Source organism: Schistocerca cancellata, chromosome 2 (assembly GCF_023864275.1).
Source record: "Schistocerca cancellata isolate TAMUIC-IGC-003103 chromosome 2, iqSchCanc2.1, whole genome shotgun sequence".
Classification (NCBI taxonomy): Eukaryota; Metazoa; Arthropoda; class Insecta; order Orthoptera; family Acrididae; genus Schistocerca; species Schistocerca cancellata.
The window spans coordinates 83,694,739-83,838,917 of record NC_064627.1 but is presented as its reverse complement, the minus strand read 5'-3'; the positions used below and the strand labels follow the sequence as shown (position 1 = coordinate 83,838,917).

At 46.5% G+C, this 144,179-nt stretch overlaps 1 protein-coding gene across 1 annotated transcript; it reads right to left on the bottom strand.

Annotated features, from left to right (window-relative positions):
* Positions 1 to 34,291: 34,291 nt before the first annotated feature.
* LOC126151074 (putative uncharacterized protein DDB_G0271606) lies at positions 34,292 to 123,954 on the bottom strand. The gene is made up of 3 exons (XM_049915918.1): positions 123,800 to 123,954; positions 66,719 to 68,048; positions 34,292 to 34,414 (listed from the first exon to the last, which is right to left on the bottom strand). The coding sequence occupies exons 1-3, from the start codon at positions 123,952 to 123,954 to the stop codon at positions 34,292 to 34,294; spliced, it is 1,608 nt and encodes a 535-aa protein (XP_049771875.1).
* Between the last annotated feature and the right edge of the window lie 20,225 nt (positions 123,955 to 144,179).

Genomic DNA, 144,179 nt, shown 5'->3' with positions numbered 1-144,179 from the left:
CTAGAGGAACGGAAGGTTCCAAATGATTGGAAAAGAGCACAGGTAGTCCCAGTCTTCAAGAAGGGTCGTCGAGCAGATGCGCAAAACTATAGACCTATATCTCTGACGTCGATCTGTTGTAGAATTTTAGAACATGTTTTTTGCTCGAATATCATGTCGTTTTTGGAAACTCAGAATCTACTATGTAGGAATCAACATGGATTCCGGAAACAGCGATCGTGTGAGACCCAACTCGCTTTATTTGTTCATGAGACCCAGAAAATATTAGATACAGGCTCCCAGGTAGATGCTATTTTTCTTGACTTCCGGAAGGCGTTCGATACAGTTCCGCACTGTCGCCTGATAAACAAAGTAAGAGCCTACGGAATATCAGACCAGCTGTGTGGCTGGATTGAAGAGTTTTTAGCAAACAGAACGCAGCATGTTGTTATCAACGGAGAGACGTCTACAGACGTTAAAGTAACCTCTGGTGTGCCACAGGGGAGTGTTATGGGACCATTGCTTTTCACAATATATATAAATGACCTAGTAGATAGTGTCGGAAGTTCCATGCGGCTTTTCGCGGATGATGCTGTAGTATACAGAGAAGTTGCAGCATTAGAAAATTGTAGCGAAATGCAGGAAGATCTGCAGCGGATAGGCACTTGGTGCAGGGAGTGGCAACTGACCCTTAACATAGACAAATGTAATGTATTGCGAATACATAGAAAGAAGGATCCTTTATTGTATGATTATATGATAGCGGAACAAACACTGGTAGCAGTTACTTCTGTAAAATATCTGGGAGTATGCGTGCGGAACGATTTGAAGTGGAATGATCATATAAAATTAATTGTTGGTAAGGCGGGTACCAGGTTGAGATTCATTGGGAGAGTCCTTAGAAAATGTAGTCCATCAACAAAGGAGGTGGCTTACAAAACACTCGTTCGACCTATACTTGAGTATTGCTCATCAGTGTGGGATCCGTACCAGATCGGGTTGACGGAGGAGATAGAGAAGATTCAAAGAAGAGCGGCGCGTTTCGTCACAGGGTTATTTGGTAACCGTGATAGCGTTACGCAGATGTTTAACAAACTCAAGTGGCGGACTCTGCAAGAGAGGCGCTCTGCTTCGCGGTGTAGCTTGCTCGCCAGGTTTCGAGAGGGTGCGTTTCTGGATGAGGTATCGAATATATTGCTTCCCCCTACTTATACCTCCCGAGGAGATCACGAATGTAAAATTAGAGAGATTAGAGCGCGCACAGAGGCTTTCAGACAGTCGTTCTTCCCGCGAACCATACGCGACTGGAACAGGAAAGGGAGGTAATGACAGTGGCACGTAAAGTGCCCTCCGCCACACACCGTTGGGTGGCTTGCGGAGTATAAATGTAGATGTAGATGTAGAAGAGAAGTTTGTGGCACAACTTGACTAGAAGAAGGGATCGGTTGGTAGGACATGTTTTGTGGCATCAAGGGATCACAAATTTAGCATTGGAGGGCAGTGTGGAGGGTAAAAATCGTAGAGGGAGACCAAGAGATGAATACACTAAGCAGATTCAGAAGGATGTAGGTTGCAGTAGATACTGGGAGATGAAGAAGCTTGCACAAGATGGAGTAGCATGGAGAGCTGCATCAAACCAGTCTCAGGACTGAAGACCACAACAACAACAACAACAACAACAACAACAACAATAATGTTGGTGGACATATTTAGCATTTCCTGTAAAGAAGATCCTCTTTGCTTTGTCTTACTTTGTTATGCTAATTATTTGCTATTCTGAGCAGATGAAGCGCCATCTATCAGACATTTTTCAACTTTTTTTTTTTTTTTTTTTTTTGTTCTAATAAAACCCCATGTCATTCCAAGCATGTGTGTCAATTTGTACCTCTCTATCTACATTATTCCGTGATTTATTCAGTTTTCAAATTTATACTGACTTTTTGATCACCTGATAAATAGTGAGAGCAGATGAGATGCTGCATAGATATCTCAGAGATGAAAAAAAAAAAAAAAAAAAAAAAAGACAAATAAATAAACGGGTGTGAATTATGTTGCAACAAAGGAATGCAAGAGAAATCTTGCAAAAACCGAATGCAAGATTCATAACATGTGGTACTTTTGTGGAATAAATACGAGGTATGTATGTGTGAAGGTTCCTTTCTTACATCTTGCCGTTATAGACGAACTTAACACCATGACACAGACACGTCAGTGACCGGACGGACAGTTCATAGTTTTATAAAAAAGGGCACAGAGGAGATTCGAGCACAGATCTCCGCCTTCGCAGTCCAACACCGTGACCAAACAGCCACGACGCCGTGGCTGTTCAACTTCACTCGATGTTGCACATCTTGAGCTTGGACCGTTCCCTGTTTCTATTTTGTTTCTTTTTTCACAGTTCGGTACACTTTCTTCGTGTTTTCATGCTTGATCTGCGTTCAATTTTAGACGTGAGACGGGCTATTCAGTGAGCCATCCTACCACAAAATCAGAGGAGGGGGGCGGGGGGGAGGTGCGATGGGATGGGGAGTGTCCCTTGTCAGTCCCACACTGTACTTGTCACCTACGTCGACAGTAACATCTTAGCACACGTCTGGCTGCAACCTAACAAAAGTGTCAGAACAGTGTATCAAAGTCTATATTCAACTGTACACCGGGGTGAGACAGTCATTCTCTGTTTAACAAGTGACAACAGCTATAGCTTCCAACGACAGTAACATATATAGTGACGTTCCTGTGGACGTGTACTTTTTCCAAGTCAAGTATTTTAGATCGTTAAAATTTTAATAAAGTGATTTAATTTTTTTTTGTGTGTGTATTGCAGTATCTGCTCGACCTAGTCCAGAAGTAAATCTAGGCTTGCTGCGACATCACTGAAATAGTAACAAGGATGGTTCCTGCTGTATTCGCGTGTTTTTCCGTCCACCGTATGCCTCACATAACAATAACAGGATCCCACACCTGTCACGAGTTCTTAGTATATTGCCACGATCGGCGGCAATAATATTTGTATATTTTCGTGTACTTTATAGAGCATTTAATCATGATGCCCCACCAGAACTATGTCTAAACCAAGTTATTTATACAGCATACCACTCACATGCGGAAAACTATGTTGGAATGACTTGACGATCCCTCAACGCCACGATCACAGAACATAAGCGGCATTGTAGGATGGGGCAGGTAGACAAATCGCTGAGAGAGACCGACCACATAGAAAAATTCACCGATGCGGAAGTTCTTGCTGTGGAGAAGAGCTATCACACCCACTTGTTCAACGAAGCAATAGAAATACAGAAACATGAAACTAGCTTTAATAGGAAAGAAGAAACCCTCAAGGTGATCCGACCGTGGATTAGCGTGGTACAACGAATGGCCGTTGCACGTAACAAGGGGAGAACCGCACCGGAAATGACCACGGAGAAGGCCTTACACGTTGACGAGCTAGGTACTTATAATCAGCGGCCGCGAGCTCGACTCCAGTCCACCACCGGCAATGATGGTGAAGCTCTGACAACGCCAGCCACTCGCTCTGGCGGAACGTCAGAAAAATCACCAAACAAACGTCGGACGAAGAACCCGATATAGAAACCAACAGCCTGTTGTGTTAGCTGTGGATGCATCTTCTTACTGGATTGGGGGCGTGATTTCCCACAGAACTGGTTCGCCTGACCGATCTTTTGCTCCTGCCCCGAAAACTCTCAGAAAGTGTAGTACATTTACAGTCAACTTGGGAAAGAGTCGCTCGTCGTTATCTTCGATGTTACCTGGTTCCACAAATATTTGTAAGCTCTGAAGTTTTTTTTATTTTAGACCATCGGCCTTTAATGGCTATGTTCAATCCCTCCAAGCCTGTTCCACCGCGGACAGCGTAAAAATTGCAATGCGGGACTATGTTGTGTTGTGTAATCATCGGTACCAGTTGTTTTCATACCCACTGCACAACATTCGAACGCTGACTTGTTATTTTTCGGTATCGACAGAGCATGTAATTCGTCCGAGGAATCATGTTATCGAATCGATACTCAAGATTCTGGAATTCTTGAAAGTTTTCCTGTCGATTTCCGGCGTATTCTCGGAGCGACTGCTTCTGACCCAGCTTTTTGAGTAGTTTTGCGATATGTCTAACGTGGGTGGCCTCGCAGTTCGAAACAAATTACCCACCCAGTGGCACGTTGCTACTTTTCGCTTCGTAATGTGCTATACACACCCTAGGGTGTGACGATCCGGTCATGCATACTTTGTACAAAGAAGCTCGCCTGTCCCGTTATTGTACTTGGCCACATTCATTCAGCAAATGACGTCTCTATGTAATGTTTGTACACAGCATAAATCTGCTCCGCCGCAACGCTTTTTTCAGTGGCTACGTCCTTCCGAACAGTGGCAACCCTCTCGAAGGCCTTCCCAACGTCCATATTTCCGACAGTGGACCATACGTAATTCACGACAGCCGATTTTGAACAGTTTTGTGCCGTTAATGGCATACACTAACTTCTTTTCTTTTTTCCCCCTCAGTCAAACGATGAAGCTGAATGGTTCGTTCGACCCTTCAAAAGTCACACGGAGAAACTCCATTTCTCCCACACATGGGAACAAGCCTTAAAGATTTTTCTTTCCTCCTGCCGCTCCGTACCACGGGACGAGAAGTCTTCGACACAGTTATTAGAAGGTCGTCTTCACCGTACCCTGTTGCATCTTCTGCGATCACCTCTCAGACAGTTCGCTCCGTTGGATCAGAAAGTTTCAGCCACAGACGGCGTCGTCATACAAGTACGGGGTCATTATTCTTACGTCGTTGCAGATTCCTCCGGGCCGCATCGGGGTCACCAGACCCAGCTGCGGAGCTCAGTGATTCTGTGGCAGAATTTTTACCCACGTACCCAGCACGCTGCTGGGGTCAGCCTCTCCACCCGCCACGGTGGCGCCGTCCAGTCAAGTGCCGATGGAGGTAGACGTCGCATCGCATCGCCGCCGCCGCCGATCTGCCAGCCTGAGCCGACGTCCCGAACAGCCGTCACGACGCGCTTTGAGCCCTACATGCTGTCCTTCCGACCACAACGTCTGCTTCCCCTGATGCGGCCACGCACACTGTCCCGGTTTCCTGCTCACTCGCAAGGTGGATACCCGTGTCCAGGCAGGACAGGAGGCTGCTGCCATTATTTGCCGATCCCCTGTTTCCTCATCTATGTACACATTGACGCTCCCCTCCCCCACCCCCGCAGATGTCACGTGAAACAACACTAGACGACGACAATGTGGAGGTTTGGAGCCGGAGAGGGACGGCCGAGGAGGGGGACAGGGGAGGGGAGGAATGTGGTATGTTACGAAGAACGACATCCCATGTCAAAGTTGGTACCTCACAAAGGCATCCCAAGCCAAAGACAGTCGGTGCCAGAGGAAGCACTGAATGAGAGCCGTCGCCGTGGGACAGGCCCTCCATACTCCGCCCTTGCCGGAAGCTCGCTTACGTCTGAGTGCAGCGCCGCTCAGTCCCACTCTGTAATCACCGTCTATGACGACAGCAACGTCTTAGTACAGATAACGCTGTGGCCTAACAGAGCTATTAGTCAGAATCGTAAATCAATGTTTATAGTAAGTTGTACACCGAGGTGAGACTATCATTCTGCATTCACAGCAAATGTGACAAAGCCACAAAACAGGTATGCACCCATTTTTACGTAATTTTAAGGGAGTATCAGTGAGGTAATGAACGCCATAAACAAATTGAAGCCACAGGTTGTGTAGTGACAATCTTCAATTACACATTTCCGGTTTATACAGCATCAGATTAATCTGGAAAAAAAAATCGTAGAGAACCACAAAATAATGCATAGTGTATTGCAGTAGTTACTGGCCACTAAAAACGAACAGCCGGTCGGAGTGGCCGAGCGGTTAAAGGCGCTACAAAAAAAAAAATGGTTCAAATGGCTCTGAGCACTATGGGACTTAACATCTATGGTCATCAGTCCCCTAGAACTTAGAACTACTTAAACATAACTAACCTAAGGACATCACACAACACCCAGCCATCACGAGGCAGAGAAAATCCCTGACCCCGCCGGGAATCGAACCCGGGAACCCGGGCGTGGGAAGCGAGAACGCTACCGCACGACCACGAGATGCGGGCAAAGGCGCTACAGTCTGGAACCGCACGACCACTACGGTCGCAGGTTCGAATCCTGCCTCGGGCATGGATGTGTGTGATGTCCTTAGGTTAGTTAGGTTTCAGTAGTTCTAAGTTCTAGGGGACTTATGACCACAGCAGTTGAGTCCCATAGTGCTCAGAGCCATTTGAACCATTTTTAAAAACGAACAGGAAACATATCAAAGGACAACGTGAAGAAATACCAAGGTTTCGATGTAAACGCCCTACATAAGTATGGCGTAGGCCTACTGATAAAATATCGATGTCGGTATTTCCCTCAGGAGACAGCGATATATACCAAAGATACCGACGTATCGGTATGTCAACATCAAAACAACAATATCGAGTGCTCATATATTTTATAGTTTTTACGCAATTTTCAGTATATATTTCAATATGTCCTTTTGAAATTTTAGAATAACATAATTTTACTTTCACTGTGTGAAGGAATCTTACTACTTTTTGAGCTTTCATCACTTCCAGTCTCTCTCTCTCTGACTGTGTGAAGCTAGTATCTGTGGCACAAAAGAAGTAGTCCCACTGCTCTGGGGAAGGTGGCGACGTGAGTGGAATAACAATACTTTCCTTGCGAAGCAACAGCACACCTGCTGTGTTAAAATAAAATATTTTTAACGCAACTAGTGTGCTGTTGCTTCACATCGGTATTCTTCAAAAACAATTGGTGAAAAAGATGAACAAAAACGGTAAGTCACAATATTGGTCTTTGCGGAGATATGAGATGGGAAATAATGACATAATGGGTTCTGGCGCTGCCAACAGAACCTACAACGTTTAGTTTCACCACGCAATTTTTCCTTCATCAGTGTGAAAACTATTTATTTCGACATGCAGCCAATGACAAATTAATAAAATAAGGTATGACGGGTTAACTGGAATGAAATATTGCATAACAATGCAATATGTACACAGCTGTTAATTAATAACCCAACAGTCGACCAAAAAAAGCATAATACAAGCTTTTCATCTTCACAAAGTCCCATTAACAACTCATAATTTTTAAAATTCAGTGTTTCTGTTTCAATTCCCTCTAAGAATGGTAGGTAGGCCACTAGCTTGTTGATGTATAAAATGTCTAATACTTAAATATACGACTATAAAAGCGGTAATGTGTTTACAACGTGCACCCGACATTTTTATAGAACGATGTGTCGAAATTTTTTCCTTCCATGTATCATTACTTTCTGTCGATATATCGAGGACCTACGACTCTCTTAAATGTAGATACATCGGATTCCCCACATTTTTAATTACATCAACAGTGCTATAGTGTGGAGTCGTCAGCCTTATGCAGAAGATAACGTGCAACTAATGACAGCCGTTCAGGAAGACGAGCAAGGCCACAAGGTTCTAGTATTCGTGACCATTAATACTTGATACAATTAATTTAATACCATGAAAATGGGAAAGATACGACCTGGAGGACATGTGTAGTTACAAAACAAACTTACATCATATCAAAAACCCCTTATTAGACACAAAGCAGCGCGGGGTTAGCCGAGCGGTCTTGGGCGCTGCAGTCATGGACTGTGCGGCTGGTCCCGGCGGAAGTTCGAGTTCTCCCTCGAGCATGGGTGTGTGTTTGTCCTTAGGATAATTTTAGTTATGTAGTGTGTAAGCTTAGGAACTGATGACCTTAGCAGTTACGTCCCATAAGATTTCACACATTTGAACATTAGACACAAAGTCAGATCTCATGTCATAGGGAAGGGGAGTCAATAGGGGAGCGCCAGATAAAAGCGGAAGGAAGCAATCCATGGGTTTGCAAGAGGAATAAACTTTTTATTACGTAACACTTATTGTTAAGACAGATATACCAAAATACACGTACATGACCGCCTGTATACAACAGACAAAGGAAACTTTTTTTTTATTTATAAAAGGCCAGCTTAGTAAACTGAACTCACGAACAGCAAAGGGAACTGACAAACGAAACAAATGAGACAAATGAAGTAAAACTTAAAGATAGTAACATAGGTAGTAACAGTTCTAGAAACGTTACCATTATTTCATGTTCAGGTAGTAACTTCGTTGTCTTAAGACTATTGAGTTACATAATTAGCTAGAAATAGTACCACATAGGTTTCATAGGTAACATTAGTCATTAGTCTAAAATAACATTACAATCAAAGGAGTTACAATAGCAATGACATAAAATGAACATACAGTCTTACATCAGCCAAGAACCATCCACGTGATGGGATCTGTTGATGGACATCAGTTTAATGAAACCCAAAAGTGGTTAGACAACTCTCGTAGTGTAAGCCCATCCAAGTGTTATCGCAAACTGAGCCATAAGGATACCCCTTGATGTCCATGCAGCTAACCAAAACACACACAAAGATTTTTTCTGGTGGTGTCGATAGGCAGCTTATACGTCTGGGGATGTAGCATAAGAAAACAGTTTAAAAGATAAAAGGAGTGCCAAAGACCTACAACTACCTCTCAAATATTCATTCAAAACTACAGTAAAAAGTGTGTACCATTTAAAAACAACTCACGCTGTAGGAGGCCAACAGTTACATACTCTTTACTTCATCGAAAATAGTGGAGAGCCACTGACTGTCTTGTAGCTTCTGCCAGTTCGTTTATTATTTTTCTGAGGTTCTCAGATCGATGTACACTGATTTCAAGTTCCAAGATTCTCATTTTTAAAGTACAAATCCAAGGCACTATTATTGTTCGTATTTTTCCCAAATCATGTGCCAAAGTCCCTCCCTGTCTGAGCTATACAGACACATTCACGAGACCCACATGTAAATTTATAGATATATGATCTGTAACCTGGTTTCTTAAATTTATTTTTGTTCCCATCGAGACCATGACGAAGAAATGAACCCAGTTTATTGTTCGTTTCGTAAGCGATATTAACATTTGCCTGCTTGAATGTGTCACATATTTTTGTTTAGAGACTATAGTAGGGTAACCATGCGAATTTTATTTCATTATTTCTAGTTAAAATTGCTACGTTTGTCCTACATTGTTGTTGTTGTTGTTTTCAGTCCTGAGACTGGTTTGATGCAGCTCTCCATGCTACTCTATCCTGTGCAAGCTTCTTCATCTCCCAGTACCTACTGCAACCTACATCCTTCTGAATCTGCTTAGTGTATTCATCTCTTGGTCTCCCTCTACGATTTTTACCCTCCACGCTGCCCTCCAATACTAAATTGGTGATCCCTTGATGCCTCAGAACGTGTCCTACCAACTGATCCCTTCTACTGGTCAAGTTGTGCCACAAACTTCTCTTCTCCCCAATCCTATTCAATACCACCTCATTAGTTATGTGATCCACCCATCTAATCTTCAGCATTCTTCTGTAGCACCACATTTCGAAAGCTTCTATTCTCTTCTTGTCCAAACTATTTATCGTCCATGTTTCGCTTCCATACATGGCTACACTCCATACAAATACTTTCAGAAATGACTTCCTGACACTTAAATCTATACTCGATGTTAACAAATTTCTCTTCTTCAGAAACGCTTTCCTTCCCATTGCCAGTCTACACTTTGTATCCTCTCTACTGCGACCATCAACAGTTATTTTGCTCCCCAAATAGCGAAACACCTTTACTACTTTTAAGTACATCATTTCCTAATCTAATTTCCTCCGCATCACCCGACTTTATTAGACTACATTCCACTATTCTCGTTTTGCTTTTGTTGATGTTCATCTTATATCCTCGTTTTAAGACACTGTCCATTCCGTTCAACTGTTCTTCCAAGTCCTTTGCTGTCTCTGACAGAATTACAATATCATCGGCGAACCTCAAAGTTTTTATTTCTTCTCCATGGATTTTAATACCTACTCCGAATTTTTCTTTTGTTTCCTTCACCGCTTGATCAATATATAGATTGAATAACATCGGGGATAGGCTACAACCCTGTCTCCCTCCCTTCCCAACCACTGCTTCCCTTTTCATGCCCCTCAACTCTTATAACTGCCATCTGGTTTCTGTACAAATTGTAAATAGCCTTTCGCTCCCTGATTTTACCCCTGCCACCTTTAGAATTTGAAAGAGTATTCCAGCCAACATTGTCAAACGCTTTCTCTAAGTCTACAAATGCTAGAAACGTAGGTTTGCCTTTCCTTAATCTAGCTTCTAAGATAAGTCTTAAGGTCAGTTTTGCCTCACGTGTTCCAGTATTTCTAAGGAATCCAAACTGATCTTCCCCGAGGTCTTTTGTTTTTGTTTGCGGTTTAAGGGCGCTCAACTACTGAGGTCATTAGCGCCCAGTCACAATTGTTAGAGCACATAGAATCTAGTAAAACTGAAGGGGGGGCGACGCCAGAAAGTTCTTAGAAAGAGGCAAATAAGTGAAAGAGTTAGACGTCTTTGGACAATCCAGTAAAAGTAATGAAACGAAGAACACGAGCAGCTGCTCGAGCGTCATCCGTTAAAATATCCTGTAAAGTAGATGGCAGAGAAAGGAGAACACGAGATTGACTAAAACGGGGACACAACAATAAAACATGGCGCACTGTTAACGCATGACCACAAGGGCACTGCGGGGCTGGGTCACCGGAGAGCAGGTAGCGGTGGCTAAACCGGCAATGCCCAATCCGCAACCTTGTCAGAAGGACCTCTTCTCGCCGAGATGGTCGGGAGGAGGTTGTCCAAGCAGTTGGGAACAGTTTTACTCCCTGGAGCTTGTTTCCTTGAAGTGAGGACCAAGTATCCCACCACAAGGACACAAGCCACTTACAAACAACCCCACTAACGTCAGATGATGGGACACAATGGGAGGCTGGCCGAGGCAGGAGGACTACAGCCTTGGCTGCAGCATCAGCAGCCTCATTCCCAGGCACTCCTACATGGCTGGGAACCCACAGAAAGCTGACAGGAGAGCCACCCTCAGCGAAAGAATGGAGGGACTGCTGGATCCGTTGCACCAAGGGATGGACCAGATATGGAGCTCCAAGGCTCTGAAGAGCACTGAGTGAATCAGAGCAGAGTACATGCGATGAATAGCGGCGGGCATACTGAACGGCCTGATGGAGAGCAAAAACCTTGTCCGTAAAGCTGGAACACGGGTAAAGGAGCCGGTATTTAAAGGTGACGGCCCCGACGACAAAGGCACAGCCGACAACATCGTCAGTTTTGGAGCCATCAGTATAAATAAAGGAGTGACTAGCAAGTCGCGCACGAAGTTCGACAAACCGTGAGCAATACACTGCAGCCGGAGTACCCTCCTTCGGGAGCGATCTGAGGTCGAGATAAACATGAACCGGAGCCTGGAGCCAAGGTGGTGTCGGGCTTTCACACTCTCTGAAGGTGGTAGGGAGGGCAAAATCCAATTATCGAAGCAGGCGGCGAAAGCGGACTCCAGGGGGCAGCAGGGCAGACACATACATCCCATACTGACGGTCGAGAGAATCGGCGAAGAAGGACTGATAAGAGGGGTGGTCGGGCATTGACAACAGCTGGCAGGCATACCGACAAAGCAGGACGTCGCGCCGCTAGGTCAATGGTAATTCGGCAGCTTCAGCATAAATACTCTCGACGGGACTAGTGTATAATGCTCTGGTCGCAAGACGTAACCCCCTATGGTGGATGGAGTTGAGACGGCGTAAGAGGGATGGCCGAGCAGACGAGTAGACGAGGCTCCCATAATCCAGCTTTGATCGGAATATGGTCCGATACAAGCGAAGCAGGACAGTGCGATCCGCTCCCCAAGATGAACCACTAAGAACTCTGAGGACATTAAGGGAACGCATACAATGGGCAGCCAAATAAGAGACGTGCGGAGACCAACAAAGTTTCCTGTCCAGTGTGAGCCCTACAAACTTAGTTGTTTCCACGAATGGGAGAACAACGGGACCGAAATGTAAGGACGGCGGAAGGAACGCTTTATATCGCCAAAAGTTGATGCAAACTGTCTTCTCTTCAGAGAACCGGAAGAGATTTGCCACACTCCATGAGTATAGGCTGTCTAGACAACACTGAAGGCAGCGCTCCATGAGGCACGTTCGCTGGGCACTGCAGTAGATCGTGAAGTCATCGACAAAAAGATAGCCTGAGACATTAGGTGGAATGCAATCCATAATTGGATTGATCGCTATGGCAAAAAGGGCTACGCTCAAAACGGAGCCCTGAGGCACTCCGTTCTCCTGGAGGAAGACGTCGGACAATACGGAACCCACACGTACCCTAAACTTTCGATCTGTTAAAAAGGAATCAATAAAAAGGGGCAGGCGACCGCGTAGACCCCACTTGGGCATAGTGCGGAGGATACCTCCCCCTCCAACAGGTATCATAAGCCATCTCCAAATCGAAGAACACTGCGACCGTTTGGCGCTTTCGCAAAAAGTTGTTCATGATGAATGTCGACAAGGTCACAAGGTGGTCAACAGCGGAGCGGTTGGGTCGAAAGCCGCATTGAACACTGATAAGTAGCCGTCGAGATTCAAGAATCCAAACTAACCGAGCGCTCCATCACCTTACAGACACAGCTTGTAAGAGAAATGGGGCGGTAACTAGAAGGAAGGTGTCTATCCTTCCCGGGTTTGGGTATAGGAACAACGACGGCGTCACGCCAACGCATGGGGACTTGACCTTTGGTCCAGACACGATTCTAGGTACGAAGACGGAAGGTTTTGCCTACCGGAGAAAGGCGTGCTAGCATCTGAACGTGAATGGCATCTGGCCCCGGAGCAGAGCACCGGGACAGTGCAAGTGCACGTTCGAGTTCCCGCATAGTAAAGGGGGCATTGTAATTTTCCAGATTCAGTGAGTGGAAGGAAGGTCGCCGAGCCTCTTCTGCCTCTTTCCTGGGAAGGAAGGCAGGGTGGTAATGGGTGGAGCTTGAAACCTCCGCGAAAAAGCGGCCGAAGGCGTTGGAGATATCCACAGGATCAACAAGGACCTTATCACCTGAAGTCAGGCCAGGTACCGAGGAGTGGGCCTTAATGCCCGACAGCCGGCGCAGGCCACCCCAGACGACAGAAGAGGGAGTAAAACTATTAAAGGAGCTGGTGAAAGAGGCCCAACAAGCTTTTTTGCTATCTTTGATGACTCTACGGCATTGCGCTCGGAGTCGTTTGTATCCAATACAATTCGCCAACGTAGGATGGCGGCGAAAGGTGCGTAAAGCACGTCGTCGAGCACGGATAGCGTCTCGACAAGCCTCATTCCACCAGGGGACGGAAACGTGACGTGAAGAAGAGGCAGTACGTGGAAAGGAATGTTCGGCAGCACTGATGATAACAGCCGTGAGGTATTCGACCTGACTGTCACAACTGAGAAAATCATGGTCCGGAAAGATCGTCAGGGAGAAGTAAAGTCCCCAGTCAGCTCTCGGTATGTTCCAGCTCGAAGGACGTGGGGATGGGGTGTGGTGCAGGAGACGAACGATACAGGGGAAGTGGTCGCTCGAATAGGTGTCAGAAAGGACATACCACCCGAACCGACGGGCATGAGTGGTAGAACAGATCGAGAGGTCCAAGTGGGAGTAGGTATGAGTAGAGTCCGAGAGGAAAGTCAGGGCGCCAGTATTGAGAGGCAGACAAGATTGAGATGGTTGAAGACATCCGCCAAGAGGGAGCCTCTCTGACAGGATGCAGGAGAGCCCCAAAGGGGATGATGGGCATTGAAGTCGCCAAACAATAAAAACTGCGGAGGAAGCTGAACAATCAGGTGCATCATGTCAGCCCGACTAACTGTGGATGATGATGGAGTGTAGACGGTACAAACAGAAAAAGTAAAGGCAGAAAGAGTAAGACGGACAGCTATTGCTTGGAGTGGGGTGGTCAATGGGAGGGGATGGTAATAGACATCGTCCTGAACAAGCAACATGACCCCACCATGAGCTGGAATACCGTCCACAGGTGGGAGGTCAGACTGCTCCGAGGTACAGTGGGTAAAAGCAATACGGTCAGTTGGGCGCAACTTGGTTTCCTGGAGACCAAGGACGAGCGGACAGTGCAGGCGGAGGAGCAGTTGTAATTCCTTCCGATTAGATCGAATACCTCGTATGTTCCAATGTAACAAAGCCATCGCTAGTCAGAAAAGAGGGGGAACGAAACGGGTGAAGAGCTGGTCACCTCAACGGCCGCGGAGGGCCAGGTGTCGAGGGAACAACGTTACAACCGGCGGGAGGCGGATCCTGTTCCATCGAGTCGTCGCCAGCGGCGGCCGCTTTCTCGGGTTGCGTAGGAGGGGCAGCATCATTCGCCGACGAGAGGCCAGCTGAGCACCTGGCAGCATAGCATCCCAGCGGAACTGAGAATGGCCGGGAACAGCGACTCACCGATGGAGCGTCAAACGAAACGTGCCGGGGTGCAGAGGGGATAAAGATTTCTTCTTGAAGGCCGATGAGGCACGGGGATGGTGGGCTGGACCCGAAGAAGGTCCTCACGCGCGAGGTCTGTTTTGGAACGCCGGACCTCGGAAGCCGGGGACCGGAACATTTCCCCGATGGACGCCTGAGAAGAGGACCGCTTCTCAGGTGGAGGGGGAGGGGGAGGAGGAGGAGGAGGAGGAGGAGGAGGAGGAGGAGGAGGAGGAGGAGGAGGAAGGGTGGCCCTCAGGGCAGAGGGGGCAGAGGCCGCGAGGGAGGAGGATTTGAAAGGGAGGGATTTGGGAGGCGGAGGTGTAGACCCCGGATGGGGTGAGGAGGTGGAGGGGGGACAGGATAGGGGTTAGGATACTGTGGAAGGAGTGGACATGACTGAGGCAAATGAAGTTGTCAACATAACGGGATGGAGGCAGTCATACTACTTCCTGGCCTCAGAATAAGAGAGATGATCCAAAGTTTTGAATTCTTGAATCTTCTTCTCCTTCTGATATGCGGGGCAGTCTAAAGATCTAGGCGAGTGGATGCCTGGACAATTGACGCACCGAGGTGGTGGAGTGCATGTATGTTCCTCACGAAGAGGACGTCCGCAATCGCCACAAAGGGGCTTAGCCTCACACCGTGACGACATGTGCCCAAAGCGCAAACACCGAAAGCAGCGCATAGGAGGCGGGATGTAAGGTCGCACGTTGCACCGGTAGCAAATCACCTTTACCTTCTCTGAGAGAACGTCCCTTTCGAAGGCGAGGATAAAGGCCTTGGTGCCGATGCGACGGTCTTTGGGGCCGCGCTGAACTCGCCGGACGAAATGCACGCCTCAGCGCTCCAGGTTGGCCCTGAGCTCATCAGATTGCAGCAGGAGGTCCCGACGAAAAGTAACCCCCTGTGTCCTATTCAGTGCCAGATGTGGGACAATAGACATTGGGATGTCCCCTAGTCGGTCGCACGCCTGGAGCGCCACCGACAGTGTAGCGGAGGTGGTCTTTATACGAACGGACCCCGAACGCATTTTACTGAGAGCCTCGATTTCCCCGAAGATGTCCTCGATGTGCTGGACAAAGAACATGGGCTTGGAGGTGGCGAACGTCCCCCCATCGGTCCGAGAACAGACTAAATAGCGGGGGAAGTACTTCGCCCCAAGCCGGCGGGCCTGTCCTTCCTCCCAGGGAGTGGCCAAGGGGGAAAGGGCAGGAGAACCAGAACCAGAGACAGTACCTTTCTTTTTAAAAGACTTAGCCGCAGAGCGACCTGATACATGTTGACGTTTAATGTGCGAAACGTCCGCCCCGATACCACCCACTCCGACCAGGGGCTCTCCCCATGGGCGCCACCCAGCCTCAGCAAGGGCCACCTGGCAGGATGACCGTTGCCGGGAGTCCCGATGCCCCAAGGAGACGGGCATCTACTCCTTGGCCGACGTGGGGAGGGTGCAGCTCAGGTATCGGCAGTATGATCCCTGTGTTGTCAGGGAGCTACAACCTAGAGGGCACATGACGACCCCACCACAACGGGCTGGCTACCATGCTGGATTTCGGGTGCCATGGAAAGTCCATCATGATCGTAGGTGCAGATGGGGACGTACTATGGGCGTAACTTGTGCAACCCATCAGGAGTTTAGGCCCAATTTGAGGAACAGTGGGTGTGGTTACAACGCCGTAACAATGCTGAGTGCGAAGGTCTTAGTGCACGGAGGACCACGAAAGGTGTCCTTCCCCAAAAGGCTCGTACTTCTGTAGAATTTTGAAAAAAGGTGGTCAAACCCCAAGGGGGACCATCACATGGAAGGCCGAAACGGTTGAAACTCCTTTTAGTCGCCTCTTACGACAGGCAGGAATACCTCACATCTGTCAACATTTGCTTTCTTTGGGACTGGTATTATTAAATTCTTCTTGAAGTCTGAGGGTATTTCGCCTGTTTCATACATCTTGCTCACCAGATGGCAGAGTTTTGTCAGGACTGGCTCTACCAAGGCCGTTAGTAGTTCCAATGGAATGTTGTCTACTCCGGGGGCCTTGTTTCGACTCAGGTCTTTCAGTGCTCTGTCAAACTCTTCATGCAGTATCGTATCTCCCATTTCATCTTCATCTACATCCTCTTTCATTTCCATAATATTGTCCTCAAGTACATCGCCCTTGTATAGACCCTCTATATACTCCTTCCACCTTTCTGCTTTCCCTTCTTTGCTTAGAACTGGGTTTCCATCTGAGCTCTTGATGTTCATAAAAGTGTTTCTCATATCTCCAAAGGTCTCTTTAATTTTCCTGTAGGCAGTATCTATCTTACCCCTGGTGAGACAAGCCTCTACGTGCTTACATTTGTCCTCTAGCCATCCCTGCTTAGCCATTTAGCACTTCCTGGCGATCTCATTTTTGGGACATTTGTATTCCTTTTTGCCAGCTTCATTTACTGCATTTTTTTATATTTTCTCCTTTCATCAATTAAGTTCAATATTTCTTCTGTTAACCAAAGATTTCTACTAGCCTTCGTCTTTTTACCTTACTTGATCCTCTCCAGCCTTCACTACTTCATCCCTCAAAGCTACCCATTCTTCTTCTATTGTATTTCTTTCCCCCATTCCTGTCAATTGTTCCCTTATGCTCTCCCTGAAACTCTGTACAACCTCTGGTTCTTTCAGTTTGGCCCGCATCTCGTGGTCGTGCGGTAGCGTTCTCGCTTCCCACGCCCGGGTTCCCGGGTTCGATTCCCGGCGGGGTCAGGGATTTTCTCTGCCTCGTGATGGCTGGGTGTTGTGTACTGTCCTTAGGTTAGTTAGGTTTAAGTAGTTCTAAGTTCTAGGGGACTGATGACCATAGATGTTAAGTCCCATAGTGCTCAGAGCCATTTTCTTTCAGTTTATCCAGCTCCCATCTCCTTCAATTCCCACCTTTTTGCAGTTTTTTCAGTTTTAATCTACAGTTCATAACCAATAGATTCTGGTCAGAGTCCGCATCTGCCCCTGGAAATGTCTTACAATTTAAAACCTGGTTCCTAAATCTCTGTCTTACCATTATATAATCTATCTGATACCTTTTAGTATCTCCAGGGTTCTTCCATGTATACAACCTATCATGATTCTTAAATCAAGTGTTAGCTATGATTAAGTTGTGCTCTGTGCAAAATTCTACCAGGCGGCTTCCTCTTTCATTTCTTAGCCCCAATCCATATTCACCTACTACGTTTCCTTCTCTCCCTTTTCCTACACTCTAATTCCAGTCATCCATGACTATTAAATTTTCGTCTCCTTTCACTATCTGAATAATTTCTTTTATTTCATCATACATTTCATCTATTTCTTTGTCATCTGCGGAGCTAGTTGGCATATAAACTTGTACTACTGTAGTAGGTGTGGGCTTCGAATCTATCTTGGTCACAATAATGCGTTCACTATGCTGTTTGTAGTAGCTTACCCGCATTCCAATTTTCCTATTCATTATTAAACCTACTCCTGCATTACCCCTATTTGATTTTGTGTTTATAACCCTGCAGTCACCTGACCAGAAGTCTTGTTCCTCCTGCCACCGAACTTCACTAATTCCCACTATATCTAAATTCAACCTATCCATTTCCCTTTTTAAATTTTCTAACCTACCTGCCCGATTAAGGGATCTGACATTCCACGCTGCGATCCGTAGAACACCAGTTTTCTTTCTCCTGATAACGACATCCTCTTGAGTAGTCCCCTCCTGGAGATCCGAATGGGGGACTATTTTACCTCCGGAATATTTTACCCAAGAGGACGCCGGCATCATTTAATCATACAGTAAAGCTGCATGCCCTCGGGAAAAATTACGGCCGCAGTTTCCCCTTGCTTTCAGCCGTTCGCAGTACCAGCACAGCAAGGCCGTTTTGGTTATTGTTACAAGGCAATATCAGTCAATCATCCAGATTGTTGCCCTTGCAATTACTGAAAAGGCTGCTGCCCCTCTTCAGGAACCACACGTTTGTCTGGCCTCTCAACAGATACCCCTCCGTTGTGGTTTCATCTACGGTACGGCTATCTGTATCGCTGAGGCACGCAAGCCTCCCCACCAACGGCAAGGTCTATGGTTCATGGGGGGGGGGGGGGGGGGTTCCTACACCCGTTAAAAATTTTTCCGATTCCACAAATTGTGTTTCTTGATAATCATTTGCCCGTGCAGATTACTGAATCACGTCAAACTGAGCTATATGAGAATCTGTGGCGATGTTAGTCTTTTCCAAAAATTAGTCATTAGCGGGAATATGGAAGAAACTACAAATCTGCAGCGCATGAGGACCCAAGAGGCCAGAGGCTGAGAGAGACTACGATCGGTCAACAGAGAAAGAGGACGAGAGAAAGATTGAGGAAAGACGAGGTGATGACCTGTCCTCCTCAGAAGAAATCTTGCGAAGGAAAAAAGCAGGTGAATGGACAACAACGTAAGAAACGTATGCTGACACCCGTCATTTAAGGTCGTCAAACGAGAAGGGCTTCTTGTATTGTTTTATTCTAACTGAGGAAGCTGTGTTAATTTCTGATATGTTTATGAGCGTTTTTAACAAGAAGCATGAAGAAGAGTTTGTCTGTTGGTTGACTTACACATTGGTCCGAACAGTGAAGCCTTCACCGAGTGCCAACTTATTTTCAGGATTGTACTGCTGCGTTTCGTATTGCCGAAGGTTGGAGGAAACATGACGAGGAACAGGAGAGTTACGACCACCTGTAGCGAATATTTAAGTATTGATTGAACACCTGTAGCGAGCATTCAAGTATTGATTGAATTCGGTAGATCTCTCTCTTTGTTGATGTAACCAGAGATTCATGTGGGAACATGGCAGTGTATCTGGAATGTTCTTAATAATGTAGCTGGTATTTTGGTACGATGTGCGATCCACATCTGTATTGGCGGCTACCAAACACACAGAACTGTAAACGCAAACATCTTGGCATGGGAGTGTAGTTGGCCAGGCAAGGAATTTAGCAGTTTGTGAATTCCTTTGTCGTCACTACAATGAGACATTTTCCTATTTTCCACTATTTTACTTTATGTAAATACTATTTTCTAAGAATTAGGATTGAAATATCTAACTTATTGTTACTAAAAATGTACAGCGGAAGTAAACTGTGCTTCTCGTGCAGGTCCTGGAACATTGTAATACTATCGACATACTTCCGCAGCTCGAGGTCTAGTGGCTAGCGTTTCTGTCTCTGGATCACGGGGTCCTGGGTTCGATTCCCGACCGGGTTGGTGGGGACTTGGTGTTTTGTGTATCATCATCATCATCATCATCATCATCATCATCATCATCATCATCATCATCATCATCATCATCATCTATTTCTGTAAATTTTTGTGTTTAATGTTTTTATGTTCGGATATAACAACCTTAATGTAAAGGTCTATTTCATTCTTAATGCTTTCATTTCGTTCTAATTCTTGTTTTGTCATTTGTGTGTCTTGCGTCATAGTATTCTAATGTCAGTCACACCACTCTGTACATTTGTTATTGCCGTATACTGAAGTGATGGTTTTTCATGATTGCGCGAGGCTTTGCGTGGCGAGTTTTGGAGAGGCGATGTCCGAGTAGTAGTCAGTTTCCCCGACTGCTGTGTTCCGCTCTCCTGGAAGACCACGCGGGTCGGGATTCCGTCACTGCCGAATTGCGCGCACGAAACCACCTTACATTTCCCAACTGTATTCGGTTCCATCTGAAGGTAGGAGCAAAGCGACTGGCGGATTGAACAGCGGTCCACAACGTACGGCACTCTGTCTCCTCGGCCAGCCGCATGTAAACACGCAGTGTGCCCAGCAGCAGTCCGTCCCTGACGTCACACGGCCAGCGACAGTCGGCACAGTTAGAGTCGACATTTCCTGACATCTGGCGTACAGCCACGTGGGGGGTGCAAACCACTGTCAATAAGTTTTAAGCGAGGTCATTGCTCGGAAGTTCACAAAAACCTGTCGACTACGGGGCCTTACAACAAGAAGAAAATCGGAGAGAAACTTGCTAGTTTTCCCCATGGGTAGAGACTACAAACTATAAGCCACGTTACCTTGTCCGTCGAGTGTATACGCATGGACAAAATTTACTATGTCAATTGTGAGTGCGTGAAATGCATTTTCTGCCTATTGTGAGCTTGTGCCTCACATTACCTCTGTGATCCACGACGAAATGTCATAAGACTAGATGAGATGACATGACATTAACACGTTGACAACTGCATGCATTATTATTATTATTATTATTATTATTATTATTATTATTATTATTGACTTTTTTTTCCTCAGACTTAAGTCTGGTTAAAAATGGAACGTGACGCGGACCTCGGTCAAGCGTGACTTCCTTGTAACTGTATGGTATATGTTATATTGCATTTAGGAACTTTCGGGTAATTGAACATGTATCAATAATTACAGATTTTTGTAGTTGTATATATATGTTTGGATGTAGCTGTATTTCATTGATGTACTGGTGAATATTGTGAGGTATGACTCCTGTAGTTGATAGTATAATTGGGATAATGTCGACTTTATCCTGATGCCACATGTCCTTGACTTCCTCAGCCAGTTGGATGTATTTTTCAATTTTTTCTCCTGTTTTCTTCTGTATATTTGTTGTGTTGGGTATGGATATTTCAATTAGTTGAGTTAATTTCTTCTTTTTATTGGTGAGTATGATGTCAGGTTTGTTATGTGGTGTTGTTTTATCTGTTATAATCGTTCTGTTCCAGTATAATTTGTATTCATCATTCTCCAGTACATTTTGTGGTGTGTACTTGTATGTGGGAACGTGTTTTATTAGTTTATGTTTTATGGCAAGTTGTTGATGTATTATTTTTGCTACATTGTCATGTCTTCTGGGGTATTCTGTATTTGCTAGTATTGTACATCCGCTTGTGATGTGATCTACTGTTTCTATTTGTTGTTTGCAAAGTCTGCATTTATCTGTTGTGGTGTTGGGATCTTTAATAATATGCTTGCTGTAATATCTGGTGTTTATTGTTTGATCCTGTATTGCAATCATGAATCCTTCCATCTCACTGTATATATTGCCTTTTCTTAGCCATGTGTTGGATGCGTCTTGATCTATGTGTGGCTGTGTTAGATGATACGGGTGCTTGCCGTGTAGTGTTTTCTTTTTCCAATTTACTTTCTTTGTATCTGTTGATGTTATGTGATCTAAAGGGTTGTAGAAGTGGTTATGAAATTGCAATGGTGTAGCTGATGTATTTATATGAGTGATTGCTTTGTGTATTTTGCTAGTTTCGGCTCGTTCTAGAAAGAATTTTCTTAAATTGTCTACCTGTCCATAATGTAGGTTTTTTATATCTATAAATCCCCTTCCACCTTCCTTTCTGCTTAATGTGAATCTTTCTGTTGCTGAATGTATGTGATGTATTCTATATTTGTGGCATTGTGATCGTGTAAGTGTATTGAGTGCTTCTAGGTCTGTGTCACTCCATTTCACTACTCCAAATGAGTAGGTCAATACTGGTATAGCATAAGTATTTATAGCTTTTGTCTTGTTTCTTGCTGTCAATTCTGTTTTCAGTATTTTTGTTAGTCTTTGTCTATATTTTTCTTTTAGTTCTTCTTTAATATTTGTATTATCTATTCCTATTTTTTGTCTGTATCCTAGGTATTTATAGGCATCTGTTTTTTCCATCGCTTCTATGCAGTCGCTGTGGTTATCCAATATGTAATCTTCTTGTTTAGTGTGTTTGCCCTTGACTATGCTATTTTTCTTACATTTGTCTGTTCCAAAAGCCATATTTATATCATTGCTGAATACTTCTGTTATCTTTAGTAATTGGTTGAGTTGTTGATTTGTTGCTGCCAGTAGTTTTAGATCATCCATGTATAGCAAATGTGTGATTTTGTGTGGGTATGTTCCAGTAATATTGTATCCATAATTTGTATTATTTAGCATGTTGGAAAGTGGGTTCAGAGCAAGACAGAACCAGAAAGGACTTAATGAGTCTCCTTGGTATATTCCACGCTTAATCTGTATTGGCTGTGATGTGATGTTATCTGAATTTGTTTGGATATTAAGTGTGGTTTTCCAGTTTTTCATTACTGTGTTTAGAAACTGTATCAATTTAGGATCTACTTTGTATATTTCCAATATCTGTAGTAACCATGAGTGGGGTACACTATCAAAGGCTTTTTGGTAATCAATGTATGCGTAGTGTAGGGACCTTTGTTTAGTTTTCGCTTGATATGTCACCTCTGTATCTATTATCAGTTGCTCTTTACATCCTCGTGCTCCTTTGCAACAGCCTTTTTGTTCTTCGTTTATAATTTTGTTCTGTGTTGTATGTGTCATTAATTTCTGTGTGATGACTGAAGTTAATATTTTGTATATTGTTGGTAGGCATGTTATGGGGCGATATTTAGCTGGGTTTGCTGTGTCTGCTTGATCTTTAGGTTTCAGATAGGTTATTCCATGTGCAAGTGTATCAGGGAATGTGTATGGGTCTGTAATGTAACTGTTAAATAATTTAGTTAGATGTGAATGTGTTGAGGTGAACTTCTTTAGCCAGTAATTTGCTATTTTATCATTTCCAGGGGCTTTCCAATTGTGTGTAGAATTAATTGCTCGGGTGACTTCATGTTGCAAAATTATCACTTCAGGCATTTGTGGTATCATCTTGTATGTGTCTGTTTCTGCTTGTATCCACCGTGCATGCCTGTTATGTTGTACCGGGTTTGACCATATGCTGCTCCAGAAGTGTTCCATGTCTGTTATGTTTGGTGGATTGTCTATTTTAATGTGTGAGTTATCCATTGTTTGGTAAAATCTCTTTTGGTTTGTGTTGAATGTTTGGTTTTGTTTCCTTCTATTTTCACTTTTTTTGTATCTTCTAAGTCGTTTGGCCAATGCTTGCAATTTCTGCTTTTTTTCATCTAATTGCTCTATTGCTTCTTGCTGTGAGATTTTACCTAACCTTTTTCGTTTTTTGTCTGATATTTCATTTCTTATAAATTGTGTTAGCTGTCCGATGTCTTTTCTCAGTTTTTCTATTCTGATCTGTAGCCTGTGTTGCCATGCTGGTTTTGTGGGTTTCTTCTGTGTGTTGGTTTGTTCTGATCTCTGCCTAGTGTGTATATTTAGTGTAGTGAGTGCTCCTATATAAACCAGTAGTTGTAACTCTTCCATAGTTGTGTTTTCATTTATTTTGTTGTGTATGATTGTGTTGATCGTTTTTATTGTTGTTTGGACTTGTGGGTTATTTGGCGGCCTATGCAAGAATGGCCTAATGTCTGTATTTGTGTCTTTGTATTCTATATATGTCAGCTGAAATTTCTCTTCTATATCTAACACGTGTGTCTCTTCGTGTTCTATTTGTGCTTGTTCTGGTGGCTGTGTTAAGATTTCGTTTTCCTCTGATTGTTTAATTGATGTGTGTTGGTCTTTGTTTGTTTGCTCTGGGATGTTTGAGTCCATTACTGTGTTTTCTTCTTCTTCTGATTGCACATTATTTTGTTCCAGTATTTGTTGTACTTGTTGTTTGATGTTTTCTAATTCTGACTGGGGTATCCTGTTATTTTTGATTATTACACGGATCTGATCAGCTAGTCGTTGTTCTGTTAAAAATTTTAATTCCGGGTATCTGGTAATAAATGTTGTGTATACTTGTGATCTGTATCCAGTTGTGTTGGTTCCTAGGTTTGTTGCTTGGTAATAACAGAACATGAGGTGTCGATTAACTTCATCTGACCATCTCATCCTCTGTCTTTGTTTTCCTTCTAGGGTGGTTGCAGGAAGCATATCCTGCAAAACACCTCTATTCGGATTTAAATCATTTTCCAGTTGGCTAGCAGTGTCGTTACCATTGTGGGCGGGCATAGGGTTCAAGCGTCGTCCCCGACCATGACGGCGCTTGTCCGAGGCTTCTTTAGTTCTGTCCTGAACCAAGTAATCACACTAAAAGGGGGGTTAGCCCTATTAGTGGTTTGTTCTTTTCGTCGCCTTTTACGACTGGCAGAACATACCGGAGGCCTATTCTTTTCCCGGGCCTCCACGGGAATTATTATTATTATTATTATTAACGGCCAGGACAGGCATTAGCGTCTCGCGTGAGGCACTGTTGTGGCTGTCTGAACACATGGCGCCACGTGTAAAGGCCGGTATCATACTATCAAATTTTCTTTATCAAAGTTTGTCAAAATTTGATAGCGTAATAAGAAACTTTGTAGAATGTAGGCTTTGGGCAAATGTTCTTTGATCATATCTAGCGCCTTCCGTTAGTGTTAATCAAAGAAAGGCGTCCGCTTCAGTTTATTGCATGGAGAAATCGCTTGGAGCGCCAGCATGCACCAGTTGTGTGACATTTCACGACTATCAGCATGGATTTGGAATTTACGTGGTGCGTCCCATCTTCAACGAAATCTATAGAAAATTGCGAGACAGATACGGCACTGAATAACTTGCGGTATCCCGAAAACGAAAATATAATATGAAGAGAGACCTACAAAGAAAACACTGCAGAAGCCATAAAGTGCGGCCAGGATGCGCCCCAAAATATGTAAGGGAGAAACAACTTTCGTTGAAACGAAAATATTTCTTAATGACTATATTATGTAATAATTATTCGCTTCAGATATTCCTCCTCCAGTGCTTTATAATTCGGTTCACACGCTTCTGGTATTTTCGGCAATGTGCACTACGATCCAGAATTCCAGTGCTGCATTGTAAACTATAGTAGCTTTCTCCTCTTGCAAGAAATCGCAGTGCTATGGTGAGTCTACTGTGGATTTAGCTTTTCTGAGCTGAGTATTCTGCTGCTTAATATGAGCAGCCACATTCTAAAGCACATATTTAAATGTAATATTGTCCATTCGCAAGTCATTTTCACACGACTTTATATCGCCGACTTGCAGGTACCGTAACACATTTTGTTGGCTTCACCCAACTACAACTCTTCTTTTTTTTCTTCTGCTCCTTTCCAAATCTAAATACAATGCAGTTGTGGTAGACACAAGCGCAGAGGAAATGTGACGTCAAAGATCTTTCTCAAGAAAATCTTTGACAGTTTAATACCCCTATTTGCGACACGTCACATATCTTAGTCAAGGAAAATTTGATGACATTTGACCACATTTCTTTGTCGAAGCAAATCTGGTAGTAGAACACCCGCCTAAGGCTGTGCTTTGATCACCAGTGGCCCCCTAGCAGTCAACGTGTTAATATTTAGAATTGGAAAGTCGAAGGGCCGTACCTTAAGATGTGTGGAATTTAATTTTTTGATTGATGTACATTGATTTCAGGGAGTCGTCTCCGCGAACTTTACTTCCATGGTCTCCAATCCAAGACACTGCACGTCAACGCCTATCCAGACTTCAAAAGCTTTTTGGGTTCTGTAATACCCAGTGTAGAGCCGTGATAAAATGCTCGCGTCTTGGCCACAAGTGGGGTGCCAATACAGAGAGAGAGAGAGAGAGAGAGAGAGAGAGAGAGAGAGAGAGAGAGAGAGAGACCACTACTCTTCCCTGAGACATGTATTAAGATATCAACTGTTTGGTTTTTGGGGAAATTCTCTGTTAACATTGTCCACTTCTCAAATCATTGTTCACTTTGTTGAGCATTGTACTGTTCAGACCAACGTTATGTATGAAGGTAACGCGAAGTTCCTCCCCATGAACCATGGGCCTTGCCGTTGGTGGGGAGGCTTGCGTGCCTCAGCGATACAGATAGCCCCACCGTAGGTACAATCACAACGGAGGGGTATCTGTTGAGAGGCCAGACAAACGTGTGGTTCCTGAAGAGGGGCAGCAGCATTTCCAGTAGTTGCAGGGGCAACAGTCTGCATGATTGACTGGTCTGGCCTTGTAACACTAACCAAAACGGCCTTGCTGTGCTGGTACTGCGAACGGCTGAAAGCAAGGGGAAACTACGGCCGTAATTTTTCCCGAGGGCATGCAGCTTTACTGTATGATTAAATGATGATGGCGTCCTCTTGGGTAAAATATTCCGGAGGTAAAATAGTCCCCCATTCGGATCTCCGGGAGGGGACTACTCAAGCGGATGTCGTTATCAGGAGAAAGAAAACTGGTGTTCTACGGATCGGAGCGTGGAATTTCAGATCCCTTAATCGGGCAGGTAGGTTAGAAAATTTAAAAAGGGAAATGGATAGGTTAAAGTTAGATATAGTGGGAATTAGTGAAGTTCGGTGGCAGGAGGAACAACACTTCTGGTCAGGTGACTATAGGGTTATAAACACAAAGTCAAATAGGGGTAATGCAGGAGTAGGTTTAATAATGAGTAGGAAAATAGGCATGCGGGTAAGCTACTACAAACAGCATAGTGAACGCATTATTGTGGCCAAGATAGACACGAAGCCCATACCTACTACAGTAGTACAAGTTTATATGCCAACTAGCTCTGCAGATGACGAAGAAATTGAAGAAATGTATGATGAAATAAAAGAAATTATTCAGATAGTGAAAGGAGACGAAAATTTAATAGTCATGGGTGACTGGAATTCGAGTGTAGGAAAAGGGAGAGGGAAACGTAGTAGGTGAATATGGATTGGGGCTAAGAAATGAAAGAGGAAGCCGCCTGGTAGAATTTTGCACAGAGCACAACTTAATCATAGCTAACACTTGGTTTAAGAATCATTATAGAAGGTTGTATACATGGAAGAAGCCTGGAGATACCGACAGGTTTCAGATAGATTATATAATGGTAAGACAGATTTAGGAACCAGGTTTAAATTGTAAGACATTTCCAGGGGCAGATGTGGTCTCTGACCACAATCTATTGGTTATGAACTGTAGATTGAAACTGAAGAAACTGCAAAAAAGTGGGAATTTAAGGAGATGGGACCTGGATAAACTGAAAGAACCACAGGTTGTACAGAGTTTCAGGGAGAGCATATGGGAACAGTTGACAGGAATGGGGGAAAGAAATACAGTAGAAGAAGAATGGGTAGTTTTGAGGGATGAAGTAGATAAGGCAGCAGAGGATCAAGTACGTAAAACGAAGAGGGCAGCTAGAAATCCTTGGTTAACAGAAGAAATATTGAACTTAATTGATTAAAGGAGAAAATATAAAAATGCAGTAAATGAAGCAGGCAAAAAGGAATACAAATGTCTCAAAAATGGGATCGACAGGAAGTGCAAAATGGCTAAGGAGGGATGGCTAGAGGACAAATGTAAGGATGTTGGAGCTTGTCTCACCAGGGGTAAGATAGATACTGCCTACACAAAAATTAGAGAGACCTTTGGAGAAAAGCGAACCACTTGTGTGAATATCAAGAGCTCAGATGGAAACCCAGTTCTAAGCAAAGAAGGGAAAGCAGAAAGGTGAAAGGAGTATATAGAGGGTCTATACAAGGGCGATGTACTTGAGGACAATATTATGGAAATGAAAGAGGATGTAGATGAAGATGAAATGGGAGATATGATACTACGTGAAGAGTTTGACTGAGCACTGAAAGACCTAAGTCGAAACAAGGCCCCGGGAGTAGACAACATTCCATTAGAACTACTGACAGCCTTGGGAGAGCCAGTCCTGATAATACTCTACCGTTTTGTGAGCAAGATATGTGAGACAGGCGAAATACCCTCAGACTTCAAGAAGAATATAATAATCCCAATCCCAAAGAAAGCAGGTGTTGACAGATGTGAAAATTACCGAACTATCAGTTTAATAAGCCACGGCTGCAAAATACTAACGCGAATTCTTTACAGGGGAAGATCAGTTTGGATTCCGTAGAAATATTAGAACACGTGAGGCAATACTGACGCTACGACTTATCTTAGAAGCTAGATTAAGGAAAGACAAACCTAGGTTTCTAGCATTTGTAGACTTAGAGAAAGCTTTTGACAATGTTGACTGGAATACTCTCTTTCAAATTCTGAAGGTGGCAGGGGTAAAATACAGGGAGAGAAAAGCTATTTACAATTTGTACAGAAACCAGATGGCAGTTATAAGAGTCGAGGGACATGAAAGGGAAGCAGTGGTTGGGAAGGGAGTGAGACAGGGTTGTAGCCTCTCCCCGATGTTATTCGATCTCTATATTGAGCAAGCAGTAAAGGTAACAAAAGAAAAATTCGGAGTAGGTATTAAAATCCATGGAGAAGAAATAAAAACTTTCAGGTTCGCCAATGACATAGTAATTCTGTCGGAGACAGCAATTGACTTGGAAGAGCAGTTGAACGGAGTGGATGGTGTCTTGAAGGGAGGATGTAAGATGAACATCAACAAAAGCAAAACGAGGATAATGGGATGTAGTCGAATTAAGTCGGATGATGCTGACGGAATTAGATTAGGAAATGAGACACTTAAAGTAGTGAAGGAGTTTTGCTATTTGGGGAGCAAAATAACTGATGATATAGAGAGGATATAAAATGTAGACTGGCAATGGGAAGGAATGTGTTTCTGAAGAAGAGAAATTTGTTAACATCGAGTATTGCTTTAAGTGTCAGGACGTCGTTTTGTATGGAGTGTAGCCATGTATGGAAGTGAAACATGGACGATAAATAGTTTGGACATGAAGATAATAGAAGCTTTTGAAATGTGGTGCTACAGAAGAATGCTGAAGATTAGATGGGTAGATCACATAAATAATGAGGAGGTACTGAATAGGATTGGGGAGAAGAGAAATTTGTGGCACAACTTGACTAGAAGAAGGGATCGGCTGGTAGGACATGTTCTGAGACATCGAGGGATCACCAATTTAGTATTGAAGGGCAGCGTGGAGGGTAAAAATCGTAGAGGGAGACCAAGAGACGAATACACTAAGCAGATTCAGAAGGATGTAGGCTGCAGTAGGTACTGGGAGATGAAGCTTGCACAGGATAGAGTAGCATGGAGAGCTGCATCAAACCATTCTCAGGACTGAAGACCACAACAACAACAACAACAACAACAACAACGCGAAGTTTTACTCTGTCTTATTGAATACATACTTCATTCTAAAATCCTTTTCTTCGAATATCATTTCATAGGAATAGTCACACTCCGTATCCCACTGTTTAAAGGGAGTTTATCCGTTTCCACCCGAACCCACACGATCATGCGCGCTCGGTTTCTATTTTTTTACGACAAACAATCTCTTTCCTTGCTTCCAACCGACCTGGAACGATCGTGCAGGTTGTGCACTACGAGTTTCTCATGTTTATGTTGGCATTCGGCGCCAACAGATTGCAGCACATGTTTAAATTGATCGAGAAGATAGCATTATGCCGGCGCCTGGTTAGTAGCTCATAATTAAGTTAAACTGAATTGATTTGCTGGATCTGGTTATTTGTAATAGTGTGTACAACGTTGTGATATTGATAATTATTAGTAACTTCATATCCTTGCACAGTAATTGTGCGTTAAATTTGTAGTAGCACGATTGCGCGGGTTAGGTGTTGACTGTGTAACTTCATGCTCGAGGGGGGGGGGGGGTTGTTGATTGTGTCATTGGCCTCCCTATATTACTGCTTTTCATACAGTTTTGAATGGGAAAGTTTTCATGAACATTCCCTTTATTGTATGCAGCTTTATCAGACAATCAAATCCGTTCTCTATTAGAGGATTCGGATTTGAGTGGCATTTCGTCAGATTATGACGACGAGTTTGTTCCTTCTCCTTCAAATATTCAGCAGGCAGACGACTCGTATGATGATGATTTGAGTGCCGAAGAAGTTCCTGAAGAGCGTAGGAGTTCACACAGTGTCACAGAAGGTGTCAGACCACTGCTTTTTCGGAGATCAAATTTTGTTCAGATGTTTCCTCCACCAAACATTAATTACAGCGCTGTTGAGGTCAGTGACAAAGAGGTGCGATCTGAGTTACCTATTTCGTGTATCATTCCCATTTTCTTACTAAAATAGCTTCTTTTTAATTCTAGAGTCCTTCACCAATTGGAACTCCTGCTGAATATTTCTGAATATTTCAGTGAAAAGGTTTTTGAAGCGGCAGCGAAATATACAAATATGTATAGTGTTGCAAAGACAGGAAAATCCCTAGGGACTACAGCTAATGAACTGAATGTGTTTTTTGGGATAAATTTAATGATAGGGTGCATAAGGTATCATAGACTACCCATGTACTGGAAGAAATCTATTTATTTATTAGCTATTAGTGACATTATGTCTAGAGACCGGTTCCTTGCACTCAGGAATAATGTACACTTTGTTGATACAATAAAACCACCTGAAGAGGCTAAAACTAATGGACTGTGGAAAGTTCAACCAGTGATCGACACAGTAAGAAGTCCTAGTTTGCCTCGCAGCTTTAACTACAACAATATTGATGAGTAAATGATCCCTTTTACTGGGCGTTGCAAACTGAATCAATATGTTAAAGGAAAACCAAGGCCTGTAGATCTTAAAAACTTTATCATGATCTCAGCATCAGGTATAGTGTTTGATTTTGAAATTTATCAGGGGGCTACTACACCTCTGGGTGATAAGTCATTTGGATTAGGCCCTTCTGTTATTTTACGACTAACACAGACTCTCCCACAAGGAAGTTTTGTTTATTTTGATAGGTACTTTACCACAGTTCCTCTCTTAGCAAAGCTTAAGGAGAAAGGAATGGATGCTACTGGCACAATAATGGTAAACAGAATTAAGAATGTTAATTTTTAAGTGGGAAGAATGAAAAGAGGAGAGTGTCATTCATATGTTAGAGCAGATGAAGCTGTAGTAATATTGAGTGGCAGGACAGTCAGAGGGCCGTGATAGCATCCACTTGTGCTGGCATTGAGGCAAAATGTGAAGTTCAAAGGTGGTGTAAGCAGGAGGGTCACTATCTTGATGTAGATTGCCCTTTTGTAATTCAGCAGTACAATGCCAGTATGGGTGGCGTAGACATACATGACCAGCAGGTTGAGTGTTACCGAAAGTGGTTCAGAACCAGAAAATTGACACTCAAGTGCTTGCTGCATATGAGAGCTATGGCACAAAACAATGGTTTGTTCTTGAGATAGGCGCCAGGTTTCGCTGTGTACTTTCTGCACACTGCCGATAAACACACCGTATGGACCACAATACCTTATATTATTCAGTAGCAGAAAATTAAGGACGAAAGATCTTCCGAGGAAAAATGGTGACCACCATGACTGTTACAATAAATTAAGCACGAAGTGTGGAAGTTTCAGAAGAACAGACAGATATGAAACTTCCTGGTAGATTAAAACACTGTGCCGAACTGAGAGTCGAACTCAGGACCTTTGCCTTTCGCAGGGAAGTGTTTTACCGACTGTGCTTGGTTAGCTCGAAAGGAAAAGTTCCCTAGTTCGAGTCTCGTTCCGGCACGCAGTTTTAATTAGCCAGGAAACCAGGAAGTCTCACATCAGCGCACACTGCTCTGCAGAGTGAAATTTTCATTGTGGAAATTTAAATATTTTGGGGAAATTATTGCATAAATGCCTGGTAAAAGCCACCAGATGACTGTGAAAGATGTTCCACACAAGATGTTTGTAATATAATCTACAAGCGAATGATTGCATCGTTATAAGACCGTAATATGGCCAGAACGCACGTTTGCATCGCATTAATTTCAAAAAATCAATAGAAGGAGATGAAATCAGGAAAAACGAAATAATGATTGTGAGGAAGGTATTAAATTAAGAAGTAACACGTATACGAACGCTTAGAAGACAGTTTCAAAAGAAGTTAGGACAATAAAAGTAATTTTCTACAGGCACAGCCAAAGAATGTGTCCTAACAGACTGAAAATAAGTCCCACATTTCAAAAACTTACATGGCAAACCCAAGTGTCGTAGGAAAGTGCATAAATATCTAGAAGAAACTGGTATAAACCAACAACTGAGACAGAACAAAATACAGAAATAAAATAGAACAACGGAAACGTTTCAAAGACAAGACGAATTCCAGAATACGGGAAAGAAAAGGGAAAATAACAGAGGGGGGGGGGGGGGGGGGGAAGGAAGTAGACAAAGTAAGGCGTACTGGAAAAATCATGAAGCTGCAATAGCCTCTTGACCATCTTCAGCTGGACTGAAACAAAAGACGAGAGCTAGTTTAGTGCAAACGGAGATTCCTTTTGTAAGCAGGTCGTTGTCATCCTATTTCCAATACACTATGCCGGTTTTCAAGTTCTTCACCCAGGTAACAGGGAAATGACTCTACATCTACAAACATACTTCGCAAGCTACCGTACGGTGCATGGCGGAGGTTCCCCTGACCACTACTGGTCATTTCCTTCCCCGTTCCTCTAACAAACAGAGCAAGGGAAAACGACTGCCTACATACCATAACCTATGAGCCCTTAGGTAAAATATATGTTGGCGGCAGTAAACCATTCTGCAGGCTACTTCAAATGTCTGTTCTCTAAATTTTTTCAATAGCGTTCCTCGAAAAGAACGTCACCTTCCTTCCAGGGATTTCCGATTGAGTTCACAAAGCATTTCCGTAATACGTGAGTGTCATTCGGACCTACCGGTAACAAATCCAGCAACCCGCCTCTGAACTGCGTCGATGTCAGTCCACTTCTGTGCACTATCAGAAATTACTTTTGTATACCCCGGCTGATAATCTACGTGCAAAACAGGCCACAGGGCATGCGTGTTTTGATAACATGGGCATATCTGCCTACCGACGACCGCTACAGGAGACTGAGTTGTATTTACAGCGGAAGTCCAGGAAAGTATAAAGAGAAAAATGTGAAATCGTTTCATCCTATAAATATTTCTCAACTACGCTGTAACTAGTCGTGTATTCTTGGAACACCATATTAGTGGTTGTCAGAGTGAAATGCTCTTACAAGTAAGAATATTAAATTAGTTTATCCTAAATGTACCATTTGTATTTACATTTTTATTTGTACAAACTTACCATTTGTGTTATAATGTCAGTGTGAAATTCAATGCCATTTCTACCCGCACTGGTGAGGATGTAAAATATTTACGGTTTAGAGTTTTTAAAATACTTTACAAATATTTTATATTATTCAAAATGTGTAGTGAAGGATAAAAGTTGATTGTTACGACAATAATGTAACAATGGAATGTCATTGTTGACCACATCTGTTTTCCGTTTGTGAAGTCTTTATAGAGAAGTGCAACTCGTCAGAACTCTTTCGTAAAGTGTGACAAAAATTTGAAATCAGTACCAGAAACGAATATTGTAGCGTTCAGTGGAACTGAGAGACATCGATCTGAAAGTGTATGTAACAAACTTAATAGTACCATTACGCTGTGTACCCTATATATGCATTAAAACAAACCGAGTCGAAATGCAAAAATTTCACTTGGGTATTACCACTGGTTGTCTGTTACAACAGACAGTGTTGTATACTTATACTACGAAATTATAATTCAATTTAAACTATGAATCGCGGTTTCATACATGCCCTATGCGTCGGACATACCTGGCAAAGGCAAGAACCTTTCATTTCACTGAAGTCTTTCAGCGAAGCCTGTTCAAAAAGTTACCTTAATTAGATGGAATCCAGTTACAAGGGAGGAATTACCTCGCTAATACAGACAGGAGTACGGAGATAGTGGCAAATCACTGTGCATGTGAAGACAGCTAGTGTCCCAAACTGGACAGCTGATATCCCTGACCACGTCATCCCACTGCACTGTGGTTGTGCAGTTATGTCAGGCAAGGAGTGGCTGTGTTTGTATTGTGGAGCACTGCTTCGAGAGAAAGCAACGAGTCATGTGAGTAGCGTGCACTTACAAGCACTACCACATCATTATACCTTATTTGTCATTCGTTAGGGAAACGTATAATACGTAGTACTGCAGCGAGGCTTATTTTACAGTTCAGTGGCACTCCGAAATAGACAAATCACAGTTGTCGGAGTCTTCCATATGGCAGCTGACGGGGGCCGGTAGATTTAAAGCGATCACCATTTCCGCCACGCAGGCACTCTTTTGCTTAAGACACACAAAAATATAACAGTAAGGATAAAAGCGATAGTCGCTGTCTATACATAAACACGTGTTGTGAGGAACTGTGACAGCGACGACCGCAGAGCGCGCTCCGCACTTGGGTGCCACGTGTCCGCCCTCCGCAGCGCGCTCCGGCCTGGCTCAGCGGCGGCGGGAACCTGCAGGCAGACAGACAGACAGGTGACGTCAGCGGCGTTACATCAGGCTTATCTCAAGTGTAACTAGCAACGTTTGATACCGTGTATCAGATACGACAGTACTGAACTGGGTCGTGTGTTTGACAGCACAGTATTGTTTGCCTTGTATCTAATACTACAGTAGAAGTTTGCACCCTAAAATGTCGGCAAATAACACGTAGACTATGGAATACACATCTGAACATTGTCTTAGACTTTTATAACGTTCAACTTCAGTCTCACGATTAATAAAAAACGGAACAGTTGATTAACAGTAATTACAACTATGTTACGAGACATACATGTCTAATGAAAATACACTGAGAAGCAGTATAAGTGTGGACATCACTACTTCGATTGTGAGCACACGTTGTGTAAAAAAACCGAAAAGCTGATCAAATTATTAAAGAATTCGCATTCATATATAATGAATAAACAAAGTTTTAAAACTTACAAAGTTTTAAAACTTACATAGTTATGAAAATTTATCATCCTTTGATTACTTATAGCCTATTCGGAAGTTTAAATTGTCAGAACTGTTATGCTGAGGTAAAATTCAAGTATTAAAGATATAAACTGCGTATCTCAGATAGAAATTCTAAAACAATTCTGACATTGATATTGACATCCTGATCGGATTTTTGTAACGCTAAAAGAATATATAACACATGAAAAGACTTTTCAGAGAAAAGTAAACATTAAATGGTAATTCTAGTTAGACGAGTATCAACATATCTGACGCGATAATTTCCGTGATCTGTTAAAAACAATAAATCAAAGTTATAACCATTGATGATTTCAAAGAAGCAGAAATATTACATTAAAAATTATAGAACTCTGACAAACTATTGAAAGTTAGTAGCCTGCATTAAGACATTAAAATCAAAATTCGAATAGACTTTGGACCGAGTGCCCCGTGATGTACTATCACAACTGTATTTGTTTTTTGGGCGTAAAAATAACTCATGTCAGGTGTATGCCATAACCTTATAACACCAATAAGTAAAAGTAGTTAGAGGCGACTATACCTTAAGCCCAATCGACAGAATGAAACAGCTGAAAACAACGAATTCGCATGGAAAAACGTCCACAACATACGCTGTAGAAGCTGCGGAGGTCCGTAGCCAAGATTAAATGTCCTTCGCCATACTGGTACAACGGATAAAAAGTGAAACGAGGGTGACAGCCCGCGCGTCTTTCGCTAAAACGGCCGATAACTCAGACGGCAAACATCTGAGAGTATGTCGGCCAAGCCGCTCGGAGATGTTTAATTCCAAGAGCTTGTTTCTGCAAAGAGAACATGCAGAAGAGACTCCACCTGCCGACAGACGGCAATACGGAGGTCATCTGAAGGAATGGAAGAGCTACCAGGTCGACGGAGGAGGACTGCAGCCTTGGCAGCAGCGTAAGCGGCCTCATTTCCCCATCAGACCGACGTGACCAGTAACACACAAACATCGAGGTGGCTCCCTTAATGGCGAGCAAGAGGAAGCTTTCTCAGACCCATTGCATTAAGGGATGGACTGTGTACAGCACACACAGGTTCTGTAGCGTATGACCATTAAGTAGCCTGTGTCGCTGGAGGTACTGGGTAGCCGTATAGAGGGCGAAGAGACCGGTTGTAAGAATCGACCATTATACTGAAAGCTTATATCGAAAATGGTCGGTGCCAATGACGAAGGTACACCAGACACCACAGTTGGTCCTAGAGCCGGCAGTGTACACTGAAGGTGGTGATTTTAAGTTGCGTGTGAAAGGCGTGAAACTTACAGCGATAGATCGAATCTGGAGCAGTGTCCTTGGGAAGCGAATGAAGTGGATGAACATGGGCCGCCTCAATGGAATGAAGCTGGTGAGCGGTCCACCCATTGGGTGAAGGCAAGCTGCTAGAGAACACCCGAAAGTGAACTCCGGATGTAACAGAAGAAGGCCACGCCCATGTCAGTCAAGGAAGCCATCGAAAAGAGGACATAGGATAGGTGGCTGGGGACGGTAGACAAACGGCATGCGTATCCTCTGTGGAGGAAATCACGCCAGTATGACAGGGTTAGTTGGGCAGCTACTGCCTAGATATTTTCAACTGGACTAGTGTAAACGGCAACAGTGGCCGAACATATTCCACAATGGTGGACTGTAGTAATACACAAGATGGACACACGTACAGATGAATAAACGACAATCCCAGTGTCTAGTTTCAAATGGAGAAAGGATCAAATAAATTCAGGGGGTGGCCTCAACTACTCCCCAGAAGTACCGCTAAGGACACGTAGGATAATGGGGGACTGGGGACTGTGTTGCCAGGTAAGACACATGAGAGGATCAAGAAAGTTTCTGTCAAACGTAAGCTACAGGAATTTCGTGGTTTCCGCGAAATGAAGAGCAACAGACCCAAGATGTAAAAAAGGTGGAACACAACTGTTCATTGTGAAAGTGAAAGCCATTGTCTGTGCTCCACAAGTAAAGCCGAGCGACACATGCCTGTTAACATCAAAAGGATTGGATTTCATTGTAATTTCATTGACGATGTCCCTCAAGGAGACAAGTCCGTGGAGAACCGCAATAGACGACGGAAATGGTGCTGGAGATGCCTGGGTGGAAGACAGTCCATAATAGCATTTACGGCTATAGCAAGGAGGACTACGCTCAGGGTGGAGCCTTGAGGCACGCCTTTCTCCTACATAAAAGTATCCAACAAGGTCATACCCACACATACATCGAAAACTGTCTTAAAAATTCCTGAAGGAATGGGGAAGGCGACATCAGAAGCCCCACATGGACAGTACAGAGGATACCAGTAATCCAGCAGGTGTCACAGGCTTTCTCCAAATAAAGACAACAGCGCTACAGTCTGATATTTCCGCAGAAAAGCTTTCATAATGTAGATTGACAAAGTGACAAAATGGTCATCTGCATAAGAGCGCACACGAAATTCACATTATGCAGTGGTTGGCAGAATATTTTTTTTTTTTTCGGGTTTAAGGGCGCTCAACTACTGAGGTCATTAGCGCCCAGTCACAATTGTTAGAGCACATAGAACGTAGTAAAACTCAAGGGGGGACACCAGAAAGTTCTTACAAAGAGGCAGATAAAATAAGTGAAAGAGTTAGATGTCTTTGGACAATCCAGTCAAAGTAATGAAACGAAGAACACGAGCAGCTGCTCGAGCGCCATCCGCTAAAATATCCTGTAAAGTAGATGGCAGAGACAGGACAACACGAAATTGACTAAAACGGGGACATGACAATAAAACATGGTGCACTGTTAATGCATGACCACAAGGGCACTGCGAGGCTGGGTCACTGGAGAGCAGGTAGCGGTGGCTAAACCGGCAATGCCCAATCCGCAACCTGGTCAGAAGGACCTCTTCTCGCCGAGATGGTCGGAAGGAGGTTGTCCAAGCAGTTGGGAACGGTTTTACTGCCCGGAGCTTGTTTCCTTGAAGGGATGACCAAGTGTTCCACCACAAGGACACAAGCCTCTTACAAACAACCCCACTAACGTCAGATGACGGGACACAATGGGAGGCTCGCCGAGGCAGGAGGACTGCAGCCTTGGCTACAGCATCAGCAGCCTCAATCCCAGGCACTCCTACATGGCCAGGAAGCCACAGAAAGCTGACAGGAGAGCCATCATCAACAAAAGAATGAAGGGACTGCTGCATCCGTTGCACCAAGGGATGGACCGGATATGGAGCTCCAAGGCTCTGAAGAGCACTGAGTGAATCAGAGCAGAGTACATACGATGAATGGCGGTGGCGGCGGGCACACTGAACGGCCTGATGGAGAGCAAAAAGCTCGGCCGTAAAGCTGGAACATTGGTCGAGGAGCCGGTATTTAAAGGTGATTGCCCCGACGACAAAGGCACAGCCGACAACATCGTCAGTTTTGGAGCCATCAGTGTAAATAAAGGTGTGACTGGCAAGTCGCGCACGAAGTTCGACAAACCGTGAGCAATACACTGCAGCCGGAGTACCCTCCTTCGGGAGTGAGCTGAGGTCGAGATAAATATGAACCGGAGCCTGGAGCCAAGGTGGTGTCGGGCTCTCACCCTCTCTGAAGGTGGTAGGGAGGGCAAAATCCAATTGTCGAAGCAGGCGACGAAAGCGGACTCCAGGGGGCAGCAGGGCAGACACATACAACCCATACTGACGGTCGAGAGAATCGGCGAAGAAGGACTGATAAGAGGGGTGGTCGGGCATTGACAACAGCCGGCAGGCATACCGACAAAGCAGTACGTCGCGCCGGTAGGTCAATGGTAATTCGGCAGCTTCAGCATAAAGACTCTCGACGGGACTAGTGTAGAATGCTCTGGTCGCAAGACTTAACCCCCTATGGTGGATGGAGTTGAGACGGCGTAAGAGGGATGGCCGAGCAGACGAGTAGACGAAGCTCCCATAATCCAGCTTCGATCGGACTATGGACCGATACAAGCGAAGCAGGACAGTGCGATCCGCTCCCCAAGATGAACCACTAAGAACTCTGAGGACATTAAGGGAACGTGTACAACGGGCAGCCAAATAAGAGACGTGCAGAGACCAACAAAGTTTCCTGTCCAGTGTGAGCCCTAGAAACTTAGTTGTTTCCACAAATGGGGAAACAACGTGACCGAGATGTAAGGATGTCGGAAGGAACGCTTTATATCGCCAAAAGTTGATGCAAACCGTCTTCTCTTCAGAGAACCGGAAGCCATTTGCCACACTCAATGAGTATAGGCTGTCTAGACAACGCTGAAGCCAGCGCTCCAGGAGGCGTGTTCTCTGGGCACTGCAGTAGATCGCGAAGTCATCGACAAAAAGAGCTTGAGACATTAGGTGGAATGCAATCCATAATTGGATCGATCGCTATGGCAAAAAGGGCTACGCTCAATACGGATCCCAGATGCACTCCGTTCTCCTGGAGGAAGACGTCGGACAATACGGAACCCACACGTACCCTAAACTTTCGATCTGTTAAAAAGGAATCAATAAAAAGGGGCAGGTTACCGCGTAGACCCCACCTGTTCATAGTGCGGAGGATACCTCCTCTCCAACAGGTATCATAAGCCTTCTCCAAATCGAAGAACACAGCTACCATTTGGCGCTTTCGCAAAAAGTTGTCCATGATTAATGTCGGCAAGGTCACAAGGTGGTCAACAGCGGAGCGGCGGCGACGAAAGCAGCATTGAACATTGGTAAGTAGCCGTCGAGATTCAAGAATCCAAACTAACCGAGCGTTAACCATGTGCTCCATCACCTTACAGACACAGCTTGTAAGAGAAATGGGGCGGTAACTAGAAGGAAGGTGTCTATCCTTCCCGGGTTTGGGTATAGGAACAACGACGGCGTCACGCCAACGCATGGGGACTTGACCTTCGGTCCAGACGCGATTGTAGGTACGAAGAAGGAAGCTTTTGCCTGCCGGAGAAAGGTGTGCCAGCATCTGAACGTGAATGGCATCTGGCCCCGGAGCAGAGGACCGGGACAGTGCAAGTGCACATTCGAGTTCCCGCATAGTAAAGGGGGCATTATAATTTTCCAGATTCAGCGAGTGGAAGGAAGGTCGCCGAGCCTCTTCTGCCTCTTTCCTGGGAAGGAAGGCAGGGTGATAACGGGCGGAGCTTGAAACCTCCGCGAAAAAGCGGCCGAAGGCGTTGGAGACAACCACAGGATCAACAAGGACCTCATTACCTGAAGTCAGGCCAGGTACCGAGGATTTTTTTTTTTTTTTTTTTTTTTTGTGGTTTTAGGGCGCACAACTTCAATGGTCATTAGCGCCCTGACTACTCTAAAAATGCACCGCGAGCCACAAGTTGACAACAACAACTAAAAGGAAAAACACAATAAAAGACAGACTGACAGGCATAGGATTAAAAAACTTCATCAAATGTCCTTAGCAAGGTGTGTCAAATTGATAAAACAAAGAACACGAGCAGCTGCTCGTGGGTCATCCGCTAAAACGGCATCGAAAGTAATAGGCAGGTTAAGATCGAGGCGCAGTTGGTTAAGATCAGGACAGGACATTAAAATGTGTCTAACCGTCAGCAAGTGCCCACATGGGCAGAACGGCGCCGGCGCAGCCGTCAGCAGATGGCGATGGCTGAACCGGCAGTGTCCAATCCTTAACCTTGCTAAAACGACCTCCTCCCGCCGAGAAGGGCGTGAGGAGGACGTCCAAGCCACGGGAAGAGGTTTTAAGGCCCGAAGCTTGTTGTCGGTAAGTGCAGCCCAATCGGCATGCCACAGCGACACAACGCGCCGACAAATGACCCTGCTAAGATCGGACGAAGGGACACAACAAGAAGCTGTCCGAGGCTGGAGGACCGCAGCCTTGGCCGCGGCATCTGCAGCTTCGTTCCCAGGGATACCGACATGGCCGGGAACCCACATAAAGCTAACCGGCGGACCGACGTCCACCAGCCGCTGAAGAGAGCGTTGGATCCGGTGTACGAAAGGGTGAACCGGGTACGGATCACTGAGGCTCTGGATGGCGCTCAGGGAATCTGAGCAGATGACATAAGCAGAATGTCGGTGGCGGCAGATGTAAAGAACAGCCTGGTAGAGGGCAAAGAGCTCAGCTGTGAAGACCGAACAATGGTCATGGAGCCGGTATTGGAAACTTTGTGCCCCGACTATAAAGGAACACCCAACCCCGTCATTGGTCTTAGAGCCATCTGTATAAATGAAAGTCATGGTGATGAACTTCGAACGAAGTTCCAAAAAACGGGAGTGGTAGACCGAACTGGGGGTGACCTCTTTTGGGAGCGAGCTGAGGTCAAGGTGAACGCGGACCTGAGCCTGGAGCCAAGGTGGCGTGTGGCTCTCGCCCACTCGAAAGGTTGCAGGGAGTGAAAAATGAAGGTGTTGAAGGAGGCGACGAAAGCGAACTCCAGGGGGTAGCAGGGCAGAGACATACAACCCGTATTGACGGTCGAGAGAGTCGTCAAAAAAGGAACGATAAGACGGATGGTCGGGCATTGACAGTAGCCGACAGGCATACCGACAAAGCAGTATATCGCGCCGGTAAGTGAGCGGCAATTCGCCAGCGTCAGCATGAAGACTCTCTACGGGACTGGTATAAAATGCTCCGATCGCAAGTCGTAAACCCCGATGTTGTATGGAGTTGAGGCGGCGTAAGATGGATGGCCGTGCAGAGGAGTATACAAAGCTCCCATAATCCAGCTTGGAGCGGACGATCGACCGATATAGACGAAGTAGGACGGTTCGATCCGCTCCCCACGACATACCACTGAGAACACGGAGGACATTTAAAGAACGGGTACAACGGGCGGCCAAATATGACACATGTGGAGACCAGCTAAGTTTCCTGTCAAAGGTAAGGCCTAAAAATTTGGTTGTCTCCACGATTGGGAGAGCAACGGGACCAAGTCGTAAGGACGGTGGGAGAAACTCTTTGTAGCGCCAGAAGTTAATACAGACCGTCTTCTCGGCAGAAAAACGGAAGCCATTGGCGACACTCCAGGAGTAAAGACGGTCAAGAGAACGCTGAAGACAGCGCTCCAGGACACGTGTACGCTGCGCGCTGCAATAGATGGTAAAATCGTCCACAAAAAGGGAGCCTGATACATCAGCTGGGAGGCAATCCATTATTGGATTGATCGCGATGGCGAACAGAGCGACGCTCAAAACTGAGCCCTGTGGCACCCCATTCTCCTGGCGAAAGGTGTCGGACAGGACAGAACCCACACGTACCCTGAACTGTCGATCCATTAAAAAGGAACGAATAAAAAGAGGGAGGCGACCGCGAAGGCCCCATGTATGCATGGTGCGGAGAATGCCCGCCCTCCAACAGGTGTCGTAAGCCTTCTCCAAATCAAAGAACACAGCCGCGGTCGGGCGCTTCCGCAAGAAGTTATTCATAATGAAGGTCGACAAGGTAACCAGATGGTCAACAGCAGAGCGGCGCCTACGAAATCCACATTGTACATTGGTAAGTAGGCGTCGAGACTCGAGCAGCCAAACCAATCGAGAGTTAACCATTCGCTCCATCACTTTACAGACACAGCTGGTAAGTGAGATAGGTCGATAACTGGAAGGCAAGTGCTTGTCCTTCCCCGGCTTAGGAATCGGGACAACAATAGACTCGCGCCAGCATGCGGGAACATGTCCCTCAATCCAGATGCGATTGTATGTACGAAGAAGAAAACCTTTACCCGCAGGAGAAAGGTTCTTCAGCATCTGAATATGAATAGAATCAGGCCCTGGAGCGGAGGACCGTGATCGGCCAAGTGCGGTTTCGAGTTCCCGCATGGTGAATGGGGCATTATAACTTTCACAATTCGAGGAGCAAAAGTCAGGGGGCCTAGCCTCCTCTGCCTGTTTGCGGGGGAGGAAGGCAGGGTGGTAATGAGCGGAGCTCGAAACCTCGGCGAAAAAGCGGCCGAAGGCATTGGAGACAGCCTCAGGGGCCACAAGGACTTCATTCGCGACCTTCAAGCCAGAAACTGGGGAGTGGACCTTAGTGCCAGATAGCCGGCGCAGGCTACCCCAGACAACAGAAGAAGGAGTAAAACTGTTGAAGGTGCTTGTGAAAGCAGCCCAGCTGGCTTTCTTGCTTTCGTTAATAATACGACGACACTGAGCACGTAATCGTTTATAATTAATACAATTCGCCACTGTAGGGTGGCGTTTAAAGGTGCGTAAAGCACGTCGACGAGCACGTAAAGCGTCTCTACATGCTGCAGTCCACCAGGGGACCGGTACACGACGTGGAGAAGAAGTAGGGTGAGGGATGGAAGATTCAGCAGCAGCGAGAATGACTTCCGTGAGGTGTGCGACCTGACGATCGCAGCTTGTGAAGGTTTGATCCTGAAAGGTCGCCCTGGAAGAAAAGAGCCCCCAGTCTGCCTTGGAGATGGTCCAACTAGAGGAGCACGGAGAGGGAGTATGCTGCAGGAGATGGATAACACACGGGAAGTGGTCGCTCGAATATGTATCAGCAAGTGCATACCACTCAAACCGGCGTGCAAGTTGGGGAGTACAGATAGAGAGGTCTAAATGGGAATAGGTATGAGATGTGTCCGAAAGAAAAGTAGGGGCGCCAGTATTAAGGCAGACAAGATTGAGCTGGTTGAAAAGGTCTGCTAACAAGGAGCCCCTCGGGCAGGAGGCTGGAGAACCCCAAAGGGGATGGTGGGCATTGAAGTCTCCAGTTAACAAAAACGGTGCAGGTAGCTGAGCAATAAGTTGCATCATGTCTGCCCTGGTAACGGCAGATGACGATGGAGTGTAAACGGTACAAAAGGAAAACGTAAAAGTGGGGAGAGTAATGCGGATGGCAACTGCCTGCAGGCCGGTGTGCAACGTGATGGGATCGTAGTAAATATCATCCCGGACCAGCAACATAACCCCTCCATGAGCTGGGATACCTACCATAGGGGGTAGGTCAAAACGCACAGAGGTGTAGTGTGCCAAGGCAATGTGATCGCATGGGCGTAGCTTCGTTTCCTGGAGGGCTACGACGAGCGGACGATGCAAGCGGAGCAGCAACTTCAAGTCCTCTCGGTTGGAGCGAATGCTGCGAATATTCCAGTGAATAAGTGCCATCGTAAGAAAAGGAAGAGGAGAGAAGGGGTCACCTCGAAGGCCGCTTAGGGCCTGGCTTCGAGCGAGCACTGCCGCCGCTATCAGTAGGCGGACAGTCATCGTCCATGGGGTCTATAGGGTCATCGGCCATCTCGGGAGGATGGCCGGGAGGGGGAGCTTCCTCCGCCGGTGAACGGCCAGATGTACGGCTACCGGCGGTGCGGCCAGGCGAAACGGATGACGGCCTGGGGCGGCAACCGCTGGGTGGCGCAGGAGAAGAGATGCGCCGTGGCGGGGAAGGAGAACTGTGCTTCCTATGCGCCTTTTTGGAAGGACGTTTGGTGGAAGTATCGGTCGAAGGCTGGGAGGTCGAGGGACGGAGGAAGTCTGCACGGGATGGTTCCTTCTTGAAGGACCGTGCATCTGACTTCGGTGTCTTCGACTTAGCAGAAGCTGAGGAAGTGGCTGGTGTCTGTGGTGTGATGGGAGGAAGAGGAGACGTCGACCGCGCGATCTTAGCACTGGCCGAACGGACGACCGTGGTGCTGAAGGTCAGATCGCATGTCTGGGTTGCGACCTCCCGGGTAGTCCGAGGAGAGGCGAGGACAGTACTATATTTCCCCGCTGGGAGCAGCGTGGGCTTCCTACTAGCCAATAGCTTGCGAGCAGCCGAGGTTGACACTTTCTCTTTGACACGAATTTCTTGGATGCAACGTTCGTCCTTATAGACAGGACAGTCGCGGGAGGATGCGGCATGGTCACCCTGACAGTTCACACAATGAGGAGACGGAGGTGGACAGTCACCCTCATGGGCATCCCTGCCACAAGTGACACATTTAGCCGCATTGGAACAAGACTGTCGAGTGTGATTGAAACGCTGACACTGGTAGCAGCGCGTAGGTGTCGGGACATAGGGGCGAACAGAAATAACCTCGTAGCCCGCCTTGATGCGCGATGGCAGCTTAACACTATCGAAGGTCAAGAAGAGTGTCCGGGTCGGTACAAGGTCGTTGTTGACCTTTTTCATGACCCGATGGACAGCCGTCACGCCCTGCTCAGCGAGGAAAGATTGAAGCTCCTCGTCAGTCAATCCGTCGAGGGAGCTAGTATACACTACACCACGAGACGAATTCAAAGTTCGGTGGGCCTCCACCCGGACAGGGAACGTGTACAGGAGGGTGGCCCGAAGCAGTTTTTGTGCCTGAAAGGCATTCTCAGTTTCTAGTAATAAGGTGCCGTTACGCAACCTGGTACAAGATTTGACAGATCCGGCTATGGCATCAACGCCCTTCTGAATAACAAAAGGGTTGACAGAGGAAAAGTCCTTTCCGTCCTCAGTGCGAGAAACTACGAGGAACTGTGGGGCAGGCGGTAGTACTTTTGTCACTGTTGGCTGGTCACGTTTCCGTTTTTGGGTCGAAGTCGAAAGCGATGGAGTAGAATCCATTGCGGAGGAATCCCCCATGATTGCCAGCGTCTCCGATGGCGCGCTCCTTCCTTGTGGGGACCCTCTCAGAGGGCACTCCCGCCTTAGGTGAATGTTTACACCTCAGGTCACACCTCCCGAGAAACAGACGGAGGGACCAATCGGCATGGTCAGAAGGTATCAGCTCAGGCAATCACCCCTCCCCGGGCCTGGCCTTTACCAGGGGGTACGCGCGTGCCTTACATGTCTACCCAGGGCGGGGACTTACGCGTTACCCCGTCACCGGCTACGCGTGCGAACGCGTGGGTCGGCCTTCAGACACGCACAGGGAGGAAGGAAGAAGAGGAAAAAGAAGAGAGAGAGGGAGAAAGAGGACAGACTGTCTCAAACGCCGAGGCGGAGACCAGAGAAGGCAAGGAGAAGAAGGCAATGAGAAGGCAAGGAGAAAAAGGCAATGAGAAGGCAAGGAGAAAAAGGCAATGAGAAGGCAAGGAGAAAAAGGCAATGAGAAGGCAAGGAGAAAAAGGCAATGAGAAGGCAAGGAGAAAAAGGCAATGAGAAAAAGGCAATGAGAAAAAGGCAATGAGAAAAAGGCAATGAGAAAAAGGCAATGAGAAAAAGGCAATGAGAAAAAGGCAATGAGAAAAAGGCAATGAGAAAAAGGCAATGAGAAAAAGGCAATGAGAAGGCAAGGAGAAAAAGGCAATGAGAAGGCAAGGAGAAGTCAAGGGAAAGAGTAAGGAAGACAGTGAGGTGGAGAAGAGCAAAGAAAGGGACCAACAAAAGGAAGGAAGAAACGAGAAGTTTAAAACCAAAAAGACCACGATTATAGGTCGTGAAGATCGTCCGTCTCCGGACGCAGGCGCTAACTACCCCCGTGAGGGGGATGGACTCCTTTTAGTCGCCTCTTACGACAGGCAGGAATACCTCGGGCCTATTCTAATCCCCGGACCCGCAGGGGGGGGTACCGAGGAGTGGGCCTTAATGCCCGACAGCTGGCGCAGGCCACCCCAGACGACAGAAGAGGGAGTAAAACTGTTAAAGGAGCTGGTGAAAGAGGTCAAACAAGTTTTTTTGCTGTCTTTGATGACTCTACGGCATTGCGCTCGGAGTCGTTTGTATCCAATACAATTCGCCAACGTAGGATGGCGGCGAAAGGTGCGTAAAGCACGTCGTCGAGCACGGATAGCGTCTCTACAAGCCTCATTCCACCAGGGGACGGAAACGCGACGTGAAGAAAAGGTAGTACGAGGAATGGAATGTTCGGCAGCATTGATGATAACAGCCGTGAGGTATTCGACCTGACTGTCACAACTGAGAAAATCGTGGCCCGGAAAGGTCGCTAGGGAGGAGTAAAGACCCCAGTCAGCTTTCAGTATGCTCCAGCTCGAAGGACGTGGGGATGGGGTGTGGTGCAGGAGACGAACGATACAGGGGAAGTGGTCGCTCGAATAGGTGTCAGAAAGGACATACCACTCGAACCGACAGGCAAGAGTAGTAGAACAGATCGAGAGGTCCAAGTGGGAGTAGGTATGAGTAGCGTCCGAGAGGAAAGTCGGGGCGCCAGTATTGAGGCAGACAAGATTGAGATGGTTGAGGACATCCGCCAAGAGGGAGCCTCTGAGACAGGATGCAGGAGAGCCCCAAAGGGGATGATGGGCATTGAAGTCGCCAAACAATAAAAACGGCAGAGGAAGCTGAACAATCAGGTGCCTCATGTCAGCCCGACTAACTGCGGATGACGGAGTATAGACGGTACAAACAGAAAAGGTAAAGGCAGAAAGAGTAATACGGACAGCTATTGCTTGGAGTGGGGTGGTCAATGGAATGGGATGGTAATAGACATCGTCTCGAACGAGCAACATGACCCCACCATGAGGTGCAATACCGTCCACAGGGGTGAGGTCAGACCGCTCCGAGGTATAGTGGGTGAAAGCAATGCGGTCAGTTGGGCGCAACTTGGTTTCCTGGAGGCCAAGGACGAGCGGACAGTGCAGGCGGAGGAGCAGTTGTAATTCCTCCCGATTAGATCGAATACCTCTTATGTTCCAATGTAAAAAAGCCATCGCTAGTCAGAAAAAAAAGGGGGAACGAAACGGGTGAAGAGCTGGTCACCTCGACGGCCGCAGAGGGCCAGGTTTCGAGGGAACAACGCTACAACCGGCGGGAGGCGGATTCTGTTCCATCGAGTCGTCCCCGGCTGCGGCCGCTTTCCCGGGTTGTGTAGGAGGGGCAGCATCATTCGCCGACGCGAGGCCAGCTGAGCGCCTGGCAGCAGAGCGTCCCAGCGAAACTGAGGACGGCCGGGAGCAGCGACTCACGGATAGAGCGTCAGACGAAACGCGCTGGGGTGGAGAGGGGATAAAGACTTCTTCTTGGAGGCCTTCTTGAAAGTCCGATGAGGCACTGGGATGGTGGGCTGGACCCGAAGAAGGTCCTCACGCGCGGGGTCCGTTTTGGAATGCCGGACCTCTGAAGCTCTGAAGCTGGGCTCCGGAACGTTTCCCCGATGGACGCCTGAGAAGAGGATCGCTTCTCAGGTGGCGGAGGGGGAGAGGAGGAGGAGGAAGGGTGGCCCCTGGGGCAGAGGGGGCATGGGCCGCGAGGGAGATGGATTTCGAAGGGAGGGATTTGGGAGGTGGACGCATAGACCCCGGATGGGCTGAGGAGGTGGAGGGGGGACAGGATAGGGGTGAGGATACTGTGGAAGGAGTGGACACGACTGAGGCAAACGAAGTTGTCAACGTCACGGGATGGAGGCGGTCATACTTCTTCCTGGCCTCAGAATAAGAGAGACAATCCAAAGTTTTTAATTCTTGAATCTTCTTCTCCATCTGATACACGGGGCAGTCTAAAGATCTAGGTGAGTGGATGCGAGGACAATTGACACACCGAGGTGGTGGGGTGCATGTATGTTCCTCACGAAGAGGACGTCCACAATCGCCACAAAGGGGCTCAGCCTCACACCATGACGACATGTGCCCAAAGCGCAAACACCGAAAGTGGCGCATAGGAGACGGGACGTAAGGTCGCACGTCGCACCGGTAGCATATCACCTTTACCTTCTCTGGGAGAACGTCCCCCTCGAAGTCGAGGATAAAGGCCCCGGTGTCGATGTGACGGTCTTTAGGGCCGCGCTGGACTCGCCGGACGAAATGAACGCCTCGGCGCTCCAGGTTGGCCCTGAGCTCCTCATCAGATTGCAGCAGGAAGTCCCGATGAAAAATAACCCCCTGCGGCCTATTCAGTGCCAGATGTGGGACAATGGACACTGGGATGTCCCCTACTCGATCGCACGCCTAGAGCGCCGCCGACTGTGTGGCGGAGGTGGTCTTTATAAGAACGGACCCCGAACGCATTTTACTGAGAGCCTCGATTTCCCCGAAGATGTCCTCGATGTGCTGGACAAAGAACATGGGCTTGGAGGTGGCGAACGTCCCCCCATCGGTCCCAGAACAGACTAAATAGCGGGGGAAGTACTTCGCCCCAAGCCGGCGGGCCTGTCCTTCCTTCCAGGGAGTGGCCAAGGGGAAAAGGCGGGAGAACCAAAGACAGTACCTTTCTTTTTAAAAGACTCGGCCCAGAGCGACCTGATACATGTTGATGTTTCATCTGCGAAACATCCGCCCCGATACCACCCACTCCGACCAGGGTCTCTCCCCACGGGCGCCACCCACCCTCAGCAAGGGCCACCTGGCAGGATGACCGTTGCTGGGAGTCCTGATGCCCCAAAGAGACGAGCATCTACTCCTTGACCGACGTGGGGAGGGTGCAGCTCAGGTATCGGCAGTACGATCCCTGTGTTGTCAGGGGGCTACAACTTAGAGGGTACATGACGACCCCACCACAATGGGCTGGCTACCGTGCTGGATGTCGGGTGCCATGGAAAGTCCATCATGATCGTAGGTGCAGATGGGGACGCACTATGGGCGTAACTTGTGCAACCCATCAGGCGTTTAGGCCCAATTTGAGGAATAGTGGGTGTGGTTACAACGCCGTTACATTGCTGAGTGCCAAGGTCTTAGTGCACTGAGGACCAGTGATACACCATGTAAGGCGTCCTTCCCCAAAAGGCTCGTACTTCTGTAGAATTTTGAAAAAAGGAGGTCAAACCCCAAGGGGGACTAGCACATGGAAGGCCAAAACGGTTGAAACTCCTTTTAGTCGCCTCTTACAACAGGCAGGAATACCTCGGGCCTATTCTTACCCCAGACCCGCAGGGGGATCGTCGAAGGTCATCAGAAATGAGTACAGCCACCAGTCAGCGACAGTAAGCTGTCATTTGGGTGTGTGCATAGGTGGGACAGCAGTCAGCAAACGGATAGCGCATAGGAAATGGTCGATCGAGTATGTGTCAGAGAAAACGGACCACTCGAGATGATGGGCAAGCTGGGTAGTGCAAAAGGAGAGGTCCGAATGGGAATACAAGTGAGTGGTGTGTGAAAGAAATGTGACTGCTCCATGTTAAGGCAGGCAGATGAGGTCAAGATGATTGAGAGGTCAGTCAAGAGGGCACCTCTGACAGGTTCTGTGTGAGCATCAAAGTGGACCGTGTACATTTAAGTCACCGAGCAGCAGAAAGGGGTGATTTAGTTGCCTCAGTAAACTGGAAGAAGTCTGCTCTGGTGACACCGAACGGGACAGGGATGTAAACGGTACAAAGGGAAAAGGTCAAATGATGGACAATGGGGACTGCAATAGCTTGGAGGTGGGTAGTCAGGGAGATGGATTAACTATGATCATCGTCCTAGATGAGCAGCATGACTCCCCCCGACATGGAATGCCGCTCGGGGGGGGGGGGGGGGGGGGGGGGGGGAGTTCAAAACCGACCAGGAAGAAATGCGAGAGCTCAAAGTGGTCGTGAGTACGCAATTTTGTTTCCTGTAGGTAGAGTACAAGTGGACGCTGCAATTCTAAAAGTAGCTGTAAATACTCTTTAATGGATCGAAGGCCGCAAACGTTCCATTGGAGGAGACTCATGATGAGGAAAAAATGAAGGTGTGTCACCTTGGCAGCTGCCGAGTGCCAGCCTACGAGACTCGCTGCTACAGGGCGCAGAGGCAGGAGAATCTTGCTCCATGAGGTCTGCAGAGGCGTCACATTCTGCTTCTGTTGGTCTGCAGATTTCAGGGCAGATAAAGACGTGGTTGGTGGGCACCGGCGACACGGAGGTGGTCCAGGCGAGGGTATCACGTGGCGACACCATCGAAGAGGATATCCGAGTCGGCAAAAAAGAAGACTTTTTACTTCTTGGAGCCTCTGTTCCTACATCTACATACATACTCCGCAATCCACCATACGGTGCGTGGCGGAGGGTACCTCATACCACAACTATCAACTTCACTCCCTGTTCCACTCCCAAACAGAACGAGGTAAAAATGACTGCCTATACGCCTCTGTACGAGCCCTAATCTCTTATCTTTGTGGTCTTTCCGCGAAATTTAAGTTGGCGGCAGTAAAATTGTACTGCACTCAGCCTCAAATGCTGGTTCTCTAAATTTCCTCAGTAGCGATTCACGAAAAGAACGCCTCCTTTCCTCCAGAGACTCCCACCCGAGGTCCTGAAGCATTTCCGTAACACTCGCGTGATGATCAAACCTACCAGTAATACATCCAGCAGCCCGCCTCTGAATTGCTTCTATGTCCTCCCTCAATCCAACCTGAAAGGGATCCCAAACGCTCGAGCAGTACTCAAGAATAGGTCGTATTAGTGTTTTATAAGCGGTCTCCTTTACATATGAACCACATCTTCCCAAAATTCTACCAATGAACCGAAGACGACTATCCGACTTCCCCACAACTGCTATTACATGCTTGTCCCACTTCATATCGCTCTGCAATGTTACACCCAAATATTTAATCGACATGACTGTGTCAAGCGCTACACTACTAATGGAGTATTCAAACATTACAGGGTTCTTTTTCCTATTCATCTGCATTAATTTACATTTATCTATATTTAGAGTTAGTTACCATTCTTTACACCAATCACAAATCCTGTCCAAGTCATCTTGTATCATCCTACAGTCACTCAACGACGACACCTTCCCGTACACCACAGCATCCTCAGCAAACAGCCTATACAAAAGATCATTTATGTAGATAGAAAACAACAGCGGACCTACCACACTTCCCTGGGGCACTGCAGATGATACCCTCACCTCCGATGAACACTCACTATCGAGGACAACGTACTGGGTTCTATTACTTAATAAGTCTTCGAGCCACTCACATATTTGGGAACCAATCCCATATGCTCGTACCTTAGTTAGGAGTCTGCAGTGGGGCACAGAGTCAAACGCTTTCCGGAAGTCAAGGAATATGGCATCCGTCTTATACCCTTCATCCATGGTTCGCAATATATCATGTGAAAAAATGGCGAGTTGCGCTTCGCAGGAGCGATGCTTTCTAAAGCCGTGGTGATGCATGGACAGAAACTTCTCTGTCTCAAGGAAATTCATTATATTCGAACTGAGAATATGTTCGAGAATCTTACAACAAACTGATGTTAAGGATATTGGTCTGTAATTTTGAGGATCCGTCCTTCTACCCTTCTTATACGTAGGCGTCACCTGCGCTTTTTTCCAGTCGCTCGGGACTTTACGTTGGGCAAAAGATTCGCGATAAACACAAGCTAAGTAAGGAGCCAATGCAGTAGAGTACTCTCTGTAAAACCGAATTGGAATCCCATCTGGACCTGGAGATTTATTTATTTTCAACCCATTCAGGTGCTTCACAACCCCAGGGATGTCTATCACTATGTTATCCATACGGGAATCTGTACGAGACTCAAACGGCGGTATGTTTGTACGATCCTCCTGCGTGAAAGGTTTCTCAAATGCTAAATTTAATATTTCAGTTTTCGTTTTGCTGTCTTCTGTTGACAGGCCAGACTGATAAGTGAGTGGATGGATGGCAACCTTCGACCCGCTTACCGATTTTACGTAAGACCAGAATTTCCTTGGGTTTTCAGCAAGATCTTTTGCTAAGGTATGATTGCTTCGCGCATCGCTCTTTACAGCAGCACGAATCTCTACAAACTTTTGCCTGTCCTCATTCTCTCGATCTTTCTTGCACTGCGAGTGCAACTGCATTTGCTTCCTGAGCATTCTCCGAATTGCGCTGTTAAACCACGGTGGGTCTTTTCCGTCCGTAACCCACTTTTTCGGCACATACTTGTCCAATGCGTGGTTTTCAACGTGTTTAAAATTTGCCCATAGTTCTTCCACGTCAGTCGTACTGGAAGTAAATGAAGTCTATTCATTTACTAAGTGGGATGGTAACAACTGCTTATCCGCTCTTTCTAGTAAGACTACTCTTCTAGCCTTCTTGACTGACTTTTTAACTTTCGTAACCATAGTCGTAATGACAACATCATGATCACTGATCTCTGTCTCAACACTGACACCGTCGATGAGGTCTGGTCTGTGGCTACCAGATCTAAAATATTTCCATTACGAGTTGACTGTCGATTTAGCTGCTCAAGACAGTTTTCGAATAATGTGTTCAAAAGTAATTCACACGGCGGCTTTTTTTTAATGGTTTTAAGGCGCAAAACTGCTACGGTCATTAGCGCCTAGTCTGTGACTTAGCAAAAGGCAGAAATGGGAACGAAACTCAAAAAAATTAGAGAAACTAAAAATAGAAGGAAAGCTTAAAAAATCACTATAGAAGATGGTTGTTGTCCCCAAAAAGAGCTTCAAATGACTGACTTCATCTCACTGGCACTAATAAACTCGAGAACGCGATCGGCTGAGCGCGTGTCATCTGCTAAAATGGAAGATATATCAGGTGACAGCTGCAGACGGACGCGTAGCGGAGTAAAATAGGGGCACTCAAGTAAAAGGTGTCTTACCGTCCACAGGTGAGAGCAGTGGGGACAGAGTGGGGGAGGATCACCACTTAAAAGATGCCGATGGCTAAAAAGACAGTGCCCTATCCGGAGTCTAGTTAAAATTACCTCCTCCCGACGACGCGTTCGGGAGGAAGAGCTCCAAGCACAGGGAAGAGCTTTCACGTCCCGCAATTTATTATTGGGAAGTGTCGACCAATGCGCGTGCCATAAAAGAGTAACACTACGACATAAAACACTCCGTAGATCGGCGAAGGGAATCGTGCGAATAGCTGTCCGAAGAAGAGAGACTGCAGCCTTGGCCGCTACATCGGCCGCCTCATTTCCACAGATACCAACGTGTCCTGGGATCCAGAGGAACGCCACAGAGACGCCTCCCAAGTGGAGCAAGTGGAGGCAGTCCTCAATCCGGTGGACCAGAGGGTGGACAGGGTAAAGAGCTTGGAGACTGAGGAGAGAGCTGAGAGAATCTGAACAGATAACATACTGTATCCGCTGATGGCGACGGGTGTATTGGACAGCCTGGAGAACAGCGTAAAGCTCAGCAGTATAAACCGAACACTGGTCGGGAAGCCGAAATCGATTTGGGGTGTCGCCAACAATATAGGCACTCCCTACACCTAACGATGTTTTCGAGCCATCAGTGTAAATCAGGGGCGGGCAGGAATCCTGCACGTGTGCGGTGCACTTGCACGCGTGCAGTTAACAGGTGTTCTGCGTGCACACAGGGGCAAGCTGGCCACCCGCTTCTCTCCCTTCCCCACCATACCGTCTCTCCGCTTCTTCCTCTCTTTTTTTTTTTTTTTTTTTTTTTTTTTGTGGTTTTAGGGCGCAAAACTTCTATGGTCATAAGCGCCCAGCCCGTGACTTAAGACAGTAAAAAACCGAAATTTAAAACCAGCAGCAATGGGAACAAAGTCAGAAAATTGGAGAAACTAAAAATAGAAGACTGCTTAAAAATCCACTACAGAAAGGGGGTGATTGTCCCCAAAAAAGGCTTCAAATGACTGACGTCATTGCACTGTCACTAATAAACTGTAGAACGCGGTCGGCGGAGCGCGTGTCATCTGCTAAAATCGACGATAGATCAGGCGATAGCTGTAGACGGGAGCGTAACGGATTAAAATAGGGGCATTCAATTAAAAGGTGTCTTACCGTCCACAGCTGAGAGCAGTGGGGACAGAGTGGGGGAGGATCGCCGCTTAAAAGATGTCGATGGCTAAAACGACAATGCCCTATCCGGAGTCTAGCTAAAATTACCTCCTCCCGACGACGCGTTCGGGAGGAAGAGGTCCAAGCGCAAGGAAGGGCTTTCACTTCCCGCAATTTATTACAGGGAAGTGCCGACCAATGGGCATGCCATAATTGAGCAACATGGCGACATAAATCGTTCCGAAGATCGGTGAAGGGAAGCGACTGAATAGCTGGCCGAGGAAGAGAGACTGCGGCCTTGGCCGCTATATCGGCCGCCTCATTCCCACAGATACCAGCGTGTCCCGGGAGCCAGAGGAACGCCACCGAGACGCCCCTCAGGTGAAGCAAGCGCAGACAGTCCTGAATCCGGTGGACCAGAGGGTGCACAGGGTAAAGAGCTTGGAGACTGAGGAGAGAGCTGAGAGAATCTGAGCAGATAACGTACTGTATCCGCTGATGGCGGCGGATGTAGTGGACAGCCTGGAGAACAGCGTAAAGCTCCGCAGTATAAACCGAACACTGGTCGGGAAGCCGAAAGCGATTTGGGGTGTCGCCAACAATATAGGCACTCCCTACACCTAACGATGTTTTCGAGCCGTCGGTGTAAATAAATGTGGCGTCCGTCATTTCTGCACATAGAGCAGCAAATGCCCGACGATAACCAAGTGTAGGGGTACCATCCTTGGGAAACTGACAAAGGTCACGGAGCAGGCAGATCCGGGGACGGAGCCAAGGCGGAGCTGTACCCCAAGTTGTCAAGAAGGTTTTAGGAAAGCGGAAGGAAAGAGAATGGAGCAGTTGACGGAAGCGGACTCCCGGGGGTAGTAGGGAGGAGGGGCGGCCTGCATACCCTACATCAAAGGAGGCGTCGAAAAAAAGGGCGTGGGCTGGATTAGCAGGCATGGAAGACAGACGGCTAGCATAACGACTCAGGAGGACTGCTCGCCGATTGGACAGCGGAGGTTCAGCAGTCTCAGCATAAAGGCTTTCCACAGGGCTAGTGTAGAAAGCTCCAGACATTAAACGTAATCCACGGTGGTGGATAGAGTCGAGACGCCGAAGAATAGACGGCCGAGCAGAGGAGTAGACTATGCTTCCATAATCCAATTTCGAGCGCACTAAGGCGCGATAGAGGCGGAGAAGGACCACTCGGTCTGCTCCCCAGGAGGTACCATTTAGGACACGGAGGGTGTTAAGTGATCGCAGACAGCGAGCCGAAAGATAGGAAACGTGGGAGGACCAGCATTGTTTTCTGTCAAACATAAGACCCAAGAATTTAGCGACATCTGAAAACGGAAGGTTGACAGGACCTAGATGTAAGGAGGGCGGAAGAAACTCCTTACGTCGCCAAAAATTGACACAAACGGTCTTACTGGGTGAAAAACGGAAGCCAGTTTCGATGCTCCACGAGTGGAGGCGATCGAGACATCCTTGAAGACGTCGTTCAAGAAGGCTGGTCCGTTGAGAGCTGTAGTAGATCGCAAAATCGTCCACAAAGAGGGAGCCCGAGACATCAGGAGGGAGACAATTCATAATTGGATTTATGGCGATGGCAAACAGTACAACACTCAGCACGGATCCCTGGGGTACCCCGTTTTCTTGGGAGAAAGTACGGGAGAGAGTAGTGTTCACCCGCACCCGAAAAGTGCGCTCTGCCATAAATTCGCGAAGAAAAAGGGGCAACCGGCCTCGAAAGCCCCAAGAGAACAGTGTGCGGAGGATGCCTGTCCTCCAACAGGTATCGTATGCTCTCTCCAGATCAAAAAATATTGCTACCGTTTGGCGTTGCCGGAGAAAATTGTTCATGATATAAGTGGAGAGAGCGACAAGATGGTCAACTGCAGAACGATGCTTCCGAAATCCGCATTGGGCTGGTGTTAAAAGACTGCGGGATTCCAGCCACCAAGCTAAACGGTAATTCACCATACGCTCCAAAACCTTACAGACACTACTCGTGAGAGAAATGGGGCGATAGCTAGAGGGGAGATGTTTGTCCTTTCCAGGTTTCGGAACGGGAACGACAATAGCTTCCCGCCACCGTCTGGGAAAGGTGCTGCCGGTCCAAATTCGATTATAAAGGCGAAGGAGGTAACGCAGACTATGGGTGGATAAATGCAGCAACATTTGGACATGGATACCATCCGGTCCTGGGGCGGAGGAGCGAGAAGATGAGAGGGCATGTTGGAGTTCCCGCATGGAGAAAACAGTATTGTAGCTTTCGTGATTTTGGGAGGAGAAAGCAAGAGGTCGCACTTCCGCTGCACGTTTCTTCGGGAGAAACGCTGGCGGGTAATTTGAAGAGCTCGAAATCTCAGCAAAGTGCTGACCCAACGAGTTAGAAATTGCGACGGGGTCCACTAAGGTATCATGCGCGACAGTGAGCCCAGAAACCGGGGAGAAACTAGGCGCGCCTGAGAACCGTCGAAGCCGACTCCAAACTTCCGAGGAGGGAGTGAAGGTGTTAAATGAGCTAATAAAGAATTTCCAGCTTGCCTTCTTGCTATCGCGGATGACGCGACGGCATCGCGCACGGAGCTGCTTATAGCGGATACAGTTGGCCAAAGTAGGATGGTGACGGAAAATGCGAAGAGCACGTCGCCGCTCACGTATTGCGTCACGGCATGCCTCGTTCCACCAAGGAACTGGGGGGCGCCGGGGCAATTCGGAGGTGCGTGGTATTGAACGTTCCGCAGCTGTAAGGATAACGTCGGTAATGTGTGTGACCTCATCGTCGACGCTGGGAAAGCGACGGTCATCGAATGTCGCGAGAGACGAAAAAAGTGTCCAATCGGCTTGGGCAAACTTCCAGCGTCGCGGGCGCATATATGGCAGTTGAGGCTGCAGTCTGAGGACACATGGAAAGTGGTCACTCGAGTGTGTATCATCAAGGGCGAACCATTCGAAGCGCCGAGCTAGCGGAACAGTACCGACCGCAAGGTCCAAATGAGATAAGGTTGTCGTGGAGGCAGACAAAAATGTGGGGACCCCAGTGTTGAGGCAAACTAGATCCGCTTGGTGGAAGACGTCTAGCAATACGGAGCCACGTGGACAAGGGTGTGGAGATCCCCAAAGCGGGTGGTGGGCATTGAAGTCCACAACCAGCAAATAGGGGGGTGGAAGCTGACCAAGAAGATGAAGGAGATCAGCTCGTGCCATTGGTGTGGACGATGGAATGTATACAGTACAAAGAGAGAACGTGTATCCGGAAAGTGAAAGACGGACGGCGACAGCTTGGAAGGAAGTGTTTAAGGGGATTGGGTGATAATGGAGAGTATCACGGAGAAGAATCATGAGTCCTCCATGGGCTGGAGAGCCTTCAACAGAGGGGAGATCATATCGGACAGACTGAAAATGAGGGAGAACAAAGCGGTCATGGGGACGCAGCTTTGTTTCCTGAAGACAGAAGATGACCGGCGAGTAGGAGCGTAAGAGGACCGACAATTCATCCCGATTGGCTCGAATGCCGCGGATATTCCAGTGGATAATGGACATGGGGTGAAAAGAGAATGGAGGAATGTGACCAAAGTTGCTGTCAACTCAAAGACTGCTCGGAGCTAGCAACCGACAGCATGGAATGGCATTCAGCCGAAGGCAGAAGATCCTGATCCATAAGTTGGTCAGGAGCAGTCCCTGCCACCAGCGATCGGCCGGTTGACCAGCCACCAGCAGTGCGCCTCGGCGACACAGAAGATGGCCGAGGGCGATTTCCGCCAGGTGGTGCTGTAGAGGGGGCACGCCTTGGCGGAGAAGGAGAGGAACTGGGTTTCTTTGTAGCCTTCTTGGAAGAATGTTGTTTAGAGGAAGGAGGAACCGATGGCTGTGAAGCTGCGGTCCGTAAAAACTCTTCACGAGTATGCTCTTTTTTCGAAGACTTGGCGTCCGACTTTTGGGCTCGAGATGTAGCAGAACCCGACGAAGGGTGAGCCATAGAGTGGGCAGGCGAAAGTGGTGAGGTTGAACGAGCGATCTTTGCGCTGGCCGATCTGACGACCGTGGTACTAAAGGTGAGGTCGCAAGTCTGCGTGGCCGCCTCCTTTGTTGGCCGAGGAGAAGCAAGGACAGTGCTGTATTTTCCTGTCTGAGGCACGGTGGGCTTGCGACTGGCGAATAATTTTCGAGCAGCAAAGGTCGACACCTTTTCCTTCACCCTTATTTCCTGGATGAGCTTCTCATCCTTAAAAACGGGGCAATCTCGAGAGGAAGCAGCGTGGTCACCCATACAGTTGATGCAGCGAGGGGATGGAGGTGGACAAGCACCCTCATGGGCATCCGTGCCACACGTAACACATTTGGCTGGATTGGAACAGGACTGGCTGGTGTGATTGAACCGCTGACATCGATAGCAACGCGTAGGGTTTGGGACGTAAGGGCGAACGGAAATTATCTCATAGCCTGCTTTGATTTTCGATGGGAGTTGAACTGTGTCAAATGTCAAGAAGACAGTACGGGTTGGAATGATGTTCATGTCAACCCGTTTCATTACTCTATGAACTGCCGTTACGCCCTGGTCAGACAGATAGTGCTGAATTTCTTCGTCGGACAATGCATCGAGGGAGCGTGTATAAACGACTCCACGCGAGGAATTCAAGGTACGGTGCGGTTCCACCCGGACAGGGAAGGTGTGGAGCAGAGAAGTACGCAGCAATTTTTGTGACTGGAGGGCACTGTGTGTTTCTAACAACAGGGTGCCATTCCGTAATCTGGAACAAGACTTTACAGGACCTGCTATTGCGTCGACTCCTTTCTGAATAATGAAAGGGTTGACCGTGGAGAAGTCGTGACCTTCATCAGACCGAGAAACAACAAGGAACTGTGGCAACGATGGAAGAATCGTCTGTGGCTGAGACTCAGTATACTTACGTTTGTGAGCGGACTTAGTGGAAGGTGAGGAAACCATTGCGGAAGAATCCCCCATGATTACCGGCGTCTCCGATGGCGCGCTCCTCCCTTGTGGGGGCCCTCTCTGAGGGCACTCCCGCCTTAGGTGATTGTTCACACCTCAGGTCACACCTCCCGACAAACGGACGGAGGGACCAATCGGCATTTTCGGAAGGTATCAGCTCGGGTAATCACCCCTCCCTGGGCCTGGCCGTTACCAGGGGGTACGTACGTGTCCTACCTGTCTACCCGGGGCGGGGAATTACGCGTTACCCCGTCACCGGCTACGCACGAAGGGCGTGGGTCGGCCTTCAGACACGCACAGGGAGGAAGAAAAAGAAAGGGAAGGGAAGGAAGAGAAGTCTCAAACGCCGCAGCGGAGAAAAGAGAAAGAGAAGAGGTAAGGAAAAGAGAAGGACAAAGGAAGGAAAAAGACAGAGAAGGACAAAGGAAGGAAGAAGACATAAAAGCAAGGAAGGCAAGAAATGCAGTACATTTACGAGCGTCCGTCTCCGGACGTAGGCACAAACCATACTCCCAGATGGGGAGAGAGAGAAGGAAAGAGCCAGAGGTGAGGGGAGGAGGGGCGAAGATAAGGATGGGGAAGGATGCGGAATGGGAAGGTATGCAGCCCGGAAAGGAAGGAAGGCCACATTAGCTCGGGGTCCCGTGCTCGCTACGCACGTATCCACAAAAGAGTTGTGGACCCCCTGGGGGGTCCGCTTCTTCCTCTGTAATGCGTTTTGTTTCCTGGCCTGCTTTATTGAATGAAGGAATAAGGTTAGTACGAGTGCTTGAAAGAAATCATGGTTTGAAAGAGTACCTATTACCTACGATACGTTGTATTTAATTATCATAGGTGGAGTTTAAAATAGTTTAATGTCTGGAACAAAATTTCTACATACAGACAAACGCAAACAGTTACCATCATTTTCATTACTGATGTTTACTCTTAACCGAGACTTATTAATTTTCATAACAGAAAAAAATCTCTCGCAAACGTATGTCGAGCCAAACATTATCTTCGTGGCTTCACGATGGAGACGAGGAAACTCTTGCTGTGGAAAGTTGTGATCAAAATCTATTAGACGTCTTGCCAAAAGGAACTTGTCTCTCATATGAGAATTACGCTGTAGAATCTACAGTGTAGATCTGTTAATTCCATTTGCAAACTGGGAGGAATATCATCTACAGAAACAGCAAATTGTCTCGAGAACTATTCAAAACCTTGGGATAATTATGATATATCCCCAAATCGCTTGAGAATTTCCTCTTTTATTGCACTAACTACGGGAACATATTGAAATTTATTATATAGGCGTTCAATATTAAACTTCCGCTGATCAGCGAGAATACTGTCATTTCGAATTTTCACGTTTTTAAACAAAGAAAAAATGATTCTCCCATTCCTTTTTAAAAGATAGCAATTCCTTTTTGAAAGATAGCAAATCTCCACTTCTTCGTTTCCTTGATTCACTCTGCATTTTCCGGTTCTTGAAATACAACGTTCACTACGTAGTGGTCGCTTCGCTTCAAAGTGCACAGCTTAGCCTGGTACTACACTGCCGCACCCTGCCGGCTGTCGCCACAGTCCCATTCTACGATTGCACGCGAGCAGCACACGTGCAGCGCTGTGTGCACATGAGCCGCGTGCAACGTTTGCCCGCCCCTGGTGTAAATAAATGTGGCTTCCTTCATTTGTGCACATAGAGCAGCAAATGCCCGACAAACAAGTGAAGGGGTACCATCCTTGGGAAATTGACAAAGGTCACAGAGCAGGCAGGTCCGGGGACGGAGCCAAGGCGGTGCTGTACCCCAAGTTGTCAAGAAGGTTTTAGGAAAGCGGAAGGAAAGAGAATGGAGCAGTTGACCGAAGCGGTCTCCCGGTGGTAGTAGGGAGGAAGGGCGGCCTGTATACCCTAAATCCAAGGAGGCGTCGAAAAAAATGTCATGGGCCTGATTAGCAGGCATGGAAGACGGATGGCTAGCATAACGACTCAGAAGGACTGCTCGCCGATTGGACAGCGGAGGTTCAGCAGTCTCAGCATAAAGGCTTTCCACAGGGCTAGTGTAAAATGCTCCAGACACTAAACGTAATCCACGGTGGTGGATAGAGTCGAGACGCCGAAGAATAGACGGCCGAGCAGAGGAGTAGACTATGCTTCCATAATCCAATTTCGAGCGCACTAAGGCGCGATAGAGGCGGAGAAGGACCACTCGGTCCGCTCCCCAGAGGTACCATTCAGGGCACGTAGGGTGTTGAGGGATCGCAGACAGCGAGCCGAAAGATAGGAAACGTGGGAGGACCAGCACTGTTTTCTGTCAAACATAAGAATTTAGCGACGTCCGAAAACGGAAGGTTGACAGGTCCTAGATGTAAGGAGGATGGAAGAAACTCCTTACGACGCCAAAAATTACCACAAACGGTCTTACTGCGAGAAAAGTGGAGGCGATCGAGACATCCTTGAAGACGTCGTTCAAGAAGGCTGGTCCATTGAGAGCTGTAGTAGGTTGCAAAATCGTCCACAAAGAGGGAGCCTGAGACATCGGGAAGGACAGTCCATAATTGGATTTATGGCAATAGCAAACAGTACAACACTCAGCACGGAGCCCTGGGGTACTCCGTTTTCTTGGGAGAAAGTACGGGAGAGAGTAGTGTTCACCCGCACTCTAAATGTGCGCTCTGCCATAAATTCGCGAAGAACAACGGGCAGCCGACCTCGAAAGCCCCAAGAGAACAGTGTGCGGAGGATGCCTGTCCTCCAACAGGTATCGTATGCTCTCTCCAGATCAAAAAATATTGCAGCTGTTTGGCGTTTCTGGAGAAAATTGTTCATGATGTAAGTGGAGAGAGCAACAAGATTGTCAACTGCAGAGCGATGCTTTCGGAATCCGCATTGGGCAGGTGTTTAAAGACTGTGGGACTCCAGCCTCCAAGCTAAACGGCAATTCACCATACGCTCCAAAACCTTACTTACGCTACTCGTGAGAGAAATGGGGCGATAGCTAGAGGGGAGATGTTTGTCCTTTCCAGGTTTCGGTACAGGAACGACGATAGCTTCCCGCCATCGTCTGGGAAAAGTACTGTCGGTCCAAATTCGATTATGAAGGCGAAGGAGGTAACGCAGACTATGGGTTGACAAATGCAGCAACATTTGGATGTGGATACCATCTGGTCCTGGGGCGGAGGAGCGAGAAGAAGAGAGTGCATGTTGGAGTTCCCGCATCGAGAAGACAGTATTATAGCTTTCGCGATTTTGAGAGGAGAAAGCAAGAGGTTGCACTTCCGCTGCACGTTTCTTCGGGAGAAACGCTGGCGGGTAATTTGAAGAGCTCGAAATCTCAGCAAAGTGCTGACCCAACGAGTTAGAAATTGCGACGGGGTCCACTAACGTATCATGCGCGACAGTGAGCCCAGAGACCTGGAAGAAACTAGGCGCGCGCCAGAAAACCGTCGAATCCGACTCCAAACTGCCGAGGAGGGAGTGAAGGTGTTAAATGAGCTAGTAAAGAAGTTCCAGCTTGCCTTCTTGCTATCGCGGATGACACGACGGCATCGCGCACGGAACTGCTTATAGCGGATACAGTTGGCCAAAGTAGGATGCTGGCGGAAAACGCGAAGAGCACGTCGCCGCTCACGTAATGTGTCACGGCATGCCTCGTTCCACCAAGGAGCTGGGGGGCGCCGTGGCAATTCGGAGGTGCGTGGTATTGAACGTTCCGCAGCTGTAAGAATAACGTCTGTAATATGTGTGACCTCATCGTCGACGCTAGGAAAGTGACTGTCATCGAATGTCGCTAGAGACGAAAAAAGTGTCCAATCGGCTTGGCCAAACTTCCAGCGTCCTGGGCGCATATATGGCAGTTGAGGCTGCAGTCTAAGGACACATGGAAAGTGGTCACTCTAATATGTATCAGCAAGGGCGAACCATTCGAAGCGCCGAGCTAGCGGAACAGTACCGACCGCAAGGTCCAAATGAGATAAATTTGTCGTGGAGGCAGACAAAAATGTGGGGACCCCAGTGTTGAGGCAAACTAGATCCGCTTGGTGGAAGACGTCTAGCAATAGAGAGCCACGCGGAGAAGGATGTGGAGATCGCCAAAGCGGGTGGTGGGCATTGAAGTCCCCAACCAGCAAATAGGGGGGTGGAAGCTAACCAAGAAGATGAAGGAGATCAGCTCGTGCCACTGGTGTGGACGATGGAATGTATACAGTACAAAGAGAAAAGGTGTATACAGTACAAAGAGAAAAGGTGTATCCAGAAAGGGAAAGACGGACAGCGACAGCTTGGAAGGAAGTGTTTAAGGGGATTGTGTGATAATGGAGAGTATCATGGGGAAGAATCGTAAGTCCTCCATGTGCTGGAGTGCCTTCAACAGAGGGGAGATCAAATCGGACGGACAGAAAATGGGGGAGAACAAAGCGGTCGTGGGGACGCAGCTTTGTTTCCTGAATACATAAGATGACCGGCGAGTAGGATCGTAAGAGGATCGGCAATTCATCCCGTTTGGCTCGAATGCCGCGGATATTCCAGTGGATAATGGACATAGGGTGAACAGAAAATGGAGGAATGTGACCAAGATTGCCGTAACTCAACGACTGCTCAGAGCTTGCGACCGACAGCATGGAAGGCAGAAGATCCTGATCCATAGGTTGTTCAGGAGCAGCTCCTGCCAACAGCGATCGGCCGCCAGCAGTGCGCCTCGGCGACACAGAAGACGGCTGAGGGCGGTTACCGCCAGGTGCTGCTGTAGATGAGACACGCCTTGGCGGAGAAGGAGAGGAACTGGGTTTCTTATTAGCCTTCTTGGAAATATGATGTTTAGATGAAGGAGGAACCGATGGTTGCGAAGTTGGGGTACGTAAAAAATCTTCACGAGTATGCTCTTTTTTCGAAGTCTTGGTGTCTGACTTTTGGGCTCGAGATTTAGCAGAACCCAATGAAGGGTGAGCCATAGAGTGAGCAGGCGAAAGTGGGGAGGTTGAATGGGCGATCTTTGCGCTGGCCGATCTGACAGCCGTGGCACTAAAGGTGAGATCACAAGTCCGTCGCCGCCTCCTTTATTGGCCGAGGAGAGGCAAGGACAGTGCTGTATTTTCCTGTCTGAGGCACAGTGGGCTTTCGACTGGAGAATAATTTTCGAGCAGCAAAGGCAGACACCTTTTCCTTCACTCTGACTTCCTGAATGAGCTTTTCGTCTTTAAAAATGGGGCACTCTCGAGAGGAAGCAGCGTGGGCACCCATACAGTTGATGTAACGAGGGGATGGAGGTGGACAAGCACCCTCATGGGCATCCTTGCCACACGTAACACATTTGGCTGGACTGGAACAGGACTGGCGGAAATTATCTCATAGCTTGCTTTGATTTTCGATGGGAGTTGAATTTTGTCAAATGTCAAGAAGACAGTACGGGCTGGAATGATGTTCGTGTCAACCCTTTTCATGACTCTATGAACAGCCGTTACGCCCTGGTCAGACAGGTAGTGTTGAATTTTCTCGTTGGACAATCCGTCGAGGGAGCGTATATAAACGACCCCACGTGATGAATTTAAAGTGCGGTGCGCTTCCACCCGGACAGGGAAGGTGTGTAGCAGTGAAGAACGCAGGAATTTTTTTTTGTCTGGAGGGCACTGATTGTTTCTAACAACAAGGTGCCATTTCGTAATCTGGAACAAGACTTTACAGGATCTGCAATTGCGTCGACACCTTTCTGAGTAATGAAAGGGTTGACTGTGGAGAAGTCGTGACCTTCGTCAGACCAAGAAACAACAAGGAACTGTGGCAATGATGGAAGGACTGTCTGTGGCTGAGACTCATTGAACTTACGCTTGTGAGCAGACATGGTAGAAGAAGAGGAAACAATTGCGAAAGTATCCCCCATGATTACCGGCGTCTCCGATGGCGCGCTCCTTCCATGTGGGGGCCCTCTCTAAGGGCACTACCGCCTGAGGTGATTGTTCACACCTCCCGAGAAACGGATGGAGGGACCAATCGGCGCCTATATAAGGTAAGTGTCTGGCGCAGTTGTTAGATCTGTAACTGCTGCTTCAACGACAGGTTATCAAGATTTAAGTGAGTCTGAACGTGGTGATGTAGTCCACGCACCAGCGACGGGACACAGCGTCTCTGAGGTAGTGATGAAGTGGGGATTTTCCCATAAGCATTTCACGAGTGTACCGCAAATATCAGAAATCTGATAAAACATCAAATCTCTGACATTGCTGCGGCCAGGAAAAGATCCTGCAAAAATGGGACCAATAACTGAAGAGAATCGTTCAGCATGACAAATGTAACCCTTTCGCAGATTGCTGCAGGTTTCAATGCTGGGCCATCAACGGTGTGCGAAACATACAAAAGAACATCATTCATATGGGCTTCTGCAGGCTGAAGTCCACTGACTTACCCTAGACTGCATGACACAAAGCTTTATGCCTGACTTAGGCCCGTTACCACCAACATTGAAGTGTTGATGACTTGAAACGTATTGCCTGGTCAGATGAGTCGTTCCAAATTGTAGTGAGCGGATGGATGTGTACAGGTATGAAGACAACCTCACGAATCCATGGACCCTGCGTGTTAGCAGGGTACTGTTCAACCTGGGGGAGGCTCTGTAATGATGTGGGGCGTGTGCAGAGCATATGAGACCCCCTGATACGTCTAGAAACGACTCTGACAGATGGCACGTACGTAAGCATTCTGTCTGATCACCTGCATCCATTCATGTCCATTGTGCATTCCGAGAGACTTTGCCAATTCCTGCAGGACAATGTGGCACCCCACACATCCAGAATTGCTACAGAGTGGCCACTAAACTCTCCAGACATGAACATTATTGAGCATATCTGGGATGCCTTGCAACGTGCTGTTCAGAAGAGATCTCCACCCCCACCCACCCATCCACTCCCAGTACTCTTACCGATTTATGAACATACCTGCGGGATTCAGGGTGTCGACCCCATACTGCCCCCCCCCCTCTCTCTCTCTCTCTCTCTCTCTCTCTCTCTCTCTCTCTCTCTCTCTCTCTCTCTCTCTCTCTCTCTCTCTCTCTCTCTCTCTCTCTCTCTCTCTCTCTCTCTCTCTCTCTCTCTCTCTCTCTCTCTCTGTGTGTGTGTGTGTGTGTGTGTGTGTGTGTGTGTGTGTGTGTGTGTGTGTGTGTGTGTGTGTGTGTGTGCAGTTAACAATATGCCATACTTATCAGAAGACTAACAAAGCTCACTACCTCCCACCACCATACTTTGAAGTCATTTCTGAAGTCATATTTCACTTGGTGTCATGTTCTCTACATAGCTGAGAAAGCAAACAAACAAAAAGAAATCCTATATTTTGGAATTAATTTCATGACGATGGCCAGGTGGTAGAAGAGATCTAATAGAGAAAAATACGCATTAAGTAACTCTCATTTTGAAAGAATTACAGACTTACTGGCTGGTGGCCTCGTGTTAGAGCCTCGTTGTGCCCGTGCTGCAGCAGGACTAATAGAGCCACCATTTGTTGTTGGAGCTGATTCTGTCGTCTTTGCTGCCTCACTCTCCTCAGGATGATGCTGTTGCTGCCGCTGTTTCTGACCCAGCATGACAGCCATCTGCTGCTGCTGACTCAGCATGGCAGCCATCTGACGCTGCTGCTGACCCATCATGGTAGCCCTCTGTTGCTGCTGCTGCTGCTGTACCTGGCCCAGCAATGCAGCCCTCTGTTGCTGTTGCTGCACCTGGCCCAGCAATGCAGCCCTCTGTTGCTGTTGCTGCAGAAGCAGCTGCTGCTGCTGCTGCACCTGGCCCAGCATGGAAGCCCTCTGTTGCTGTTGCAGCAGAAGCAGCTGCTGCTGCTGCTGCACCTGGCCCAGCATGGCAGCCCTCTGTTGCTGTTGCAGCTGCATCTGCACCTGGCCCAGCATGGCAGCCCTCTGTTGCTGTTGCTGCTGACCCAGCATGGCAGCCCTCTGTTGCTGTTGCTGCTGACCCAGCATGGCAGCTATCTGCTGTTGCTGCTGCTGCTGACCCAGCACAGCAGCTATCCTTTGAGTTTGTTGTTGTTGGTAATGGTGATGCAGAACAGCCATATGCTGTTGACTCTGGATGGTAGTGATTAGTCGCTGCTGCTGCTGCTGCTGCAGTCCTGGTGTGGTGGATGTCTGTAACTGCGTTAGTGGTGGTATTAACTGGGGACCGAGCAATGGGTAACATGAAGCACCATTTAATGCATGATGCTGGATAGGCCTCACCATGTTGTTACCAGCCACCGGGGCATAGGGCAGGGTATAGCAGAATTCTTGTTTTTGCTGGCCAAGCATACTTCTGCTAGCTTCAGGATGGTAACTCGCTGTCACAGGTTGACTCAAACGTGCAGGAGCTGCATCATGACGTACCTGTTGCTGATTTCGCTGCTGAGCTGGTACTGGCGTCCGTGCAGATGGTAACAGCCCACCTCTTGTGCCTGACCCCTCGGGTGTAGCGTTGTTTACTGAAGGCTGCTCCACAGCTGAAGCTGGCACAGGCTCCAGTGGTCCGAACTCTGTCATCAGAATATCCTGACGGTTATAAACAGGGAGGCCATCTTGACAGTAGCTCGAACAGCACGTTGTGCAGGGTTGTGAGTACCAATAGGGCATCGGCGTCTCGAGTGGGCCTACAACAAACTCAGCCTCGTCGACCATGTGTAGCGAGCTGAACTCTGTGGTGGACAGCGGTACGCCAGCTCCAGGTCGTGAGAGGCAGTTGGACTCGTGCAGGGGACATGTGCCAGCCCTGGAACATATCACCATCACGTCTTGCACTGAGCTTCCTTCTGCTGAAACTCCGAACAGTATTTAAGTCAGTCAATGTTGTAAAGTACAAAAAGTAATTGTTGATAGATAATACAATCCGCTATAAATACTTTCAAATATGCTGTATTTCAATATCATAACTGGTTTCACGCTGTCATGAATTTACTGCCCTCCAGGAGGCGTGTGACGTTTCCTACTGCACTGTTCTCATCTTCAGCATGTTATTCAATACTGCACTGCACAATTACATTTTGGGTATTCAGTTAACTTTTTTTGTTTCGATAGTAGAAACATGCTAATAAACCTGCATTCATTTATACACAAGGTGACACAGTTGTCTACACCTACGCATGTTCCTGTTGGTGAGCGCTTTGCCTTGTTATGGTCCTTTAACTTTTCCAAGACCATGTATAAGCTTTTTCACTACAAACAGCTCTGACATTATAATGAGTGGTGTTCTCCGCAGTTGATGCAAGTGGGAGAGGCGCACATGGAGTATCTGTGTGCAGTGGACGTCCGCAGTCTCGGCATGTAGCGCTGGAAGTGCAGCGGAAAGACATGTGCCCTAAATTCCAGCACTAAAAGCACTACATAGGGGGAGGGACGTGTGGTTTAACGTCACAGTGGTAAACCATCACCTTCACCTTTCCAAGCAATGAATCGCCCTCAAGGACAAGATGAAGGCACTGCTAGCAACACAGTTGTCTTTGGATCCCCGTAAATGCGGTGAATGAAATGAACACCCCGCCGTTCTAAATTAACTCTGCGCTCGTAGTCAGACTGCAAGAGGAGATCGTGATGGAAAATTAACCCCTGTACCATGTTGAGGCTTTTATGGGGAGTGATGGAAACAGGAATATCATCCAGCTTGTCACAGACGAGCAACGCCCAGTATTGGGCTGGGGATGCTGTCTGAATCAAGACTGCGCCGTTTCGCATCTTGGACAGAGCTGTCATTTCTCCACACTTATCTTCAAGCTGTTCAACGAAAATTTGAGGCTTCGTAGGTAGAAAAAGAGTCCCCATCAGTTCTGCTACAGACTAAAAACCGTTGCGAATATGACTCTCTCCGTTCCCAAGCCCTACGTTCCTCCCATGGTGTAGCAAATGAGGGGGTACTATTTAAAGTCATTCCTCTGGGAATTGTATTCAATCTTGCCCTTTTTAGAGACTGCTGGTGCCGTACGACCACCAGAAAGAGATGGCAGTCCGCTTCATGGAGGACCATCCGCCCTGTTGCCACCCACTCCGATCAGGGGCTCTCCCCATGGGCGCCACCCAGCCACAGCAAATGCCACGTGGCATGATGACCGTTGCCGGGAGTCCTGATGCCTCAGGAAGACAGGCATCTACTCCTTGGCATATGTGGAGAGTTTACTGTGCAGGCATCAGCAGTGCGATCCCTGCGTCGTCAGGGGGCTACGACCAAATGGGTACATGACAGCCCCACCACAACGGACTGGCTACCATGCTGGATATTGGGCACAGAAAAATCCAATATTGTCACAGAGCGAAAGAGGACAGGAGACAATGGAAGATGACATACTCCGGAAAGTGTCCTCAGCCAAATAGTTGAATCGCAGGTGGAGATGCACAGCCATAACAAGAGATTCAGGAAATTAAATCTAAGGGCATGATATATAACTCGTGCACCACGTAAGGCGTCCATCCCCATATGGCCCACACGTCTGTAGAATTATGGAAGTGGCAGGTCAAACCATAGAATTGGACCTGAACTCATAGGGCCGAAAACAGAGACGCCTTTTAGTCGCCTCATACTACAGGCATGAATACATCGGGCCTATTCTAACCCCCAGGCCTGCAGGGGGAGCAGAGTATCACTCAGCAAGAAGTAGTTCAAAACCCAATCATCTGGAAGGACGCACAATGTCCAGTAATCAAACATTAGCAGGTGAGTGGCACAACAATTAACAGAGCACATGACAGTGAGACGCTTACGGGTAGCAAACGCTCGGGTCTTCCGTCTAACGGTAGTGTGCACGACAATGCCTGCCTAAATACCGCTGCCCGTAGCACTGATCTGCTGCAGAAACTCAAATTTCAATTAATGGCTCAACCTCCATATCGTCCTGATCTTGTCCCTTTCCACTCCTATTGTTTCCACTCAGACACTAAGGGCCCATCGAGCACCTCATACCAAGAAGTGATGGACATAGTCCACGTGTGGCTTGCTGCTCAGCTGAAAACCTTCCCTGAGGGCATCAGGCAGCTTCTACAATGATGGACGAAGTGCATTGAGAAGCAAGGTGCTATATTTAAATATTATATTAACATACATGTCATTTGTATTACAATAAGACATATAGCTACATTGGGACAGTTTTTACACTTACCTTTATATACATATTTATGTGTGCATGCACACTGTGCACAAATTATGTATGTATGTACACAATATCCTCAAACCCCAAGCTCTATGTGAACCCAACTTGGCACACAAACAGCACACTTCATGAGTCTCAGCACTGTGGGGGTTGAACAGGCTAGCTCCCTTAGTAATATCATTCCTACAATAAAAGCATTTTTCCGTTAACATGTGGCACCTCCCACACTTTTTTTGCTTTATTTAGATCTTTGCTCCAATGGAAATGAACGGTATCAATACTAAGTGCGTGCTCTCTTTACTGTAGATAAAAAAGTAGAATGTCAAGCACATGGGTGAAGATCAGACTGGCATGAAGAATAGTATCAAGCTTGAATGCCACAGTGATTTCATTAGAATAAGTGAGCTGTTTGCCCTGCAGCAGCTTATACAGTATCTTGGAAAGGATAAGGATCATAAGACAAAGTGGCAGTCAGCAGACGTGGAGAACTATACAGATGTTTCACCTTATATGTGAATAAATGCAGGCTCATAAGAAAGTTATAACTATCGAAACACACAAAACGGCGCTAAATATTCAAGTATTGAGTTGTCCACGAGCAGATGACATACTGCTGATGAAAACAATGAAATTAGAAATGTCAGGGATCTGAAGATCGGTTATGGGATTGAAAGTTTTCAAAAAGAACTTGTGGCTGGTTGTATTATACACCAACAACCGTTAACGCTCATTAGATGTAGCAAGAGTAAATTTTTTTACATAATTAGTGGGTTATCGGTAGCGACAGGTGACAGGTGGTATGAATGTTCGTTATGGTGGTGATGGTTAGATTTTTTTGCTGTAAGGGGAGAAGGGCTTCACTTCAAAGGCAATTATAATAGCTACAGATTTGCGCAAAACTTTTAAATGGGAAATTCCAGAAGAGTAAACACAAAAGGAGTCGTATAAACCATCCTTCAAACCGGCAGGACGATCAATACATCTCATCTGGAAAAACAATTGAATAGTGTGACTCAAACTATGACAACATAGGGACAGTAAGCATATAGGAAAGTACTGCCACTGCTGCTTATATTTTAATACAGGGTATCCCAAAAGTAAAGATCCATTTTCACGTCAAAAATTCAAAGAAGAAGAGTAATGTGGGACGTTCTGGATAGCGTTTAACATTTCCTGCATGGAAATCTGTGCTGATATTTAGGGAACGAAAAACTGTTGAAGAACCACTTCTGTTCAGACGAGGCCACATTTTGCACATGTGGCTTAGTGAGCCATCGCAATTGCCAGATATTGGCCGACGAAAACCCTCATGAGGTGCTAGAACGGTAGAGAATCGCACCGAAGCCTAACGTACAGATGGCAGTGACAAATTCCGGTTGGTTTAATGATTAAAGGAACCAGACTATGAGGTGATCAGTCTCTCCTACCTGGAACAAGCATGTTAACCAAACTACACACCAAAGAAAGGCATAGGTGCACGGCACTCCAGGAAAGAAAATCCCAAGGTCTACTGAAGGTCAACAAAGCCTAGAGAAAGGAACAAGGAAGACGAAAAAGGTGAGAAGGGTGGGCGAGATGCCCCGTCTAAGGAGCAGCTGGAGTCCCCTAAAGGCAGGAAGTGCGGTGGGTGATATACACCCCACCACTTACCAGAAGCATCCTATCCAGCAATACCCACAGAAGACTAGTGACACAGCCAGGGCTAGAGAAGCACAGAAAACCAGAGAAAGAACACCAAGTCAAACAGAACTTGCGAGGAGGGGAAAGAAGAGCAATACAGTGCATAGGGTGAGAGCTGGGGCGGATCATCAAGCTCAGACTTCTGCTGCCTGTTTAATGTAGAGAAGGCAGCAGGGCCTCCTGTCAATCCCTCAATGGGCCGACAAGACTTAGGTGCACCCTCTTACAGTGGCAGGAACACCTTCACAAATAAAGCATAATACTAGGTCGGCCACTGAGGCATCATCTACTAACACCAGGGATAGCAAAATGTGGACCACTATCAAACAGGCACCACAACGACTTTGGGGCAGATCCTCACAATGGAGGAGACCACAGAGTCAGACAAGAATGGCTAATGCAGAGTCACTCAAATGCAGGACCTCCACAAATTTGTGATCTTTATTACCCGTAGTTAGTTTGGCAAAGTCAGAGTATGCCAGTCTGTATTGCAAATCCTTAGAACTTAACAGTGTAATATCGACCGTAGGTCCGATTCCAGAATACCGATTTCAGGACGCAGTTTGCTGGTAATCAGCCCATCAGAGAAACCATTCCCCGAGAGTCCAACGTGACCCAGGGCCAGACAAAGACCACTCAGTGTCCACAGTGTTTGAAGGCAAAAGGGGAATCCTGGATAGTCAGGACCAAGGTATGGATATGATAACAGTGGTCAAGAGCTTGAAAAAAATGCTCAAGGAGTCACTAACGATGAGGAAGGACTCAGCAGTACAGGAACACACATGCTCAAGAGCCTTTCAACTCCACAGCGAAAACATTGCAGCCATCCAGCAAGGAGCACAGTTCATTACACCCTGCACGAATGTATACAAAACCAGCATGCTCTGCAACTGTTAAGTCATCAGTATAGACTATTACTGGAAGCTGAAATGCTATAAGAATGGAGAAGAATTGGTGGTAGATGGCCTCAGGATGAGCTGGGCCTTGTGATCGGTCAAGACAGAGCTTTTGATGAGAGTGCACCACAAAGGTGTACATAAGCAGGACTGGACAAAAGAGCGGAAAAGATGTAGTTCAGAAATTTGATCAGTTGTGTGTGATGATAGTAACCCCAGTCCAGGGTCGACATTGCAGGTGTTGGACCTCCATATTTGAGAAGAGGAGGTGGTAGACTCGATGCTGCAGGGAGCAACAGATGTTTAACACACAAGCAACGAACTGTTATTAGCATAGAACCCACAATGATGGAGCAACTGCCTCCACAATGGTGTATCACTTCCAGCATTTGTAACACTGAAGGTGATGCCGAGCCCAATTTTAAGACTCCAGTAAGCTAGATGCAATTGGACGAAGGTGGGGAAGCCATGTGAATTGGGCTTTGAAGACCAGCAACAAACACTTATGCAATTACACTACATTGGGGGCCTGGCAATTGAGGTACAGATCCTGAGCGGGATAGACTGTACAACAGAAATGCACTGGTCGATAGCTTAGTTGTAAATTGTTGTAGTTGTGCTGGGAAAGTCCCTGAGCTTCAAGCGCTAATAGAAAGCACAGAAGCTGAAATCGTTATAGGTACAGAAAGCTGGCTAAAGCCTGAAATAAGTTTTGCAGAAATTTTTACGAAGTATCAGACGGTGTTCAGGAAAGATAGATTAGGCAGAATTGGTGGTGGAGTGTTTGTGTCTGTCAGTAGTAGTTTATCTTTTAGTGAAGTCGAAGTAGATACTCAATGCGATTTGGTATGGGTGGAGGCTATACTTAACAGCCGAACTAAGTAATTGGCTCCTTCTACAGTCCCCCAGACTCCGATGATATAGTTGCTGAACAGTTCAGAGAAAATTTGAGTCTCGTTACAAATACCCCACTCATTCGGTTATAGTTGGTGGGGACTTCAACCTTCCCTCGATATGTTGGCAAAAATACTTTTTCAAAACCGGTAGTAGGCAGAAAACATCTTCCATGATTGTCCTAAATGCTTTCTCCGAAATTATTTCGAGCAGTTAGTCCACGAACCCACGTGAATTGTAAATGGTTGCGAAAACACGCTTGACCTCTTAGCCACAAACAATCCAGAGCTAATAGAGAGCATCATGATTGATAGAGGGATTAGTGATCACAAGGTCGTTGTAGCTAGGCTCAATACCGTTTCTTCCAAATCCACCAGAAACAAACGCAAAATAATTTTATTTAAAAAAGCGGATAAAGTGTCACTAGAAGCCTTCCTAAGAGAATCTCCATTCCTTCCGAACTGACTATGCAAATGTAGACGAGATGTGGCTCAAATTCAAAGATATATTAGCAACAGCAATTGAGAGATTCATACCTCAAATTGGTAAGAGATGGAACTGATTCCCCATGGTACACAAAACAGGTCCGAACGCTGTTGCAGACGCAACGGAAAAAGCATGCGAAGTTCAGAAGAAGCGAAATCCCGAAGATTGGCTAAAATTTACAGACGCGCGAAATTTAGCACGGACTTCAATGCGAGATGCCTTTAATAAGTTCCACAATGAAATATTGTCTCGAAATTTGGTAGAAAATCCGAAGAAATTCTGGTCGTATGTAAAGTACACAAGCGGCAAGACGCAGTCAATACCTTCGCTGCGCAGTGCCGTTGGTACTGTTACCGACGACTGTACCACTAAAGCGGAGTTACTGAACACGGTTTTCCGAAAGTCCTTCACCAGGGAATACGAATGGAATATTCCAGAATTTGAAACACGAACAGCTGCTAGCATGAGTTTCTTAGAAGTAGATACCTTTGGGGTTGCGAAGCAACTCAAATCGCTTGATACAGGCAAGTCTTCAGGTCCAGATTGTATACCGATTAGGTTCCTTTCAGATTACGCTGATACAATAGTTCCCTACTTAGCAATCATATACAACCGCTCGCTCACCGATAGATCTGTACCTATAGATTGGAAAATTGGGCAGGTCGCACCAGTGTTTAAGAAGGGCAGTAGGAGTATCCATAGAACTACAGACCTATATAATTGATATCATTGACATCTGTTTGCAGTAGGGTTTTGGAGCATATACTGTATTCAAACATTATGAATCACCTCTAAGGGAACGATCTATTGATACGTAATCAGCATGGTTTCAGAAAACATCGTTCTTGGTTGGTTTGTGGGATTAAAGGGACCAGACTGCTACGGTCATCGGTCCCTTTTTCCAAGTACTAAAGAAACACCCACAGAGAATAAAAACGATTAACAGAATAGAGCACAGACGACACAGAACAAGAGAAACTGAGACAAAGACCAGACAAAACGAACTAAAATCACACAGAGTGTGACGGTGGTTGGCCGACCATAGAAATAAAAAAAGGAAAAGCCAACCACTTAAAACACATTAAAAAATCAGTTTAAAACCGGAGGCCAGAGGCCAGAATCCACACAAAACAATAAGACAAAACAGAAACACTTAGATTAAATGATAAAAAACCCCTGCCCGAATAAAACGTAAAACTAAGTCAGCGGTAGCAGAGTCATCTAAACATCGTTCTTGTGCAACGCACGAAGTAATGGCCGCTATCGACAGGGGATCTCAAGTTGATTCCGTATTTCTAGATGATTCCGTATTTCTAGATTTCCTCACAAGCGACTTCTAATCAAGCTGTGGGCCTATGGGGTATCGTCTCAATTGTGCGACTGGATTCGTGATTTCCTGTCAGGAAGGTCGCAGTTCGTGGTAATAGACGGCAAATCATCGAGTAAAACTGAAGTGATATCAGGTGTTCCCCAGGAAAGCGTCCTGGGACCTCTGCTGCTCCTGATCTATATAAATGACGTGGGTGGCAATCTAAGCAGTTCTCTTAGGTTGTTCGCAGGTGATGCTGTCATTTACCGTCTAGTAAGGTCATCCGAAGACCAGCATCAGTTGCAAAGCGATTTAGAAAAGATTGCTGTGTGGCAGGTGGCAGTTGACGCTAAATAACGAAAAGAGTGAGGTGATCCACATCCAAAAGAAATGCGTTGGAATTCGATTACTCGATAAATAGTACAATTCTCAAGGCAGTGAATTCAACTAAGTACCTGGGTGTTAAAATTACGAACAACTTCAGTTGGAAAGACCACATAGATAATATTGTGGGGAAGGCGAGCCCAAGGTTGTGTTTCATTTTTTTTATTTTATTCATTTTGTTCGTTGTATCTGCTCGGGGCGGATGCCGCAAGACACCCGTTTCAGTTCATCGTTGATCCATTAACTCAGTTTATTATTATTATTATTATTATTATTATTATTATTATTATTATTATTATCTTTTTGACTTTTTTTCTCAGACTTAAGTCTGGTTAAAAATGGAACGTGACGCAGACCTCGGTCAAGCGTGACTTCCTTGTAACTGTATGGTATATGTTATATTGCATTAAGGAACTTTCGGGTAATTGAACATGTATCAATAATTACAGATTTTTGTAGTTGTATATATATGTTTGGATGTAGCTGTATTGCATTGATGTACTGGTGAATATTGTGAGGTATGACTCCTGTAGTTGATAGTATAATTGGGATAATGTCGACTTTATCCTGATGCCACATGTCCTTGACTTCCTCAGCCAGTTGGATGTATTTTTCAATTTATTATTATTATTATTATTATTATTATTATTATTATTATTATTATTATTATTATTATTATTATTATTATTATTTCTTTCTATTCTCAGACGTTATGTCTGGTCGAAAATGGTCAGTGATGCGGACCTTGATCAAGCGTGACTTCCTTTTAAGTGTACGGTATATGTTATATTGCATTTAGGAACTTTCGGGTCATTGAACATGTATCAATAATTACAGATTTTTGTAGTTGTATATATATGTTTGGATGTAGCTGTATTGCATTGATGTACTGGTGGATATTGTGAGGTATGACTCCTGTAGTTGATAGTATAATTGGTATAATGTCGACTTTATCCTGATGCCACATGTCCTTGACTTCCTCAGCCAGTTGAATGTATTTTTCAATTTTTTCTCCTATTTTCTTCTGTATATTTGTTGTGTTGGGTATGGATATTTCAATTAGTTGTGTTAATTTTTTCTTTTTATTGGTGAGTATGATGTCAGGTTTGTTATGTGGTGTTGTTTTATCTGTTATAATCGTTCTGTTCCAGTATAATTTGTATTTATCATTCTCTAGTACATTTTGTGGTGTGTACATGTATGTGGGAACGTGTTGTTTTATTAGTTTATGTTTTATGGGAAGTTGTTGATGCATTATTTTTGCTACATTGTCATGTCTTCTGGGGTATTCTGTATTTGCTAGTATTGTACATCCGCTTGTGATGTGATCTACTGTTTCTATTTGTTGTTTGCAAAGTCTGCATTTATCTGTTGTGGTATTGGGATCTTTAATAATATGCTTGCTGTAATATCTGGTGTTTATTGTTTGATCCTGTATTGCGATCATGAATCCTTCCGTCTCACTGTATATATTGCCGTTTCTTAGCCATGTGTTGGATGCGTCTTGATCTATGTGTGGCTGTGTTAGATGATACGGGTGCTTGCCGTGTAGTGTTTTCTTTTTCCAATTTACTTTCTTTGTATCTGTTGATGTTATGTGATCTAAAGGGTTGTAGAAGTGGTTATGAAATTGCAATGGTGTAGCTGATGTATTTATATGAGTGATTGCTTTGTGTATTTTGCTAGTTTCTGCTCGTTCTAGAAAGAATTTTCTTAAATTGTCTACCTGTCCATAATGTAGGTTTTTTATGTCTATAAATCCCCTTCCACCTTCCTTTCTGCTTAATGTGAATCTTTCTGTTGCTGAATCGTGTAAGTGTATTGAGTGCTTCTAGGTCTGTGTCACTCCATTTCATTTCACTACTCCAAATGAGTAGGTCAATACTGGTATAGCATAAGTATTTATAGCTTTTGTCTTGTTTCTTGCTGTCAATTCTGTTTTCAGTATTTTTGTTAGTCTTTGTCTATATTTTTCTTTTAGTTCTTCTTTAATATTTGTATTACCTATTCCTATTTTTTGTCTGTATCCTAGGTATTTATAGGCATCTGTTTTTTCCATCGCTTCTATGCAGTCGCTGTGGTTATCCAATATGTAATCTTCTTGTTTAGTGTGTTTGCCCTTGACTATGCTATTTTTCTTACATTTGTCTGTTATTATTATTATTATTATTATTATTATTATTATTATTATTATTATTATTTTATTATTATTATTATTATTACAGAGGGCAGCTAACCCTCCGACTGAACACGCTGAGCTACCGTGCCGGCAGAGACAGCTTACACTCTGTTAGAATATTGCTGCGCGGTGTGGGATCCTTACCAGGTGGGATTGACGGAGGACATCGAAAGGGTGCAAAAAAAGTTGGGATGGAAGTCATTAAAGCAAAGACGTTTTTCGTCACGGCGAGATCTATTTACGAAATTTCAGTCACCAACTTTCTCTTCCGAATGCGAAAATATTTTATTGAGCCCAACCTACATAGGTAGGAATGATCATCAAAATAAAATAAGAGAAATCAGAGCTCGAACAGAAAGGTTTAGGTGTTCGTTTTTCCCGCGCGCTGTTCGGGAGTGGAATGGTAGGGAGATAGTATGATTGTGGTTCGATGAACCCTCTGCCAAGCACTTAAATGTGAATTGCAGAGTAATCATGTAGATGTAGGCTGCTCTGGGAGTCAGCACACAGAAGAAACAGTTCCCAGGGCATCAACGGATATATTTAAGTGCACAAGAGATTACCACCAGCTCTGCCGTAAATACACTGCAGCCATCGGGAAAGTCATGCTATTCAAAGTGGCCTCTGTGGACGTAAGCGAAGCCAACATGACCATCAGCCATCGAGCCGTGGGTGTAAACCACTTCAGAGCCCGGAACACGTCAAGAATCGAGACGAAGTGACAGCGGAGAGTGGCAGGAGTAACCGAGTCCTTACGGTCATGCAAAAGGTCCAGACGAATCTGCAGCCTAGGTGTACACCATGGAGGTGTATGCAGACAGACCTGGACTGGAAGTGGTAAAGGGAAGGACTCCAGTTCAGACAGAAGGGATCGCACAATAACCGCAATCGTTAGCCCTGACCTGGGCCGCCGATGCGGGAGATGAACTGCTGAGGGTGGAAAAATAGACAGTAATTCGGATGCTCTGGAGAACTACGAATGTGAGCAACGTAACTGGCGAGCAGTTTTGCACGCTGGATCTGCAATGGAGGGACTCCAGCCTCCGCCAGGACATTTGTCACCGGACTCGTTCTGAAAGAATCCGACGCTAGGCGAACGGCACAGTGGTGCACTGGGTCAAATACACACAACGCTGAGGGCGTACTATAAATCAGACTCCCATAGCCAAGGTGGTATAGAACAAGGGTTTTATAGAGCTGCAGCAGAGTAGAGCGATCTGCAACCCAGTTGGTGTTGCTTAGGCAGCAGAGTGTCATATGCCTTGCATGGATCAAAAAAGACGGCAGCAAGGTGTTGGCGTCTGGAAAAGGCTATTCAGATGGCAGACTAGAGGAACACAAGATTATCAGTGGTAGAGTGCCCTTGGCGGAAGCCGTCCTGACATGGAGCCAGTAGGCAATGTGACTCCAGGACCCGACCCAACATAACTGCCGACTCACCATACATTCCAGCAGCTTACAAAGGATGTTGGTGAGGCTGATGGGACGATAGCTATCCCCATCAAGCAGGTTTTTTCCGGGTTTCAGCACCGGAGCGACGATGCTCTCCCGCCATTGCGATGGAAAGACGCCATAGCACCAGATCCGGTTGAAGATGAGGAGGAGATGGCGCTTCTAGTCAGTCAAGAGATGTTTTCTCATCTTACTGTGCCCAGGAGCTGTGTCAGGGCAATGTGAAAGTGCGCTGAGGAGCCCGCTCTCAGTAAATGCGGCGTTATAGGTTTCACTGTAGTGTGTAGTGAACGACAGGACTTTCCTTTCCAGCCGCCGTTTCAGGGTGCAAAAGGCTAGGGGGGTAGTTCTCCGACACAGAGGCTCGAGCAAAGTGCTCGCAATCGCGTTTGTGTCGGTACATAGCACGCCATTGATGGTCACAGAAGGGACACCTGTTGCGGTCCGGTTCCAAAAAAATGTCTGATCTTCGTCTAGATTTGGGAAGGTGACATATGGCACCCAATGGTCGACATGTCCTTCTCCCAACACTCCTGTTTCCATTGTTTTATAAGCTGGTATACACGGGCACGGAGCTGCTTCAAGACTGTGAGATGCTCTAGGGAAGAGTGTCGCTGTAGAGCTCGCCAACGCTCTGTAATTGCCTCAGCTACTTCCAGAGACCACCAAGTGTCTGTCTTTCGCCGAAGACACCCTAAAGAGCGAGGGTTCTCGTTTTCTGCCGCAGAAACGATTGTGGCAGTCACCTGCTCAACCATCGCATCAATGTTACCATGTGGGGGAGAGTCAACGGTGAAATCAGACGTGAAAGTTTCCCAGTCCGCCTTCTTTAAAGCCTTCTGGGCGGACGTCCATGGGCCTGATGCTGGGGAAGTGACAGGAAGATGGGGAAGTGGTCGTCATGTGCTCTCTGGTAGCTAGATGGGAGAAGTCCTGGGTTGCGAATTGATAAATCAATGGGGCAGTAGATTCCTCAATCCACACTGAAATGTGTGGCAGCTTCAGTACTTAAGAAGCAGAGGTCGAACTGAGACAGTAAAGCTTCGAGTCCTCAACCAGTAAGCACAGACTCACCCCACAAGACATTATGGGCGTTAAAATCTCCCAAAAGTAGGAAAGGTTTATGATCTATCAGTGCAGCTAATACATTCAGAGGTACTGCACCATCTGGAGGAAGATATACATTGTAGACAGTTATTTCCTGTGGGGTCCGTATTGTGACAGCCATCGCTTCAAGAGGGGTTTGAAGGGGCACAAGTCCACCACAGACTGAGTTTAGGATATAAACGCAAACTCCACCTGACACTTGAGTTTCCTGAAGGGCAATACAGAAAGCAGGTGTAAAGCTGTAGCTGAGACAGGGAAGGCATGGAGATTCAATGCAGTTTATGCCTCAGGGTCAGCTGCTGCCACCGACTTTTTACCTGAGCACTCTATATCCATTGTGTCCGAGGGTCTGGCGAGATCCAGGTCCTCATCGGACGCCAATATCTCCACCCCATCCTCAGAGGCAGTGCTTGTAGGTAGCAGTAGTGTGAGTGCCACCGGAAGTTCCTTGTTCTTAGGGGTCTTTTCGATTTCTTGTGCTGTTCCTTGGGTTTCCCTGGCTGGGAGGACTTCACTGAATCAGTCTCCAGGACTGAGGATGAACGTGAAGCGCTACAACCAGCTGCTTTTGGGCTCTTCAGCCGCTGCCAGGTGCCATCTTTCCCACTAGCAGAAACCTGGGATGGGATTGACCCAAGGGACCCCTTCCTAATGGGAGAAGCCAAAGAAGCTACTCCGCTTCTCTGGCTCAGAATAGGGGACTGAAATCCCCAATGATGGGGGGGGGAGGGGTATTGCGTCTGAAGTATGTGGTGTGGGAGCATCAGGGGGAGGGGGGGAAGTGCCCCGCATACCATCAAGGGGGAAGGTGTAGTCTCCAGTTCTGAGAAGCGACAGGCATTCAGAGAACTGATGGGGGCGACAACTGTTCTCGTAGTGGCAGCGTATGAAGAGGTCATAGCCACCGGATCTACATCTACATCTATACTCCGCGAGCCACCTTACGGTGTGTGGCGGAGGGTACTTATTGTACCACTATCTGATCCCCCCTTCCTGTTCCATTCACGAATTGTGCGTGGGAAGAACGACTGCTTGTAAGTCTCCGTATTTGCTCTAATTTCTCGGATCTTTTCGTTGTGATCATTACGCGAGATATATGTGGGTGGTAGTAATATGTTGCCCATCTCTTCCCGGAATGTGCTCTCTCGTAATTTCGATAATAAACCTCTCCATATTGCGTAACGCCTTTCTTGAAGTGTCCGCCACTGGAGCTTGTTCAGCATCTCCGTAACGCTCTCGCGCTGACTAAATGTCCCCATGACGAATCGCGCTGCTTTTCGCTGGATCATGTCTATCTCTTCTATTAATCCAACCTGGTAAGGGCCCATACTGATGAGCAATACTCAAGAATCGGACGAACAAGCGTTTTGTAAGCTACTTCTTTCGTCGATGAGTCACATTTTCCTAGAATTCTTCCTATGAATCTCAACCTGGCGCCTGCTTTTCCCACTATTTGTTTTATGTGATCATTCCACTTCAGATCGCTCTGGATAGTAACTCCTAAGTATTTTACGGTCGTTAGCGCTTCCAATGATTTACCACCTATGGCATAATCGTACTGGAATGGATTTCTGCCCCTATGTATGCGCATTATATTACATTTATCTACGTTTAGGGAAAGCTGCCAGCTGTCGCACCATGCATTAATCCTCTGCAGGTCTTCCTGGAGTACGTACGAGTCTTCTGATGTTGCTACTTTCTTGTAGACAACCGTGTCATCTGCAAATAGCCTCACGGAGCTACCGATGTTGTCAACTAAGTCATTTATGTATATTGTAAACAATAAAGGTCCTATCACGCTTCCTTGAGGTACTCCCGAAATTACTTCTACATCTGCAGATTTTGAACCGTTAAGAATGACATGTTGTGTTCTTTCTTCTAGGAAATCCTGAATCCAATCACAAACCTGGTCCGATATTCCGTAAGCTCGTATTTTTTTCACTAAACGTAAGTGCGGAACCGTATCAAATGCCTTCCTGAAGTCCAGGAATACGGCATCAATCTGCTCGCCAGTGTCTACGGCACTGTGAATTTCTTGGGCAAATAGGGCGAGCTGAGTTTCACATGATCTCTGTTTGCGGAATCCATGTTGGTTATGATGAAGGAGATTTGTATTATCTAAGAACGTCATAATACGAGAACACAAAACATGTTCCATTATTCTACAACAGATTGACGTAAGCGAAATAGGCCTATAATTATTCGCATCTGATTTATGACCCTTCTTGAAAATGGGAACGACCTGCGCTTTCTTCCAGTCGCTAGGTACTTTACGTTCTTCCAGCGATCTACGATAAATTGCTGATAGAAAGGGGGCAAGTTCTTTAGCATAATCACTGTAGAATCTTAAGGGTATCTCGTCTGGTCCGGATGCTTTTCCGCTACTAAGTGATAGCAGTTGTTTTTCAATTCCGATATCGTTTATTTCAATATTTTCCATTTTGGCGTCCGTGCGACGGCTGAAGTCAGGGACTGTGTTACGATTTTCCGCAGTGAAACAGTTTCGGAACACTGAATTCAGTATTTCTGCCTTTCTTCGGTCGTCCTCTGTTTCGGTGCCATCGTGGTCAACGAGTGACTGAATAGGGGATTTAGATCCGCTTACTGATTTTACATATGACCAAAACTTTTTAGGGTTCTTGTTTAGATTGTTTGCCAATGTTTTATGTTCGAATTCGTTGAATGCTTCTCTCATTGCTCTCTTTACGCTCTTTTTCGCTTCGTTCAGCTTTTCCTTATCAGCTATGATTCGACTACTCTTAAACCTATGATGAAGCTTTCTTTGTTTCCGTAGTACCTTTCGTACATGATTGTTATATCACGGTGGATCTTTCCCCTCGCTTTGGACCTTAGTCGGTACGAACTTATCTAAGGCGTACTGGACGATGTTTCTGAATTTTTTCCATTTTTGTTCCACATCCTCTTCCTCAGAAATGAACGTTTGATGGTGGTCACTCAGATATTCTGCGATTTGTGCCCTATCACTCTTGTTAAGCAAATATATTTTCCTTCCTTTCTTGGCATTTCTTATTACACTTGTAGTCATTGATGCAACCACTGACTTATGATCACTGATACCCTCTTCTACATTCACGGAGTCGAAAAGTTCCGGTCTATTTGTTGCTATGAGGTCTAAAACGTTAGCTTCACGAGTTGGTTCTCTAACTATCTGCTCGAAGTAATTCTCGAACAAGGCAGTCAGGATAATGTCACAAGAGTCTCTGTCCCTGGCTCCAGTTCTGATTGTGTGACTGTCCCATTCTATACCTGGTAGATTGAAGTCTCCCCCTATTACAATAGTATGATCACGAAACTTCTTCACGACGTTCTGCAGGTTCTCTCTGAGGCGCTCAACTACTACGGTTGCTGATGCAGGTGGTCTATAGAAGCATCCGACTATCATATCTGACCCACCTTTGATACTTAGCTTAACCCAGATTATTTCACATTCGCATTCGCTAATAACTTCACTGGATATTATTGAATTCTTTACTGCTATAAATACTCCTCCACCATTGGCGTTTATCCTATCCTTGCGGTATATATTCCATTCTGTGTCTAGGATTTCGTTACTGTTCACTTCCGGTTTTAACCAACTTTCCGTTCCTAATACTATATGCGCACTATTTCCTTCAATAAGAGATACTAATTCAGGAACCTTGCCCTGGATACTCCTGCAGTTTACCAATATTACGTTAACTTTTCCTGTTTTTGGTCTCTGAGGACGGACGTTCTTTATCAACGATGATAATGTCCTCTCTGGTAAGCCGTGAGGCACTCTAATTTCCTCTTAGCCTCAGTGTAGGTCAGTCGGTCCAGGGTCTTATATTTCATGATTTTCCTCTCTTTCTGTAAAATCTTGCAGTCAGGTGAGCCAGGTGAACGATGCCCTCTGCAGGAGACACAGCAGGGAGGCAAGGCAACATGTAGTATTGGGATGCGATGGACGCCCACAGTCTTGACAGGTGGGGCTGGAAATACAGTGGGAAGACATATGGCCGAACTTACAGCACCGCATCGAAGGAGGGATATATGGCTTGAAGTCACAGTGATAAACCATCAACTTTACCTTCTCAGTCAACATGTCACCCTCAAAAGCCAAGATGAAGGTACCAATGGCAACCTGGTTATCCCTCAGATCCCGATGGACGCGCCAGACGAAATTAACACCTCGCCACTCTAAATTGGCGCGCAGCTCGTCGTCAGACTGCAAAAGAAGGTCCCTATGGAATATAATACTCTGGACAAAATTTAAGTTCTTATGAGATGTGGTGGTAACAGAAATATCCTCAACTTGCCACAAACAGGTACAGACGAGGTACTGGGGCAAACAAGCTTGACTGCCATCCTTGGCCTGGCGTTCCTCCCATGGTGTGGCTAGGGAGGGGAACAGCTTGGGTCGTATTTCTTAGCACTAAAGTTAGACTTTGTCCACTTAGAGAATGCTGGCAGCAGGACACCAGCAAGGGATGACGTACTACACTTCATGGTGTGTCGTCTATCCTGATGCCACCCACTCCGACCAGGGGCCTCCCCACAGGCGCCACCCAGCTGCAGCAAAGGCCACCTGGCAGGATGGGCATTGCTGGGAGTCCCAACGCCCCAGGGAGATGGGTATCTACTCCTTGGCATATGTAGGGAGTTAACAGCACAGGCATCAGAGCAATCCCTGTGTTGTCAGTGCGCTACGATCTACAGGGTACATGGCGGCCCCACCACTACAGACTAGTTACCATGCTGGATACCAGGTGCAAGGAAGTCTATGGTCATCGTCAGCACAGAAAGTGACATTGCATGGTACAAAACGCACCCAGGAAGCTGTCCTCACCCAAGAATGGGCAGGACTGCAATGCGACGACGAGAAAGTGGGCTAAAGATCTCAATGCACGGTGGACACGATGCACCATGTAAGGCATCCATCCCCAATTGTCTCGCTTTTCGGGAAAATTTTGAAAAATGGTCAAACCCTACAGAGGACCATCACATGAAGACCAAAACGTGAGAGACTCCTTTTAGTTGCCTCTTACGACAGGCAGGAATACCTCAACCCTATTATAACCCCAAGACCTGCAGACAGAGGGGGGGATAACAGTTGGTCCAATCCAGCGCAGAGAGCTGGAGAATTCCCACTCACTAAATGGGGCCTTATAAGGTTCCAAACTGTAGGGAACAAAAGATAAAGGGAGTCGTTCTAGATGGTGTTAGAGGAGATGGAATGCAGGTCTGGGCCTGGATGAAATGCTGAACGAACTGCTCAGCGATAGTCTCTAGGCTGTTGATAACTCGATTTGGGGGATTTCTCAGAGCACCTGTAAGAGGGTGACAGTCAATAACATGTCTGATCTTTGCCCTTGCCTAGGAAGAGAGATTATGTTGCCCTACAGCACTGACATATTGTTCCAAACATCCCTTTATGGCGTTTATGAAGAAAATGGGCCAGGAAACGAAGTCAGGAGGTGTTCGAGAGATGGATGCCATTTGTAGCTTTGGAGGGCACAACAGAAGTCTGTAATAGCTGCAGAAACTTTGGGAGTACATCAAGGGAGAGATTCCATTGGATTTTTTTTTTTTGGGGCGGGGGGGGCCTTAAGGGCGCTCAACTACTGAGGTCATTAGCGCCCAGTCACAATTGTTAGAGCGCATAGAATCTAGTAAAACTCAAGGTGGGGGACACCAGAAAGTTCTTACAAAGAGGCAGAAAAAATAAGTGAAAGAGATGTCTTTGGACAATCCAGTCAAAGTAATGAAACAAAGAACACGAGCAGCTGCTCGAGCGTCATCCGCTAAAATATCCTGTAAAGTAGATTGCAGACAGGAGAACACGAAATTGACTAAAACGGGTACACGACAATAAAACATGGCGCACTGTTAATGCATGACCACAAGGGCGCTATGGGGATGGTGGGCTGGACCCGAAGAAAGTCCTCACACGCGGGGTCCATTTTGGAACGCCGGACCTCGGAAGCCGGGGTCCGGAACGTTTCCCCGATGGATGCCTGAGAAGAGGATCGCTTCTCAGGCGGCGGAGGGGGAGGAGGAGGAGGAGGAGGAGGAGGAGGAGGAGGAGGAAGGGTGGCCCCCGGGGCAGAGGGGGCAGGGGCCACGAGGGAGGAGGATTGGGAAGGGAGGGATTTGGGAGGCGGAGGCATAGACCCCGGATGGGGTGAGGAGGTGGAGGGGGGACAGGATAGGGGTGAGGATACTGTGGAAGGAGTGGACACGACTGAGGCAAACGAAGTTGTCAACGTCACGGGATGGAGGCAGTCATACTTCTTCCTGGCCTCAGAATAAGAGACGATCCAAAGTTTTTAATTCTTGAATCTTCTTCTCCTTCTGATACGCGGGGCAGTCTAAAGATCTAGGCGAGTGGATGCAAGGACAATTGACGCACCGAGGTGGTGGGGTGCATGTATGTTCCTCACGAAGAGGACGTCCGCAATCGCCACAAAGGGGCTCAGCCTCACACCATGACATGTGCCAAGGCGCAAACACCGAAAGCAGTGCATAGGAGGCGGGATGTAAGGTCGCACGTCGCACCAGTAGCACATCACCTTTACCTTCTCTGGGAGAACGTCCCCCTCGAAGGCGAGGATAAAGGCTCCGGTGTCGATGCAACGGTCTTTGGGGCCGCGCTGAACTCGCCGGACGAAATGCACGCCTCGGCGCTCCAGGTTGGCCCTAAGCTCCTCATCAGATTGCAGCAGGAGGTCCCGATGAAAAATAACCCCCTACGTCCTATTCAGAGCCAGATGCGGCAGGCACAATAGACACTGTGATGTCCTCTAGTCCGTCGCACGCCTGGAGCGCCGCCGACTGTGTTGCGGAGATGGTCTTTATAAGAATGGACCCCGAACGCATTTTACTGAGAGCCTCGATTTCCCCGAAGATGTCCTCGATGTGCTGGACAAAGAACATGGGCTTGGAGGTGGCGAACGTCCCCCATCGGTCCGAGAACAGACTAAATAGCGGGGGAAGTACTTCGCCCCAAGCCGGCGGGCCCGTCCTTCCTCCCAGGGAGTGGCCAAGGGGGAAAGGGTAGCAGAACCAGAGACAGTACCTTTCTTTTTAAAAGTCTCGGCCGCAGAGCGACCTGATACATGATGACGTTTCATGTGCGAAACGTCCGCCCTAATACCACCCACTCCGACCAGGGGCTCTCCACACGGGCGCCACCCAGCCTCAGCAAGGGCCACCTGGCAGGATGACTGTTGCCGGGAGAGGGGAGGGTGCAGCTCAGGTATTGGCAGTACGATCCCTGTGTTGTCAGGGGGCTACAACCTAGAGGGTACATGACGACACCACCACAACGGGCTGGCTACCATGCTGGATTTAGGGTGCCATGGAAAGTCCATCATTATCGTAGGTGCAGATGGGGACGCACTATGGGCGTAACTTCTGCAACCCATCAGGCGTTTAGGCCCAATTTGAGGAATAATGGTTGTGGTTACAACGCCGGTACAAGGCTGAGTGCCAAAGTCTTAGTGCACTGAGGACCAATGATACACCACGGAAGGCATCCTTCCCCAAAAAGCTCGTACTTCTGTAGAATTTTGAAAAAAGGAGGTCAAACCCCAAGGGGGACCATCACATGGAAGGCCGAAACGGTTGAAACTTCTTTTAGTCGCCTCTTACGACAGGCAGGAATACCTCGGGCCTATTCTTACCCCCGAACCCGCAGGGGGGAGATTCCATTGGAGATAACCTGAGGAAAAAGGAATTGCTGAACCATCTGCCGAAATTATGGCATGAAACTCTGTACAGACTCACAATTACCATTGTGTGGTGGAGTGGTTGGGATGGCAGCTGAGGGAAAGACATCCCGATCTGTATTAGTAAAGGCCCACCTAGGAGGTTGTCCCACCGAGTGATGCTGAAGAAAAGGTAAGAGTGTCAGAAAATTATTGTTGCCACACAAATCGTCATCAACTATGTACTGAATCGAAGGAAAGAATCCAGGGCTACAAATGCGAAGATCAATGGCCTAGAAAGTGTCGTGTACCACACTGAAGTGTGTTGGGGGGGGGGGGGGGGGGGGGCTGAGAAGGTGGAGCAAGTCTTCAACAACCCTGCCCCATTCAGTGGTCTAAGTACCACCCAACAGTAGGTTTGTTGTTTTTTTTTTTGTGGTTTTAGGGCGCAAAACTTCTATGGTCATTAGCGCCCTGCCCGTGACTTAAGACAGTAAAAAACCGAAATTGAAAACCAGCAGCAGTGGGAACAAAGTCATAAAATTGGAGAAACTAAATGTAGAAGGAATACTTAAAAATCCACTACAGAAAGGGGGTGGTTGTCCCCAAAAAAAAGCTTCAAATGACTGACGTCATTTCACTGTCACTAATAAACTGGAGAACGCGGTCGGCTGAGCGCGTATCATCTGCTAAAATCGACGATAGATCAGGCGATAGCTGTAGACGGGAGCGTAACGGATTAAAATAGGGGCATTCAATTAAAAGGTGTCTTACCGTCCACAGCTGAGCGCAGTGGGGACAGAGTGGGGGAGGATCGCCGCTTAAAAGATGTCGATGGCTAAAAAGACAGTGCCCTATCCAGAGTCTAGCTAAAATTACCTCCTCCCGACGACGCGTTCGGGAGGAAGAGGTCCAAGCGCAAGGAAGGGCTTTCACTTCCCGCAATTTATTATGGGGAAGTGTTGACCAATGCGCATGCCATAAATGAGCAACTTTGCGACATAAACTGCTCCGTAGATTGGTGAAGGGAAGCGACTGAATAGCTGGCTGGGGAAGAGAGACTGCAGCCTTGGCCGCTATATCGGCCGCCTCATTCCCACAGATACCAGCGTGTCCCGGGAGCCAGAGGAACGCCACCGAGACGCCCCCCAGGTGGAGTAAACGCAGACAGTCCTGAATCCGGTGGACCAGAGGGTGCACAGGGTAAAGAACATGGAGACTGAGGAGAGAGCTGAGAGAATCTGAACAGGTAACATACTGTATCCGCTGATGGCGGCGGATGTAGTGGACAGCCTGGAGAACAGCGTAAAGCTCCGCAGTATAAACAGAACACTGGTCGGGAAGCCGAAAGCGATTTGGGGTGTCGCCAACAATATAGGCACTCCCTACACCTAACGATGTTTTCGACCCGTCGGTGTAAATAAATGTGGCGTCCGTCATTTCTGCACAGAGAGCAGCAAATGCCCGACGATAAACAAGTGTAGGGGTACCATCCTTGGGAAATTGACAAAGGTCCTAGAGCAGGCAGATCCGGGGACGGAGCCAAGGCGGTGCTGTACCCCAAGTTGTCAAGAAGGTTTTAGGAAGGCGGCAGGAAAGAGAATGGAGCAGTTGACGGATGTGGACTCCCGGGGGTAGTAGGGAGGAGGGGCGGCCTGCATACCCTACATCAAAGGAGGCGTCGAAAAAAAAAGGTCATGGGCTGGATTATCAGGCATGGAAGACAGATGGCTAGCATAACGACTCAGGAGGACTGCTCGCCGATTGGACAGCGGAGGTTCAGCAGTCTCAGCATAAAGGCTTTCCACAGGGCTAGTGTAGAAAGCTCCAGACACTAAACGTAATCCACGGTGGTGGATAGAGTCGAGACGCCGAAGAATAGACGGCCGAGCAGAGGAGTAGACAACGCTTCCATAATCCAATTTCGAGCGTACTAAGGCGCGATAGAGGCGGAGAAGGACCACTCGGTCCGCTCCCCAGGAGGTACCATTCAGGACACGGAGGGTGTTAAGCGATCGCAGACAGCGAGCCCAAAAATAGGAAACGTGGGAGGACCAGCACAGTTTCCTGTCAAACATAAGACCCAAGAATTTAGCGACGTCTGAAAACGGAAGGTTGACAGGACCTAGATGTAAGGAGGGCGGAAGAAACTCATTACGTCGCCAAAAATTGACACAAACGGTCTTACTGGGTGAGAAACGGAAGCCGGTTTCGATGCTCCACGAGTGGAGGCGATCGAGACATCCTTGAAGACGTCGTTCAAGAAGGCTGGTCCGTTGAGAGCTGTAGTAGATCGCAAAATCGTCCACAAAGAGGGAGCCCGAGACATCAGGAAGGAGACAATCCATAATTGGATTTATAGCGATGGCAAACAGTACAACACTCAGCACGGATCCCTGGGGTACCCCGTTTTCTTGGGAGAAAGTACGGGAGAGAGTAGTGTTCACCCGCACCCTAAACGTGCACTCTGCCATAAATTCGCGAAGAAAAAGGGGCAGCCGGCCTCGAAAGCCCCAAGAGAACAGTGTGCGGAGGATGCCTGTCCTCCAACAGGTATCGTATGCTCTCTCCAGATCGAAAAATATTGCTACCGTTTGGCGTTTCCGGAGAAAATTGTTCATGATATAAGTGGAGAGAGCAACAAGATGGTCAACTGCAGAACGATGCTTCCGAAATCCGCATTGGGCTGGTGTTAAAAGACTGCGGGATTCCAGCCACCAAGCTAAACGGTAATTCACCATACGCTCCAAAACCTTACAGACACTACTCGTGAGAGAAATGGGGCAATAGCTAGAGGGGAGATGTTTGTCCTTTCCAGATTTCGGAACGGGAACGACAACAGGTTCCCGCCACCGTCTGGGAAAGGTACTGTCGGTCCAAATTCGATTATAAAGGCGAAGGAGGTAACGCAGACTATGGGTTGATAAATGCAGCAACATTTGGACATGGATACCATCCGGTCCTGGGGCGGAGGAGCGAGAAGAAGAGAGGGCATGTTGGAGTTCCCGCAGGGAGAAAACAGTATTGTAGCTTTGGTGATTTTGAGAGGAGAAAGCAAGATGTCGCACTTCCGCTGCACATTTCTACGGGAGAAACGCTGGCGGGTAATTTGAAGAGCTCGAAATCTCAGCAAAGTGCTGACCCAGCGAGTTAGAAATTGCGACGGGGTCCACTAAGGTATCATGCGCGACAGTGAGCCCAGAGACCAGGGAGAAACTAGGCGCGCCTGAGAACCGTCGAAGCCGACTCCAAACTTCCGAGGAGGGAGTGAAGGTGTTAAATGAGCTAATAAAGAATTTCCAGCTTGCCTTCTTGCTATCGCGGATGACGCGACGGCATCGCGCACGGAGCTGCTTATAGCGGATACAGTTGGCCAAAGTAGGATGGTGATGGAAAATGCGAAGAGCACGTCGCCGCTCACGTATTGCGTCACGGCATGCCTCGTTCCACCAAGGAACTGGGGGGCGCCGGGGCAATTCGGAGGTGCGTGGTATTGAACGTTCCGCAGCTGTAAGAATAACGTCGGTAACGTGTTTTTTTTTTTGTGGTTTTAGGGCGCACAACTTCAATGGTCATTAGCGCCCTGACTACTCTAAAAATGCACCGCGAGGCACAAGTTGACAACAACTAAAAGGGAAAACACGCTAAAAGAGACTGACAGGCATAGGATTAAAAAACAACATCAAATGTCCTTAGCGAGGTTTGTCAAATTGATAAAACAAAGAACACGAGCAGCTGCTCGTGGGTCATCCGCTAAAACGGCATCGAAAGTATTAGGCAGGTTAAGATCGAGGCGCAGTTGGTTAAGATCGGGACAGGACATTAAAATGTGTCTAACCGTCAGCAAGTGCCCACATGGGCAGAACGGCGCCGGCGCAGCCGTCAGCAGATGGCGATGGCTGAACCGGCAGTGTCCAATCCTTAACCTTGCTAAAACGACCTCCTCCCGCCGAGAAGGGCGTGAGGAGGACGTCCAAGCCACGGGAAGAGGTTTTAAGGCCCGAAGCTTGTTGTCGGTAAGTGCAGCCCAATCGGCATGCCACAGCGACACAACGCGCCGACAAATGACCCTGCTAAAATCGGACGAAGGGACACAACAAGAAGCTGTCCGAGGCTGGAGGACTGCAGCCTTGGCCGCGGCATCTGCAGCTTCGTTCCCAGGGATACCGACATGGCCAGGAACCCACATAAAGCTAACTGGCGGACTGACGTCCACCAGCCGCTGAAGAGAGCGTTGGATCCGGTGTACAAAAGGGTGAACCGGGTACGGATCACTGAGGCTCTGGATGGCGCTCAGGGAATCTGAGCAGATGACATAAGCAGAATGTCGGTGGCGGCAGATGTAAAGAACAGCCTGGTAGAGGGCAAAGAGCTCAGCTGTGAAGACCGAACAATGATCATGGAGCCGGTATTGGAAACTTTGTGCCCCGACTATAAAGGAACACCCGACCCCGTCATTGGTCTTAGAGCCATCTGTATAAATGAAAGTCATGTTGATGCACTTCGAACGAAGTTCCAAAAAACGGGAGTGGTAGACCGAACTGGGGGTGACCTCTTTTGGGAGCGAGCTGAGGTCAAGGTGAACGCGGACCTGAGCCTGGAGCCAAGGTGGCGTGTGGCTCTCGCCCACTCGAAAGGTTGCAGGGAGTGAAAAATGAAGGTGTTGAAGGAGGCGACGAAAGCGAACTCCAGGGGGTAGCAGGGCAGAGACATACAACCCGTATTGACGGTCGAGAGAGTCGTCAAAAAAGGAACGATAAGACGGATGGTCGGGCATTGACAGTAGCCGACAGGCATACCGACAAAGCAGTATATCGCGCCGGTAAGTGAGCGGCAATTCGCCAGCGTCAGCATGAAGACTCTCTACGGGACTGGTATAAAATGCTCCGATCGCAAGTCGTAAACCCCGATGTTGTATGGAGTTGAGGCGGCGTAAGATGGATGGCCGTGCAGAGGAGTATACGAAGCTCCCATAATCCAGCTTGGAGCGGACGATCGACCGATATAGACGAAGTAGGACGGTTCGATCCGCTCCCCACGACATACCACTGAGAACGCGGAGGACATTTAAAGAACGGGTACAACGGGCGGCCAAATATGACACATGTGGAGACCAGCTAAGTTTCCGGTCAAAGGTAAGGCCTAAAAATTTGGTTGTCTCCACGATTGGGAGAGCAACGGGACCAAGTCGTAAGGACGGTGGGAGAAACTCTTTGTAGCGCCAGAAGTTAATACAGACCGTCTTCTCGGCAGAAAAACGGAAGCCATTGGCGACACTCCAGGAGTAAAGACGGTCAAGAGAACGCTGAAGACAGCGCTCCAGGACACGTGTACGCTGCGCGCTGCAATAGATGGTAAAATAGTCCACAAAAAGGGAGCCTGATACATCAGCTGGGAGGCAATCCATTATTGGATTGATCGCGATGGCGAACAGAGCGACGCTCAAAACTGAGCCCTGTGGCACCCCATTCTCCTGGCGAAAGGTGTCTGACAGGACAGAACCCACACGTACCCTGAACTGTCGATCCATTAAAAAGGAACGAATAAAAAGAGGGAGGCGACCGCGAAGGCCCCATGTATGCATGGTGCGGAGAATGCCCGCCCTCCAACAGGTGTCGTAAGCCTTCTCCAAATCAAAGAACACAGCCGCGGTCGGGCGCTTCCGCAAGAAGTTATTCATAATGAAGGTCGACAAGGTAACCAGATGGTCAACAGCAGAGCGGCGCCTACGAAATCCACATTGTACATTTGTAAGTAGGCGTCGAGACTCAAGCAGCCAAACCAATCGAGAGTTAACCATTCGCTCCATCACTTTACAGACACAGCTGGTAAGTGAGATAGGTCGATAACTGGAAGACAAGTGCTTGTCCTTCCCCGGCTTAGGAATCGGGACAACAATAGACTCGCGCCAGCATGCGGGAACATGTCCCTCAATCCAGATGCGATTGTATGTACGAAGAAGAAAACCTTTACCCGCAGGAGAAAGGTTCTTCAGCATCTGAATATGAATAGAATCAGGCCCTGGAGCGGAGGACCGTGATCGGCCAAGTGCGGTTTCGAGTTCCCGCATGGTGAATGGGGCATTATAACTTTCACAATTCGAGGAGCAAAAGTCAGGTGGCCTAGCCTCCTCTGCCTGTTTGCGGGGGAGGAAGGCAGGGTGGTAATGAGCGGAGCTCGAAACCTCGGCGAAAAAGCGGCCGAAGGCATTGGAGACAGCCTCAGGGGCCACAAGGACGTCATTCGCGACCTTCAAGCCAGAAACTGGGGAGTGGACCTTAGTGCCAGATAGCCGGCGCAGGCTACCCCAGACAACAGAAGAAGGAGTAAAACTGTTGAAGGTGCTTGTGAAAGCAGCCCAGCTGGCTTTCTTGCTTTCGTTAATAATACGACGACACTGAGCACGTAATCGTTTATAATTAATACAATTCGCCACTGTAGGGTGGCGTTTAAAGGTGCGTAAAGCACGTCGACGAGCACGTAAAGCGTCTCTACATGCTGCGGTCCACCAGGGGACCGGTACGCGACGTGGAGAAGAAGTAGGGTGAGGGATGGAATATTCAGCAGCAGCGAGAATGACTTCCGTGAGGTGTGCGACCTGACGATCGCAGCTTGTGAAGGTTTGATCCTGAAAGGTCGCCCTGGAAGAAAAGAGCCCCCAGTCTGCCTTGGAGATGGTCCAACTAGAGGAGCACGGAGAGGGAGTATGCTGCAGGAGATGGATAACACACGGGAAGTGGTCGCTCGAATATGTATCAGCAAGTGCATACCACTCAAACCGGCGTGCAAGGTGGGGAGTACATATAGAGAGGTCTAAATGGGAATAGGTATGAGATGTGTCCGAAAGAAAAGTAGGGGCGCCAGTATTAAGGCAGACAAGATTGAGCTGGTTGAAAAGGTCTGCTAACAAGGAGCCCCTCGGGCAGGAGGCTGGAGAACCCCAAAGGGGATGGTGGGCATTGAAGTCTCCAGTTAACAAAAACGGTGCAGGTAGCTGAGCAATAAGTTGCATCATGTCTGCCCTGGTAACGGCAGATGACGAGGGAGTGTAAACGGTACAAAAGGAAAACGTAAAAGTGGGGAGAGTAATGCGGATGGCGACTGCCTGCAGGCCGGTGTGCAACGTGATGGGATCGTAGTAAATATCATCCCGGACCAGCAACATAACCCCTCCATGAGCTGGGATTCCTACCATAGGGGGTAGGTCAAAACGCACAGAGGTGTAGTGTGCCAAGGCAATGTGATCGCATGGGCGTAGCTTCGTTTCCTGGAGGGCTACGACGAGCAGACGATGCAAGCGGAGCAGCAACTTCAAGTCCTCTCGGTTGGAGCGAATGCTGCGAATATTCCAGTGAATAAGTGCCATCGTAAGAAAAGGAAGATGAGAGAAGGGGTCACCTCGAAGGCCGCTTAGGGCCTGGCTTCGAGCGAGCACTGCCGCCGCTATCATTAGGCGGACAGTCATCGTCCATGGGGTCTATAGGGTCATCGGCCATCTCGGGAGGATGGCCGGGAGGGGGAGCTTCCTCCACCGGTGAACGGCCAGATGTACGGCTACCGGCGGTGCGGCCAGGCGAAACGGATGACGGCCTGGGGCGGCAACCGCTGGGTGGCGCAGGAGAAGAGATGCGCCGTGGCGGAGAAGGAGAACTGTGCTTCCTATGCGCCTTTTTGGAAGGACGTTTGGTGGAAGTATCGGTCGAAGGCTGGGAGGTCGAGGGACGGAGGAAGTCTGCACGGGATGGTTCCTTCTTGAAGGACCGTGCATCTGACTTCGGTGTCTTCGACTTAGCAGAAGCTGAGGAAGTTGCTGGTGTCTGTGGTGTGATGGGAGGAAGAGGAGACGTCGACCGCGCGATCTTAGCACTGGCCGAACGGACGACCGTGGTGCTGAAGGTCAGATCGCATGTCTGGGTTGCGACCTCCCGGGTAGTCCGAGGAGAGGCGAGGACAGTACTATATTTCCCCGCTGGGAGCAGCGTGGGCTTCCTACTAGCCAATAGCTTGCGAGCAGCCGAGGTGGACACTTTCTCTCTGACACGAATTTCTTGGATGCAACGTTCGTCCTTATAGACAGGACAGTCGCGGGAGGATGCGGCATGGTCACCCTGACAGTTCACACAATGAGGAGACGGAGGTGGACAGTCACCCTCATGGGCATCCCTGCCACAAGTGACACATTTAGCCGCATTGGAACAAGACTGTCGAGTGTGATTGAAACGCTGACACTGGTAGCAGCGCGTAGGTGTCGGGACATAGGGGCGAACAGAAATAACCTCGTAGCCCGCCTTGATGCGCGATGGCAGCTTAACACTATCGAAGGTCAAGAAGAGTGTCCGGGTCGGTACAAGGTCGTTGTTGACCTTTTTCATGACCCGATGGACAGCCGTCACGCCCTGCTCAGCGAGGAAAGATTGAAGCTCCTCGTCAGTCAATCCGTCGAGGGAGCTAGTATACACGACACCACGAGACGAATTCAAAGTTCGGTGGGCCTCCACCCGGACAGGGAACGTGTACAGGAGGGTGGCCCGAAGCAGTTTTTGTGTCTGAAAGGCATTCTCAGTTTCTAGTAATAAGGTGCCGTTACGCAACCTGGTACAAGATTTGACAGATCCGGCTATGGCATCAACGCCCTTCTGAATAACAAAAGGGTTGACAGAGGAAAAATCCTTTCCGTCCTCAGTGCGAGAAACTACGAGGAACTGTGGGGCAGGCGGTAGTACTTTTGTCACTGTTGGCTGGTCACGTTTCCGTTTTTGGGTCGAAGTCGAAAGCGATGGAGTAGAATCCATTGCGGAGGAATCCCCCATGATTGCCAGCGTCTCCGATGGCGCGCTCCTTCCTTGTGGGGACCCTCTCAGAGGGCACTCCCGCCTTAGGTGAATGTTTACACCTCAGGTCACACCTCCCGAGAAACAGACGGAGGGACCAATCGGCATGGTCAGAAGGTATCAGCTCAGGCAATCACCCCTCCCCGGGCCTGGCCTTTACCAGGGGGTACGCGCGTGCCTTACATGTCTACCCAGGGCGGGGACTTACACGTTACCCCGTCACCGGCTACGCGTGCGAACGCGTGGGTCGGCCTTCAGACACGCACAGGGAGGAAGGAAGAAGAGGAAAAAGAAGAGAGAGAGGGAGAAAGAGGACAGACTGTCTCAAACGCCGAGGCGGAGACCAGAGACGGCAAGGAGAAGAAGGCAATGAGAAGGCAAGGAGAAAAAGGCAATGAGAAGGCAAGGAGAAAAAGGCAATGAGAAGGCAAGGAGAAAAAGGCAATGAGAAGGCAAGGAGAAAAAGGCAATGAGAAGGCAAGGAGAAAAAGGCAATGAGAAGGCAAGGAGAAAAAGGCAATGAGAAGGCAAGGAGAAAAAGGCAATGAGAAGGCAAGGAGAAAAAGGCAATGAGAAGGCAAGGAGAAAAAGGCAATGAGAAGGCAAGGAGAAAAAGGCAATGAGAAGGCAAGGAGAAAAAGGCAATGAGAAGGCAAGGAGAAGTCAAGGGCAAGAGTAAGGAAGACAGTGAGGTGGAGAAGAGCAAAGAAAGGGACCAACAAAAGGAAGGAAGAAACGAGAAGTTTAAAACCAAAAAGACCACGATTATAGGTCGTGAAACCGTCCGTCTCCGGACGCAGGCGCTAACTACCCCCGTGAGGGGGATGGACTCCTTTTAGTCGCCTCTTACGACAGGCAGGAATACCTCGGGCCTATTCTAATCCCCGGACCCGCAGGGGGAGTCGGTAACGTGTGTGACCTCATCGTCAACGCTGGGTAAGTGACGGTCATCGAATGTCGCTAGAGACGAAAAAAGTGTCCAGTCGGCCTGGGCGAACTACCAGCGTCTCGGACGCATATATGGCAGTTGAGGCTGCAGTCTAAGGACACATGGAAAGTGGTCACTCGAGTGTGTATCATCAAGGGCGAACCATTCGAAGCGCCGAGCCAGCGGAGCAGTACCGACCGCAAGGTCCAAATGAGATAAATGTGTCGTGGAGGCAGACAAAAATGTAGGGACCCCAGTGTTGAGGCAAACTAGATCCGCTTGGTGGAAGACGTCTAGCAATAGTGAGCCACGTGGACAAGGATGTGGAGATCCCCAAAGCGGGTGGTGGGCATTGAAGTCCCCAACCAGCAAATAGGGGGGGTGGAAGCTGACCAAGAAGATGAAGGAGATCAGCTCGTGCCATTGGTGTGGACGATGGAATGTATACAGTACAAAGAGAGAACGTGTATCTGGAAAGGGAAAGACGGACGGCGACAGCTTGGAAGGAAGTGTTTAAGGGGATTGGGTGATAATGGAGAGTATCATGGAGAAGAATCATGAGTCCTCCATGGGCTGGAGTGCCTTCAACAGAGGGGAGATCATATCGGATGGACTGAAAATGAGGGAGAACAAAGCGGTCATGGGGACGCAGCTTTGTTTCCTGAAGACAGAAGATGACTGTCGAGTAGGAGCGTAAGAGGATCGACAATTCATCCCGATTGGCTCGAATGCCGCGGATATTCCAGTGGATAATGGACATAGGGTGAACAGAAAATGGAGGAATGTGACCAAGGTTGCTGTCAACTCAACGACTGCTCAGAGCTTGCGACCGACAGCATGGAATGGCATTCAGTCGAAGGCAGAAGATCCTGATCCATAGGTTGTTCAGGAGCAGCTCCTGCCACCAGCGATCGGCCGGTTGATCGGCCGCCAGCAGTGCGCCTCGGTGACACAGAAGACGGCCGAGGGCGATTTCCGCCAGGTGGTGCTGTAGATGGGACACGCCTTGGCGGAGAAGGAGATGAACTGGGTTTCTTTGTAGCCTTCTTGGAAGTATGATGTATAGATGAAGGAGGAACTGATGGTTGTGAAGTTGGGGTACGTAAAAAATCTTTTTTTGAAGTCTTGGCGTCTGACTTTTGGGCTCGAGATTTAGCAGAACCTGACGAAGGGTGAGCCAGAGAGTGGGCAGGCGAAAGTGGTGAGGTTGAACGGGCGATCTTTGCGCTGGCTGATCTGGCGACCGTGACACTAAAGGTGAGGTCGCAAGTCTGCGTGGCAGCCTCCTTTGTTGGCTGAGGAGAAGCAAGGACAGTGCTGTATTTTCCTGTCTGAGGCACGGTGGGCTGTCGACTGGCGAATAATTTTCGAGCAGCAAAGGTCGACACCTTTTCCTTCACTCTGATTTCCTGGATGAGCTTTTCGTCCTTAAAAACGGGGCAATCTCGAGAGGAAGCAGCGTGGTCACCCATACAGTTGATGCAGTGAGGGGATGGAGGTCGACAAGCACCCTCATGGGCATCCTTGCCACACGTAACACATTTGGCTGGACTGGAACAGGACTGACGGAAATTATCTCCTAGCTTGCTTTGATTTTCGATGGGAGGTGAACTTTGTCAAATGTCAAGAAGACAGTGCGGGTTGGAATGATGTTCGTGTCAACCCTTTTCATGACTATGAACAGCCATTACGCCCTGGTCAGACAGGTAGTGCTGAATTTCTTCGTCAGACAATCCATCGCGGGAGTGTGTACCAACGACTCCACACGAGGAATTTAAAGTACGGTGCGCTTCAACCCGGACAGGGAAGGTGTGGAGCAGTGTAGTACACAGCAATTTTTGTGCCTGGAGGGCACTGACTGTTTCTAACAACAAGGTGCCATTCCGTAATCTGGAACAAAACTTTACAGGACCTGCAATTGCGTCGACACTTTTCTGAATAATGGTTGGTTGGTTTGGGGGGGATTAAAGGGACCAGACTGCGACGGTCATCGGTCCCTTTGTCCAAAAAAAAAAAAAAAAAAAAGTAAAACCACCCAAAGAGAATAAAAAAAAAAAACGAACAACAGGAAAGACGTCAGACGACACAGGACAAGAAATACTCCTACAGAGATCAGACGAAACAAATTAAAATCACACAGAGTGTGACAGTGGTTGGCCGACCATAGAGATAAAAAGGAGAAGCCAACCACTGAGAACACATTAAAAACTCAGCGTAAAATCGTAGGCCAATGGCCAGAATCAACACAAAAGAACAGAACAAACACTCAGAGTAAATAATAAAAACCCCCTGCCCGAATAAAACGGAAAACTAAGTCAGCCATACCAGGGTCATCACATAAGAGGGCAGGGAGCGTATCAGGCAGCGCAAATGTCTGCCTGACCACAGCTAAAAGGGGGCAGGCCAACAAAATGTGGGCCACTGTCAAAGCCGCCCCGCAGCGACATACAGGAGGGTCCTCCCGGCGCAGTAAATAACTGTGTGTCAGGTGGGAGTGGCCAATGCGGAGCCGACAAAGGACGACAGAGTCCCTGCAGTTGGCTCGCAGGGATGACCGCCACACAGTCGTCGTCTCCTTGATGGCACGGAGTTTATTGGGCACGATCCGATTGCGCCATTCAGCGTCCCAAAGCGCAAAAACTTTTCGGCGGAGGACTGCCCGCAAATCAGTCTCTGGGAGGCCAACGTCCAGAGACTGTTTACTCGTGGCCTCTTTCGCCAGGCGGTCAACATGTTCATTGCCTGGGATACCAACGTGACCGGGGGTCCACACAAAGACCACAGAACGGCCGCAACGCGCAAGAGTATGCAGGGACTCAAGGATAGCCATCACCAGACGAGAACGAGGAAAACACTGGTCGAGAGCTCGTAAACCGCTCAGGGAATCGCTACAGATAACGAAGGACTCACCTGAGCAGGAGCAGATATACTCTAGGGCACGAAAGATGGCGACTAGCTCAGCAGTGTAAACGCTGCAGCCAGCCGCCAAGGACCGTTGTTCGGAATGGTCCCCTAGAGTTAGCGCATACCCGACACGACTAGCAACCATCGAACCGTCGGTGTAAACAATTCCAGAGCCCTGATACGTGGCCAGGATGGAATAAAAGCGGCGGCGGAAGGCCTCTGGAGGGACCGAGTCCTTCGAGCCCTGTGCCAAGTCGAGCCGAAGGCAAGGGCGAGGAACACACCACGGGGGTGTACGCAGAGGCGCCCAGAAAGGAGGTGGAACTGGGAAAAACCCAAGCCCGCAGAAAAGCTCCTTGATGCGTACGGCGATCGGACAACCTGACCGGGGCCGACGGTCTGGCAGATGGACGACTGACTGCGGGAACAGGACACGATAATTTGGATGCCCGGGCAAGCTAAAAACATGGGCAGCATAAGCGGCCAGCAAACGTTGGCGTCGGAACCGCAGTGGAGGTACACCTGCCTCCACTAGGACGCTGTCCACAGGGCTGGTGCGGAAAGCACCAGTGGCAAGGCGTATCCCGCTGTGGAGAATTGGGTCCAGCACCCGCAACGCAGATGGGGATGCTGAGCCATAAGCTAGGCACCCATAATCCAGGCGAGACTGGATTAACGCCTGGTAGAGCCGCAACAGGGTAGATCGGTCGGCGCCCCAGCGGGTGTGGCTCAAACAACGCAGGGCGTTGAGATGCCGCCAACACGCTTGTTTAAGCTGCCGGATATGAGGCAGCCAAGTCAACCGGGCATCAAAAAGTACACCCAAAAACCTGTGGGTCTCCACCACAGCAAGAAGTTCGTCGGCAAGATAAAGCCGCGGCTCAGGATGGACCGTTCGGCGCCGGCAGAAATGCATAACGCGGGTCTTGGCAGCCGAAAACTGAAAACCACGCGCTACAGCCCAAGACTGCGCCTTGCGGATTGCGCCCTGTAGCTGACGTTCAGCTGCTGCAATGCTAATAGAACTATAGTAAAGACAGAAGTCGTCAGCATACAGGGAAGCGGAGACAGAATTTCCTACTGCCGCAGCGAGACCGTTTATTGCAATTAAAAACAGGCAGACACTGAGGACAGAGCCCTGGGGTACCCCATTCTCCTGGACGAGGGAGGAACTATACGAGGCCGCGACTTGCACGCGGAAGGTACGATACGACAGAAAATTTCTGATAAAGATGGGCAGAGGGCCCCGAAGACCCCATCCATGAAGCGTAGAAAGGATGTGATGACGCCATGTCGTATCGTACGCCTTCCGCATGTCGAAAAAGACAGCGACCAGGTGCTGACGGCGGGCAAAGGCTGTACGGATGGCCGACTCAAGGCTCACCAGATTGTCGGTGGCGGAGCGGCCTTTACGGAACCCACCCTGAGACGGAGCCAGAAGGCCCCGAGACTCCAGCACCCAATTTAAGCGCCGGCTCACCATCCGTTCAAGCAACTTGCAAAGAACGTTGGTGAGACTAATGGGACGGTAGCTGTCCACCTCCAAAGGGTTCTTTCCAGGTTTCAAAATGGGGATGACAATACTTTCCCGCCATTGCGACGGAAACTCACCCTCGACCCAGAGACGGTTGTAAAGGTCGAGGAGGCGTCGCTTGCAGTCCACTGAAAGGTGTTTCAGCATCTGACAGTGGATGCGATCTGGCCCGGGAGCGGTATCAGGGCAAGCGGCAAGGGCACTCTGAAATTCCCACTCACTGAATGGAGCGTTGTAGGGTTCAGAAGCGTTGGTGCGAAAAGAAAGGCTCCGACGTTCCATCCGCTCTTTAATGGAGCGGAAGGCCTGGGGGTAATTCGCAGAAGCGGAACTCATAGCAAAATGCTCTGCCAAGCGGCTTGCAATGACGTCGGAGTCTGTACAAACTGCTCCATTCAGTGAGAGCGCAGGGACGCTGGCAGGGGTCCGATAGCCGTAGACGCGTCGAATCTTCGCCCAGACCTGCGATGGAGTGATATGGAGGCCAATGGTGGACACATACCGCTCCCAGCACTCCTTCTTGCCTTGGCGGATAAGGAGGCGGGCCCGCGCACGCAGCCGTTTGAAGGCGATAAGGTGGTCCATGGAGGGATGTCGCTTGTGACGCTGGAGCGCCCGCCGGCGATCTTTAATCGCTTCAGCGATCTCAGGCGACCACCAAGGCACAGCCCTCCGCCGAGGGGACCCAGAAGAACGGGGAATGGCAGACTCGGCGGCAGTGACGATGCCGGCGGTGACCGATGTAACCACCGCATCAATGGCATCAGTTGAGAGAGGCTCAATAGCGGCAGTGGAGGAGAACAAGTCCCAGTCAGCCTTATTCATAGCCCATCTGCTAGGGCGCCCAGAAGAGTGACGCTGTGGTAGTGACAGAAAAATCGGAAAGTGGTCACTACCACACAGGTCGTCATGCACACTCCAGTGGACAGATGGTAAGAGGCTAGGACTACAGATTGAAAGGTCAATGGCGGAGTAGGTGCCATGCGCCACACTGAAGTGTGTGGAGGCACCATCATTCAAAATCGAGAGATCGAGCTGCGACAATAAACGCTCAACGGTGGCGCCTCGACCTGTTGCCACTGACCCACCCCACAGAGGGTTATGGGCGTTAAAGTCGCCCAGTAATAAGAAAGGTGGCGGCAATTGGGCTATCAGCGCAGCCAGGACATGCTGCGCGACATCACCCTCCGGTGGAAGGTAAAGACTGCAGACGGTAAGAGCCTGCGGCGTCCACACCCTAACAGCGACAGCCTCTAAAGCTGTTTGTAGAGGGACAGACTCGCTGTGAAGAGAGTTAAGGACATAGATGCAGACGCCACCAGACACCCTTTCATAAGCTGCTCGGTTCTTATAATAACCCCGATAGCCACAGAGGGCGGGGGTGCGCATTGCTGGAAACCAAGTTTCCTGCAGAGCAATGCAGAGGAAAGGGTGAAGGCTGATAAGTTGGCGGAGCTCAGCTAGATGGTGGAAGAAACCGCTGCAGTTCCACTGGAGGATGGTTTTGTCCATGGCTGAGAAAGGCATGCTGGGACTGGGACGGCAGATTACGCCGCTGGGTCACCTGCTGCCTCCGATTGAGCACCCGTGCTAGTGCTATTGCTATTCATGGCGTCTGAGGGACCGGCGAGATCGAGGTCCTCAGCGGACGCCAGAATCTCCACCTCGTCCCCAGACGCAGAGCTAGAAGGTTGCGATGGGGTGGCTACCACCGCGCGTTCCTTGGGCTTAGAGCTGCTCTTCTTTGATTTCTCACGCTGCTCCTTGGGTTTAACCGGCTGGGAGGGCTTCACCGATTCAGTCTCCGGGACTGAGGAGGATCGGGAAGCCCTTCGACCTGCAGATTGTGGGCACTTACGCCACTGTCGATCGTCAGCCTTCCCGCCGGTGGAAACCTGGGAAGGGAGGGACCCAAGGGACCCCTTGCGAGCGTGAGAAGCCGAAGAAGTTGGACACTTCTCCGGCTTAGAAGCGGGGACCGACGTCCCCGATGGGGGGGATGGTGTTGCTCCTGAGGTAGGTGGCACAGGAGCAACCCGGTGGGTAGAGCCCCCCACTGGCAAGGGGGCAGGAGGAGTTGTACCACTCGTCGATCCGGCCGGAAGGCGCGAAACTGATGGGGCTAGCACAGGTGTTGTAGCAGCGGCGTAGGAAGTTGTCATTCGCACTGGATGTAATCGGTCGTATTTCCGTTTGGCCTCAGTATAAGTCAGGCGGTCCAGGGTCTTATATTCCATGATTTTGCGCTCTTTCTGGAATATTCTGCAGTCTGGCGAGCAAGGTGAATGGTGCTCCCCGCAGTTGACGCAGATGGGAGGCGGGGCACATGGAGTATCGGGATGAGATGGGCGTCCGCAATCTCGACATGTGAGGCTGGAAGTGCAGCGGGAAGACATATGGCCGAACTTCCAGCACTTGAAGCACCGCATCGGGGGAGGGATATAGGGCTTGACGTCACATCGGTAGACCATCACCTTGACCTTTTCCGGTAACGTATCACCCTCGAAGGCCAAGATGAAGGCACCGGTAGCAACCTGATTGTCCCTCGGACCCCGATGAACGCGCCGGACGAAATGAACACCTCTACGTTCTAAGTTGGCGCGCAGCTCTTCATCAGACTGCAAAAGGAGGTCCCTATGGAAAATAACACCCTGGACCATATTTAAACTCTTATGTGGAGTAATAGTAACGTTAACATCCCCCAACTTGTCACAAGCAAGTAACCTGCGTGACTGGGCGGAGGATGCCGTTTGTATCAGTACTGAGCCAGAGCGCATTTTAGACAAGCCCTCCACCTCCCCAAACTTGTCCTCTAAATGCTCGACGAAGAACTGAGGCTTTGTGGAGAGAAAAGACTCCCCATCAGCTCTCGTGCAAACTAAGAATCGGGGCGAATAACTGTTACCTCCATCCTGGGACTTACGCTCTTCCCACGGCGTGGCCAGGGAGGGGAACGTTTTCGGATCGTACTTCTGTGCATTAAACTGAGCCCGAGAACGCTTAGAGACTGCTGGCGGCTGGCCGCCAGCGAGAGATGATGTACCACGCTTCATTGCGGGTCATCCGCCCTGATGCCACCTACTCCGACCAAGGGCCCTCCCCACGGGCGCCACCCAGCCGCAGCAATAGCCACCTGGCAGGATGTCCATTGCCGGGAGTCCTGATGCCCCAGGGAGATGGGCATCTACTCCTTGGCATACGTGGGGAGTGAACGGCGCAGGCATCAGTAGAGCGATCCCTGTGTTGTCAGGGGGCTACAACCAAGAGGGTACATGGCGGCCCCACCACAACGGACTGGCTACCGTGCTGGATCTTAGGTGCAAAAATGGCCAAGGTCGTCGTCGCAGTTAAAAGAAACACTGCAGAGTGCAGTGTGGTAATCGCCCAAGAGATCGAAAACGAGCGGGACACCATTGCAACGACGAGAAAGACGGCTAAAGGTCTAATTGCACGACGGATACAGTGCACCATGTAAGGCGCCCTTCCCCAATTGGCTCGCTCTTCGGAATAATTTAGAAAGATGGAGGTCAAACCCGAGAGGGGACCATCACATAAGGCCAAAACATGTGAGACTCCTTTTAGTCGCCTCTTACGACAGGCAGGAATACCGCGGGCCTATTCTAACCCCCGAACCCGCAGGGGCCTTTTCTGAATAATGAATAATAATAATAATGGAGAAGTCGTGACCTTCGTCAGACCGAGAAACAACAAGGAACTGTGGCAACGATGGAAGAACCGTCTGTGGCTGAGACTCAGTATACTTACGCTTGTGAGCAGACGTAGTGGAAGGTGAGGAAACCATTGCGGAAGAATCCCCCATGATTACCGGCGTCTCCGATGGCGCGCTCCTCCCTTGTGGGGGCCCTCTCTGAGGACACTCCCGCCTTAAGTGATTGTTCACACCTCAGGTCACACCTCCCGACAAACGGACGGAGGGACCAATCGCACTTTCGGAAGGTATCAGCTCGGGTAATCACCCCTCCCTGGGCCTGGCCGTTACCAGGGGGTACGTACGTGTCCTACCTGTCTACCCGGGGCGAGGAATTACGCGTTACACCGTCAGCGGCTACGCACAAAAATGCGTGGGTAGGCCTTCAGACGCGCACAGGGAGGAATAAAGAAAGGAAAGGGAAGGAAAGAAGAGAGGTCTCAAACGCCGCAGCAGAGAAAAGGGTAAAGAGAAGAGGTAAGGAAAAGAGAAGGACAAAGGAAGGAAGAAGACAGACAAGCAAAGAAGGCGAAGAATGCATTACATTTTCGAGCGTCCGTCTCCAGACGTAGGCACAAACCATACTCCCAGATGGGGAGAAAGGGAAGGAAAGAGCCAGAGGTGAGGGGAGGAGGGGCGAAGATGGGGAAGGATGCGGAAAGGGAAGGTATGCAGCCCGGAAAGGAAGGAAGGCCACATTAGCTCGGGGTCCCGTGCTCGCTACGCACGTATCCACAAAAGAGTTGTGGACCCCCTGGGGGGTTTGGAAAGGCTTGTTTACGCTCATCCAACCAATTTGGTCTGTGTTGATTTTCATTTGATTGCTCTGATGTAACTTCCAATTTGTCTACTTTGTGTCTGAAGGTGTCTTTCTACAATGTCAGCTGGACTTATGTTTGCATTATTTTGGTCCTTTTGAATTTCATCGAGCTAAGTTATGGAATTCGTAAGTGAGGTTACAAAATCTTTCTCTTCGTCAACCGATTTTCTAATAGAAGGCTGAGATGGCCAAAAAATTTCATTCACATTTTCCTAATATCAATTTCGATGTTACGACTTTTCTGTTTTAATTGATTGTAGCCTATAACCGTCTTGGGTATGCCTTCCTCCTAGAATTTTCCTGATCTTTATTTTTTATGTCTTCAAGTTGTTTTCTGTTAAGTGTGTGTTTCACTTGCGTAGGGGATTGTTGGTTTAATGACAACATTGTAGTGTCGAATTTATGCCCCTCTTGATATCCATTTTTTGTTGTAGAGGTTTTGGTTCAAATGGTTCAAATGGCTCTGAGCACTAAGGGACTCAACTGCTGAGGTCATTAGTCTCCTAGAACTTAGAACTAGTTAAACCTAACTAACCTAAGAACATCACAAACATCCATGCCCGAGGCAGGATTCGAACCTGCGACCGTAGCGGTCTTGCGGTTCCAGACTGCAGCGCCTTTGACCGCACGGCCACTTTGGCCGGCGTAGAGGTTTTGGGTTAACCCTAAACATTTTTTAAATTTTTGGAGGCGATGTTGCTGTGAGTTTGTTTTTTAATACCTGACGGTTCGTGGATTATACAAGGTATTTAAAGTATGGGACCCTGTTAATTTTATCATATTTTGTTTTCAAGCTTGGAATCTCTGTTTTGGAACAAAGGAATTAAGTTTTCTCAAATGAAATTTGTAAACCTACTTTTTCTGCACATTCTTGGAGTATTTGCAGCTGTTTGACTGCAGTCTGCTCATTGTCTTTTAGCATCGTCAGATTGTCCGCAAATGCAAGACATGGTATATAGAGGTTTTTTGTGACAACACTCAGTCGGACTGGCTTCCAAACTACATTTTTCGAGGCTTTCTCACATTGTTCCATAACATTGTCTAGAACTATGTTGAACAGAATAGAAGGTAGTCCATCACCTTGTCTCACACTTGTCTGAATGTCTAAGGGTTCTGAGATCCCCCGATAAATTTTTATTATTATTCCACTGCCTAGACACAAAGTACTAACAGCCTGAAGTCGTCCAACTTGTGCCACTTCAGAAGTAAGGAGTCGAGTAATCGAGTGATCCACACACAATAAGTAGAGCACAACTTGTTTGATTTTAAATGGGGATGCAGTGTGCAGGTCAAGCAACTGCCTGATACTGTAGTAATGCTGGACGCTGGGGGCTGGAGCGGAGTCTACATTCTAACTCATCCCAAAGGTGTCCCACTGAGCTTCAGTAGAGATACTGGACAGACCAGCCTATTTCAGGAACGTTGTTGTCCGCAAACCACCGTCTAACACGCGCTGTCTTATGACAGCGTGCATTGTCACGCTCGTAGTGTCATCTCCCAGCTGTTCCTTTGCTGTGCACCGAAAAAAGTGCTGTAGAATGTGTTTACATAGTTCCACATTTAGAGTTTTCAATAACGGTATTACACCCCTCCATACCGCAACACCACTACTTCACTTGATTGTAGGCATTACAAACGATGAAAGTTAAGGTTCTACAGCTACATGGCTACTCTGCGTATCACACGTAAGTGCTTGACAGGGGGGGAGGGGGTCATAGACCCGCCTTAAAATCACCTTCATTCTCAATTATTTCACTCTCGAACAGCGCACAGAAAAACACCTATATCTTTCCGTATGACTTGATTTCCCTTACTTTATGATGATCGTTTCTCGCTATATAGGTCGGCGTCAACAAAATATTTTCGTATTCGAACGACAAAGTTGGTGATTTAAATTTCGTGAGAAGACCCCACCACAGTGAAAAACTAATTTTAACGATGTCCACTGCACATCCTGTCCGTGATATTCTCCCCCCTATTTCTCGATAATACAAGAAGTGCTGCCCTTCTCTGATCTTGCTCGATATACTCTTAGTTTGTTAATCCTATCTGGTAAGGATCCCACACCGCGCAACAGTACTCTAAAGGGGACGGACAAACGTAGTGTAGGCAATGCGTTCAGTAGATCCGTTACATCTTCTAACTGTTCTGTCTATAAAACGCAGTCTTTCTCGCAACATTTTTCTGTCTGTTCTTTCCAATTCAAGTTGTTCGTAATTGTAATCTATAGGCATTTAGTTGAATTCACCAAACCCAGACCTTCCATCGGATTGTCACATGTCAGTTCACTCTTGATGAGTTATCCACCGTCCAGTGGGTGACTTTACGTCGCCGAATACTGACTTCAGGAGAGTGTAACTTTATGCAGAGCTGCACTACCATAAGCTCAGTCCTCGTGCTACCCAGAATGCAGGCAGCCCTTTGGATTCCTTCGAATGACTTCACGTGTTTCTTTTTTATTACAAAAACCTCCCGCAATGATCGACGGCCCCATTCCCTGTGCATGAGATCTGTCTGGTCTTTGCTTAGTTGCGGTCGATCCATAGCTAATACGCTTCATAATCTTATGAACAGCAGACTTTGACAGCTTTAGAAGTGTTTTAATATCCCTGACGGATAATACTACTCAGGTTACATCCGGTGACTAAGCCACGTTCGATGTTACTGAGCTTCCCTGACGGAACCAGTCTGTTGTTACTGCTCCTCTACTGGCCACCTCTCTTTTAGAACATAATATGCTGACTAACGCACCTGTGAGGCAAAGCACCCCTAATATTTAATGATTTACTGTAGGTACAACTTTAGCGTTTTACTTTAAATCATGGTTTCTACCATGCTATAGCAATTATTTAAGAAGGACATGCAAATTATCGGAGAGCTATTGGTAATTGTTCATATGTATTTAATACATAAAGTGGTGGGACCAGTGACAGAGGCATGCAATATACGTCATCGCTACATTACCAGTATAAACGGAGCCAAACTAGCCATTGCAGAGTTCGTAAAACACGCGACATAAGAAGCAATAATTCTTCTTGTGAGTCACATTCCTTGGCTTCGCCAACTACTCACCAAGCTGTCACCGTTCAACATTACCTGCATGCGTGGCTAAGCTACAGTTCACCGTCACTACATCCCACAACTCATTACAAAAATTACAGAAACAAAACACTACCAGTGTTCCGTTTGATAAATGTTCACTGTCCAAAAATTGCCAACAGTGAGACAAGCGCGAATCGCAAATAGACTGTCATTAGTTCGTGCATTTTGTTTCCTGAAGAGACGATGTGGCAGACCCTAGACAGTTACAAAATGCCATTCGATTCGGACTAATACTTAAATTTAGCCGCTATTTACTTAGCGAGCAAAATCTACGCCACCTTTATCAGTTTCACAATCCTCTCTGTAATTTAACACAAAAATTATACAAACACTGAACAGATTCACTACAAATTAAAGCTTTGCAGGAGAGGATATCTTTATATCTAGTTTATGACAACAAAGCACTTTAGGTTCCACACAAAATCATGTAACGTTACGCGCATGTAGACGAGCGATTAGGCCGCCTAGAGCTGATACAAGGCAAAGTGAATTTGCCAGTGTGCGCCCACGGCTGACGGAGTTGCGTGCTGGATGAGCCAGATGATCACAGACGGGCAGGCTGCAGCGATCCAGGTGCGAAAGCGTCACTGTGGCCAGGTGTGGGTAACTCCCAGTACTGGGAATTTGGGCGACGATCGATCGCTTAAGCGGGCTGCATAAGCCCTAGCAATGGTGGAGTATCAGAAAGCTGAAAGATGGCTTCTTACAGCTCTTTTAAATTAGACAAATCACATTCTAATATTAAAGCAAATCTCAATACAGATAAATGAGGAGCATCCAGTGATAATATTTTCAATATCTTTAACAATATGTGAGTTAATATTTCTCAGTGACTAAACATTTACACAATGAACCTCTGAATTAACAACTTTTAAGCGCTTCCTACTATTTCATCAAACGATAACTCAGATGATAGCATTGCACGAAAGCTGTCATTCCTGAAAGCCTCTCATCTTTATCCATTTTATTTATTGACCTATGGCGTCTTTTATATCTTTTTGTTGCTCCCAAGATCAAAACATCATATCCTCCAGAATAACAAAGCATTTAATGCAACATGAATTCCCCATCTGGTGTTACTTCTGTATTTACTTAATATTTTACCATTTTGCCAGTAACTTCCATTAAATATTAATTACAATTGTTGATACAAAATCATGGTATTTTAAGAAATTGTCAATATCTTGTCTTAACTGACACCACTATAAGAAAGAGCCAAAAGACACTTCTCTGAAGCAGGATAAATAACTGTAAACAATATTTATCGACATTTCTTTATCACTTAATCTAAGCACATTTGTGCAAGAATACTAGCTTATTTATTTATGAAAATTGTAATTTATTGTAAATGATCTGAGTGTAACCGAATGCTTATAACATTTATTTAAATACTGTTCCAGTATATTAGTTTAGTCTGGGAAGTGGTCAAGTTTAGTCAAATCATGTCTATAGAACTTAAGAACAATGTATATTTGGTGGGGTCGGCCTTCAGCCGATGGAAAATCGAACAGTGGCGGAAAATCTCTGGAGTCGAGCAGAGAGACTTTTTCGAGTGAAAAGCACAATGGAGTCATTCTGGACACTTTTCGTTGAGACGTTGATGAGAATGTATTAGGTTGAGATATGGTTGAAGGCAGACCTGCCTGTGGTAACGAGTGACATTTAATTATGAAGGAGATTGATTTCGGGCAAAGAACGGCAGCTAGCATACTTCTAGAGGGAGACTTTCGAGTGGTCTGAATGTGCACCAGTGTAAGACTGAACTTTTCCACTTTCATTACGGGACTGAAAATAGAATGTGAGCTATTCTTTGTATCGTCTGTGTTAATTTGTGAATCATCATGTTGAACTATTTTGAGCTCGCGAATATTTCGTGTACTGTGATCACGAAGTGGTCTTATTTTTAGCGAGTCTTTGATGACTATTTAGTCCGGGGATTTTGTTATTCTCGTAACGTGCTCAACGTAACTTTACCGTATTTTACAAAAGTATTTCTGACTGTATTATATTTTACTATCGTAGGACCACTTACGGTTTATTTGAGCTTCACTTTCGTGAATAAACATCGTTCAACCTGATTCTCCGTCGTCTACATCATTTACGGACTTAAGAATAGACTCTGTTTTATCAAATTATTCATTTATCTTTTATTTTGTATTTCTATGTATTTTATTAATTCTCAATTCCAACCAACGCACAGACTATATGGCTGCAGGATAACAGCTATGGATTGTTATTTGTAGCGAGTTAGCTGCCGGGCACAAAAGCAGGCGCGCACAGCTCGACACTGATTACATTGAGCTATTCTTTTCTAAACCGAGTCGAGCAAAGCCCAACTAACATGCGAGCAGCTGATTGCTCGTATGGATCACCGTTTAGAGAGCAACTACTCAACAGCATAAAACCGAGGTAGCGTCGCAATCAGTTTCTGTCGTCTTGGCAATCAGAAAAAATTCTAAGCAAACCTTAAGCACCTTAAGCAAACTCCTATAGTACGAATAAGGCAATTGATAAATCGTCTTATTCCTCACATTAAACTGGTTTATAGAATGGGCTAACTCCCGAGACCTGATTAAAATCCAACTTATGAATTTTCAGTGACTTGTCAATTGTATTAGCAGCATGCAGGACTCGAAATTCATGCACTAAGATCAGACCTGATAGCGGCTTACGAGTCGATGTGAGATCCACCAGCATGAGACTCACCTGTTTGCACAAGAGTAACAAAATATACCACAGTATTATAGTTCCCCTATTGACCAGCAGCGAAAATTTATTAGTTATGCGATAAGTGGATACCCCAAAACTACATTCCCGAAAAGTAGTCAACAACCTGATACTTGATAAGTCCCGTGCTTTGTTAATCACAGAGCGGTTTTCCGCAATTATAGCAGCTTTTGTCAATTGTTTTCCTCCAAGTCTGGCCCACAGCCGCGACAAACGAATTGAGCAATTATGTTTCCTGCGTAAGAAGTAGGTTGTTATAAATAAAATACTTTATTCGACTATAGTGTAGGTCCCGATACTGCCATTCCGCATTAACATTTACGTCAGTGTTTATACTGTTTTTACAAATCAAGAACATGGATACTGATCTATGTTTTAGGCCAAGGTATTGGTTTGGTTGGAAGGTGGTTTAATTGTGAGTTGACTATGCTAGAAAACGTGTGATGACTTTACAGACAGCGCATTACGTAGCTATTTAGGTCCACTCTGACACCTCATTTCCCGATGTGATCTGTTAGTGTCAATACAAACAATGTTCCTGTCCAAAGTCTCACCCACACTTCCACGTGGATCCTGATAGTCATAGTCAAAATATGACAGTCATAGCAGTTACGATGTACTAATGGGAAGTTTATTTGATAGCATTCCTGGGAAAATCTGACGGACTTTATCTTATTTTTCACTACTTCTGTTCATTTCATTCCCACTATCGGCTGATTTCCATCCCTTCGACATTGTCAAACGTGTCTAAAAACGTTTCTCAATGTTGAAATTTCGACTTTCAGGATCGGGACATGGAACGTAACAGTACTTTGAAGAGTAAAGAAACTGAAAAATCTGAAGAAAAAATTGAAATACGTGAACAAAATTGATTGATATAAACTGAAGTGCACAGATAACGGCCGAAATAGTGTCAGCTATTTATTTACACGGTGTTTTATTCCGTTAGAATAGTGACGGGAAATCAAATGGTTCAAAGTGTCACTAAAGTAGTGTCTAGTGATCGTATAATGTTTCTGAAAAATGCGTGCAGAACCAGTGGACGTTCTTATAGTTGAAGTGCACATGCCAGCATGCGACCATGACGACGGAGAACTGGAGGAAATGTACGATGAAACAGTAGACATCGTCCATTCTGAAGGCAGATAAAGAGTAAGCACCACAATCATGGGCGACTGGAATAGTGTTGTGGGGCTGGGTGTTGAAGCGAACATCGTGGAGTAATGTGGATTGGGAACAAGAAATTGTCAGGAGAGGGATGTTAGTAGAATTGGGTCAGCGAAACAACTCTGCAGTGATGAACACTTTGTTCAAGGAAAGGAAGAGTACATTGTACACATGGAAGAGCCCAGCACACAACAGATACCTAATAAATTACATACTCCTCAAACAGAGGTACAGGGGCAGCGCGAAAGACGCCAAGGCTTTGCCGGCTGCTGATGTTCACGCAGATCACTTTTGGTTGCAGGCATTAGTACAAAGTTTAAGACGATCAGACAGCGTGAAAGAAGAAAGCAGAAATGTGACGTGGAAAAGATGAGAGAGAACAATGAGCCAATAATAAAATCTTTGGGGCAACAATTTAGTGAAGTGGGAAGTGTAATTGGAAGTGCAGTGGCGAAATGTTAAGCTGGTTTTGTTGAATACTTTGAAGAGTAAAGTTGGTAAGGAAGCAAAGAGAACCAGGAAACCACGGGTCACCAATAAAATACTGGAGAAGATGAAAGAAAGGAGTAAGTGTAAAAATGTTAACGAAGAATACAGGAGACGTAACAATGGACTCAGGAATCAAAAGGAAAGGACACAGAAGAATGTGACGAAACAGAAATTACAAAGAAGAGGAAGGTACGACCGCATGTACCAGAAAAGGAGCTGGGAGGGTGCGAGAGCAATGGAGTAAGAACCTTCAGAATAGCGAAAACAATGGAGTAAGAACCTTCAGAATAGAGAACTTTATAGAGAAAAAATGGTTACTCAACAAACAGAGGTGCTGAAAATATGGGAAGAATACGTAAAGGAACTCTACGGTAATCAACATCACAAGACATCGAAAAAGAGACGGAGGAGGCGATTGACGGAAGAAAGAAGGTCCAGCGTACTGACAACAGAAGTAGAGAAAGCAAACGAGGACATGAGGAGGAACACTGCGGGAGACGACGGCATACCGATGGCTTTGCTGAAAGAAATCAGAAACAGAGGTTTGAAAGCGCGGCTGCAACTTTAAGACAAAATCTAAGAAACTGGAGATTAGCGTAAGGACTTTTTCGACGTTCGAATGGTTGATCTAGAGCAGAGACGAAAAGCTAAGATATGTAGTAATTACGGTAAAATTAGTGTGATCTGACATGTGGTGAAGATCATTACAAGATTAGCCAGCAGACGGCTGGAGCACAAAACTGAAGTTGTAATGGGAGAGGACCAGTTTGGAGATAAATGAAAAGCAACCAGATACGCCATCGGCATGGTGAGCATTTTGTCAGAGGAAGTTCTGGCTGTTAACGAAGGCGTTTTCGCTTGTTTTATAGACAAACAGAAGGTCTTCGACAGAGTCAGTGGACAAAATTGATGAACATGCTTAAGGAGATAGGAATCATCTGGAGTGACCGGAGACCAATTCTCAACTTTTACCTGGGACAAAGAGTAAAAGTGCGACTGAATAACGGAGAAACAAACAGCACAGAAACAGGAAGAGGATTCAGACAACGATGTTATTTGTCGCCGAATCTCTTCAAAATGTGTAGAGAATGGCTGCAAGAGAAGCTTTGAAAGGATGCGAAAACTTCAGGATAGGACGACGACTCAACACCATGTATGCAAATGACGTGGTAGTGTTCACCAAAATTCGAAGACAGCTGTATCACAGTGAACCGGTTGGTGGAAACTGTAAGGAAATATAGCATGAAAATCAACATCGAGGAAACTAAGGTGATGCGGATATCACAAACCGGGAGAAACCTTTGAGGACAGCGATCTACGATCGAGAATTGGAGAAAGCGATGCAGTTCAAGTACTTGGGATACTCACCGAAATAGGTTGCCCACCCCACAAATGAAATTCGGGCGAGAATCACCGTGGCGAAAGCAGCATTCATCAAGAAGAGGACTCTGGCGACTGGCGGGTTCGGATTTGAATTAAGGAAGAAACTGGTGAAGCGCTACATCTGGAGGATTGCACTGTACAGAGCAAAGATGCCGACCGTGAGAAAAATGGAGAAAAAGTTTTGAAATTAATACTGGCGAAGAATAGAGTGGGTCAAGTGGACAAATCTGATGACTAAGAGGTACAGAGAAAAGCAGCTGCAATGTAATATATATATTTGCTTGTATCTAGCAGCTGCTGTAGCTGAGTTCTTGTAAAATTTATTTCGACGTGGTTCATGCTGCAGGCAAAAGGGTTTTTATCTTTAAAGAAGATATGAGGAAGATATTACGTTATTTACGTCTAAAGATCAAGATGTCGAAACTAACAGGAAGTATATGTTATAACAGATAATGCATTAAGTACAAAATCGTCCGGTCTTATATAAGCATCAAAGTGAAAGCAAAATAATCCATAGAGCCACACCGCAAAAAAGGTGGGCAAAAAGGAAGAAGAAATTGCAAACAAGGTACAACACAAAAATTTACTCAACCACGAACTTCACGTAACTCACTTAAGATTAAGTTACAACTTAACACTGCTAATATTTGATTATTTATTAAGATTTATAGATAGATACGTCATGCGCACCAGTCAAGACGTAAAAGACAAGAAAAAATTTGACAGGTTAATGGACATCAGATAACACAACAACCTGAACAAGAAATGTTATCACCTTTCGAATTTTATACACGTGTAAAAAACCTAAGAAACGTAGAATTTATGAAGAAGAAACTGACTATAAAGACCTAAAATACAACCTGGAACCAAAGTTATTCGCTACATCAATAAAACAACTAACGGCAACAACGAAAGCTACCATTGATAGTCACCAATCAATGAAACAAAATGAATTACCAGTTACAGTGTAGAAAATTACAGAAACGCTAAACACCTATAACAGACAGAACGCCACATTGTCTACAGCATAAACGAAAAATTAACCGCTCAAAACGCTACGGCAGTCAAATTCGATAAAGGAAATGGTACAGTTTTCAAAGTGGCTGTGTAAGTCAGGTAATGAATTTTTCCAAGGTAACATTACAGAAACGTAACATAATTCCACTAACAGGTTTGTTGCCGACACTGCATCAGCCATAAGAAAATTTAATATTTCACTAGCCAAGAAAAGATACAAAATGTCATGAATCCACACACCACCCATATCTGAACCTTAGATGTTTCACTTGGGCTTTCCAAGCATGTCGCTCGTCCTTGAAACCTGTATCTGCAAATCAAAGTGTCCATGTGCAAACGAGTTCCAATTACCTAATCCGATTGTAAGTGTAAGAGTTTTTGGAAATCACGACAGGCGTACTTCTTAAGCAAAACTTGATGAGTTTGGTCGCTTACTTGTCGATAGTTACAAATTGTAACATTTGTTATCGTGAAAATTAGCGAACAACCAAATAGCACTGAAAATATAATATGCACATACATGTGTATTTTCGCTACAAAAACTCAATCCTTTGAAATGTGTAGAATTGTTAATCGCGGCATACAAGAATTATTTGAATGATATACACTGGATTAACACTACAATACGTTTGTGGCTGAATATATATCCGAAATATTTAATGGAATGTTATTCATCTTATGCTGTAGATATATTTTTAATTTTCAAAACAGTCCTGGTTCTGTCTTTAAGATGGGCGTAATGCAAGATCTTATGGTTCATTAAGACTATTCATATAGCGCTGCTTCACTCGATATGACAAAATTATGCTTCATTGCTAATATTTAATCTCCTGAACACGTGATAATGACCACCATGTAGTCAGCAGAACTGAAACGGGATAAAGTGTTATTTTCAACAACAGACTCAAACACCATTAGTAAGATTGTTCAGGACACATATGATGAAAAATAAAAATACATAATGCATATTTACAGAAGAGCAGATTACTCCTTAGATCCTGCGTTAGGTGCGCCTGAAGGATGTGAAAAGGTAAAAAAAATGATTTTCACGTCTGCACAGCTGCCGTCCTAGGCAGTCGGGGACATGTCTCCATCATTAGAATACAAGGCACGTAAATAATCCTTGGATCACAGACTAATGCCCTTAAAAAAGTAACCAAAGAAAGCTTTGGAAAGCCGAAAGCTTTGGAGCCCAGAAAGGCAATCATCTAGTGGAAGAAAACCACGATTAAAAATCACCTGGTCCTTCAAGTCGGGGGTTTAGGCGTTGGACCTGCACTCCACCCTAGGAAAAGGAATCTCATGCAAATCCTCCCAATTTAGCCTCAGAACAAATGGATCAAAACGAAGACAACAAGCACGAAAAAGGACAATGAGAAATGCAACATGGAATATACAAGGCATTTCTACAAAAAACGTGATGTCTAAACGAATAAAGCGCCTTGACGTCGACATAGTGGACCTAACAGAAACCCAAGTGAAAGGACATGGTACAGAAGAGACAAATGATTACATATACATTTATAGTGGCGTACCAAAGGAACAACGAGCCCAAAGTACAGTTGCCATTGCCATTAAGGAACAACTCAAGAAAAACCTAACTAGCTGGGAATACGTCAGTGATAGAAATCTGCAAGTACAGTTGAAAGTAAAGGGCTATTCTCTATTGATTATTGTGGTCTATTCACCAAATGACGACGCTGGGTAGCGAAGAAAGACTTATTCTAGACGCAATTGACAAGATCTCTTCAAAATATAGGGAATCGCAAAGAAGTCGTTTTACTAGGAGACCTAAATGCCAGAATAGGATGGAAAGCTGATAACAGTGGGACAATATGGTGAAAAAACTATAAATAGTAATGGTGAAAGATTGATAGAATTCTGCATGCAAAATGACTTAAGAATTCTGAATGGATGGTTTAAGCATAAGGACATCCACAAATACATATGGACGAAACCAAGCGCTAACCTCAAGTCCATTATAGACTATGTCATAATAAATCAAACAAAGCTAGCAGTACAAGGCGTGAGGGCTATGAGAGGTGCAGAGTGCCGATCAGACCATTTTTTGCTAATGTCTAATATTTAAGTTTATCAAAGACACAGAAATTCAGGTGGAAACCGGGCCAGAGAAAGCCAATAACATTCAATATAATTTACAAAGCCTTGACCATAGTTCTACCCGTTCCTTGTAGCAGCAAAGGCTAGCAGAAAAACTTGCTGCCGTTGAAGAAACCTCTGCAGATAAGATGATAAGATGGTTAAAGAAGCCATCCACAATGGTGCTTATGAAGAACTGGAAAAAAAAGAAATCCAAAAGAGTAATAGAATATGTGATTAGTGGTGGAACCACTCGGTACAAGAGAAGGTAGAAAGTAAGAAGAAAGCTTATAATAAATGGTTGAACTCAAGATCAGACAATGATTGGCAGAAATACAGAGAGCGGAGAAAAGATGCACATAATAATTAAGGCAAAAAAGAAGCCTGGAAGAAAACTGGTGAAGTGAGAAAAAAATCATAGGGAATACACGAGAAAATGAAGCCTGAAAGGTAGTAAAAACAATGAAATGAGAATAAAGGTAAAGCAGATATAAACCTCATAAGCATGTTGGAAGATACAACACGGACTTCTAACTGAGAACAGAGCGGCATTCACTGAGAACCCACCAGACAATGAAATCTGCAATGATAAGTTCCAAACGCAATTAATGCCATGAAAAACAAAGTCGCTAGGTCCAGGAATAATTTGTATAGAACTGGTTAAAGCAGCACCGTCAAAACTCAGATATTGGCAGTGATTTTTGACAAATGCCTTAGAGGTGACGAAGCTCCAAAAGAGTGGAAAAAGACAATTACATCAATATTTAAAAAAGGGCAACAGGAGAAATTGTGCAGACTATCGAGGTATTAGTGTGATGCCCATCCATGGCGAGAGTATGGCCGTATCCTAAAAAAAGAGGATAGAAGAAGAAATAACTGAATCTGAAGAACAAAATGGATTCAGATCTGGTCGCTCCTGTACTGAATGAGTATTTACCCTTGAAAACCTAGCGGAGAAAAGGACAGCAAGAAGCCATACGACCCACCTTGTCTTTGTAGACCTCCAGAAAGCTTACTACACAGTTCCACAAAACAAGCTATGGACAAGTCTAATTGATAATGACGATGAGACCTTATTCACTTTATTTTTCTTTTTTCCTTTGCTGACGACCAAGTGTTACTAGCTGGAGATGAAGATGCAAATTACATGGTCCGCAAATTAAAAGAATATGCAAAATGGGGTCTCGTCATAAATTTATCTAAAACAGATTATCTGAAAGTGAGAGAAAATGCTGTTAACGACTCACAACTCTGAGCTGATACTGTTAAAGTGAGTCATTTTTAAGTACCTGGGACTGAGACTGTCGTCCAGTGGTAGAAGTGTGGAAGATATAAACTATAAAATTGGCCAGGGCAAGCGAGCTACAAAACATCTAAATGGTATTCTCTGGAACAAACATAACGCGCAGAACAAAACATACCATCTACCACACAATTATTGAAAGTATGACATATGGTGCCGAGTTGTGGGAACTAACTCAGAGGCAGAAAGATCGCTTGCTGGCTGTCGAGATGGATTTCTGGAGACGGAGTTGTGGATATTCAGGGCTTGATCATAATAGAAGCGATAGTATCAGATGTTATGAATGTCGAAAGCACAATCCATACCAGAGTAGGCGCTACCTTTCTGTGTAGTCTAGGTCACTTACAGCGTATGCTAGACACAGGATGGCCAAAACGTGTATGGCAATGGACTCCGCCTCAAAGAAGAAAGCGCGGTAGACCTGCGAGATGCTGGAAAGACTACGTCAACGAAGCAATTGCGGTGACAGGTCTTAATGAAGGAGATTGTATGACCGTGAACGATGGAGATTGGGATGCGAGAGGCGTTTTCTGAATAGTAGTCACCTATCAGGACTGAACTGACCAAGTTCTTATACCTAGTACTGAACAGAGCTGAAGGTTTCGAACAGATTATGAAAATTTTATTACGGAATAAATTTTGCTGAGTAGGTGCAGGTAGTGTGGTCAGTTCTTTCATCAGACTTTTGCACGACATTCATTGCATGTACACCACTAAAAAATTTTAATAGACGCTTTTGTTCTCTGAAAATTTTCGCTTCACTTGATGCGTAAAAGGAAGCCATACGTTTACAGCGAGATTGGAGAGCATAAACAATCAAGCATTTTGTGGAAGCATGCAAAACTTCCCTTTGTCTCCACAGTCCGATCAGGTTCATAAAACGTCAGTGTGTGTTTAGAATATATGGCGCTGACGATTTTCTCGTCTTGGCCAGCTTTGCTTTTGTGATGCGAAAAAGAGACGAAAAATGATTGGAATAGAGACTGGTTGGTGAAATTAAAACATTTTCTCTCATTAAGTTACTCTGCGTTGAAGAAATATCCACACGATTGGCGTAATTATTTCACTGTCAATTGAGAAACATTCTTGAACCTCCTCCCACCGCAATATCTCCGACCAAAAACCACGGTAGAATAGTCAGAGACTACAAACACCATAAGAAAGACTATCAGTAATATTTGCAATTTCTTGCCAGCTGAGAAACATCTGTTCACATTTGAATTTTTCGAAATATCAATGCTGTACATGTCCTCCAGTCCAAGATAGATGAATAAATATATTTTCTTTTAGTGCTAGGAAGATATCTTTTTAATAACGAAACGTTTGTAAGAGGGTTATATTCCTTGGAATTTTTTGAAAGTATGACCGCAATTACCCTGCATCTTACCGTGATAGTCTTTCGATTCAATATAATCGAAACAAAACTGTCTCGTACCTTCGAATAAACGTTTCCACAAATTTTAAATTTATTTAATGTGGATAAAGTGATCTCGTGTACAGTGAAAAGTACTGGACCAGCTGGAAGCTAGTTTTCTTTAACTGACGACACTTTTTTTTGATTGGTAACAACAAATCCCGTTTAATAGGTTACATTGTTAATTTCTGCAGCCACTGTAAAGGTTCTCGTACACAGTCAGTGGCTAGTGATAATGTATTCGCTACTTCTAAAGACAGGAATGTCTACCCACTAGGAAACTTTCTGGCCATTCCAAGTCTCCAAAAATTTGGAATTGTGCTTACTTTTGTACCAATTATTGCTTCGTAAATTTTCCTTTTTGCGCATGGTCTAGGTAGGGGTAATGAAGTAGTTCGCACGTATTAATAGGCCTGGATAATATTCTGAATCATCTTCACGAATCTCTCGTTTTCTCATGAGTTCACTGGCATGCATGAGGAAATTTCACTCCATGTGCAAATCCTACGTTAGTTCTGGACGGGGTGGGAGGAATGACGGCCTTTTTTCCCCCTGTTTCCCGGCTCCTTTTCTTCTCCTCCCACCGCGCATTTAATTGGGTCACCCACAGTTAACGTGGCGTGGATGCCAAGGTTCTTACATAAAAAAACAAATGTGTTAATGTAATAATTCGTTTCCGTGAGTCTTTAGAGAGACCTTTTGCCATGCCCACCGTACCTCTCCCCCTTTTGGTTCCGGTTTTGTTGTATTCTCACTTTACTGAAAAAGATTCCATTTTAGCTACTGAATAACCACACATTATCATCCTGACGAAACGTGGACAGCTGACTTGCAGACAACATTCACGCAAAGTAATGGACACTTAGAAAACGTTTGTTCCGACTACTAGAGTCATTGATCATTACGTCTAATCAGGACATTAAAACTATTTACCCCTTCGGGTATAGAGAATAGGAATATGTCAAGGTCACTCAGCAGTGGACTACACGGTCTACATAATCCCCCAGACAATTGTCATTTAGTACTCTTAAAATTCTAAGAATAGCTTAAACATCTGACTACAAATTCTTAGTCGCCACCCAATTTGCTGTACTTGAGTTCGAACATGTTTCTCTAACATGTTTTATTTCTTACTGTTAGACAAATGTCAGGTACATTTGACTTATTATTTTAACTTTTTTTAAAAATTAAATATCACACCGGTACTACTATTTATGTGGAAAATAGCTAGGCCTTGAAGACAGTGAATATCTGACCTTTATTCACATAGCTAGCAGGAGCTGTTAGTGATCTGAGGAAAAATTTGGATATTTCACGAAGTTTTTCCAAATTTCCCCGATTATTTTCAAGCAGATTTCTTTTTCTGTTTTGTAAAACGAACCCTCACTTGGTCAACTTGATAACCCATTCGTTCATTTCTCACTATTTGGCTATGAAAATTCGGGAAAAGATCCATTGCGTAATTTCTAGAGAGTATTGTTTTCGCTGTGTTCAAACATTTAATGGGTAAATTTTCTGTTGGTAAGAGGTCAGCTTAAGGACCCTACACATGCACCAACCGACTGACGGCCGACCCACCGACCAATTTCGTGTGCAGCGTACACACGTTTCGAGCGACTTTAGTCAGCGACTACAGCACCGTAGTGAGAAATGACGAACTTTAAGTCGGGTGGTTGGCACGACAGCGCTACACACGGCACAATTTGTTGGGTGAGGTGGAGTAAAGTGGTCATCAGCTGTCTGATAGTCGTACCAAATAGGTCAACCGGCAAGAAAAATTGGATGATCGGTTGGTCAGAGCGCCTACATCCGCTCTGTTTGTCGGTCGGCTGGAATGTTCAGTACTCGTTGAACCTCGCGTCCAGGACGGCTGTTGCACTCACCCTAGACAGTCAGTGCAGTTGGCGGCGTCTTCGTCGTCTTCCAGCAGAAGCTGGCTGAGGCGGCGTCCCAATAACATCTCCACATTTGTGGGGGTGGGGGAGGGCGTCGACGTTGGCGAGTTGTCGTCTGGCTGTCGCTCAGATGCCGGATCCATTGCGCGCTCCCCCGGGACTGATGTATCGCCGCCTGTATACCTCAGCGCCCGGCCCCTACTTTCCTACACCGCCTGGCGTCCTTCCTACACTACTGCGCGGCACGTTGATGCTCGCTGTCCCCTGGTGACAACACCACGCTTCAGCGCCACCTATACGGTCAATATTATTGCGAAATATTTCCTGATGCGGTATAATGTGAAAGTGTAGAGGTGAGACTGAGACGTTGCGGATTAATACTGAGAACACCGTAAACTTTTGAAATATATTGCGGTAACCGGAAATAGTGCGCCGTATCTGGGCAGTACTGACAATTCACTTGACAGACGCACGCGCGTAGCAGACGAGATGTTTCTGTGTTCGCTGAAAATGAGTTCCAAACAAGACAAAAGACCGCCATTATTAGAGTGCATCGAAATGTATAAATAGTTTCCGGCATTGTGGGATGTTAGGGCTGATACATAAAAAAGAATGACTCGTATGATTTGTTGCTCAGAATATACAGAGAACGGCCATGAAAGAGCCCGCATCTCGTGGTCGAGCGGTAGCGTTCTCGCTTCCCACGCCCGGGTTCCCGGGTTCGATTCCCGGCGGGGTCAGGGATTTTCTCTGCCTCGTGATGGCTGGGTGTTGTGTGCTGTCCTTAGGTTAGTTAGGTTTAAGTAGTTCTAAGTTCTAGGGGACTGATGACCATAGATGTTAAGTCAGAGTGCTCAGAGCCATTTGAACCATCGGCCATGAAAGAAGAAGTTTTTTTTTTCTTAATCTTAATTAATGCAAAGTTATGTGTGTGCGTATACCCAGCCTACCCGAATATAATGCTTTGGTGCACGTATTATTTCATGACACAGTACCATATCTCAAATACCTTAAGGTGAAACTTGTAAATTTCAAGTCTTCGAAAGAACTGCCAGTAGGAAGATAGTTGGATAGATAGCCTTTAGGGTTGTGTGGCGTAATATGTAAGCGCTGACTAGGTAGAATTTCGATTCTTGTTGTAGTATTTTGTCTTTTCGTCATGGGGACATCGGCATCCGCAGAAATTCATCCAGCCATGGCGGCAGAGGGTGAGGAGGTGGGCGTAGGTGACTATGGCAGTGAATTAATAGTTATCTGCTAGTATTGACTCACTGCGATCAACCATGTAGTCTACAACTAGCGGAGCGACAGGTTTCGCAGAATCACGGGAAGTCACCTCCAGAAATGTATGAGAATTTTGTAAAAAAGAAAAACTCGGTGCGCCAGGTTCAAAAAGGGAGAGGGAGGGGAAGTGCCTGTTTATGGAGACAACCATTCCCAGTAATGTACCAAATGTTTATTTATTCGTGCAGTCTAAATTCTCTCAACAAGTTTTCGTGAATGAATTTTGATTCTCCTTGAGCTAATTTCTCATACAGGTTCCTTTTTTTCTTACAATAATGTAGAACAATTATCACAGCAAAAGCGTCCGTCCAACATTTCGAATATTGAGCAGCCTACGGAGAATATCAATAATATTACAAAACAATATTAAGAAATATTTTCTCATTCGCAGGAGAAAATCATGAAAAGCGCCTTTGTTTTTATTGAATTCCACCCCAGCTTGCAAATGATATCTGTGACACTATCTCCTCTAATTCGTAATAATACGAAACGAGCTGTCCTTCTCTGAACTTTCTCGATGCCCTCCGTCAGTCGCATCTGGAAAGGACCCCATACCGCCAGTACTCCAGAAGAGGACGAACAGTGTAGTTTCGACGGTCTCTTTAGTAGACTTCTAGGTGTTCAGCCAATAAAATACAGTCTTCGGTTCGCCTATTCCCACAACATTACCTATGTGATTATTCGAATTTAAGTTATTAATAACTGTAGTCCCTAGGTATTTGGTTGAATAGATAGCCTTCAGGTTCGTGTTAGTTACCATGTAACCGAAATTTAAAGGATTCTTTTTAGTACTCTTGTCGGTGACATATTTCGCACGTTACATATATCTTGTCTAAATCATTCTGCCATAGGTTTTGATCTTAAGACGAGATTACTAGACGGTAAATGACAGCATCGTCTGCAAATAATCTAAGAGGCCGCTCAGAGTATCTCCTAAACCATTATATAGATTATTAAGATTAGATGGCCAATAGCACGTCCCTGGGGAACGTCAGATATCATTCATGTTTTAGTCGATGATTTTCCGTCAATTACTACGTACTGTGAGCTCTCCGACAGGAAATCACCAATCCATTCGCACAACTGAGAAGATACTCCATAGACATCTAATTTGATAAGGAGCTGTTTGTGAGGAAGTGTAAAAGCCTTCTGGAAATCTTCAAATATGAAATCAATTTGAGATGCCCTGTCAGTAGCACTGTTACCTCGTTTGACTAAAGAGCTACTTGTGTTTCACAAGACATTTATTTTCTTGTATATCACTAGCACTCGAGCGATTTGTCACTTTCTTACTGCTTTAATTGTGAGATTAGCAGAAAAATACAACTATTAAGAAACATGAAATTTATTCGCAAATTGCGGATACGCTACCACTACAACTACACAATTCACTGGAAACAAATGAAAATTTGTGCTGGACCGGCACTCGATCCCGGATATTCCACTCCACGCGAGCGGCCGCTTTAATCGCTTCGGCTATTCGGGAATCGCTTCGGCTATCCGGGCACGCTTCAGGACAGACCCAAAATCCATACATCGAAGTGTCTGCTACCCTTAGTGCTCGCACAATTATGTGATCTCCGTAAAGCGAGAGACTTAATTATGTTTACAGGTTCTGCGTTTTTGCAAACACACTGTTCTTCTTTTTACCCAAACGTTTTTCAGCACCTCTGTGCCGTCATCAGTGGGTTATTTGTTTATTCAAAACATGATTTTACTTAATATGGTTTTGTAGGACCAACTGTATGGTGTCCTGCACTGATGGCTTGTCATGTTTTGTTGTGACAGATCCTTCTTCTTTTGCTTTCTGAGGGCAATGCGCACACATATTAATGTACTTGTATAGTTTAGTTTTTTATAAAAGCCTTTTCACTTCGCAAAACGCGGTGAGCACATAAAAGGCGTTTATAAAAAACGAAACTACACAAAGTGCATTAATATGTGTGTGCAGCGTCCTCAGAGCGCAAAATGAGAAGGATCTGTGACAACAAAACATGACAAACTATCAGTTCAGGACGCCATACAGTTCGTCCTGCAAAACCATATAATCTAAAGTAATGATTTCAATAAACAAAAAACCCACTGATTACATTACAATGAAATGAACACCCTTAGCTGCTTACAGGCGTTGACATACGTCAACGGGGAAACATGAAAATGTGTGCCTCGACCGGGACTCGAACCCGGGATCTCCTGCTTACGTGGTAGACGCTCTATCCATCTTTTTTTTTCAAAATGCGTACGTAACACAAATGGGCATTTTTTTAAAATAACCAGCTATCCTAGCCATTTTTTTAACAAAAATGAAAAAAAAGAAAAAGGGTTTTGGAAGGTTTGTTTTTCTGCTTTTTTATTTTTATTTTATTTTATTTTTATACAAATGGATAAAAGGAAGGCCATTCCTCTTCGGCTACATAAACAGAATAATAGGAAGTCGTCCCGTTACGACAAACGATGCTCCATACTATAGCCCGCTGCGAATTTTTCAATGACTGTCTTCTCGTTGCTGTGTTGTTTCCGTTGTTTGTTCAATCTCATAAAAAAAGGAACTGGGAAGAGGTACTATGGTTATCTTCTCATGTCATCGATAATCCAGCTGCGGGGCGGATTATGGAATGCGCTCCAAATTAAAATTAGAAAAATATTGCGTATATTTAGGATTCTTGACGATCGCACAATGTCGTTCGTTGAGGTAATACCAAAAATCGGGGACTGTCTTTTCGCCATTACCGAATAGGTAGTGAACAGCGTGGCCGCTGATCGACGTCACAGAGTTCGTTTTTGCTCTCGGGAAATAAATCTTATCGGGGAAAAAAAGTGATCGGGTAGTTATCCTGTCGGGAGTCGTGCGTGTGAGAAAAGCCAGTATCTGACGCACCAAATACCAAACGTCCTTTGCCGACCCGCATTCGAAACGATGTTCATCCGTGTCAATCACTTGGCATGTGGCACACAAGGGTGAATCAGCGGGGTGGATGTGATGTAAGCGGGACTGGCACAACTGTTTCCCGTTAACAGTTACGTACCATGCAGATTGCACGTCGGTATCAAGGGTGGTGGCATTCACTGCCCGCCACACAGCGCGCCACTTTGTAGTGGGGTGTTTGCTTTCAACCACGTTCGGCGTCCTGTTCATTTGCATGGCAGCATATATCGCCCTCGTCATTATCAAGCGTGTGGGTAGTAGTGCGGTGCGGGTGTAGCTTAATTCAAGGAAGAATTAGCTAATGTAGAAGAAGGGTGCTGGGATGTCCGATATCATCACAGGGGGTGCGAGTGAGGTCGGTCGTAAGGCTTCCAGTAATAGACTTGTGAGGCACGTCGGACTTCGTTGCCACAGTTGCAGGTGACAGCTGACGAACAGGGCCTTCTCACTGTTCTGAACATAACAAAGGCCTAAACCTCCTCTGCTCCTCGGGAGGGTTAGGGACTCGTAAAGAATCTTAAATAACATGCCCGTATTAACAAATGATCCCAAAACCGCCAACATGCGGTGAGCCAGGGTAGGTGGTATCGGGAGTATCTGTGCAAAATGGGGGATACGTGACGCCAAATAGACGTTAGCATATCGTGTCCGTTGCAGGAGGTCTAGATGTCTCACACGGTGGTCACTTATTCCTGCTCTCATCTGATTCAATAAACGCCTGTAGTTAAGGGCTGTTGAACGCTTCATGTCAGATGTGAAATCAATGCCACGACAGCGGATTGTGTCACTGATTCGTAGCGGTGCGACGCTCTCGTCGGGTAGGCCTCTGCCTATAGACAGGGCGTGTGATTTGTGGAGATTGAGATGGCTCCCCGATGCCGCGCCGTAGGTCGCCACCCACGCCAGTGCTGCACGAACATCGTCATTGTTGCGAAGAAGGAATACCAGATCATCCGCATAGGCAGTGCAGCAAAAAGTGTGTCCACCAAGGGACATCCCAGTCAGGCGTAGTCGGAGGCCGCAGAGAAGTGGTTCCAAGACGAGGGCGTACAATATCGCCGAAAGAGGGCAGCCTTATCGCACCGATCGCTGGATCTGTATCGGCGGCGTAAGACGGCCATTATATAACACCTTGGACGTCGCGCCGCGTAGGAGACGCATCAGTACATTAACTATGACGTCCGGATACCCCATGTGTCGCAGTACCTCCATCAAAAATGTGTGGTCGACTCTGTCAAAGGCCTGGCTAAAGCCGAGTGAGGCCAAAACTCTGGCAGTTGGCGAGCTTTGGCTAGCGCGATCATATCTCTATATCGGCACAATGCAGTGCGAATATTATGGTCACCACCTAAAGATGCCGGGTCCTGCGACACAACACATCGTACTGATCGCTTTAGGCGTGCCGCCAGAAGCTGGGTGAAAATCTTCAAGTCACTGTTGAGAGAGGTCAAGGGCCGATAGTCACTGATCCTGGATCCACCTCGTGGTTTGTGTATGGGCACAATCAGTCCTTCTAGGAAAGCCCCAGGTATCTGCGTCGTGGGAGGCATAAGATCGCGGCAAATATCAGTCCATGCTGGTGCCAGCAATTGTTGATATGTCCGGTAAAATTTCAGAGGAAGGCCATCAGGTCCCGAGGACTTATGAGCAGCCCCAGCCTGTATTGCTTCAATGATTCCTCTTCCGTTACATCTGCAGTCAAATCCGCCACCGCTGTCGGAGAGATCGTGCCATAAGTGAGTTGAGAGACCGGCGATCACCTCTGGGGGATGTCAATGTTCCGAGTACAGCCTAGTGTAGTGAGCATGATGGGCGTTTCCTATGTCGCGCTGGGTATCAAGTCGTCGTCCGTCTTCCGTCGTGATAGCTTGGATCAGTGTCCTGCGTCGGCGCCGTCGTTCTGCAATGACATGGTACATGGATTGTTCCTCCTGGGCCACTGTCTTGAGTGCGCGCTCTGACGATCGCACCCTCAAGGTGGCAACGTGTTAATTTCATGATCTGTGCCTTGGCACGGTTCACCGTCACCTGCCGTGCAGGTGTGTGCGGCACTGTTGTACATTCCTTTAAGACGCTGTAGTAAATGTCCATGGTGTGTCTCTTCCATGCTGCAACATCTCGGCCGTAGCCTATCAAGGTCTTCCGGAGGGCTGGTTTGGCGCAGAGTAACCACCACGACAGTGTAGACCGGTAGGTGCCACGCCGGCGGCTACAAGAGTCCCACGTGTTCTCTATAAGGCGGCGGCATTCCTGAGAAGCTAGGTGGGCGACATTCAACTTCCAAGGACCACGGCTGTGTCATACCTTCTGGCGGCCGAGGGTAATAGCGCAGATGTAGGCCTCGTGGTCAGAAAAAGCTGTGGGCCAAACTTCGGCAGCTCTTGTCCCCACAGCTATAGAGCGCGAGATGTAAATCCGGTCGATGCGGCTGGAGGAATGGCTCGTGTAGTGAGTAAATCCGGGCCGATCGCCACAAACATGTTCCCACGAGTCCACCAATTGAAGATTATTTATAATTGTCGTAAGTTCTACGCAGGGAGAATGATGTAATAACTAATCCTTAGGTGCTTGGCTACAGTTGAAGTCCCCTCCCATTATCAAGGCGTCCTGACGACCCATAAAGATGGGCGTGATTGTATGAGCGGAAAAGGTGGATCGTTCGCGACGCCGACCAGATCCTGACGGTGCATAGATGTTAATAAGTTTGACTCCTTGGATAGTAAGAGCCATGCCTCTGGCGTCAGGGAGATACTCTTCTGCGGATATACCTTCGCGGAGGAGGATCGCCACACCACTGCCATTGGCAGACGCATATGAGACCCAAGTCTTGTAGCCATAGGGTTCCTTGAAGTCGTGCGACATACACCTCTTGAAGGAGCGCAATGTCGATGTCTGCTGCGTTGAGTAGATCCTGAAGCATCGCTAGTTTATGTCGGGCACGTATGTTGTTGATGTTAATCGTCGCTAGACGGTAGGTTTGGTCAGCCAGGTCGGCAACTGGGTTGTGTAGGAGGCCACGTGTGGGCGGCAGGGGCGGCCCCACAGAGGCTGACTATACAGCCGTAGTCACTGTGGTTGGTTGGTGCTGGGTACAGCCGAGCGAGCATCTCTGCCTTCGGCATCCTCCTGGTGATGTGGCTCATCCTCGGCATCATCCGCCCAAGAATCAGATGCAGCAATTGGTAACTGTTGATTAGTGCTGTCAGTAGAGCGCTTGCACGCATGTTCAGTAGCAGAAGTGATGTTGTCAGACCGAGGCTCAGAAATTGTATCCGCCGTAGCATCGTGATGGGAAGGGTGAGTTGTGGTGGTAGAGTCCTGAGAGTCGTCCGACGCCGGATGTTCGTCCAGGTCACACATCCGAAGCAGGCGTATGGCGCCGTTTCTTGCGTTTTCGAGGGGACCGTTGTTTCCGGACATGTTGTTTCCTGGTCCACCGCTGCTAACAGCGGACTGTGAGTCACCGAGGACACAGAGGATAGCGCGACTGCAGGGATTTATCTATGGCACGCCTCCCGCGAAACCCACATTCTCAACGTATTGTCCCGCATTACATTCGTAGTGCCCCCGCCCATTATACTCATTACTCGCGGCGCGTTGCCAATTCCCGTTGCATTCGCACAGAAGAAGATGATGGTCAAGTGGCCGGTGAGCCTTAACTATACATATCCTAAGACGGTATCTGTTCTTTCGGACATGTCCGAAAGAACAGATACCATCGATGACCATGGAGCTCGTTAAAATGAAATTACAATGAAATGAACATCCTTAGCTGCTTACAGGCAGATGAAAATGTGTGCCTCGACCGGGACTCGAACCCGGGATCTCCTGCTTACATGGCAGACGCTCTATCCATCTGAGCCACAGAGGACAGCGCCACTGCAGGGATCTATCTCTGCCACGCCTCCCGCGAAACTCACATTCTCAACCCACTGATGATGGTACAGAGGTGCTGAAAATGTTTGGGTAAAAAGAAAAAATACTGTGTTTGCAAAAAGGCGGAACCTATATGTGGTGTCACCACCAGACACCACACTTGCTAGGTGGTAGCCTTTAAATCGGCCGCGGCCCGTAAGTATACGTCGGACCCGCGTGTCGCCACTATCAGTGATTGCAGACCGAGCGCCGCTACACGGCAGGTCTAGAGAGCCTTCCTAGCATTCGCCCCAGTTGTACAGCCGACTTTGCTAGCGATGGTTCACTGCCTACTTACGTTCTCATTTGCCGAGACGATAGTTTAGCCTAGCCTTCAGCTACGTCATTTGCTACGACCTAGCAAGGCGCCATTATCAGTTACTATTGATATTGTGAATCATGTACCGACAAGACCGACGTTCATCATTAATGGATTAAAGTTAAGTATTCCACCAGTTACGTCCGTTTTTTCTAAATTCTAATTTCCTTGTCCTGTTCCAGACCTCACGCCAGCCTGCGTGAGCTAAAACGCGTGCCTTTCGGCCTCCTCTAGTAACACGGTGTTGGCTCTCCTGCCAACCACAACACCATATCCTTTAATTTAACTGCAAAAGACAATACAAGAGCTGTACATCCAAAAGATGAATATTTATTTAGGTTTTGCGTCACATTGTCTCGGCTTTGACATGAAATACATTAGTGCAGAGACTGTATTTGAGAGTGTCTGTGTTTGTGTCTGTAAACTTCGACCAGTGTTCCTTCCGGCACGCGTTTATCGCACTGAACTTTACAGACACTGTCAAATACCGACACTGTACTACCTATTAAGAAACAGAAAGGAAAACAGCATTGCACTACAGAGAACAAAGCATAAACACAACTTCTGCACAAGAAATAACTTTTCATTCTCGAATCAGCCTTCTCGCTATCTCGTCCACTTCGACTTCTCTATCCTCCGATTTTATTTTCGTGCATGATTTTTTTGTCTATATCTTGTTAGTAAACCATGAAAAATAGTCCTTTCACTGGTTTCTCCGTCTGTGAAAACCAAGCATTATTTAGCTAAATCTGAGTTATTAAAAAAAAAAAAAAGGCTCTGAGCATTATGGGACTTAACAGCTGTGGTCATCAGTCACCTAGAACTTAGAACAACTTAAACCTAAGTAACCTAAGGACATCACACACATCCATGCCCGAGGCAGGATTCGAACCTGCAACCGTAGCAGTCGCGCGGTTCCGGACTGGGCGCCTAGAACCGCTCGGCCACCGTGGCCGGCTCTGAGTTATTCGTGTGGGGCTGTATTTTGTCATTTTCTGTCCTTACTTCATAAAAAAAATAATGTCATCGGTTGGTCTGATCTGTTTGAAATAACGAAAGCACAATGAAAAGATTGTCTCATGACGTCAAGCACAGGAATCGTAATTAATTCGAAATGGTAACCGTTGGTTCCATCGTTGCAAATACGGTCACTATGATATTTTTTCAATATTCCGTCTTGAGCGGCATTAATAATAATGAGAGCAAAGTCTTATTTTCTTAGAACTGAATGAGTTGTTGTTGTTGTGGTCTTCAGTCCAAAGACTGGTTTGGTGCAGCTCTCCGTGCTACTCTATCCCGCGCAAGCCTCTTCATGTCCGAGTATCTACTGCAGCCGACATCCTTCTGAATCTGCTTTGCGTATTCATCTCTTGGTCTCCCTGTACGATTTTTACCCTCCAAGCTCCCCTCCAATACTAAATCGGTGATCCCTTGATGCCTCATAACGTGTCCTACCAACCGATCGCTTCTTCTAATCAAGTTGTGCCACAAATTCCTCTTTTCCGCAATTCTATTCCGTGGCTCCTCATGGATTTGCTCTCAGTTAGCAGCAGCGCTTATTTTCCTATGTATTACGAGGAAGTAAATTCTCTTGACTATATCAGTAGCTAGCGTGTTTCTTCCCGCTTCTCTCGAGCCTAGACAACTTACAACATTCCGCTGACATTCCGTCATGTGTTTGATTTTGCTGCTACCAGCTGCAGTCTTGGTTACTTCAATGCTGGCAGGACAGACACTTCGTATTTTGTTATTCCTTTCACGTAGTGTAGATAATGCCCTTGCTTTCAAATACATAATGTCTTGGACGCTGGCGTACAAAGAACTATCATGTGACATTACCTAAAGTACAATATGAGCGATTCTTTTTACGTAAGTGGCTAAATGCTTTTTTTTAGTCTGCTGCTTGTAGTCACTGATTTTCTAGAAAATTCAAATTCAGTCGCTTCCGACGCTATAGACACTTCGTGTTTCAGTGCCAAGTCATCAAATCAGTGTTTCTTAGAACCGATGAAGCGATCATACAATAGGCATTTTATTTTCGTTCTATAACCGTTCTCTGATGCACACGCAGTTCTTTCGCGGCACATTAAATTACGATCCTGGTATTTTCAGCCCTTAATCGTCGAGCGATACGCTTAACCTTCCTCAGTGTGCCTATAATTCGTTTGTTCTAGAATTCTTGTTGTCATTATTTCGCACTCTGAACATGTGTATTGCTCCACACCAGAAAAAATTCACGGGTCGTTAACGAAAACTACAAAGCCGACTACTTGTACCACAAGGCATCAGACGGCCAATCATTCAACGTCGGAGCTTTCGTTTCCCGTCTCGCAGAGCTTCGCCTCTTCACGTGAGAGATAGCGTCCCGCGGACTCGTAGTTCAACGTCAGGGGCCAGGCTCACGTCTACCTGTTGGGCGGCGGTCGAACGCAAACAGCTCAGTCCAGTGCCCTCACCGGTACATCCCCGAGAGCTCGCCACTATACCTCAAATTTTTCAAGCAACGTAAATCGCCAAACGAAAACAGAATTTCGGAAGCAGATTTGCGCTGCAAGACTAGCCCGATCACGTGTCGGTTTTCCACATACAGGGTGTTCGGAAATTCCCGTTATTGACTTCTAAGACTTGTAGTAAATAACATTTCGAATAAGAATCAATGTCTGTTTCCGTTCTACGACTGTTTCAGTTCAGATATGCGACGCGCCCTCGTTTGCTGAGGGAAAGAGAAAAGTGTCAGAGTTGCAGTAGGGTTGACAGGATGTGGCGTACTATGTTAGACGGTCATCTGGTGTCACTTGACTTTAATTTACGAGACTCCTGCAGAGACAGAGGAAGATCTGCTGGCACGAGTTCTGGTCGCTGCACTATAAACTGAACAGACACCAGGTGCGATGGAGAGGGTGTGAACCACAACATACTTCGTAGGCACAACGCCTGTAACAATATTGGTGGTGGCCATATCGAGCCGCTGTTGTAATGGATCAGTATTGTTCTGTACATACAGTTTGCTGGGTTCCTCTCTGTTTTGGAATAACGCAAACACGTAATGTTCAAGTGTTAATACAAACAAATTTGCTTAAGTGATAAGTGGACGTTTCGTTGTGTTTCCTTTCAAATTGTTACCTAGTAAGTGTACAACGCCACGCCTAATTCAGTTCCTCAAGCGGAAATGGTGGTTGAGTTAAACATCTGAACTGAAACCGTTGTAGAACGGAAACAATACGTTTCCGGACATGGGTTCCTATTCAAAATGTTATGTACTCATTGCCCTCTACAACTCTTAGAAGTTTGTAACGAGATTAAAAGAAGTGTACTCACTGCACAGAAACGATGATAAAGTACTGTTTGAAGAAAGACGCACAAACATTCAGCCGGATCTTGATGAGATCTGAAAGTTGTGCGCTCATTAACAATTTGAAATGTCCACAATCGCAAAACTGTGTACTTCACAAAACGAAAAACCGTAGAGTCCTTATAATTACAATAGCAACTAGTGGCAACTGGAACCGGTTACCTAATACAGACACCTTAGTTTAACACTTTTAACGTTTTGTAACGATCACACAGGCTTAGTCGTGGGTAAAACAGATGGCAGACTTCCGTTCATTGCTAGGGAAGTGCGGTCAGTGTACAAAGAAGATTCCTTACAAAACACTCGTGCCAGCCACCCTACAATATTGTTCATGTGTGTCGGACCTGCACCAAACAGGACAGCACGAATGGTCAAAAGTTTATTTGACCCGTGGCAGAGCATCAGAGAGATTCTGAAGAAACTGAACTGGCAGACGCTAGAGGATGAACGCGAAATATCCCATGATATCCTACATACGAAGATCCAAGTAACAGTTTATATGGTGAATCTAAGAATATGCTATACAACCCACTATGTATCGCGCCCACAGGGCACACAACCGTTCAAACAATAATTCTACCGTGATTCAAGCAGGAATGCAAGAAGAAAAACATGGTTCAAATGGCTCTGAGCACTATGGGACTTAACTTCTGAAGTCATCAGTCCCCTAGAACTTAGAACTACTTAAACCTAACTAACCTAAGGACATCACACACATCCATGCCCGAGTCAGGATTCGAACCTGCGACCGTAGCGGTCGCGCGGTGCCAGACTGTAGCGCCTAGAACCGCTCGGCATCTTCGGCCGGCTGGAAGAAGATGCCGTAATAAGTGGTACAATAGGAATTACTCTTGCCATGCACTTCACAGTGATTTGCACACTTTAGATGTAAAAGTAGATGCAGAAACATGCAGTAAAGATAACATATGGTGTTCATTCTCAGACGGTGGCGCACGTTGGAACAGATGATGGCTGTCGTTTGGGTTCCAAGGTGATATCTGGGCCATTACAGTGACTGGCAGAGAATGTTGACCATACCAGACCTGCGCACAGAGTTTCAACCAAGCGCACAGTCTGCAAAATTGTCCCCAGAACTGATAGTGAACCCCTGATTCTGAGTCGAATAGAAAGTTTGAACTACAGACTTTGAAGGTTCTGTGACAAGCTAGGCTGCAAATTCCTGGATTTGCGCCGTAGGGTTAGGTACTGAAGGTCCCCTTAAATGGATCAGGAGTGCACTACTCATCAGTTGCTGCTACCCAGATAGATGATTCTGTGTGTGCAGGGGTAGGGGTCGGGAGGGGGGGGGGTCACGCAAAGATTCTTTAGATAATATTCCATCCATTCCAGATAACCACAGCAGTAGAACACCCTGAAGTGTTAGTGTAAGAGCCAAAGGAATGCTCCCTAGAGGCGAGACTATTAAAATCCTAGTACTTAACTGCCGAAGCATTCAAAACAGAGTGCCAGAATTTTAAACGCTCCTGAAAAGCAATGAAGCTCACATAATGCTAGCTACAGAAAGCGCCTCAAAACCTTAAGTCAATCGCAGTCAGATTTTGTGGAAAATTTAAGTGTACAGCGAACAAACAGGCTGATGGGAAAGGGAGGTGGCATATCTGTCGCAGTACACAATAAACTCAAATCCACCGAGACAGAAATTGAAGCTGCATGTGAAATTTTTTGGACAAGGCTCAATATCAAGGGTGAGCATAAAATTATGATTTGGTTCTTCTACTGGCCAATAGACATTTCTCTTAATGTAAAGGTAAACGTGAGAGAAAACCTTAGTTTGTTTGTACATGAGTTCCCTAATCATACTATAGTAATTGAAGGGGACTTTCAATCATCCATCAGTCAACAGGAATTATTATGATTTTTTAGTGGTGGGAGTGACAAGACATGCTATGAGACATTCTAAATGCCTTGTAGGAAAACTACCTAGAACAGACAGCTCGGAACGCCAGTCGTGATGGAAATATATTAAATCTAATGGCAACAAACAGACTTGACCTCTTTGAGGAAGTCCACATCGAAACTGGTATTAGTGACTATGAGATAGTTATAGCAATAACGAAAACCAAAGTACAAAGGAAAAATAAAACGAATAGAAAGATTTAAATGTTCAGCATACTAGACAAAGAGTCAAATCTCAAAGAGGAACTTCAAACTTTTACCTCATGTAGAGAAACAGTGGTGCAAGTCTAAAAGAATAGTTGGCCACATTCCGGATAGATATGTACCCTGTAGGACGGTTATGAGGAAAAGGACCTTCCAGTCACTGTAAAGAAACTTTTAAAGAAACAGAGAGAAGGAATAAAACAAAGCACAGGGCTGTAAACAGAGAGATGCCAAGTGAGACACATTTGGTTGGCGAGCTAGATAATGGTGCATACAAAGGCTCTTAGTGGCACTAAAGTTAGGATCCAGTCACTCGTGGATGAGTCAGGAACTAAAATTAAGGACAGCAAATCAAAAGCAGAAATGCTTTACTCTCTTTCCAAATGTTCATTCACAAAGGAAAGCTCAGTAGTATTGCCCCAGTCCAATACTTGAACCACCGAAAACATGAGTGAAATAGGTATTACTGTCAGTTGCATTGAGAAACAGCTGAAGCCATTCAAACTGAAGAAAGCTCCATGGTCCGACGGAATCCCTATCACAGTCTACACCCAATTTGAGGCTGAGTTAGCCCCCTTTTAACTATAATATATCGTAGATCCCTAAAACAAAATGCCGTGCGCTGTAGTTGGAAGAAAGCACATGACAAGCATGTCTACAAGAAGGAGAGTAGAAGTGGTCCACAAAATACCTTCTAATATGTTGTAGAATCTTAGAACATATTCTGAGGTCAAATATAATGAGGTATCTCTAACACAACAACTTCCTCCATCCCAGTCAATATGGATTTCGAAAGCATAGATCATGTGAAACCCAACATGCACTTTTCTCACACGACATGCTGAAAGGCATGGATTCAGGCAGTCAGGAAGACGCAGTCTTTCTATATTTCCGAAAAACATTTGACTCAGTACCATACCTACCTCTAGTGTGGGGCATCAGGCGATATTTGTGACTGGATTGAGGATTTTTTGGTGGGGAAGACGCATCTAGTTATCTTGAATAGAGAGGCATCGGCAAACGTAGAAGTAACTTTGGGAGGACAAGATTAGATTAATTATAGCATGCACAGCGATTTTAAATAAATCATTCACCACGCTCTCCACATGCAAACGGAACGGGGAAAACCCATAATAAGTGATATAATCAGACGTATCATCTGCCTTGCACTTCATAATGGTTTGCAGAGTATACAGGGTGACAACTATTGAAATGTATGAAATAAATCCTTCATAACATATGAACGGTTTGCGTTACGACGTTCAAACTGCACAGTTAGTCGCAGGACATGATGGGAATTAGTATGGTTTGGTTTAGCGTCGAAGCCCACTTTCATTTGGATGGGTTCGTCAATAACCAAAATTGACCCATCTGGGGGACTGAGAATCCGCATTTCATGATCGAGAAGTCCCTTCACCAACAACTGGTGACTGTTTGGTGTGCAATGTCCAGTCACAGGATAATCGGTGTGATATTCCTTGATGGCACGGTGACTACCGAAGGGTACGTGAAGGTTTTGGGAGATGATTTCACCCCCTTATCCAAACTGATCCTGATTTCGACAAAATGTGGTTCATGCAAGACGGAGCTCGACCTCATCGAATGTCCTGGAGGAGCACTTTGGATACTGCATTCTGCTCTGGGGTACCCAGAGGCCACTGGCACGAGCCTAAAATTGGCCGCCATATCTCCGGATCTGAACACATGCGACTCCTCCTTGTTTGGGTATATTAAAGACAAGGTATACAACAATAACCCCAAAATCATTGCTGATCTGAAAACAGCCATTCAGGAGGTCTTCGACAGCATCGATATTCCGACAGTTCAGCGGGCCATGCAGAATTTTGCTATTCGTCTGTGCCATATAGTCGCCAATGATGGCAGTAATATCAAAGATACTGGCAGAAGTAAAGCTGTGAGTACCGGGCGTGAGTCGTGCTTCGGTGGCTCAGATGGTAGAGCACTTGCCCGCGAAAGGCAAAGGTCCCGAGTTCGAGTCTCGGTCGGGCACACAGTTTTAATCTGCCAGGAAGTTTAATATCAAAGATGTCACAACCTAAGTCCGAATATCTGCAGTGGCGTTTACATGTTGAATAAAGTGTGTGCACGCAATAGTTTGTAACTAATTTACGTTTTTTTTCATATAGTTCAAAATGAATTGATAATTAAATGGACACCCTAGCTGCAAACAGGCGTTGATAACTTCACTGGGGACACGTTGAAAAAGTGTGACCCCACCGGGACTCGAACCCGGGACCCCCTGCTTACATGGCAGACGCTCTATCCATCTGAGCCACCAAGGGCTGCCACGAGTAATGAGTATGATGGGCAAACTTCTATTAGGCGCACTGCGAATGTAGTGGTGTGGAATGGTGGGAATGTTTGTCTCACGGGGAGCGTGCACGGGATAAGTTCCTGCAGGCGCACTATTCTCTGTGCCCTCGGCGGCTCAGATGTATAGAGTGTCTGCCATGTAAGCAGTAGATCCCGCGTACGAGTCCCCGTTGGGGCACACATTTTCTACATGTCCCCAATGAAGTATATCAACGCCTGTTTGCAGCTAGGGTGTCCATTTAATTATCAATTCATTTTGAACTATATGAAAAAAACGGTTGGGGCACATTTTCTACATGTCCCCAATGAAGTATATCAACGCCTGTTTGCAGCTAGGGTGTCCATTTAATTATCATTTCATTTCTAGCAAAGCTGTTCTTTCGGGAACAGATACTACCGTCATATATAGTCATATAGTTCAATAATTGTCACCCTGTAAGTATAGATGTAGAACTTTATATAGGCAACTGTTCAAAAAATTATGTATGCAAACAACAGCCCTCACAACACGTTTGCTGTGTTACGTACTGAAACAGGACTGGGGTCAGTAGACTTGTTCCGTACGTTCAAATTCTTTATCGCAACTCGCTGCCGGAGTACACTTCAAACAGCGGTAGCTTGGATGAGGCGTCCAGTTGCCTCCCTCTTGTGCGTGTTTGACGTCCCGTCAAGCTGGCAAAGTGCGGCGCGGTTGAGCGATGGCGTAACACCACTGCTGGTGTCAGCGACGTCCTCTGGGCTCGGCGGCTGAGGCAGCGGAGGCTGACAAGGGAACCTCCTCATCGCACCCCCCTCAGATTTAGTTATAAGTTAGCACAGTGGATAGGCCTTGAAAAACTGAACACAGATCACTCGAGAAAACAGGAAGAAGTTGTGTGGAACTATGAAAAAAAAAGCAAAATATACAAACTCAGCAGTCCATGCGCAAGATAAGCAACACCAAGGAGAGTGTGAGCTCAGGAGCGCCGTGGTCCCGCGGTTAGCGTGAGGAGCTGCGGAACGAGAGGTCCTTGGTTCAAGTCTTCACTCGAGTGAAAAGTTTAATTTTTTATTTTCAGACAATTATTATCTGTCCGTCCGTCCGTCCGATGCGTGGTAACTGCGCCGTAGTATGGGGACGCTACACCTAAACAAACATCGAAACACACTTTTTTGGGAGTGATTATCACATCCACAAGAAAACCTAAATCGGTCAAGGTAGAAGAATGTTTTTACCCATTCGCCATGTGTACAAGTTAGGTGGGTCGACAACATATTCCTGTCATGTGACGCACATGCCGTCACCAGTGTCATATAGAATATATCAGGCGTGTTTTCCTGTGGATGAATCGGTTGACCTATGACCTTGTGATCAAATGTTTTCGGTTCCCATTGGAGAGACACGTCCTTTCGTCTACTCATCGCACGGTTTTGCGGTGCGGTCGCAAAACACAGACACTAAACTTATTACAGTGAACAGAAACGTCAAAGAACGAACGGACAGATCATAACGTTGCGAAAACAAAGATAGTAAATTTTTCACTCTAGGGAAGACTTAAACCAAGGACCTATCGTTCCGCACCTGCTCACGCTAACCACGGGCCCACGGCGCTCGTGAGCTCACAGCCTCCTTGATGTTGCATATCTTGCGCATGGACTTTGTATATTTTGCTTATTTTTTTCATAGTTCCACACAACTTCTTCCTGTTTTGTCGATTGATCTGTGTTCAGTTTTTCAAGGCCTATCCACTGTGCCAACTTTTAACTAAATGTGAAGGGGGTGCGATGGGGAGGTTCCCTTGTGAGGCACAGCTGGCGCCCCCAGTGCTGCGTCGGCCGTGGTCCACTGTAGGAGCGCCGTGGCCGGCGCGTTCTAGCCCAACCCCCGGCGGCGGCAGGTCTGTGTCTCGTATCTCAGGTCAAGCCGCCCTGACGCGAGGTCCGACTGCGAACCTCCTACAGCATCCCGGACGCCACCCCAAGTGTCACAGCCCCGTCTTGGTAGCAGCCCCGGATCTACGATATTTCAGAACCGGTTCAAAAACATAATAATGACGCAGCCCCCCTCCCCTCGTTCCACTCGCGCGTTTGACATAGGACGTCAAAAATTTTAAAAAAGAAACGATTTTTCAAAAATTAATTCATTTTGTAGCGCACATCTTTCTGAAGAGGTTGATATACAGGGTGTAAATATTAAGTTGACAAACCAGAATAACTCGAAAAATAAGCTTCACACGAAAAAATGTGTAGAATCCAAAGTTGATTATTTTCGAGGGGGATATCTGCTGGTGCTAAAATTAGCTCGCCACCCCAGCCCCCTGAGGGTGGGGCGGGAGGCAACTTTTAAATTTCAATTGGGAACCCCCACTTTTTTATTGCAGAATCAGATTCTACATAAAAAAATAAGTACATTTTGTCTTGAACATTTGTTTTGATTCTTGGTAGTTGGCGCAGTAATTCAAGAAAATCCATGTTCTCATTTTTGAATGGAAAATGGTTACGGATAAATAAAAAATACTTATTTACTTCGTAAATTTTGAGTCGCTAGAACTAAAACTCTCCCAACATTTGTAAAACTCTAATTCCTCTCTCTCAAACCCCACTCTATCGGGAGAGAGGGAGAGTTTTAGTTTTAGCGAATCAAAATTTACGAAGAATCTGAACAAAATTGGCTCTGATTTATAGTCTCTGTGCCAACAATGCATTCACACTTAATATTCCCACAAAATTCTTTTTTCATTTTAATGTCAGGTTCGAAATAGAAAAATTCCTAAACACCAAAAATAATAAAAAAAATTTCTGTATCCTGATAAATTTTATAAGGACAGCAGCGCTGACCTTCGGCCCTGTATTCTGAATAACAAAAGCAAAAATTCTTACCTCAATAAAAACTGCAACTATTTCTGCTCTTATTTATAGACACAGCTTCGTGCAATGCTGGCATTTTTCTTTTTATTATTGGAAGGAATGATCATGCGTTTGAGATATTCTTTAAGTTGAAATGAATGCTTTTCCTTCAAAAGAGTTACTTTATAAAGAAATTATTATTGGGGCATTTTTTCTGAACAAATTAAATTACAATTAACATACATTATTAATTATGGGCAAGGCTGCTTCTTTACCTTCTACAACAATACTCATCCTCCAGAGTCCTGACCAGAGTCGCGACCAGAGCACACAGCCGACGCATGCCGACTCCCCGACTACTACCGACTGCTACCCACTCGCTACTACAACAGTCGACTCGCGCGGTCAAGCACAGACTAGCAACAGCTAATGATAAACTACTCTCTGGTCAGAGATTCTGTCATGCCTCGCCCATCGCCGGCAATATGAACGTCTTTCATAACCCTCCACTGGGGGGGGGGCAAAAATTTGGAAGCGATGGTGGGTCAATTGGACTTGCCATGAGCAACAAATTTTTCTTAATTATCTAACTTTACAATCACAGAATATATACATATATATAGGTGCAGAACATGAAATAAAATATAGTGCACATGCACTGAGTAGAGAACATATCAGGCAAAGACAAAATGTATACACAATAAGTACAAAAAAATGGCTCAAATGGCTCTGAGCACTATGGGACTCAACTGCTGAGGTCATTAGTCCCCTAGAACTTAGAACTAGTTAAACCTAACTAACCTAAGGACATCACAAACATCCATGCCCGAGGCAGGATTCGAACCTGCGACCGTAGCGGTCTTGCGGTTCCAGACTGCAGCGCCTTTAACCGCACGGCCACTTCGGCCGGCACAATAAGTACAAAACATATTAACAAATGGCAAAAGTGCACACGCACTGTAGTTCAGAACATATCAGCAAATCACAAAATGTATATGCAATGAATACAAATCATATTAACAAAATGACAAAAGTGCACACGCTCTGTTGTACAGAACATATCAGGAAATCACAAAATGTAAAGGCAATGAATACAAATCATACTAACAAATGACACAAATGTACATGTACTGTATATATTTTTATTTACTATGTTAAAAGAATTAGGATAGGAAAGGGAAGGATTGCATCATGGTTGTAGCACTTTAGGTTGCACGCAGCTGCACAGAAAGTCCATATCTTTCTACAGAAGCACAACACCAAGTGAGACAATCTGAAGTTCTTTTCCTTG

What these genes read in the sequence shown, in the direction of transcription:
- LOC126151074 (XM_049915918.1), bottom strand. Translation starts at nt 123,954, where the DNA reads ATGGATCCGGCATCTGAGCGACAGCCAGACGACAACTCGCCAACGTCG. An exon ending in AACTGCACTGACTGTCTAGG is followed by an intron (nt 68,049 to 123,799) that starts GTGAGTGCAACA and finishes GATATGTTCCAG; the next exon opens with GGCTGGCACATGTCCCCTGC. An exon ending in GGCCACCAGCCAGTAAGTCT is followed by an intron (nt 34,415 to 66,718) that starts GTAATTCTTTCA and finishes GTCTGCCTGCAG; the next exon opens with GTTCCCGCCGCCGCTGAGCC.